The 106,240-nt window shown below is 35.6% G+C and overlaps 5 protein-coding genes across 8 annotated transcripts; 3 read left to right on the top strand and 2 right to left on the bottom strand.

The window, feature by feature from the left end:
- The first annotated feature begins 2,843 nt into the window (after window positions 1-2,843).
- LOC120629151 lies at window positions 2,844-28,549 on the top strand. Its single transcript, XM_039897959.1, has 10 exons — window positions 2,844-3,086; window positions 11,090-12,397; window positions 12,903-13,035; window positions 13,221-14,382; window positions 18,731-18,929; window positions 20,450-20,759; window positions 21,573-21,786; window positions 24,048-24,231; window positions 25,010-25,174; window positions 26,467-28,549. The coding sequence occupies exons 1-10, from the start codon at window positions 2,994-2,996 to the stop codon at window positions 26,671-26,673; spliced, it is 3,975 nt and encodes a 1,324-aa protein (XP_039753893.1). The 5' UTR covers window positions 2,844-2,993; the 3' UTR covers window positions 26,674-28,549.
- Window positions 28,550-33,022: 4,473 nt separating this feature from the next.
- LOC120630812 lies at window positions 33,023-59,972 on the top strand. Its single transcript, XM_039900107.1, has 15 exons — window positions 33,023-33,196; window positions 33,286-34,831; window positions 35,259-35,325; window positions 35,482-35,605; window positions 36,642-36,779; window positions 37,224-38,903; window positions 40,592-40,678; window positions 42,356-42,440; window positions 43,522-43,765; window positions 47,119-47,247; window positions 48,164-48,315; window positions 49,324-49,521; window positions 51,036-51,311; window positions 54,058-54,222; window positions 59,674-59,972. The coding sequence occupies exons 1-15, from the start codon at window positions 33,188-33,190 to the stop codon at window positions 59,820-59,822; spliced, it is 5,049 nt and encodes a 1,682-aa protein (XP_039756041.1). The 5' UTR covers window positions 33,023-33,187; the 3' UTR covers window positions 59,823-59,972.
- A 1,790-nt stretch (window positions 59,973-61,762) lies between these two features.
- On the bottom strand, window positions 61,763-71,077 carry LOC120634055 (protein RRNAD1-like). Of its 2 annotated transcripts, none has more exons than XM_039904456.1 (7): window positions 70,981-71,077; window positions 69,282-69,733; window positions 68,560-68,782; window positions 67,229-67,420; window positions 66,469-66,578; window positions 64,588-64,763; window positions 61,763-61,919 (listed from the first exon to the last, which is right to left on the bottom strand). In XM_039904456.1, the coding sequence occupies exons 1-7, from the start codon at window positions 71,011-71,013 to the stop codon at window positions 61,840-61,842; spliced, it is 1,266 nt and encodes a 421-aa protein (XP_039760390.1). In that variant the 5' UTR covers window positions 71,014-71,077; the 3' UTR covers window positions 61,763-61,839. The 2 variants fall into 2 exon arrangements, with proteins under 2 accessions (XP_039760390.1, XP_039760386.1); XM_039904452.1 differs by lacking the exon at window positions 70,981-71,077 and adding an exon at window positions 70,229-70,445.
- A 3,042-nt stretch (window positions 71,078-74,119) lies between these two features.
- Window positions 74,120-79,641, bottom strand: LOC120634050 (GPI mannosyltransferase 4). The gene is made up of 3 exons (XM_039904445.1): window positions 79,368-79,641; window positions 77,592-78,531; window positions 74,120-76,228 (listed from the first exon to the last, which is right to left on the bottom strand). The coding sequence occupies exons 1-3, from the start codon at window positions 79,531-79,533 to the stop codon at window positions 75,376-75,378; spliced, it is 1,959 nt and encodes a 652-aa protein (XP_039760379.1). The 5' UTR covers window positions 79,534-79,641; the 3' UTR covers window positions 74,120-75,375.
- A 1,507-nt stretch (window positions 79,642-81,148) lies between these two features.
- On the top strand, window positions 81,149-105,857 carry LOC120634015 (histone deacetylase 6). 3 transcript variants are annotated; one of them, XM_039904438.1, is made up of 19 exons: window positions 81,149-81,278; window positions 81,382-81,516; window positions 83,138-83,227; window positions 83,788-83,918; window positions 84,418-84,601; window positions 85,040-85,242; window positions 85,351-85,419; window positions 86,357-86,549; window positions 87,704-87,763; window positions 90,034-90,227; window positions 92,081-92,334; window positions 92,978-93,059; window positions 93,487-93,633; window positions 94,773-94,896; window positions 96,237-96,464; window positions 98,595-98,720; window positions 102,079-102,208; window positions 103,171-103,937; window positions 104,709-105,857. In XM_039904438.1, the coding sequence occupies exons 1-19, from the start codon at window positions 81,276-81,278 to the stop codon at window positions 104,913-104,915; spliced, it is 3,327 nt and encodes a 1,108-aa protein (XP_039760372.1). In that variant the 5' UTR covers window positions 81,149-81,275; the 3' UTR covers window positions 104,916-105,857. The 3 variants fall into 3 exon arrangements, with proteins under 3 accessions (XP_039760372.1, XP_039760371.1, XP_039760373.1); XM_039904437.1 differs by lacking the exon at window positions 87,704-87,763 and adding an exon at window positions 87,589-87,648; XM_039904439.1 differs by lacking the exons at window positions 81,149-81,278; window positions 81,382-81,516; window positions 87,704-87,763 and adding exons at window positions 81,609-81,682; window positions 87,589-87,648.
- The last annotated feature ends 383 nt before the right edge of the window (window positions 105,858-106,240 follow it).

Genomic DNA, 106,240 nt, shown 5'->3' with positions numbered 1-106,240 from the left:
TATTTGTGGAGGAAAAGTATGGAGGGTAGAGGTAAGGAGAGTCATCTTATATGGGAGAAAAGTTGAAAAAGTGTCCAGTTGTTGCGCTAAATAACAGTTCAAAAATTCTCCACAATGGCGCTGGTGGATGCACAGGGTATGGTATGAATGTAGCAATCGTAGATGAATTGAAGTATGCCGAGTTAAAAAATTTAATGTCATTATCGACTAAATTAGTTAATTATTGAGAATTTCAACAACTTACGTTGTACAAAATATTGTGGTAAATATAACCTTACTTCCTTGTATCTCCATACTTCCTTGTTTATTTTTCAAGCCTACTCTAACAATATTTATATTTGGCGCTTCTTTTAAGAGTTACCCTGATGCAAATGTGGCGCCATCCTAATTTAATACATTTTGACGACACTTTTTCATATACACAGATGACTCTCCTTACCTCTACCCTCCATAGGGAAAAGTAAACCGATATGAACTGTCCTGTTCTATTTCGTGCAATCAACGCTAAAGCTTGTTTACGTATTAACAGAAAGTGTTATTTCTACGTGATACAACTTGCAAATGATTGTCCCAACATACTTGTATATCAGTTTAGTATTATTAACAATATTATGTATTCCTTTTTTTATCAAATGAAATAAATCATTTTAAATAAGAAAACAGGGTTTGTTTTATTTAATTAATTCAGCAAACACAAACGTTATTAAGAATAGGATATAAATAGGATATTCTGTTATTAGTATACAAATGCAAAAACAAAAAGGAGTAATTAACGTAACATTTACGTTATTTGTGTGAGAGAAAGAGACACCGATACTAACTGTCCTTTTCTATCTCATGCAAATAACGCTTAAGCTGGTTTACGAATTATGATTTATTTCCGTTGTTTCTTTGTTTAGTGAGGCAACTACAGAAATAACGACCTTAAAACTGCGATGTTAAGACTCTTGCACTTTACGTTATACTGTTTTTGACGATTAAACGATAAACGATTTCGAGCACAGACTGTAAGAATGCAAGTTACGTACCATGGCTGACTTTTATATATCTTTGAAAACTTCCCTGGCGGCGCAGTGCTGAGCTGTGGTCTTATAAGTGGTAGGCCCCGGGTTCTCCGGTACACTTTGGGTATTTATAAATTCTCAACTGTATTTGATCTTGCCTTACTGATAAAGAAGTGCTGCTAAGCGTTTTAGCGTTCCGGTACGATGCCACATGAAAGCTGATGAGTGTTACCAGTTAATAATAATAACTTATACTCTTTACAGGTTACCCCGCCGTCATTGTAGTATATTAGTAGTTAAACTTTGGAGTTAAACACTTAATAGTTTATATATATTAAGTTTATTGTAAAGATGATCTCAAGCTACCAGTAGAATATGGAGGGTAGAGGTAAGGAGAGTCATCTTATATGGAAGAAAAGTTGAAAAAGTGTCCAGTTGTATGCGCTAAATAACAGTTCAAAAATCCAAGCAATCGTAGATGAATTGAAGTAGGCGAGTTAAAAAATTTAATGTCATTATCGACTAAAGTAGTTAATTATTGAGAATTTCAACAACTTACGTTGTACAAAATATTGTGGTAAATATAACCTAACTTCCTTGTTTATTTTTCAAGCCTACTCTAACAATATTTATATTTGGCGCTTCTTTTAAGAGTTACCCTGATGCAAATGTGGCGCCATCCTCTCTCTCCTTACCTCTACCCTCCATACCTCTACCCTCCATACAGTAGAAGCAGATTACATTTTACCTCCATTTTACCATGCCGAACCACAGACTCACTTCACATGTCTTATTCTTAATGAGTATACCAACATAAATAATTATTCTTCGAAGTCAGTCTATCGCAGGGTTTATTCATATATTGTTCTAGGTAGATCATATAGTCTTATTCATCAAAACCACTGCGCCAGGAATGTTTTCAAACAAAATCTATTAATAAATCGACTTTTCCGATAATTCGACATTTCAAATCGAAACGTCAGGCTTAGGTTATTAGTGCTAATAACCTAATAAAGACTACCCACCCGTCATTGGAGAAGTTAACTGTGCCGTGCAGGCATGACAAAAATTATTAACTCAAAGAAGAAGAAGAAGAACCTAATAAAGAGCGCCGTATCGAAAATTATCGGAAAACGCGTTTTAAGGGCAAAAGAGGTTTATACTAAACGCTTCACTCTTTTATTCTCAAGCATAGTTTATTATATTTTTGTTGAACGTAACTAACAGAAATTCAAAAAAAATGTTTGCAACCTTCGTACATGTAATAAAAATATTGAGACTAAATGAAATATATGAACCAATTATTAAAGTTCGACTGAAAAAGCAGTTACACAAATACTATTAAAATTATCAGTATTATGATATCTCCACTTTGACATTGCATTAAGTGAAACACATTGTTTTCTGTTTCACTCACAATAAAGTGATACTACTTAAGAAAGTTAAACAAGATATAGGTGAACTTAATTTTATTTTGGTCCTGATTCTATATAAATTTATTTTTCTTAGGCTCAAAACTCAGAATACTGAATTAAGGCTCAAACCCATTGATTAAATATGTCATATATGTTTAAGATCACTGCTCATACTTAGACTCAAACCAATCGCCAGCGATTGGAATGTGATTGGAATCTACGCGGCAGCGCACTAGCCAGAATACTTAAATTTTAATCAGAGTACACTCAACACTCTACTATTCCCGAGCGGACGATATCAATGTTTCCGAACGAAAATCATCCTCTCACTAACTACCCGACAAGCTACAAGAACTATGGAGGGTAACAAGAACAGAAAAATATAACCCTCCTGTATTAAATGATGTCTGGTAGAAAGAACATACTATTGCGTTACAATGCTTTTACATTTAGTCGCTTTAAACGTCAAACTCCAGACTAATATTCGCCGTAGATAGAAGGTACGGAAATTATTAATTATATCTATGGACTGCAGTGAAAGTTTTTAAAATAGTATGTGATTTAAAGTTTGAAAATGGAGGAAAATAGCAAGAGAAGGACCCGAAAGTCGAAATTAGTCCCGAGGGATTGTATGGATTCCGATGATGAAAATATCGCAGTTATGCAGGTAGGCCCACCATTTTGTAAGAAAGTTTGTGATTTGCGATCTTCAATAAAAATCGTTGATGATTTGAGACCTTGAAGTAGAAAATGTCTACATTATTATATCGTTTTTATCATAGATTTTATTCTCGATCAAAGTTTATTCGTATTAGCGTTGAAATCTCACTTAATTATTAGTAACCGAGTATTTAAATTCCATGTGGGTAGATATATTTTTCAGAAAAAAAACTTTGTTTACACAATTTATCACGTGTTAATAAAATGAAGTTAGGTAGAAATGTTCGAATTAAACAAAAATGATGGGCAATTGATGTACTGACATAGTTAAAACATGTTGGTAGCATCTATTTGGATAATACCTTCATAACCTCAAGAACCTAATTATTTCTATTCATCAGAACCTAATTATTTCCATTGATCAATTTTATATTTATCAAATTAAGAAAAATAGGTAAATGTCAAGTATATGACAAATTAACACAATTTTTTAGTGTTCCAAACAAGTTCTTTAAGAAGTTTATGGTTTATAATTTTTATTCATAAAATCAATAGAGTTTTAAAAGGAAATTTTAAGATAGAAATTGGATAATAAAAACAGAATTGCAATTATGTAACAAAAGTAACTAACTTTTGAGTTAGACAATATGTAAACTGCACATAACAATCACTAAACCCTGTGGTTTCACATACATTTTATTTAGTGGTAGCTGTTGCCTTGTGACTTCACTTGTGTTTGTTTCGGTTTTTGTTTTAACCTTGGAGAAACTGTTTGTTTTCCAGGCAAAGAATTTGGCAGGCTTATAGTATGTATCATATTTAGAATCCTAGATCAATATACCCAGTTCCATCATCACCATCGGTTTAGACAAATTTAAGTAACAAACAACAGAAATAATTGCATTTGGTGATAACTGGTTTTATTAGGCTTAGTTTTTGTGGTAGTTTGAAAATATTTGCCAGGAGGAATAAGAACCCACCATGAATACAGAACAGTGTACTATTTATGGGTGTTGTGTAAACTTTCATTTTTAACAAGATTGAAAAATGAACGTAAAATGTAAATTGTTGATGTTGGAAAAGAGCAACTTCTGAGTTTCCTGCCGCCTTCTTCTCAGTAGAGTCTGACATCCAAAGGTGGTAGAGTCACTACAAACAGACAGAATTAACGATTCATAAGTGCTTATAGAGTAAGCCTACTTGAAATAAATGAAGATTGATAATGTTGTGGATCTTTTCAATAATGTTGTGTTGTAATGACCCACACTATGTATTGTTAAACTTAGTTCTTCCAACTAACTCTATGCCAAAAATGAAGTAGATTGGTAACTTAGTTAGGATGTAGAGGAAGGACAAACAAAACAAATCCACTCTCACATTTATAATATTAGTAAAGATAAAAAAAAAAATTTTTTGGCCCAATTTTTCTGACTATAAGTTCAAAGCTCATAGAAAAATCCTATTATAATATTTAATTCCTAAATTAATTAACAACAAAAAAGTCTTGGTATGAATAGCTTTTATTTAACAGCTGAATAATAATTGACCAAGATAGATGGTGACAATAAAAAAACCTGGCTGAGTTTTTTGTGGGCTTTTTCTCATACCTGGTTGCATTTGGATCTCTAGCTTTACTTTTAAATTACCAAATGTAATAACAAAAATGGGAAAAAGTATGTATGAACACTTCATAAGTGCTTGCGATAGGTAAACATGAATATAGAATTTTTTTAATTTCAGTTTTGATTCCTAACTAATATTATATATAATATGCAAAAGTTTGTTTGTCCTTCCTTTACTCCATAACTAAGCAATTAATGTAATTTTTGGTATAGAGTTGAAAAAACAGAGAGTAAAATAGGATACTTTTTATCCCAGGAAAACAACAGGATTTATAAAAAACTAATAAATCCAGATGAAGAATGCAAGCAACAGCTAGTTCATAATTATTTTGAGGTAATTTATGTGTAATTTACAAAGATGTAGTGACTATAGATACTGTGAGAGTAGTCATGAGTTCCACTTAATGTTTCCACATACTAGGGTACCTATATAGACCTTTTCCAACAGGTATATGCTAGACAGCTAAACAGTGAGCGCGATCAAAGTTGAGCTATAAAATATGTTGCTGTTTCAACTATTTCTATGTTTTGTAGTGGGGTGCTCTATACTTACTCAAATCCAATGAAACCCTTATTTATTCAAATAAGACTATAGAAGGCACTTTTAATATGTCTTTGATGGTGATTATAAAATTAGACTAAATACCACCATGCTGGCCAAGTGTGAATTGTTAGACTTCACAAAGCTTTCAGGACGCTATGCAGGTTTCCTCATAATATTGTCATTGACGTGCATATCAGTCCATGATTTTGTGTGTGTGCTATGTTTAAAAATGTGTAATATAACATGCATATTACACATTTTTCATTAGTGTTCTTAATAAATAAATAAATATTATGCTTCACTGTTAAAGCAATTGATATTTTCAATTACTTAAATTTGAGCACAGCACACAACTTTTGAAAAGTTAGAGGTTCGTGCTAGGCATTAAATTGGGTCATCTGAAAAGGAGGCCAAAGTTCTAACCACTAGCCTCTGACCGTCAGAAAAGACATGTACAAGGATTAAATTTTAAAATAAATAAATAAATATACTACGACAGTACAAACACTAAGATGACTGATGAATATTTTTATGAATAGTATACATAAATACTTAGAATATACATATAAACACCCAGACACTGATAAACATTCATGCTCATCACACAAACATTTTCCAGTTATGGGAATCGAACCCACGGCCGTGGACTCAGAAAGCAGGGTCGCTGCAAACTGCGGCAATCGGCCGTCGAATTGAAAATTTAAAGATATTTACGGAAATTGGAGCACCAGTCAATTATTACAACAGATAGACCTTGACTGCCTGGTGCAAAGAGATGATGCAGTCTAAGATGGTAGCGGGCTAACCTATAAGGGGAACTGGCAGTAATATTAAACGTTAATTGTTTTCTACACCACATCGTGCCGGAACTTTAAATCGCTTACCGGCACGTCTTTATCGGTAAGGTCAGACCAGAGAAACTTCAGAAATTATAAATTCTCAAATAGTCCCTGCCGGGATCGAACCCGGGACATCCCACATAAAACCACAGTGCTCAAAGCTGCACCAGGGTGATCTTCCAACTTAAGACCTATATTTTTTAGTACTTATTATACCGTAGTATTAGTGGTTCCTCGAGACTTCGCGACTTCTTTTAAAAGATAGCTACCAAAAAAACCAATTCGAAACAGCAGTTCCTGGGATTAGCGCGTTCAACTAAACAAACTAAAAAGCCTTGTAATATTATAGCTGCCCACTGCCCGCTGCATACGTGCCCACTGCATCAGGCGTTAAACATTTTTACTCATGAGATTATAAACTTGGTTCGGTTAGTACCGAGTGCTATGATTTATTTCCTGACTTCCAGAAGGAGGATCATTTTTTAACTACATACGCGTGTATGTAATCGCATGCTATATTACATAATGAGAGAATGAAATGATTATGATTGAATAAATAATGGGTATATTTAAAGTTCAAAACTTCTTAATATACTTCACCACATCATCATCACTTTAACCGATTGAAGTCCACTGTTGGACATAGGTCTTTTGTAGGGAGTTCCAAAATCCACGGTCCTGGACCGCTTGTTTCCAGCGGCTCCCCCAACTCGTTTGATGTCGTCCGTCCACTTTGTTGGGGGCCGACCAACGCTGCGTTTACCTTTGCGGGGTCGCCATTCTAGCACCTTGGGATCCCAACGTTCATCAGTTGTCCGAGCTATATGCCCCGCCTATTTCCACTTCAGCTTGACACGCTGAGCTATGTGGGTCGGTAACTCTGGTACTTCTACGGATCTCTTTATTTTTTATTTGATCACTAACATAGCTCTCTCCATTGCCCGCTGATACTCTGAGCTCTTATGAGGCCCATAGTAAGCGACCACGTTTCAGATCCGTAAGTCATCACTGGCAACACGCACTGTTCGAATACTTTTGTCTTCAGGCACTGAGACATTTTGGACGAAAAAATGACAAGAGGTTTACCTCTTTCACTAAAAATTTACCTACCTAACTGGGTCGTGTGTCCTAAGTATATGTACCTACTCGTCTACAATCTCGAATGCAAAGCATTAGACATAATTTTCGTCTTGCTCATGTTCATCAGGCCCACCTGTTGAGAGACTCTGCTAAGGTCATTGAGCATCGTATTAAGGTCTCCCAGAGTCTCTGCCGTTATGACCACATCGTCGGCAAACCGCAGTTGAGTTATTTAGTCGCCGTTGATGACAAGTCCGTTCCAATACAGAAGCTTAAAGACGTACTCCAATGCAGCGGTAAACAGCTTCAGAGAAACAACATCTCCGTGTCGCACTCCTCGCTGTAATTGGATCGGCCTCGTCGGTAAAAGAACGGTCCTTTAAATGTGACTGCAATAATTTAAACATTAGAAGTAAGAATAAACTTACATATAAACTACCCATTCACATCTTTGAGATGTCTCTTAAAAAGTTCAAAGTTTGTATTAAACGTAAGCTTATAGAAAAGTCCTATTATAGTATAAAGGACTACGTAATCGATTAAAGAGCTTGGGTGTGAATTATTGCTCTAACCAGGTTGCTCTTCTAATAATTTTAAATCACAATAAGAACGTGATAACAAAAAAAAACACCCGGGTAAGTTTGTTGAGGGCTTCTTCTTAGACCAGGACGCGTTTGGAACCCTCCTAGCTTTAGTTTTAAGTTAACGAATATGGTTATCGCCATCATATCACTACCGTGTAATTCTCATCCAATGTACCAACGCATCAAAAGTGCCACCTATGAGCCTGCTTGAATAAAGATATTTTTGACTTTGACTTTTACTTTGCTCTGATTCAAATTCAAAATTCATAATTCATTTATTTCAAGTAGGCCTAATATAAGCACTTTTGAAACGTCAAGTCTGTCTGTTTGTAGTGACTTTACCACCGGTTAGGTAAGAAACTCAGCAGTTGCTCTTTTCCAACATCAAAAATTTACATTTTACGTTTTAACATTCATTTTTCTATCTTGTGAGAGATGAAACCGGAGCCGGATGCTTCCAAGCAACCTTGTCATTAAGAAATTCATCAATTGTATAGTAACCTCGCTGTAATAAATGTGTTTTATCACATTTAAATTTATGCATTGGTAGGTCCAAAATTACCTTGGGAATCATATTATAAAAGCTTATACTCAATCCCACAAATGACTTCTGTACCTTTCGCAGATGTCACTCTACGTCCGGTACATGTTGCCAGTGCGTGTTGCCATTTGTTTGCTTTACCATGCTATAGAACTAAATTCGTAGTCAATTTAGTTCTGCAGCATGGTAAAGCGCCCCACTGACTCGTACCGCGCATTGGCCTAACGCATAATCCATCGGAGCTGGATACATTTCACACCCCGTCGCTTCCAAAAAAATTAAAATGTTAATAGTAAGTGGGTAATCTACACTAATGATTATATTATTACTAGCGGACCCGCGCGACTTGGTCCGCGAATGAGTATGTTCACACGCTCTCAAAAAGAATGTTTCATGCAGTTTTTGCAACATTTCTCATTAATAATGGGAGCCATTGGTCGAAGCGTGATGTTGTATAGCCTTAATGAAATTGAAACAGCATTTTCTGAGATTAGCGCGTTCAACCAAACAAACTCAAAAGCTTGATAATATTTTAACTATGCCTATCTAAAAAAAAAAACAACAATCTAAAACTCCGTTGCATAGATTTTGAAAGACAAATGACTGTAGGAGCTGTTGGCTTTTCCTATGAGCTATTCCAGGATACGCATGCATTCGACCGTTGTCCCATATGCCTTGCGACGTGCTGTTATCTGTGAAGAGTTATGTCCTTCATCTCCGGCAATATTCATCAGATCATCCTTAAAACTAGACAATACATGCCTAATAGTACACACTTTCACATAAAATAAATCGATTCAAGTTTAAAGGAGCTATGAAGTAAAATGGATAAAAATTTCACCCCATTTCCCGGAGGAAACTTACTGTTTATCGGGATAAAAAGTATCTCATATATTGACTCGGATTATTAGGCACAACTATATCAAATTTTATTTAAATCAGTTCAGTACTTTTCACGTGATGCCTGGACAGACAGACAGAAAATTAAAAATTCAATGATTACATTTGATGAATTTCTTATTGAAATCATATTTAATCGAAGCACGTCCAAAATTAAATGACCGCATGAATGACATAACAACATGCTGATACTTTCAATTTGTCAATTTGTCCCCATTAAAAAAATGATCCGCTATTATCTCCGCGAAAAGCAGGAGAATCTGAGTGGTGTAATTTATAATTTCTTCAATCCTTACACTCCACACCAAACAGATCTTCGGCAATATACCCTCTACGCACGTTTCGCTCCGAAACCGGAGCATCCTCAGGAGATGTTGACTTTACAATGAATAATTGTTGTTTCCGCAAAGTAACGCCTGCTTCTATCCAATATTTAAAATGATCCGCCATTTATCGAATTTATTAGTTACAAATAATGTGATAAATGAAGAACCGCTCAACCGATTTTGTGCAAACTTACGTAAACCATCTATTTAATAGTCCGACCAAAGCCTAAACATTTGGTTGGTGAGCCCGTTCTTGAGTTGTAAAATTACATCGAAAAGTGACATTGATTTTTATCATATTACTAGATGTTGCCCGACACTTCGTCCGCGTTTGATTTTGTTTTTTGATGTGGCATTCAATTTAGTTGTAGTTCTAAAAGAAATGAAAGTATTCAGTATCGCTAAGCCTTTGCTGCTGTCCGCTGAGGAGTTCTGTCTTCTATCTCCAACCACATTCATCAGATCTACACAAAGTTTGGGTAAAATTAAACACATATTATAACTTCTATAGTACAAAAATAATTATTTAAATCGGTTATAATTTGTCGAAGGTATGGTGTAAAATCGTCAAACACTTTCATCCCCTCACCCAAAGGAACCGAGCTTAATGTCGGGATAAAAAGTATCCTATATTAATTGTAACACTTCCATAAATATGTGTACAAAGTTTCATGAGGATTGGTTAAGTAGTTTTTGCATAAAAACGTAACAAACAAACTTACATTGACATTTATAATATTAGTAGGGATAGGGATTATGATTATATTATTATTGTTATTTTGTAATTGTTGAGTTCTGTTTATAGCCCCGGGGAGACGGAACTGTAATGTCTTCACGGGGTGTGTTTTTGCTAAATAAATAAATAAATTACGACAAGGTCGCGGTTCCATACCTGTCTCGTATTAGGTATCTCTCTAAACATTCGTCAAAATGATACGCAGTAATACTGAAAAATCATTTGTTTTGAATACTTGTGTCTATAAGTTAACTTATTTTGTTAAGAATTCATAATTTTTGATGACCAATAAACATGACATAAAGATTTATTAATTTTTTTTGAAATAAAAAAATACCTATTGCTTCTTAAATATAAAAGTTATATATGCTGTCGCTCACTTTATGCGTCACGTTTACCGCGTTTCTTCTTACTTGCTTTACAAAAACTTACACTTCAGTCTGCAATCTTATTGTAAATGAAATAAAATACGATCTATTTTACATAAAATTGCCCTCTAATTATGAAAGTATCATTAAAATCGGTTAATTAGTTTAAAAGTTCGATTACAAAAAAAAAAAATCTTTCCTCTTTTTATTAATAACTAGCTGTCCCGGCGAACTTCGTACCGTGAATTTTTTTTTTTATGAATGTTATATTTTAATACTTATTATAGGATAATTATCTATGATATATTATCCTATTCCGGTCTAAGAGTTATCCAAATAATCAAATATCATAAAAATTGGTCCAGCCGTTCTTGAGTTATAAATGGTGTAACTAACACAACTTTCTTTTATATATATAGATAATAAATTATTAAATTTTGTTTTATAAATATTGTAATTTTAACTTACAGCAAGAAATTGAAGCAGCATTGGCACATATGAAAAATAAGTCCATATTGAAAAAGTTGAGCAGACAGCAATCCTCACCAAAACCATTGCAGTTTTCCGTCAAAGTGGAAATGGAGGAAGTCGATGAGCCACAGGAAACTGAACAAAATTTAAATATAAAAATCGACTCTGTGAAGAGTCTATCAGAACCTACTGCTGTCCCTCGGTCAAGCAAGGAACCTGAAGTACTTTACTTCAGAATATCTGAAGACGTTATAAGAAAAGAATTCGAGAAAGTATCGCGGGAAACCACAAGCGTCGCTGATAAAAGAATAGAGCTGAACGTCAGGAATATTCTTGGCAAAAAAAGGACAAAAGAAGGGACTAGAGTAGCCTACGTAGAGATCAAACTGCAAAATATATTTCGTAGGACGTGGAAAAATTGGTGCAACACATTCCCGACTATACGAGAGACTCCGCTCTTGTACAAATGTTACACATGTAAAAAGGCCTGGTGGCATCTGCATGACTTTCGAGAACACATAATGCAACATGAAAAATTAATGACCATTCTATTGCAGACTATTTCCCATGAATGCCATGTGTTAGCTCACGAGGGCAATTTAATAACACATGCTGGCCTCACAGACCTCAATGATAAAAGATATTCAGTAGACTCGAACTGTTGGAGGTGTGGCAAAGAAATCACAATGCATATAATGTCAAATTTGGATAAATCTACAGAATATAGGTGCAGTGGTTGCAAGGAAAAATTTTATACATGTACTTTATTATGTGACCATGAGAACAGTTGTTCATTGTACAAAAGAGTTACGGGTAAAAACCCACTTAATGAAATACATGCGTGCACTCAATGCTCAGCAAAGCTGACCTCGGAGAAGCTATTGCTCGAACACATGGTACAACGTCACAGTGTGAGGTCTGATCTTCCCGAAGATTGGGTGCTAAAAATCTGCAGCCACTGTGATTACCCCTTTCATTTACAAGCATTACATGACTGTCCCTTAAAGCCTCCAGTGGCATCATGCAAGTTTTGTTTTCAAAAGTTCAATAGCCACACATTTCTTTTAATTCATTTAAATTCAACGCAACATCTCTATCCATGCAAAGTGTGCGGTTTGGTACTAAGGAAACAGTGTATGGAATTGCAGCATTTAATGGAGCACACTGATAAATACACAACATTATACAAATGCATTTATTGCAAGGATGATATATATTTTCCTACTTTGTTCTCCATTAACAAACATAAACAAAATGCTCATGTGGGATTTTTCGAAAGCAAAAGTTTAGGGACTTGTTATGATGTGGTAAGTTGACCTTTCCATTAAGCCACGCATATCACCAGGTGTTTATGTTTAACGTAAAATTCTCTGTGTCTGTGTATGTGTCTCCCCAACAAATGAACCATTATTTTTATGCCTTTTTTCTGTTTGAAGGCTGACACGAGTGAGATGATATTAAGCTATAGCCACAAAATTCCGTCAAACTTAAAACACGTAACGTTTACGGGTACCTGTTCGTCGCGTCGTGCTAAGCATTCGTTTGGTTCGTTGGCCCATTTTCAGCACTGGAGATATCCTCATCATTTGTAGCCCACAACAGTCCACTTCTGTACTAAAAGGCTCTCCCAACGGGATTGTTTTCACATAGTCACCACACTACCTTAAACGATTGCATACGATGGTAGTAGTAGCACTGAGGATGCTGCTACACGTTGACCTTTAGTCGTCTCGTACGCAAGCTAAAAGGATGATATCTGATTTGCTGTCAACACACGGTAGATATATTGTGATAAATTTATAAATTTTACAGGTAGTAGTTCCGAAGACATTGGCTGCTATTCAACCAGGAATGAAGCATATAGAGAGGGAAAAGGAATTGGAATCTCTCGATATGACTAAAAAAACCTCTGAGCGTGCTTACGGCGGACTTTTGGGCACGTTGGGTATGTTTTTTAATTAAAAAAGAAAGCGAACTCGTACTTACTTATAATCACTACCTAGCTTAACGAGGTCTGGGCGTTTCTTGTCTGAAACAACAAGTACGTCAGAGCCAAGCAAAAACTAGTTCATATTATTAGTAGGGATGATTTTACATTTAAATTAATTGATTGTATCATGTTGGTTTAAGGTAAACCATCTGGTAGCTCAACAAATCATCACACAAATGAATGTGCTGATAAGAACACTAATGAAACGAAAATAAAGTTTTTCAAAAACGTAGGTCGCCCCGCTAAAACATACAAAGTTGAAGAAAAATCAGATTTTAAACAAGAAAATGATATTATTTACATAACTGATAGTCCACAAGAAGATGAAGATTTAGACGTCAGAATTCTCGATGATTCCAATCAAAGTGTCGTCATTGACATTAGTACGCCTGATGATTATCTAGACAATATTATTAACAACATCAAAGCAGAGCCTTCAAATTATACCGATGATCACATAAACGAAAGTATACAAAAAAATGTGTCAGACGATATCGACGAACATGAAAACACTACAGAAATATCAAATGGCAACATCAGTGATATCCGACAAACTGAAATTAATCATTTCGATCCCTGTTTAGTGATCAAAGAAGAAAAGCTAGATTACAACGAAACAGATAACGCTCAACAAGAACCAAACGAGATGCCTAATATAAAAATTGAAAATGTCATGAGAATTAAAGAAGAAGATATGGATATAGTCCAGGAAAACGATAAAGTTGTTGACGGTGACTGCAGTATCATAAGTGGCACTAATAAAAAAACGCCAATATCACTAACCGAGATTAATAAATTAAGATCTAATTCTAAAATTAATTTGAAAACTAATTTAAAAAAACTAAGAGCCAACATTAATAACAAATTGAGAACTAATTTTGATAAATTGAAAGCTAATGATAAGAAAGATAAATCGAATACCAATAAAGATACATTAGCACCCAGAAATAACGAAAAAGGTAAATTGAAAACTGATAATGGTACATTGAGTTCCAGTTTTGATAATATCAATAATGAAGAGGGCAATAAAACTGATGAATTGGACGTTAGAATAAAGGAAGAACCGGATCTCAAGAATTTTTACACTAATTTCGATGTAAATGCAGAAGAATTAGCATACGAGATAAAAGAAGAGAATCTGGATGAATTATTAGAAGATGACATGATAATATTGGATCCTAATAATAGTGTATCTATGAATTATGAAATGGAACCCGGAACTAAAGCGTCGGTGGCGTCTGGTGACGTAGAATCGCAAGGAGTGGAGCCCGAATTGGTTGTATACCATTCAAATCAGAGAAAGTAAATATCATTGATTTTTTTCTTAACACGTAAGAGTTAATCTTAATACTCACTCTCGCTATTATCCTATTTAAACTATGAAATTTTTTCGTTACACGAGAAAATTCTTAGGTCTGACCAAGAAATGTGACAGACCCCATAAATCCCTTAGTTCCAGTTATTATAGTTATTGTTTGGATAATAGTTATAAGACTGGCATTAGTTCTTAGCTATAATTGCTTTTCCCCGATCTGAGAGATGACCGGTGCAAATTCAAATTCAAAAATGTTTTATTCATGTAGACCTATCACAGTACAACTTAAAACTAAAGCTAGGAAGGATTCAACCGCCCCCTGGTCTAAGAAGCGCCCACGACAAACTTATCCGGATTTTTGTTTTTACCATTTCACAGTCTATTAATATTTAGCTATGAAGTTACAGCGATTTCTTTAATATTTTTATATAAACTTGAACTTATTGAGAGACATCTCAAAAGATTTTATCCGGTAGGTTCTCAACAGTAGAACAATATTAGGCTTAGATGATAAAGTGAACAACTTGTGACAGTGAGACTTACGTATGTCGTACAGCGCCCAGTATTATTACTCCAGTAGCAATCGAGGAGTCGTTTTCGAGTATAAAAAGGAAATTCGATATACTTGAACATTGGAGTAAAATAGATCTTATTTGCATTAAGTGAAAGCTCAATTTTTACTACAATTCTTTAGCGCGGGCTTATGGCAGAACGTTGAAACCTATCAAAAGTTGAGCAAGAATAAAGAGGTATGGCATAACTTCCAGGTCGCGTGCTTCCATTTTATGAAACAAAAAATCGAGATAAATAGTTAGTATCAGGTTTAAAAACCGGTTAATTTTCCCTATCGCTAAGGTAAGGAACACAATTGTAACAGCGGTTTTGAATAGTAGCCATTAATCTGTCAATGGACGCTTTCCTGCGTTTATTGGGTTGATTGACCGTACGAGTTCGATCTAGCACTTTTACCACTGAATTAACATAATCGACAAATCGAAATTTAGAAAAGAAGGTTTATTTCTTTATTTAAATAAAGCTTCTTTTGGCATAAAGAAGACAGTTTTTTAATCATAAAATCTATGAAATACTCGTGACCTTACTTTAGATTAAGTCCAACTTGTTTAGATTAAGTTACGACTTGCACTTTGGGGGTTTTTTTAGGTAACTTAGACCGCGCTTACTACTAAACCTACTTAGAAGTCAAATGCGATAATGAAGAACATCAGTGTAAATAGTATGTACGTAACAATTTCCTATTTGTGATGTTTGTGTTTAGATTTGCCTAGCCCGAGAGGAAGCGGCAAATTATGAGAAGGTGCTTGATAAAAGCTGAATGTTTGTTAAGTTAGTCTTCTGTGCCTGAGTATGGCGAATAGAACTACCCGTAACTTGCGCACCTTTGTCCGTCTAGTTCCCCATCCTCGGGGAAAGGGGAATATTATGATTGAGCTTTTATTTTATTCGATAACGAGCTAGCGCTGGACTTTATTCACACCTGACAACGAGTGATGAGTGAGTCCAGTCAGAGAAGCATACAAGTGTCAAGTGTGTGTGGATACAGTTGTACAGTGTTTGTAGTTTATTACACGCTTACCACTGGATATTATAACAGATTGGCCCGTTGCCATCTTAAGACTGCATAATCGCTTATCACCTGGAAGGGACCTACTTCTAGAACTTGTAGATATATAATAGCCTTTACCGCTGATCCGCCGCACAAATATTGTCATTATACAAGGAACTTAGGAACTAAATTATAATACTGGAAAATAATCCAGGAAATCCTCATACTGAAGTCATTGCACACCGCGACGGTAAGGCCTGAAGGAATAATAAACATTACTATTTTATCAAACACCTCAACATTTCCCACTGTCTCTTGGTCTATTGTAGAAGTAACGTTTGAAATGCATGTTTGTATATAGATTAATTATTATATTTGTTAGATCGACATTTCTAATATAAAAGTTATTTTTAATATTTACAATTACCCTGGACTTATTTCACGCGGTATTTCTTTTTATGTGTTTCTCGTACGCTCAGTATTTATTATAATATACTAGCTGTTGCTCGCGACTTCGTTTGCGTGTTTTTTATGATTGATATGCTTTAGCATCCAGTATGAACAGTTTATTTGGGAGACAATTGGAATTCAATTAAGTTGTAGTTCTGCATATATTGAGGTCCTTGTTTTTAAAATCGGGTGTAGTTTTTAAAAATAACTTTGAAAATTAATAACTGTTTTGTATAAATGTGTAAGCCTTAATTTTTTTTTTAACTCGCTTAAACTTCTAAATTAAATGTTCAATTGGAAGGAATGAAGAAGTATTGTACTGCTATTTAAATAACCATTTATTTAATTGATGATAAAATTATTTACTTAAATGAGAATTAAAACTGCGATAATAATGTAACACACTTTTGTTTTATCAGTGATTTAATAAAATTTTAGAACACAAAATTATGATATTGCTACTTAACTAATACGATATTAAGTCATTTTCCTCGAGGACTTATTTTCCAATTTATTTTGAAAGTATATTACTTCGTGATAGTTTAGCTTTCTTCGGGCTAAGAAATGGTCCAAATCGGTCGAGTATTTTCGGAGCCTATTGGGAACAAACAAACAAATAAAATCATCCCTCTTAATAATATTAATCTAGATTTCTCGTCCGCGAAGCATTTCTGATTATTTATTTCTCGGCCGGGAGGTATTTCTGATATGTATGTATGTTTTATTATTTTTTAATTTATATATACAATTATGCCGCAATTCATATGCACAAACATGCCGCAATTTATACGGCATATTTATGCATATCTTTTGTGCCCAGCCCGTATTGTGGCCCATTTTTGTGGAATGTTAACATTGCGCTACAACAAAAAGGATTGTAGCGTGAAGTTCGCGTGAAGAACTTAGTAGTAGTGGACTTCCTGTGACAGCTCGCGCGGGGAAGTAGTAGCACCGACGGGCTTATTTCTGTTGCCATTGAGCATTTTTATGTTCCGGTCAGAAAGCAGTGTAATAATAGGCGCATGTGGCTTAACACCTACGTTTCAAGTTGATGGGCATAGGATGGTAATTTATCAGACGTGTTCCTAGCATGCCTTGCGAAGAGTTGCTCTGTTTCTATGAGATGGTTTTCCAGTTATCATCTAGTTGACTATCTATGTCCATCAATGGAAAAGATTGCTGAAAACTTTTTGGCAGAGGGTACTGTGTGTTTGTTACTTGTCAGTTGTCACCACTCTAGCGTTATGGGTCTGTGGTAATCGTTGAGTATAGGGCTACCCAACCTGGGCGCCGTTTAAAGTACAGCGGTGCGACGCAAAGCGCTCCTTCTGAAATAAAAAATTTAAAAAAAACTTTTGATAGTTGCAGAGTGGTCACGGCATGTGCCACACTTTGAAAAAAACCAAGCTCAGCCATTCAATTGTTGGGGTACTGTTCTTAATTCTTTGTTAAAATACATTAATTATTATGGTTTTATTAGCTTCATAATGAGGATGTTTTATATTTTGCGACTATCTGCCTATCTAAACGTACAACGTAAAACGTACTAGACGTTTGGGCGCCGGGACTTTATAAACTTGTACGAGCTCCACTGTCTTAATAAGAATTAGTATTTTGAAAATATTAACCAATAAATGGGAATATCCCTTTATAGAGAGCACTGGGTTGGTACACACTCAAACACAAAGTGCTCAAGAGGGTACTTACCATAGTTAGGTGATATTCATATTTATTATTACTAAAACTCTTTATTTGTATACCACAACATTAACATGTACAAAATGTAATAAAAACATAAACATAAAGAAATAAGTAGAATACAAAAGGCGGCCTTATCGCTTAATAGCGATCTCTGCCAGGCAACCTTTGAATTAGGAAAAAAAAGAAGAGGAGAATAGACTGCTGGGGGGACAAATGTTTCAAATACATACATGCGAATAACTACATGCTAATACATAAACTAGTGTACACAAATAGATCAAAAGTACATAATAATAAAAATAAATATATATAATAACAACACTTACATATTGAAATAATTTATAGGTTTGGCCAATTTTAATTTATAAAATTGTTAATATGATAATTGTTACCAGTTATGGAATTTAATCCGAAATAAAAGTTATTATTATTATTATTATAAGGTTGGGAACCCCCGGCTTAGTATTTATCTTACTTATATGTAACTTACTTATATGCGTGGATTGATTGGTTCAGTTTCAATTTTTTGAAACATGCATTGTTGCGATGTACTCAACGAGCCACTTAAAAAGCAGAAATTGTAAAGAGATTGGTAGACACATATAAAATCCTTGTTTCAGGCTGTACAAGTGTACAAAGTGCTCGTTCCAAGGCCACCACTTCGCCTTCAAGCTGCATCAGAAGAAAGAGAAGCACGCCCCCAACAAGAAGGCGTGCCTGCGCAAGAGCAAAGGCGACGATTGCAGCGCCCGCTATACGTGCACTAAGTGCAACATCACTTACGTCACCTGGTACAAATATATTGTGCACTTTAGCAAGGTATGTAAAGTAGAAATAGAATAAAAAAACTGTATTGCAACACAACACATTAGGAAAAACACAAGGAAAACAGTAATTGTACTTAGTGCTGGGGTGCAAAGGCGGCCTTATAACTAAAAGTGATCTTTTAAAGGCCACCTGAGCTGATAAAAATGTTGGAAAGTGGATGGTGCATAAAGGATGTTACAAAAAATAAAATAAACTTACATGAACATACACACTACATTTACATAACGGTTCCCATGATTTTGTAAACAAAAACGTACATAGTATTATTATTAATGTAAAAGTGTGTTTAGTTTGTTTGTTCTTTCTTTACACCCTAACTGGGCCACCAATCAAGTCGCTTAATTAAATAGCATAAGGATGTTAAGATTTTTTTTTTTTAAAGTTACACTATCGCATTAGGTTTAAGTATTCTGTTATGATAGTGTTAGAATACGAATATAAATAAATATTAACTACAAAAATACTGATGTAAATTTATATATACTATAATATACACTACACATATATACAGTACGACAATACACACACCGCCATCTAGCCCCAAAGTAAGCGTAGCTTGTGTTATGGGTACTGAGATGACTGATGAATATTTTTATGAATAATATACATAAATACTTATAATATATATATAAACACCCAGACACTGAAAAACATTCATGCTCATAACATAAACATTTTCCAGTTGTGGGAATCGAACCCACGGCCAAGGACTCAGAAAGCAGGGTCGCTGCCTACTGCGCCAGTCGGCCGTCAAATATATAGTATAGTATAATGTATAATAAGATAAGAAGAAAATGTAAGAAAGAATGTAATAAAAAATCCCAAAAATGTAAGATGGGAATAAATAAATAAATAAATATTTTTGCTATTATAAACTTACTTAATACTCAATTACATAGATAAGTAATAATTTTTTAAGCGATGTTTAAACAGGTCATTTGGAATGACGTATTTCCCAGGTAAAGAATTTTGTTTTCCTCATTTTATTTTTATTGATTATTCCGCTATAAGCTAGACCTTGAATGCAATCTCACCTACTGGTTAGTTAGATGTTAACGGGATAACCTGTTAGGGGTATGGCAGTTACATTCCCCCTAATCGGTTTCAGATACGATGTCCATAGTCCATGATATTGAGTCCCACCAGCTCAGAGAAAATTATAAAAATTACAAATTATGTAGACTTTGACGGCCTAGATTGGCGCAGTGGGCAGTGACCCCTCTTTCTGAGTCCAAGGCTGTGGGTTCGATTCCCACAACTGGAAAATGTTTGTCTGATAAACATGAATGTTTTTTATTCTCTGGGTGTTTATCTGTATATTTTATATTGTAAGTATACATCAGTTATATTAGTACCCATAATACAAACTACGCTTACTTTGGGGATAGATGGTACTGCGGGTATATTTGTAATTTTTTCTTTTTTATTACTTTTAAGACCACAGCACTAACCAGTGCATCAAGAATTGTAATGAAAACTATCCTATTATAATAAATATAATTTCTTTTCAGGTGCATGCCTACAAATCTCAAACATGCCCCAAATGCTTCAGACCCTATATGACCCTGCAGGCGCTCCAGGGACACCTAAATGCACACATCAAGGAGAGCTACGTAAGCGTTTACGTCATAACTACCAAAGACCCAGAACCCGAGCAATTCACGCAACAGTGTAAAATTTGTTCGGAAAAAGTGGCAACTGCCGACCAATTCAAGCACTGGGAGGGGCATTTGGACATTCTGGACGTCACAAAGAAGACTCAGCCGTGGAAGGGTTTCTCGAACTCTATGGAACATAAACACGAATTGAAAATGATGCTCTGTAAGAATTTTTGTTTTGTCTACCACATTTATACTTTTTGAAGGGAAACAAGAGTTAGTGTTGATGGGGTAGGACTTCGACTTTACTAGTTCGAATCGGTCGAATCACGAGTTCGTATCCCAGAAACGCACCTCTAACTCTTCTAAGTTATGTGCATTTTTACCAATTAAAATATTACTTGCTCCAACGGTGAAGGAAAACATTCAGAGTTCTCTATAATGTTCTCAATGGTGTGTGGCGTCCACCAGCACTGGGCCAGCGCGGTTAACTATGGCCTTAACCCCTTCTCATTGTGGGGGGGGGGGGGGGGGGGGGTGTTATTTCATTTCAAAACTCCGTGAAAGAGAACTTGTTCGACTTTTGTTGACCAGTCGATGTTTAATAGTATTTATTTACTCTATATCCCTATATCCCTATACTCCACACCAAACAGATCTTCGGCAGATGATGAGGAGATGTTGAATTTACAATAAATAATAGTTAAGATCGTAACTAGATGTGAAACATCGATATTGTTTTCTGTAAGTTATTGCAGATATTGCATAACGAAAAGATAAAGCGTTACAATTTTGTTCCACAAATTTAAAAAAAATACAACCAAATGGATAACCACTCCTTTTTGAAAGTCGGTTATAAATGACTGTTTTATTACAAAATTAATATTCATTTTTATGGTTACATACGAAATACAAAAATTCTATCATACAGCGTGGCGAAGTGTCGCCGCGGCCTATGTCGCCACGCAAAAATCAGGTTTACCCTCCGCCTATAGATTACAATGAAGGGCTAACGAGGTAACACTTTTATTTCCAGTGCTCCTACAGGGTATAAACCTGTCACCAGACTCCAACGAGAAGATGTTCAACAAATTGAAGTACTGCCTCAAATGTAAACGGCGATTCGAGCGCAAGAACGAATGCAAGCGTCATTTCATTGAACATCTACTGATAGACGCCTACCAAGAAAGACATAAGCACGGTTTCCTCAAGTGCCAGATATGTTCCGCTAACTTCTACACGAGTGAAAGGTTTGTGATACGTGCTTCTAATTAACTAGCGTTATGAGTACATTTCGCTATAGCCTAGTGGGTAAGGCTTCGGTTTTCCTTTCGTGGAGATTCGAGTTCGAGCCCCGGCACGCACCGCTAACATAATTACATGCATACATTTAAAAAATGTGTAAAAACACATCTAATACAGCGAGGTTACTATACATTTGACGAATTTCTTAATGACAAGGTAGATCGAAAGCAGCCAGCCTCGCTCTCATCTCCCGCAAGATAGAAAAATGATTGTAAATGTTGATGTTGGAAAAGAGCAACTACTGAGTTTCTTGCCGGCTCTTCGCGGTAGAATCTTCTTTCCGAACCGGTGGTAGAGTCACTACAAACATACAAACATGACGTTTCAAAAGTGCTTATAAAGTAGGCCTACTTAAAATAAATGAATAAAATTAAATATCACATGCTTTAAGGAAAACATCGCAAGGAAATATATTATGAAAATTAAGCTTAATTTGCTATACTCCGCGAACAGCAGGAGAATCTGTATGGTGTAATTTATAATTACTTCAATAAATATATATATATATATATATATATATACCACTACCTGTGGCGTGCATAGAGGCTATGCCCAGGGTATGCAGATGATATAAAATGAACCTCCATAACGAGTTATATAAAAACCTAACATAAGGCATTATAAGAGTTATAAAAAGCCTACCCTTACAAATTCAAATTCAAAATTTCTTTATTCATGTAGGCCTATCACAGGCACTTATGAAGCATTCATACATTTATGTTTACATAATTGTAAGTGGATGGTGATAACTTCGTTCGCCAACTTAAACCTAAAGCTACGAGGGTTCCAAACGCGCCCTGGTCTAAGAAGAGCCCACAACAAACTCGAACAAAATCTCACAGTAAAAAAGTAGGTCATCTTAAGTATTTATAGCTCGTACTCGAGATTTTATTCATTTGATGTCATCTGCATACCCTGTGCATACCCTCTATGCACGCCACTGATGAGTACCATACTTTCTAACAGGTTAGCTCGCTACCATCGTAGTCTGCATCATCACTTACCACCAGGTGAGATTGCAGTCAAGGGCTAACTTGTAATAATAAAAAATAAAATGTAAACTTAATTAAAGACAAATACTACCACTTGATTGACAATACCAATCGTGGCAGGATAAGTGACACTTATTAAAATTAATAAATAAAACCTATGTAAACATGTTATATGTACCTATTTCCAGCAAAATATAAAATTTATAGATTGATTGACTTAATACTACAACTACTAACTTAAATTTATTTATTTTCTCTTTTACTTTTTTATCATCCCTTTTCTCTGTATAGTATATAGTATAGCAGGTATTTAATTGTAACTTTTTTTTTGTTAATAGCTTAGCTTTAAATATTTTCGTGGTCATTTCTAGATGGTCAGTCTTTCTGTCTTCAATTAGTCCGTACAGACTAGTTCAAAACTTTCGAAGTGTTTACTTATGACAACCCTATTGAATATAAAAGACCTACACGCGCATAGTACCTACGCTACGTGACGTGTACCTAATAAAGTGACAGGAGTCACGTTATTTTAATTTAGCATGACATGTTAGCTCTGTGCCTGATTTCTTTCAGCAAAAACTGTGCCAGTGGTCTACTCAAAAAGGGCTAGGTTTTCGGTTTCACAGATAAGTCTCAGAATAAGTACATAATGTACTACTAAAGCTTGTGTTACAGTAATTTTATAAAGTGGGTAAATAACCAAACTTTTCATAACTATAAATTCATATTTGCCAGATATTTAATTAAATTAATAAGGATTTTACAAATACCCTAATAATTATTAATTAGTTACTAGATAGTTTTCAAGAAACAATTAAAATTATATTTGATTAATAGCCAATGTCCATGACATTGAGTTGGTGAGTATTTTGATATAAATACGACTGCATTTTCGTTACACATTCTCAGATTAACGTCAAACCGAGCCGAGGTCCGAGCCCTCGCAGGATGTCGTCGAGCCCTGGGGCTCTTTTCATGGAGAGCTTTCGCGCTCGCCCCACTCCCCCGGTGACGCCGTACCAACCCCTCAGGTGGTTAGCGGCAAGTGTCCATCCGAAAATCGAAATCGAATCGTTCAGTCCTACATGGACTCCAACGATGCAAGGATACCTCCCGGTGTCTTAGTCATTTATCACTTGTGAAGTTAGTCATTTACACGTTGTATATATTGCCAACAGTGGTAATATGGATAAATCAGCTGAGATAACTTTCAGGTACAAACGTCACATGCGAGAACACGGCAGTCTGCCGTTGTATAAATGCGAACTCTGCGACAAAACTTTCAGCGACTCTAGCAACTTCACAAAGCACAAAAAGGTGCACAACCTCTCCGTGTTGATCTGCGATATATGCAACAAGAAGTTCACCGGGAAACCCTTCCTAGAAAAACATATACTGGTATAGTTTTATTAATTTATTTTTCATATATTTTTAAGAGAATATGGCTGAAATCGTGGCTGAGGCCTCTTTTTCGGGAAGACCTGGTTCGATCCGCCATTTTTTGTTTCACGACCATGTTCGATTCAAAGGAAAGAGGCAGAAGTGAAAACAATAAAAATTGTGTTTTTTATAATCTTTAATATTTATAATGTTTTTTCAACATGTAACTTAAATAATATTGAAGGATGTATAAGAATATTTTATAAGGAATCACCCTGTAAAAATATTAAATATTAAATTAATTAAATATTAAATCAAAAGGAGCACATTTATCCGTACAAACGAATTCGTAATGTACCGCTTAAGCCTGGCAAATATTATTTCGGTTTTCATTTCACCACATAAACCCATTACCGGCCCACTACAGAGCAAGGATCTTCTCCCAGAATAAAAAGGGGTTAAGGCCGTAGTCCACCACGCTGGCCCAGTGCGGATTGGTGGACTCCACACACCTTTGAGAACGTTATGTAGAACTCTCAGGTACACCGGTTTCCTCACGATGTTTTCCTTCACCGTTAAAGCAAGTGAAACGCACATAACTCAGGAAAGTTAATGGTGCGTGCGGGGATTCGAGCTCTCGAATATTTATCATTTATCTTTATACATTATTATTATTATTTCATTTAACACAAGCTACGCTTCTGTAAGTGAATGTGTGTATTGTCACAAAAAGCTAAAAAAATATGATATTAGTATGGATGGTTAAAAGCTTATAATGAAATTTATTGTATTATAGATGCATCAGAACGTTGATCCGTTTGTATGTCAGGAGTGCAATAAAGTGTTCTACACCGAGTCGAGCTACAGGAAACACATAAGCAGAGGAAAGACGCGCTTCAAATGCCCCTCGTGCCACATCTTCTTCGCCACCCTCCGAGAGAAGTGGGACCATATGTGGGAGGTATGTTAATCTGAATCTATCACATCTTCTATTTATTTTAGGGAGTATTTACTCTACTTTCCACTAGTCCGTTATCTACACTAATATTTAAAACTATACCAACATTTTTGGCATGCCCACCAAAAGCTCTAGAAATTAATTATATTATAATAATAACAATCTATTAATAATATAGCTCTATTGATCCCTTAAAAACTACATATTACATTGTAACAATCAAAATAATCTAAGTAGCTTAACAAAAAATAAATGTTTCAGTTATAGTGTTCAGTGATTTTTACTAGGATTCCCTGTGTCGTTATTATGAACCAGAGCTTGTGCCTACCAATGTGTTAGTGTTTAAGTGTGTGTTTGTGTGTTTTTATGCGTGTGTGTGTATGGGTGTGTGTTGTGTTAATTTATACTAATATTAAATCTACAAAGTGATTTTACAAAAGAATGACAATCACGTCTTTCTTTTCGAGCATGCTAATTTCCAGTTTGATTTTTAAAATCTTTTTTTTGCATTTAATAGCCTAATTCTTCAGGATTATTGGCTATATGACATAATTGGCAATTGGCTATATGGCTTTGGTGTTTTAAGTCGGGGGTCCCGGTTTCGGTTCCCGGCACGGGGATTTGGGAATTTATTGTTTTCTCTGGTCTGGTCTGGTGAGAGGCCTGAGCCGTGGCTAGTTACCACCCTACCAACAAAGACGTGCAGCTAAGCGATGTAGCGTTCCGGTATGATGTGTACGCGTAGAATCCGATTAGAGAAGAAGAAGAACAAACACTTTATTGCACGCATAACATACAGGAAAAGAAACAGTAAGGAGTATACAGTACACAATGTAGACATGCAAAGGCGGCCTTATTGCTGCAAGCAATCCCTTACAGGCAACCTTTGTAGATAGGACTTACAGCAAGAGAACGGGATAGTTCCAAGAGTGTTGATAGATATACATAAATACCAAAATGTAAAGATACAAATACATATATAATTTAAATAAATATACGTAGTATATAAATATATATAATATATATAAGTAGATTTTAACACAGTTAAAAAAAAGGTAAAGTTATGGGTTAAATGTAACTACCATGCTCCTGTGAGGTTAGCTTGTTACCATGTCAATGCATCATCACTTGCCACCAGGTGAGGTTGCCGTCAAGGGGCTAACTTGTAGTGTAATAAGAAATAAAAAAAAAATCATGTCCATCATGGTGGACTACAGCCTAAAACCCTTCCTCTTCTGAGAGGAGACCTGTGCCAGTGAAAATGGTGACATAATGTGACGTTTATTGTTTTCCAGGTACACAAAGAGAGAAAGTTCCAAGCAGACTGTCCGATTTGCAACAAGTCTTTCCGTAAGCACCAGGATGTCCGTACTCATATGAGAATCGAACACAAGGATAGCCCTTATAAGTATGTTCCCGACAAGACACCACTGACAGACGTAAAGCATAAGGCTATAGAGAACGAGGAGGATCTAGTTGTGGTTTATATAGATGACGAGTGACAGTCAAGGACAGAGAGTTGAACTAGGCTGTCAATGAGTCTAAGAGGAGTTGCTGGTGAAATAACCAAAAAGCTAGGAGCAGTGAATGCGAAGTGGCAATTCGCATGAAAGGCTTGCCCTATTGCCTACCAAAGCAGCGATACAGAAGTACCAAGAAACCGGTATAGCTTTACAGTATAAGGAATATATTGCCCTCCATAGAAGAATATGTACGGTGAATCCAAACAACGTATTGACTGGAAAATAAAAAAATGAGGGAGACCAAGCAATTAATTATCATCATCATCCCCAGTCTGTTAATGTCCCATAGCTTGCATTGGCCACCCGGCATAAAAGAGAAAGTTCTAGAGCATAGACCCACCACACTACTCCAATATGCGGGCTCGCCATGAAATTGCAGATGATACTGTAGTTTCATATAAAAAAAATAACCATGGAGTATAAAAAAATTATCAAAATTGCAATTAGTGTGTTCCTCAAAAGTGCCTCATAGTGTTGCTGGCATTAAATGCCGTAATTGGCTGACACTCTAATTTACCATTGCAGTACCATGAATCTATAGTATCATTATCTATAAAAAAAAACCTTAGAATCATATTTCTAAAATGGTTGATATTTTTTATTAATTCTCCAAACAAGTGTTTAATTTCTTTTTATTGAATTTAATTCTGTTTGAGATATAGTCTTTAAACGACGTACCAGAGCTAGCTAATTTCAGTATAATTACTGGACTATCTGATGAACTTAGTAAAGCCTAAAATTGATATGTATTATATACAAGTGTGAACAAGCCGATTGTGCATCTATAATTGTAACTATTCGCGATTATCAATAAAAATAATCTTCTCAAAGTAATCCGTTACCTAGAAAAATTATTAATCTAGATTCTTCAAGTGGTTCCATGGGTTTTCCATTTTTTTTAAATTATTATTCAAATTATTTGGGCCATTTTCATTATTTTCCAGTTTCTAGGAGAGGTGCACATTTCGTGCCCTTCGTATCTCTTGTAGTAATAATACATGTCTCACACAAGACTGCATTTTAAATGCGAAAGTTTAACAATCAATCAACTTTATTATTGGCATAGAGTTATTCAAACTAATGAAAAGTAACATATAAGGCGACAGGCGGCAAGGCATTTTTATCCCAGGAAAACTAAGGGTTCCCACGGCATTTGTAAAAAAACCGTGATAAAGGCGAACGATTGAATGAATTAATGAATACACTTTTATTGTACACCACACACAGAAAAGGGTGGCCTTATCGCTATATAGCCAGGCAACCAAAAGCGTAGAAAAATACTATATAGCTATAGAAGCTTGATAGTTTTTACAACATATATACCTATATATTTATGTATGATATTATGATATAAATATAGTAATCTAAAAATATCATAGTACAAATTGAACAACAAAAATTATTAAATATATATTTAATACATACAAGATACATGGGCGATAGCTAGTATTTATTTATCGTTCCTATGAACGAAGGTTTTAAACAATCAAAAGTTCTCACCCGCTTGAGAGCTATTCGTCAACAAGTTTCCCCCTGACTGTACCAATTAGTAATAATGCTTTCGATGGTACAGAGCTCACCTGTTAGGGGCATAGAGTTATTAGGGGGTATGTATTAGTTAGAGGGGTATGGCACTTACTTAAAACCCTTACCCCTAATGGGTTTTTACGCGACAATTTACAAGAACGCTAAATCGCTTGGCGGTTTTTTCGGTAGGATAACAACAAGCCACGGCCGAAGCATCCCAAAAAACAAAAAATGCTAGAATGCAACGAAATACCTACCAACCAATACTACCACAACAACTGGATGGAAATCAGTATTGATGAGTAGTGTCTTCTATATAATATAACTCATATAGATAAAGTTAGACCATATACACGCTATAATAATTATAGTCTTACATAAATTACTTTGTTTTTTGAAATGCGTTATTTTTTAAATGAGATGTTTTATCATATTTGATAAATAATCACTTATTTTTCATTGTATAAAGAATAATTAAATTTTCCATATGTTATTGCATGTTCGAAAAAACAATTGTGCCTGTCTTAATTGCATAATTTATTACATTTTTGTAATTAGATATTTGTTATATTTATAAAAAATCCAAGAAAATGTGGAATATTGAATTCTTTATCTTTCAAATTCCTTTTCTAGGTTGAATTGGTGAAAATTTCCATGAACAATACACTATTGTATAAGCTTTAAGTTTTTAAGGTATTTAATTTTACATCGTGATATTATACATTATTATTGTCTTGAATGCATGATATAATTTAATTTAGATAATTTTAACTCTTAGACTAAAAGGGAATGTTTTAGTTAGTTATTAGTTGTATATTTACGCTAGATTCTTTCGTTATTTTACACTCTGAAGAGACAAAAAAATGAAAGAAAGAAAAAGGATGCTTTCAAAATCTAATAAAATTCTGTCTATCTGTTCTAGTCTGTAAGTCATTAAAATCATCCACCCAATTTCTGACAAATATATATACTGACTTTCAATCTAAAAAGAAGAGAATAACCTACCAACACGATAGATTCGGAGGACCTCGTTAAAGGTATTCTATTGTTTTATTGTGCAGGTATCTATTAGACCATTTTTACTGGACCATTAATTTTCATTTTTTAATAACATTGATGTAAAAATCAGTCAAATCTTTAGACTGTAAATCAATTAAGTTCGATAACTTTGTTTTTAATTTTAGTTAAGGCAACAATGAATAATATTTTGTTTTCCTAAATTACACTACTCTTCATTCAAAACATTTGCAACTAGTTTTTGCTAAATGAAATAAATCGTTATATTGCCAAATTTAAATTAAAGCAAGGTTACCAAACTAGGCTGCATTATAAATTATGTAATACTAAAATATAAAATTATTGGTCAGGGGTTATTTGAATTTCCTTCTTTTATTTAATCAAACAAAACAGTTTTTGTAATTGAATTAAGTAATTGTTATACAACTGGTAGTATTTTTTATTTAAAAACCTTTCCTACAGTCTATTTCCTATAAACCATTTTACTGACTTTTCTCGGTGACAACAATGACAAAAAAGTCACAAATTCAAATAATAATATTAAAGAGAGTTACATATATTTGTACACGCACAAATTTGTATTAAATTGTTATAGTCGTAAAAATGTAATAGGCCCGTTTTGACATTTGTCATCGCAACGTAACTAGTTATGGAACCATAAGACTCTGTACTCGATACAAACGATAAATCAATTCAAGTTTGTATCAGTACTTGATTGATATTATTATGTATTGTAAAGTGTTCGTTCGTTCAAAGTATTCCTTTAACTTCACAACCAATACGCGTGACTGGCTGTTGATTATACGTCCACTTTTCAACATGTTGAAACAGAGTTAGTACTATATAACAACAAACACAAAAATCGAGTCAAATCACTATGTTTAAATTAATGTCCAAAATAGAAGAGCCATAGTTAACGTAATAGTAAACAATATATATCAAACTTAAACGAGCGCACAGTCAACTTTACAAGATGAGGAACGAAAAACTGCGCAGTGCGCGCGAGGACGCTTCAGTCATGTGCCGCTTGGTCAGATACATCATCTCAGACTCATTATTTAGAACCCATTTTGAGAACCAAGCTTATTCTTTGCAGTAAAGATAACTACACAATATTTAATTTCGATATTCAGTAAAAAAATGGCTACAGCTCTAGTATAAAAAAAAAAAAGACTGAGAACGTAACTGTTTTCGGAACGTTTCGCAACAATTATAAATTGCATGCTACTATGAAGTAAGCGCAAAAAGAATACTCGCGATATATTCTTTTATATTATTTAACGTCCCAAAAAAATTTACGTATTTTTTAAAACACTGTATGTAATTGATTTTTATCTTTTTGTTTCTTTCATTTTCGTTCCAAGTTACATTCTATGGTCTTGCACAAATGTCAAAACGGGCCTATTACATTTTTCCGACTATAGTTAATATAACATTATTTTATTATTTGAATAACTTTTATTACATATTATGAGGAAAAAAAATTATTAAACAGTGGAACAGTGAAAAAAGATTGGAAAAAAGGAACACTGTCAAAAAGAAAAAAAGGATACAAAACAGAATAAATAAACAAAAAAATTCAAGCTAAGCTAGTAAACTTCTAAACTAGAATCGCTTCAACCGCTGCTGTAGTTTAAAAGTTTAACAGGTTTAATAAAACGACAATGGGGGATTTTAATTATATTTTATTAAGATCGGCTATAGTCGTAAAAATGTAATAGGCCCGTTTTGACATTTGTGCAAGACCATAGAATGTAACTTGGCACAAAATTGAAAGAAACAATAAAATAAAAATAAATTACACACAGTGTAATTTATACAAATACGTATATTTTTTTGGGACGTTAAATAATATGAAAGAATATCTTCTTCTTCTGTTCCTGGGCCTTTTCCGCACTTGGTTGGTCTGGGACCGTCCGTTGTACGTATGGCCACTGATGCGGCTCCCCGCTGGATCACTCCAGCCAGCCGAGCTCGCTCCAAAAGCTTAGCAGGCCGCCCAGGTCGCCGAGTGCTTCATGGAGTGTTGCTGAGGAGCCAAGGTGTGCTGCGCGTTGTTCTGCTACTCTGTTGCATTGGAGCATTGCGTGTATCGGTGTTTCCTCCGCCTCCATGCATGCTCTGCAGAGAGGGCTGTCAGTTATACCTAAAATGGAAAGGTGTTTGTTTAGTGGGCAGTGCCCTGTTATCATACCTACAACTGTCCTTAGTTTAGGTCGATTCAGTTGCAGTAATTTTGTTGTTAGTCGTGGGTTGAGAACTGGTACGGCCTCCTTCGTGTGTTTGCACTCTTTTGTTTTAGACCATAGTACCGAGTGTGATGTTTGCGTCTGGTTGTGGAGCCATGTTTTGTATTCAGTGAAGGGTATGGGTATGATGGGTTCCGGTCCAGCTACCCTTAGTGATGCTGCCTGACGCGCTAATTTCTCGGCTGCGTCGTTTCCTCTGTTTCCGTTGTGACCTCGTATCCATTTTAGGGTTACTCTGTTGGATTTTGATAGGGCTTGTAGGGCCTTGTGACAGTCAAGTATGAGTCTTGATGTTGTTGTGTGTTTGGTTAAGGCTTTTAGTACAGCTTGACTGTCACTGTTTATGTTGATGCTGAAGCCTTTTACCTTTCTGTTTAGTATGGCTATGACTGCTGTTGTTATGCCCACGCACTCCGCTTGGAAGACGGAGTTGTTCTTACCAAGCGGCTGGGCAATGTTTATGTTAAGCTCCGGGCAGTATATCCCTGCTCCAGTGCCTGAGTTTGTCTTTGATCCGTCGGTGTAGACCTCTATTACGACGGTGTCAGCTTTGTCTGTTTTTCCTCCTTCAGCGGCTACTTTATAGTGCCTGAAATGATGAAAGAATATATCGCGAGTATTCTTTTTGCGCTTACTTTATAAAAGCATGCAATTTATAATTGTTGCGAAACGTTTCGAAAACAGTTACGTTCTCAGTCTTTTTTTTTTTTATTCTAGAGTTGTAACCATTTTTTTTTACTGAATATCGAAATTAAATATTGTGTGTGTATCTTAACTGCAACGAATGAGCTTGGTTCTCAAAGCCGCAAATAAAATTTTGAACTATCGACACTGGGTTCTAAATAATAAGTCAGAGTTGATGTATCTGACCAAGCGGCACATGATTGAAGCGTTTATTACGTTAACTTTAGCTCTTCTACTTTGGACATTGATTTAAACATAGTGATTTGACTCGATTTGTGTGTTTGTTGTTATATAATACGAACTCTGTTTCAACATGTTGAAAAGTGGACGTATAATCAACAGCCAGTCACGCGAATTGGTTGTGAAGTTAAAGGAATACTTTGAACGAACGAACACTTTACAATACATAATCATATCAATCAAGTACTGGTACAAACTTGAATTGATTTATCGTGAGTATCGAGTACCGAATCTTATGGTTCCATAACTAGTTACGTCGCAATGACAAATGTCAAAACGGGCCTATTACTTTTTTACGACTATAACTCTTGTAATGTGATTAAATGAAAATACTTCTTATTTACGAAATGTTAATATATTTCGATGTTTTATTTTATTTGCATAAAAATAGAGTACCTATAGTCCGTTCATCTTAGTTTGACGCATGAACGGATTGGCAGGTGTGCAGCATTCAGTGTCGCATGTTTAATTATCAAGTGATCCCAAACATTAAGGACCGGTATTGTTTGAATTTATTATTCATTGACGGCTTAAAACTTGTTCTACAGACCTGAACAAAAGGTTTGTGGTTCCACTGTTCTATAGATTTTTTGTCTATGGTTTAGTTTTCGGACTCGAAATGGAGTGTCAAACGTGTCCCTAAACCATAATAAATACCAATCTTCTAATTTTCTTTATTTTCAATGACCGCAGCAGTTTTTTGATTGTCCGACCGCAACTTTCGATTATGTTGATTTCATGTTATCTCCTTTTTGACCTAAATTTCCGACGAAAACATGGAAGAGGTATGTGTTTAGGTTACCATATTTTGTTGTGTCACAATACTTTACAAAACCATATACCTATAATATATACCAATCGTTTTCACTTTCAGGAGCTTAGCGAAAATGAGTTGGAAGGACGAATGTTTGCTATGTTACATTATGCAGACGATACAAAGACAAACGTTGGCTTAAATCAGAAAGACACAAATTCCGTCGGCAATGTAACTCATAGTGGCAAACGATATTGGCATAATAACAGCGAACAGAACACACCTTATCAAAAGACCAACACTCTTAAAGAGCCAGCCGCTGAAGCTAAGAAAAATTTCGTTGAAAATGTAACAAATAGCAGTCGAGGACAACAATACTGGCACAATAGAGAACAGAACACAATTTATCAAAAAATTAACTCTCCTAAAGAGCCCTCCACTGAAACAAAGAATATTTTGGTCATTCAACATAATAAAGATGATGGAAACAATTCATCAACACAGGATTTATCAATTTTCCAACAACCAGTGTCTGAAAATATAAAAAAAACTGTGGAGATATTGGAAAATGATGAATTAAATCGTGTTGTGGAGCTTGAATCGAGTGATGAAGATGAAGTTATTGAAGTAGCTTTACCTCCAAAACCGACCATAACTATAGAGAGCTCAGATGAAGATACAGTTGCTATTTCAATTGGCTCCGCTGAGAAAAAGTCAATTGAAAAACATCAAGATAATAAAACTGGTAGTAATAGAGAGACAGCCAGTCCTGTGCCATCAGTTGTTTCATCCATATCTGATGAGTTCATCCGTGGTGACTGCATAGCTCTAAACATATCTTCGAAACATGCCAATAACGAGAGCTTTGACTTTAGTTTGCATGGTGCTGACCTCCTGTGTCAGACACCTACGCGTAAGAAGAAAAAAAAACGAAATAAAGATACATCAACTCCAAACACAACTCCTGTAATCTCTACTCCTATAGCAGTTGATGAATGCTTTGCAACACCAAAAAGTAAAGCCAAAAATAAAAGGCAGAGAACAAAATCCTACAAGGTTACTGGAAAAAGTGTACCTAATCCAGATGTTTATGATTCTGATAGCAATCAGTCTACAAATGAGGGCAACAAAAACCCAAATCCCTATTCAGTTACAGATAAAAGCTTACCCAATATTGATGTGTATGAATCAGATTCAAATCCATTGGAAATTGTTAAAGATTCATTAGATGTTGTCAGTGTTAACAATGAAGTTACTACAAACAGTAGCTCAACAGAGTGTATGACAATTGCTCCAAAGTCAACTAAAAAAAACAACACAGACTCTTCACACACAATAAACAAAACTGTCATTGACTTAACAGAACCTGACATTACTAATTCACCTATAAATGAAAACATTGTAATGGGAAATGTGACTGGCTTCACAAATGTTGATCAATTTGATGAAAATTCACCAGTGCGGGACCTTATAACATGTGGTTCCACAAAAATCCCTGCTATTTTAAACGAAGATCTTGATTTTGATAATTTGAAAGGTATCACTAGGGTTTGTAAGCGCCGGAGATATTCTCTTACAACTCTTAGAGCAGAGATGGAGAAATTTTACAATGAGAGTTGGGGTGGAGAAGAGTTTAACCATCGTGAGATTCAGAAAAATATGTCAAGTAAGTATTTAATTCTGTAAAAAACAGGTTTGAACATTTAATTCAAAAATCTGTCATTAAGTTTCCTGTTGATTTTGTAACTTCTTCTTTCTTTGTTTTTTTTATAAGTATTTTATACTTTCAGTTCATTTAGTAAAAAACTGTTAATGTTACCAACAATGTGTCAATATTATATATAAGTATAGATTTCTCAAAGATGGTTTTTGTTGGTATAAAATATGTTCCTCAAAACTGTATCTAAGTTAATATTTTCATTATATAATTACATTTTAAAATTGTTATATAAAAAGTTTAGGAACTTTAAATCATCAGAATGAAAAGCAAAATCCCCAGCTACAAGTCATCGCTCTTCTGAAAATATTTATATAAAATATCTAAAGTACAACTTGAATGAATGGATTGCAAAACCAAACTTTTTTTATTTCAGGAGACAAGAACCTGTGGCATATAGACCCAAAAGACAGAATGCCATCTATGTCTAAACGGAAAACTGCGTAAGTTTTGTTGAACCTGCCTGTTCTGTTCTGTTCTGTTCTGTAGATTCAGAGATTTCACCCACTGACCTAATTCAGTTAATGTCTTTTAAATATTATATTAGACAGGAAAGACAGAAACAGTTAGATAAAAGTCTATCTTGTGAAATATTACAGATGCAGTTACTGCAATCGCGTTGGACATCGCGATGATATGTGTCGGATGAAACCGGCCGTGTGTTTCATGTGTGGATCGTCAGGCCACTTTGAGCCGCGATGTCCGAGGAAGATATGTGTTAATGTGAGTTGATTTGTATATTTTGGAGACAAGCAATCTCTCTTCTGCAATTCTACCTGATGGTTTTGTGACAATGGGAGCCAGTATTTAAATGGGAAAGCACTAAATTTACGTAACTGCTGCAACATACAATTATTCCTGTTATTTAACTATGTTTTTGCTTATTAGAAGTACTTCAAGGTGCTCTTAGAATGAAAAGTGTTCAGACAGTAAGCTGGGCAAGTGCAAATTTATATAGTTTATACACCTTTGAAGACACATTCAGGAACTCTCAACTCTCTTGCGTTCGATTTAGTTACCTTCTAAAAGTTTATAAGCGTTTCCTAAGTAAAGTTTAAGTTATTTAAAACAAATTTTGTTATTGTTGTATAATATGAACTAGCGACACGCCCGGGCTTTGCGTGCAATGTAGACAATAATTTGGGACAATTTGAACCGATTATAGTTATTCCGTAGTTTATAATTTAATCTGTCTCGTGAGGTTTGCATTCGCAATATAAGAAAAGAAGATGAAGAAGAAAAGAAATGTCTGTTAAGACAACACATTACAAATCTTTGTTTTCCTCTACTACACAGAAAAATCCTATTATAATGTTAAGGATTACTTAAACGATAAAAAAGCTTAAGTGTGACTTGCTGTAACTTCACAGCTTAATATTAGTTTACTGTGATATGGTGATAACTAAAAAAAAAAACCTGGCTGAGTTTGTTGTAGGCTCTTCTTAGACCAGGGCGCGTTTGGAACTGTAGTAGCCTTAGGTTTAAGTTGGCGAACAAAGTTATCACCATCCCCTTACAATTATGTAAGCATATATGTATGAACGCTTCATAAGTGCCTGTGATAGGCCTACATGAATAAAGAAATTTAGAATTTAGAATATATGTGTTTAATACATATAAACCTTCCTCTTGAATCAATCTTATCTTATGTTGAAAACTGCAATGATATTGGTTGAGATTGGTTGGTTACTCTAACAGTAAAAACAGAGCGAGCAACTTGGTTTTATAGTATATAAAGATAATTTAAATTATATTCCAGTGTGGATCACCAAACTACATGTACTCGACGATGTGTCGCAACTGCTCCAACTGGCACACAATACGATGCATTGAGTGTGGACAAAATGGCCATCCTGCAAGCCACTGCCCGGATCTATGGCGTCGCTACCACAACACTGTAAGTTTCAGAAAGAAATTCACATGCCTCTTAGGGCAAATACGTAGAAATAACGACATATTTGCCCTAAGAGGTATGTGTATTTCTTCTGTCTCATGATTAAAATTATAACAAGTACAACTCTTATAAGTTAAATCGAAATAATCCGTTAAAGCAAGACAGGCCTAGCTAATTGGCATTCACCAACTTTCGGCTTAATTCTTTCTCGCCCAAAGAAGACGATAGTGAATGTTTTTCGCAGTTACAAAAATAACTTTTTTATTTCCCAAAAGCAAATCATTGTAATTTACAAAAGTTAGTGATGGATAAATTTCTTTTATTTTTTTAAACCGACGGGAATCAAGATACAAACTATACTCATGATTTTTATAAAAACTCTTTGTACACCATCCATCATGAGCTGTATTAAACAACATTGAAAACTTAATTTAACTTTGTTTCCAGATCAACTTGGACAAACCTCTAGAAGAGAATCGTCAAATCAAGAAACATTATCAATCATTTTGTAGCGGATGCACTCGCCGCGGCCATTTCGTCCACACCTGCAGAATATCCCTTCCATTTTCAGGCCTACCAATCAATTCGCCCTATGTGGCAGTATATAGACCTGTCTATTCACCAATTTGTAACAACAATTTTACCCAAAACACTCCAAATCAAGGTAATAAACAAAACAAGAGGAATGTCCAACAAGATTCTAACGTCACTTCTGTATCAACGCCAAGAAATGACAGTCTGAAACGCCAATCCAAATCTCCAGTAAATCATGATACACATGTAAATAAAAAAAAGAATTCTGGTACACCCAATGACACAGAAATAAACCAAAGAACTAAGAGCCCAATCAATAACAATACTAGCTTGCAAAAGAAAAATCTACAAAACAAAGAACAAACAACCACTATTCATAGTGATTCAACTGAACCTAATAAAAATAAAGCAGCAATTGTTGAAGAAAATCAACCAATGCTTAAAAAAGCTCCTGATTTTATCTCGATATCCTCCGAAAATCATGACAAACTGGGACAGATTATACAGGATAATGAAGTGTCAGATACAAGCGATGTTGTCACTTCAGCGAGAATTTACATACCCAATGAAATCGTGGAGAAGCTAAAGACAGAAGAAGGTGATTTGTGGATGAAAGAAGCCATCAAGAAGAACAATGTTTCCCTAGAAACTGATAATATAACATTTTATCTAAGCATCAAAGGCGCTGTTGGTAATCAAGAGGCTTTCCGGGCTGAACTCCTAGACTGGATTGGCACAAAGCACAATAAACAACGAGCCATATCCGATAGCGAAGCCGATGTTACACAGGAATCAATCACTGAACAATCTGTGATGAGCAAGGACATACCTAAGAACAGAAACAACGTATTGCGGAAACTAAATAGAGCTTTTGAAACTCTGAAATCTGATTTGGGAGATCCTATGGCTCTGTACAGAGAGCTTGTGTATTTGCAAAATCGTCACCAACAACTTTTGAAACAAAAGTTCATTAGCCCGCAACAACTGTCTAATAATAAAAATAATATTAATACCATGCTAAAAAAGCTTAACATGGTACTACTTGGGCAAGCGGGTCTTGCAGATGGCCTGGGACATATAACAGCTTTACATGTTCTACAAGAGAAGCTCATCAACTTTAGACAAAAACATATACCAACTACAATGCGTGAGAAAATCGGTGAACATTATCATTGCATTTTCACAGCCATACCCAGAGATGATTATTTGGACCTAATGAATAAATATTACGACAGTCCAACGAAAAAGAGACAAAACAATAAGATTTTTAAAAGTCCAAAGGTTAATCAAAAGAATAAGATTAACATTCGATTACCACAAAATGTAAATAATACAAATGATGGTGTCAGTAAAAATGACACGGTTGTAATGACGCCTCTTATGGTAAAAACTAAAAACAAGCTGATGTTTTATCATAGAAGGTTGTTGCGTACCAAACCGCTAGATATGGTTCTTAAGAAGACCAAAACTGAACTTATAAAGAAACTTAGCTCGCAGATCTCGTCTTTTAGGAAAAAAAGTCCTACGAGTAAAAAGAGTTTCAAGAAAATGAAAAAAGTGCAGGAACAGGTTCAATTGTTCTTGTCTAATATATAAAATGTGAATTAAGGTCGACGAAAATTCGTCCTAGTCGCGATATATGTTCGCGCCTTATTGAGAAGGAGTCGCCACCACGTTTCTGTCCATTTTGAGATGGGTTATATTTATGTAATGGCGATTTTTTCTTGTTAGGTGTAAGGGCACTAAGGGTGCATATGCAAATAAACTTCTTTGTGTAAACCGCAATAATGTTTTATTTATTAATTTCCATTTCTTTTCTTTATTAAAGGAGAGTTTGGTTTACGCGGTTCCATTTCAGCTATAATAATAATCGTTTTATTAAGAGTAAAAATCAAGTTGACTTGTTTGTAGAAGATTATATGAGAAAATTACTACCATTTTTGATGTGAAACATCTATAAGCGGAGTAAACCTGATTTTTGGCGTGGCGACACAGGCCGTGGCGACTCATCGCCATTTGGTTGTATTTTTTTTAATTTGTGGAACAAATTTATGCAGTATCTGCAATAACTTACAGAAAACAATTTCGATGTTTCACATCTGCCAGGCGTCCCGTGACGGCTCACACGTTTTTTTTTCATGAAGCTTTAGCGGTCACGCTTATGAAAAGGTGGTCTTATGCGTAAGGGTTAAGTAATGTTAAGTTTTAGGTGAGTGGATGGCTGCTACCTGCTTAGAAATTCTATTCTCGATCGATCATATTCGCCGGATCATCACGAAATTTTGGCAGAGATAAACTGATAATTTGCCAATTAAAATAATTTGGTAAAATCTGTTCAGATATGACAAGATTATGGTATAAAATCGATAAAAAATCATTAATATCCCACAGGAACCTTTTGTTTTTTGAGTAAAAAAATAATCTTAATGTTAACTCAGTGTGCCAGCTATAAAGATTAAAAATTAGATTTAAAACCATTATTAACCAGTTTCCTTGTGATGTGCGAACAGACAAACAGGCAGACGAAAGTATCAACTATGGAGGGTAGAGGTAAGGAGAGTCATCTTATATGGGAGAAAAGTTGAAAAAGTGTCCAGTTGTTGCGCTAAATAACAGTTCAAAAATCCTCCACAATGGCGCTGGTGGATGCACAGGGTATGGAATGAATGTAGCAATCGTAGATGAATTGAAGTATGCCGAGTTAAAAAATGTAATGTCATTATCGACTAAAGTAGTTAATTATTGAGAATTTCAACAACTTACGTTGTACAAAATATTGTGGTAAATATAACCTTACTTCCTTGTATCTCCATACTTCCTTGTTTATTTTTCAAGCCTACTCTAACAATATTTATATTTGGCGCTTCTTTTAAGAGTTACCCTGATGCAAATGTGGCGCCATCCTAATTTAATACATTTTGACGACACTTTTTCATATACACAGATGACTCTCCTTACCTCTACCCTCCATAGTATCAACTAACAAATACCAATGTTAAATTAAAACATCAATGTCAAATTGATAACAGCAACAGCCGTTTAATCTGTGACTTGACAACAGCAAGAAATTTGTATCTGTATTCTGCGGCTTTTATTTTCATTTAAAATATACCTACTCTGTGTTTATTGATGTTTTATTGTCATCATAGAAAAAATTGATTAATTTATTTCCAACTTGTATCATAACATTTGAGTTTTACAGTTTGTGTTGCTCATAAAATACCTCATTAGGGCCGTGTTTACAGATCTGTGTATTTAAATATAATTAAAAATAATTTTGGTCCAAGATTAAAATGATTTTTAACAGTATTGGTTACGTTAAAAAAATATTTGCATTATTTGTCCTTACAATTATTTCAGTAAGAGGGGTGAGTTATTTTGCGGCCTAATACTAATTATAACAAATACATTTTTGTATAAAATATTATAAAGTCCCTGGAACTGATCGCAGATTTTATAAAGATTAAATCCTTTTCAAATATTCAGATCAACAAATACCTTTTCACATACTTATTAATACTACTTTTGAACAGTCCTTTGCAAGTGTAATATTACATCTAGTCCTCGTGTGTCGTAGTACGTAGCCGCACTGATAATATTTTTTTAGTATCCAGTATTCTTTGTACCCAGTATGCAATCTGTCTCTGTATTAAATTACGTTAAGATCGGTGCAACGGTGGAATCAAACATAGGTATCAAAAACAAACAGATACACTTTTACATCTATAATATTAGTATGAAAAACATCATCAGCATTAGCACTACACTAAGCACCCTAATTTGGATGGCATTTTAAACATAAATAATGTGTTAAATAAAACACAGCTTGTTATTATAAAATGGAACTGTTAATGAGATATATTACATAAACACAAATTTTTTATTGTACCAAAAAATATTAAATTAAAATGAACAGATTATATAGATTTTTGTCAGACAGAGTACAAGAGTACAAGAGTAGAGTAGAGACAGAGGGACAGAAGTAAAGTGGTATAAAAAACTGATATGAAACTATTTTCATATCAGTTTTTTATACCACTTTACTTCTGTAGAAAACCTCTGTGGTCAGTTTGTTTTATAGTTATTTCTGGTATTGTAAACACAACTTTGTGTAGGAAGGAAGAAGCTTTTCTTGTCCAGTCTTTGCCATTTCAACTTATATATTCTTGTTAAAGTTACAATGGCATATATTTGACTTCATCACTAACATTCTCACTGGTAAAAGATCTCTTTGGTTCTTGTCCTGTTCTAATATTATCATCAGTCAGTATCTGGTATGCATCCTGTTGATCCATACCAGAGTCATTCATGGAGCAGTTAAATTTACTCTGATTTTAATTAATGTCTTGCTTCAGACATTTTTCTAGAATACAGTCTTGGAGTGACACCATATTCTATTTTCTATCTAAACAAATGTTAAGAAAATAATTCCTTAAAGCTATTTTAATTTTTAATTAACGTAAATGTAAACAATACAAAGCACAGTAAATACCACTGGTTTTTACTTAAAGTGCAAATTCAAATTTCATTTATTTTGAGTAGAACTAATATAAGCACTTTTGAAACATCAAGTCCAGACAGAATTCTGTAGTGTATCTGCCAAGAAGAAGCCGGCAAGAAACTCAGCAGTTGCTCTTTTCCAACATCAATATTTACATTTTACCATTAATTCATTGATCTTGAGAGTGATGAAAGCGGAGCAAGATGCTTCCAAGGAACCTTGCCATTAAGAATTTCATCAATTGTATAGTAACCTTGCTGAAATAAAATTAAATTTATGCATTGCAAAATCTGAAATTAGCTTAGGTGCCACTTTCCCAGATTGCACGCACAGGGTATTGTTTTTCCTAAGCAACTTTATGTGTGAACCAAAGACTGTCCGAGTGTCAGCAAACCATTTTAATACACAGATTGATTATTGCAAGGCATATCTAGGCGCTCAGGGTCACAGAAATTCAACTTGTGAAGTTATTGGCTTACAGTCTGTTTAACATATTTCAGTAGTGTTAATTGTGATTTACATTTTACCATGTTGTTTCATGTAGTATCCAGAAGCCATGTATCCCAGCGTCTTTTACAATCAAATGGAGTTTAACAAGATTAATGAAGCTTTGGGACAATTGGTGACAGGTTGGTGTTTTATTCTTAAATATATATAATAGTAGCTAGAATAATTTGAAAACAAAGATTAATATACTTTTCTCTCAGTGTACATTAATCAACTCCCACAATAAGAGAGAAACAACTGAAGTATCCTCTTTTTTTTCTTGGATGGCGTTACGTTCAATTAGTTTCATTTTTCACTTCTTTCAAATTGTATTTCTATATAATTGTTGAATATAATAAGTTATAATCTTATAATAATATATAAAGCTGAAGAGTTTGTTTGTCACTTGGCGACCTGGGCGGCCTGCTAAGCTTCTGGAGTGAGCTCAGCTGGCTGGAGTGAGCTCGGCTGGCTGGAGTGACCCAGCGGGGAGCCGTACAAGTGGTACTATGTACAACGGAAGGTTCCGGCCAACCAAGTACGAAACATGAATTTGTTTGTATGTTAGTTTACTTGAACGAGATGACCTCGGGAACTACTGGTCCTGATATTCTTTCAGTGTTGGAAAGCCTATTTATCGAAGAAGGTTAAGAACAACAGGAGCATATGTTTCAAAATCAGGTTTTTTTTTCCTTTTGAGAGCTTCCGCTGCGTGCGGATAGAATGGTTGCCATTTAAAAAAAAAGTGAAGCAAGATACCATAGCTCAAGAACTGGGAATTGACCACAGAACAGTTTTGACCCATATGAACAAAGCTGGGTACACAAAAAAGGGTGCCACAGAAGCTCACTGAAAGAAACCTTAAGGATGTTCGGAAGTATATATTATATCCAAAAAGTATCTGTTTTTCCGAAATTCATTTAATTTCTACAATAAAATTCAAAACTTTTTTCGTTGATAAAAATTGCAAATTCATTAAAACATATTATTTCTCGCGATAACGCTCGATCGATCGATTGATTAAGATCTATTCCTAATGAAATAAACGTATGCATCGTTCAATATTATTTCGTAATTCTGTTCGCGTTGTTTATAATAATAAAAATGCAAAAATTCATATCAAGCAAAATCAAAAAAAATTATAAGTTTCCAAGTAATTTTCAGTTTGGAGAAAAACTTGTCAACATGTAAAAATATTGGATGTAATCTAATCGACCATTTCAGCGGAATCTCCACAATTTGTTCCAAATTGGCCAAACAATACAATCAAGTTGGGACAAGTTTCTGGAGTTGCAATAAACAATGCTGGGCAGGCGCTGGTCTTCCATCGCGGCTCCAACGCGTGGGACGCCAGCACATTTTCCACCAGGAACATCTATCAGTTCATAGGAGAACCTCCCATTTCACAACCCACTGTACTGGTGTTTAATGAGACTGGCGAACTAGTCGACTCATGGGGGGAAAATCTGTAAGTCTTTACAATCTTCTTATCTATACTTATAATAAAACTGTAACTGGAAGATTTCTATACATTTAATATATTTTGAAAATTTTGACCGAGGTATGCTTTATAATCGATACTGAGTCCAAAAGTGATTTTTATTTAATTTTTGTCTATCTGTCTGACTTTCTGTCTGTCCGGGCATCAACTACTGAACGGATTTAAATAAAATTTTGTATAGCGGTAGCTGATATTCCGGGTCAACATATAAGATACCTTTTATCCCGATAAACAATAAGTTTCCTCCGGGATGAAATTTTTTATAAATTTTACTTCATAGCTCCGTTAAATTTGAACCGATTTTAATAATAATTAATTCTTTTATTTTAAAGTGTATATATACTATAAAACATATAGTGTCTAAATTTAATGAAGATCTGATAAATATTGTCGGACATAAAGGACATAACTCTTAAAAAATAACAGCAAGTAGCAAGGCTATACTACTTAATATTATAAATGCGAAAGTTTGTGAGGGTGGATGTATGGATGTACGTATCAACTAAAATAATGACAAGTTACTAACTCAGTATACTACGTAAAATAATAGTAGGTACATAGCTAGCCACGATGATTATTATGTTAGCATCACAACTATTCTAGCTTCTCGATTGACTCATACGCGGCCGAAGTCGCGAGGGTCCGCTAGGCTTTAAATATATTTAATCGGTGGAGTTTATCAATTTCTTGTTATTGGAATTTCTGTTTTTATTATTATTTACCAGTTTAGTATCTAATGGTGCCAATTCTGAGGACATACAACATTTAATTTAATTTGTTAATGTCCACCAATCCGCACTGGGCCAGCGTGGTGGACTAGGGCCTTAACTTCCACCATGGGAGGACACCCGTGCCCTGTTGTGGGCCGGTAATGGATTGATGTGTTGATTATGTTATTTTCACTGTGATTTTTTTAAGTTTACCCCCGACCACTCACCAGTTATAGGTAATAAGGGGTATGGTAGTTTAGGAATTGGAATGCTCCTGCCAGGAGTTCCAGGAAACACGCCCGACCTCCAACTTAGAAGACAACAGCGCTCATATAAATATATAAAAAAAAATAAAAAAAAAAAAATAAAAATAAAAATCCTTTACTTCGACCATAAAGTTGATCATAATTGTTAGTAATAACACACCTTAAAACTAATGTTAGTGATCTTATATCTATCTAATTACTTAATCCTAATACTATATCTAAGACAGGCTTGATTAGTCAGCATGTGCACCATATGACAATGGTTCAGGTACTGACAATCAAACCTGTCAGCAAATGCCCTCAGGATGGCATTGGAACTAGCCCTTACCCTGCGCACCAGGGATGTGCACCGCTTACGCATGGTGGTATAAAAGCAATCCACATGCGCATCCGCGAACATACCCGACGCGCTGCAGCAACGAGGCAGGCCCAATAGCATCCTGAATGCATTATTGTACTGGACACGCAGGGCATTGTACTGTTTCTGCGTGTAGTCCACCCACAGGCTACTCGTGTAAAAAGAAGTGCAGTAAGCTCTAAAGAGCGTTACTAAAAAAAATGGAACATATCATGTAGTTCAAATATATCTTACAGCAGAATAAAGTGTACTAAAAACAGTAAAAAATGAAATAAATAATGATGTAATATACTAGAATGTTATAATAACTTATTCACATTGATGTCATTGTTTTGACTTGGAAGTAGAGGGATTTCCCTGACGTTGATAATTGTTAAAAAATTATTACTTGTTATCGCGATTGTTTGCTCGACTCATTATTTATAAGTACACATATTGCTAAGTGTATGTAACCTCTACATCATCTTTTCATGCTTTTTAATGGAATACGATACTTAAAGGAAAATGGTAATGAGTGACCCTATTGTCCAGTTACTCCCAGAATTCGGTCGCCACCATCTTAAATTATAATTATAAAATTAACTTCGGCATGGTGGTCGAAGGCGTTATAGAAATAATCCGTTTTCTTTAGATACAATGTGATCATTTAAATACCCCCAAATATCTCGGTAACGTGACTTTGGAGTACGCACTTTGTAACATGACATGACATTTGTCATGACATTTGTTTGTCTATGTACTCTCTAAAATGGCGGCTGGTCATTTTTCCTGCGTCCACAAAAAAGGCAAAAGTTGAAAAAATGGTTGCAAGGTAAAAATTTCTACTTCGTAGACAAAAAACAAGACATTTGTATTTTATTTTCTCATTGAACACGACTTTTAAATTAATGTTTTTTTTTTACTCTAATTATTATTACCGCAATTGTATTATTGTATTGTATTAAAATTGCATGTTTTTAAATTCATTCTGTGTTAATTGCAACCAATGGCTTGTAATATTTGCACGCACGGCAAATACACTGTGACTTCGCAATTGATATTGAAATTACATCTGTGTAAACGTGTGTATTATGCAAATTAAGATCTATCTATCTATCTATCTCTCTATCTATCTAAAAAAAGGTTCACGCCTAAGTTTAAATCTTTATTCTACTAAAAGTTGATTGTTGACTGCCTGTCGATAATTCACCTGGCCTGGTCACCTGGCGATAATTGATGATGCAATCTTAGATGTAATCTTAAAGTGTTATGAATATAACAGTTATAGCCTCTAATCGTGGCATCGTACAGAAAATCATCGTTGGCTTGGCGGCACTTTTTTTCTTCAGTACACAAGAACTTGGCATTTGGCACAAAATCCCAAATTGCCCTGCTAGGATTCGAACGTGGAACCTTCACAGAAGACCACAGCCACCACTGCGCCAGGGAGGTATACCCAATAGCTATTAACTATTGTTGAACATATTTGAAAATTTAATTTATGTCCATAAAAAATTTAAAAAGAAAATGGACTGTAACAATATTAATATTACAAAAATAAACTCTCTGTGCAGTTTACTAGGCTACACAAAATATCTAATACATTCAAGGTATATTATTTTATAACAAATTACCAAATGAAATCTTTGAGATGTCTCTCTATAAGTTCAAAGTTTACAAAAAACGTAAGCTTACAGAAAAATCCTATTATAATATTAAGGATTACATGAACGATAAAAAAGTTTGGGTGTATATTGCTCTAGCTTCATAGCTTAATATAAATAAACTGTGAGATGGTGATAACAAAAATAAAAATACCCGGCTAAGTTTGTTGTGGGCTCTTCTTAAACCAGGGCGCGTTTGGAACCCTCGTAGCTTTAGGTTTAAGTTGGCGCACGAAATTATCACCATCCCCTTACAATTATGTAAACATATGTATGAACGCTTCATAAGTGCTTGTGATAGGCCTACATGAATAAAGAAATTTTGAATTGGAATTTGTTGCAGTTTCTACATGCCGCACGGTATCACGGTTGACAAGGAAGGTAACGTGTGGTTAACAGACGTGGCCCTGCACCAGGTTTTCAAGTTCACGCCGCAGTCAAAGTCACGACCGGCCCTCGTGCTAGGAGAAAAGTGAGTTTTTTTTATATTTTTTGTAAAGTATTTTTAAGATTTTTCTTTAAAATCTCTTTTTTTTTATTGGTAAGTAACAGCCCTTGACCACAATCTCTCCTGATGGAAAGTAAAGATATAGCCTAAGATGGATCGCGCTTGCCTGTATCATAAGATGCCTATTCACGGTTTTGAAGATTTATAAAAGATTCTGAAACAGTTAGCTTATTGTCAACCACACACCCAAACTTATGATATAATCTCGTAGTGAATTTAATAAAATCACTCCTTTGTTTACAATGTGAGATGGTGGTAACAAAAAAAAAGGGATTTTCTAAGTGTTGTGGGCTTCTTCTTAGACTAGGACGCGTTTGGAACCCTTGTAGCTTTAGTTTTAATGTTACGAATATGGTTATCGCCATCATCTCACTACCGTGCAATTCTCATGTAATGTACGCATCAAAAGTGCAACCTATGGGCCGGGCCTACTTGAATAAATATATTTTTATCTTTGACTTTGACTTTGGGTTGATATGATGATTATTCAACAGTTGCATAAATTAAAGATTTTAAACTTAGATATTCGTGATATTAAAGATTTTAACCACGATCCATGCAACTGGGTCGAAATATCGACAAATCCAAAATCGTGGTATTGTACCCGTTGAACTATTTACTTAAGTAAATAGTTCAACGGGTACAATACATAAAAAGTTGCATAAATAACTAAAAGTGCATGCAGTGGCGTGCACTGGGTTTTTCACCAGGGTATGCATAAAGAAGGAAGGTGCCATAAAATGGGAAAATCCTTCGCATTTATGAGTCATACGAAAATTTCAGGGTATGCAGTGCTTTTGTGCATGTATGGCTTGCACGCCACTGAGTGCATGTCAAAATGGCTAGGCATTCGCGTTGCTAACGAACGATACCTTTTAAGGTTTGTACCGCGTGACGACGATAACCACTTCTGCAAACCGAGCGCAGTGGCAGTTCTCTCCACGGGAGATTTCTTCGTCGCCGACGGGTACTGCAATTCACGAATCGTGAAGTTTGCTCCCGACGGCACTAAGATACTGCAGTGGGGGAAAGGTGAGCAAGACTGGAGCTTAAAAACGTATTTGTTTCGTATTGAGTTGTGCTTCAAGAATCATCATCGTCATTATAATTTTTTTTTTGTTTGTAGAATCACAAAATTTGGTTGTAAACAATGAGTGTCTTTTGCATGCTGAGTTAGCCTTTAAGTGGAGTTTACAACATTATAAAGCAATTGTTAAATGTGACCATATATTATGATAGGTTGTATACACGTTGGCTTCCTAATAAATAAATACATAAATAAATCATCATCGTCATCATCATATAAACCCATTGCCGGCCCACTACAGGGCACGGGTCTCCTCCCACAGTGAGAAGGGGTTAAGGCCTTAGTCCACCACGCTGGCCCTCTGCGCATTGGTTGACTCTACACACCTTCGAGTACATTATTTAGAACTCTCAGGCATGCAGGTTTCCATGTAAAAGATCGACACATGCATAGTACCTACGCTACGCGTCGTTTCAGATTAAATAAGTGATAGCAATCATTTGATTTTAATTTTGCATGTGATGTTAGGGATTTCAGTGAAAATTATGTAAGTGGTTTAACCAAAAACGATTAGGTTTTCGGTTTCGCAGATAAGTCTCAGAGACAGAACATATTATACCTCTAAAGTATTATTTCAGTTTTCGTGTTTTCCAGTGTCTGCGTTCCATGTATATTACAAGTGTTTATGTGTATAACTCATACAAATATTCATCAGTCATTTTAGTAGCCATAACACAAGCTACGCTTACTTTGGGGCTAGATGGCGATGTGTGTATTGTCGTCACTGGCGTGCACAGGGTTTTTGACCAGGGTATGAATAAAGAAGTAATATGCCAAAAAATGGACATGAACAATCCTACGCAGTTATGAGGTATACAAAAATTTTAGGGTAGGCAGAGCTTTTGTGCATGTATGAAGTGCACGCCACTGAATTTGTCGTAGTATATTTATTATTCGTTTATCGGAGGTTTTTACCTTTATGGGGTTTTCTGTAACCGAGTCTCTTGGGCCAGGGTCCGGGGAGAGCCCGTTCGTGTTCAGGGTGCCGCACGCACTGGCCCTGGCGGAGGACCGCGGGGAGCTGTGCGTGGCGGACCGCGAGCACGGGCGGGTGGCGTGCTTCCGCGCGGACTCGGGCCGCTTCTGCTCCACATACCACAACTGGCTGATCGGCCCGAAGATCTTCAGCGTGGCCTACGCACCGATTCAAGGTGCGTACTCACCTTTTAGAAGCTGAAAGTCCTCAAGTCACCGACATCGTCGTCCTCAATCTTTCTAGGATTCTCTGCCCAAAAGATAAAAAAAATAAAAAATGTGTGTCTGCTCCGACGCACGACTGGAGTTTACTCCTTAAGTACGATTGTCGGAACATACACAAAAAGAGTTTATTTAGCTGAATAAAGATTAATACCATATGAAAGGGTAAATTAAAAATCCTGTGCAATTTATCCACACACGGCGGAAGTGTAACTTCTTAAAAGTAGCCTACGGGAGATTGAGGTGGATGTAGAGTATCAGAACTATTAGGATAAATGTAATGTTTATTATTTAGTTTCCATGGTAACTAGAATAGGAAAAAAAATATTATAATGTTTTCTATCTCACTCTGTCTCATATATTTATGTGTTCGGTTTCCTTGGTAACTTAAATAGGAAAAATAAGTTAATTAAACGAAAGCGACGTTGCATGTTTGCGCATCACAGTTGCCGGGCATGCAACGTCGCAAAGCGAAAACGTATCGAGGTCATTCATCAGTAGATTTTACTCCTCACATTTTTCTCATACCGGGCGCCTTATATATGAAAATCGATTCTTAAGGAGTAAACTCCAATATTTCTTTATATAAATGGGAACATAGGTTGCACTTTTGATGCGTACTGTTATACCTTTCGTCCGCATAGGAAAGGGTTGATGCGAAGTAACACATCAGCACATTCCATCTAAGCTAAGACTGCGACGGGAATCATCGTCAGTCCTTGGGTTGTTATTCGGTTGCCAAAAAAACAAGTGTGTGTGTGTGTAACAAGTGAATATCTTCCTTTTATTTTCAGTGAAATTATTTTTGAAAAGATAAAGTTAATTCCCGTTATAACATATTGTAGGGCATGTACATGGAAGTGAGTTGGTGGCGTTAACTAAATGAAACTAAGGCTACGAGGGTTCGCGCCCTGGTCAAACGCAACAAACTTAGCCGGTTTTTTTTTTGTTATCACCATCTATTGTCATTTAAAACTGTTAAGAAGCAACCCGGTTAAGGCAATAATTCAGATCCAAGCTTTTTTATCGTTAACGAAGTCTTTTATACTATAATAGGACCTTTTTATAAGCTTACGTTTAATACAAACTTTGAACTACTAGATATCAACTGGTAGTTTATTGCAAAATTGTATGCAATTTCCTTTAAACGAATTATTTACCTTTTTGCTTCTAATGCTTATATTATTTTAGTCACGTACACAGAAATAAGAACGTACAGAGACCGTGGACACGACTAATATTGAAGCATCAAAAACTTTAGTAGTGTTTCTCGAACGTATTATGAAAATTAAGCTTCATTTGCTTTACCCAGCGAAAAGCAGGAGAATCTGTAATGCCGAAGATCTGTTTGGTGTGGAGTATAAAGATTGAAGAAATTATAAATAACACCAGTGTATTCTAGGGCTAACTTTTGTGGAATACTCTACTGACGTTTGATGTGGTATTCACATTAGAAATATGTAAACAGGGGGACGCCTGTACATAGTGAACGGACCGAGGATCGGCACCACCCCCTCCCGCGGATACATCATAGACTACGCCACCGGCCGCCTCGTCCGGAGCTTCGCCCCCGACAACGGCTTCAGCAGCCCCCACGACATCGCGGTGAAACCCGACGGCAGCGCGGTGTACGTGGCGGAGCTCGACCCCCACGCGGTGTACAAGTTCGCGGACGACGCCGTCAGGGGCGACGCCGCGGAGGATGCGACCAACGTGTCGCACGCCAAGCCCACTGCGACTGTCGGTAAGTAGGTTTGTATGACTTTTTGTTTTTTGTTTCTGTGAGTGCCGTTGTTCTTTTTTTGAATTATGTTTTTTTTATAGAATGTAGTCACCTTTGCCTCACTTAATCTAATCTAATCTCAAACTTACTTAATGTCTGTGATAGGTCTAAATGAAAAAACAATTAAATCTTTGTCGACAGTATTCTGTTGATGTTTATTTGATTGACTTCAGATGAAAAAAACGATTGAAGTAGCACCAACTAAATGAAGAGCAAACCACATTCATTGAGTCGATAAATAAATGAGCTGCGTCGTTTGAAGACATTAAATTTTATTGATAAACTTTATCATCTGCATATAATCACATCGACCCATTACCGGCCCACTTTAGGGCACGGTTCTTCACCCACAATTTGAAGGGTTTAAGGCCGCAGTCCACCACGCTGACCCAGTGCGGATTGGTGGACTGCCCCCACCTTTGAGAACTCTCAGGTATGCAGGCTTCCCCACGATGTTTTCCTTCACCGTTGAAGCAAGGTATATTTAAATTGCTTTAAACGCACATAACTTAGAAAAGTTAGACGTGCGTGCTGGGATTTGAACTCGGCCCCCCCCTAAAAGTGAAGTCGAAGTCCTATTCACTGCGCTATCACCGGTTCACCGATAAACTTAATACTTAGTTACCAAGTTCGACGGCTTGGCGGCTAAAATAAATTAGCTTGTTCCTTTTGTTTTAAGTCCTAATTTTTTTTACAATAATTAGTACTTGAATGAATGAATGAATGAATGAATGAATACACTTTTATTGTACACCAAAGAAACAAAAAGTAGTTACAAAGCTATAAATACAATCAAGAGAGTACAATTTGGTGGCCTTATCGCTACATAGCGATTTCTTCCAGGCAACCAATGGCGTAAAAGGAAAAAACGTAGAAAAGAGGTAGGTGGTGCAATAAATAAGATTTAAAAATTATACAAATATATAAGTATAAATAAAATATATATATATAAATATAACTATAATATATATATAAATATATTATATATAAATACAAATAAAATATATAACATAAATATCTATATAAATATATTACATATAACATCCCCAATTAGTATGAAATACATAAATAATTCAAATTACACACTTAAAATGATTCGCTTCAGCGTTGTTCGGCTGAAAGAGACAAATAATGATCCTTCACTAGTTTCTTGAAGGTCCCAATCGATTGTGCCTCACGGATATCTAACGGCAAGGCGTTCCATAATTTAATAGCCTGAACCGTAAATGATCCGTTGAAGAAGGAGGATTTGTGACCAGGCACCTTCAAGACTAACTTCCTCGTAGAACGAAGTTCGTCTGGGAGTCCTACAAATTTAAACCTCTCTTTCAGGTAAAGAGTACTTTATGTTACTTACATTATTTTTATGTATCACCAACAGTTTTTCAGCGCACGCCAAGTAATGAATTTTACAGGCAAACATTTTGCTACTCTGAATAACATAATCGCAAAGAATCTCCAATTTTTTTTAAAACAAATAATAGACATAACCGTACCAAATTGCATTCGAATCTTTTATTATAGTACCCAATTTATAGTAGGTATATTTATTTATAAAACACAAAGAATCCGAAATAAGATTTATACTTTTTATTGGTGATTTCTAACGTCCCGCCCGGTTATTTTTTTGCAAAAATCTTTAATGCGCACACACGGCTAGTCTCCCATTTTATTTTAAGTGTAGAATTAGAATTAAGAGGAATATGCAATGTCCATACGAACTCGTAGGAGTTTCAGGACATCAAGTAACCATTTGTATAACTACCAACTGATTGTAAGAAATAAATAAATGTGCCTATAATAACACCGGCACCGACGCCCTTCAGACCGGAACACAGCATTTCGACCATGCAGCTTAGCGGCAGAGAAGTTTATGTGCCTGTAATTACACCGGCACCCACGCTCTTCAGACTGGAACATAGCATTGCATCAATGCTGCTTAGCGGCAGAGAATATAAATGTGCCTGTAATAAAAAAATATTCATCAGCTATATTAGTACCCATAACACAAGCTACGCTTACTTTGGGGCTAGATGGCGATGTGTGTATTGTCGTAGTATATTTATTATTTATTTTAATCACACAGGCACCAACGCTATTAAGTCCGGTACACAGCATTGTAACAATGCTGCTTAGCGGCAGAAATAAATAAATGTGGCTGTAATTACACAGGCACCAACGCCCTTCAGACCGGCACACAGGATTGCATCAATACTGCTTAGCGGCAGAGATAAATAAATGTGCCTCGGCATTGCAGAAATGCTGCTTAGCGGCAGAGATAAATAAATGTGCCTGTAATTACACAGGCACCAACGCCCTTGAGGCTAAAACACTGCATTGTGACCATGCTGCTTAGCGGCAGAAATAAATAAATATGCCTGTAACTACACCGGCACCAACGCCCTTCAGACCAGCACACAGCATTGCAATATTGCTGCTTAGCGCTAGAAACGTACCCGACTAAGTTTATATCGGTCTTCTTAGACCGGGGCGCGTTTAGAACCCTCGTAGCTTTAGTTTTCAGTTTAAGAATGCAGTTATCGCCATCATCTGTGTAGATACTACTATGTAGTACATAACATACCTACACATATTGTTTGTAAAGAACGCATCAAGAATGCCATATAAAATGTGCCTATTGTGGAATAAATAAATATTTGAATTTGACTAGAAGCTTCTTCTACGTTCTTTAATTCTCTGGTCGCAGAGGCTCGCGGGCAGACGCCGAACGGGCCGGGTGAAGGCGTCGGCGTGGCGGGGACGGACGGTGGCGCGGGGACGTCGTGGGGGGTGTGGGGCGGGGCGCTGGGGGGTGCGCTGACGGCCGCGGTGGCGACGCTATTGGTGGCGCTGTGTCGCGCGAGGAACACGGGTAAGACCCGCCGCGGCGCTCCTCTCATACACTAATCACTTGACGCGGACTATTTATTAATAATAATAATAAGTTTTAATGATCACTCTTCTTGAAGAGCACAGAGAGAAAAGAAAAAAACACTTAAATTATCTAATATATGTCCTTGTGGTCAACGCGTCACCTCCTCAGCTCAAAAGGTACAATTTGGCGGCCTTATCTCTTCCATGAAACCGAAAGCGTTGAATGCAATCCTAATTCTATAATAGGTAACACAATAATTATATTAAGAAAAAAAAAACTTATAACAGTAGGTAATTTTTGCCTCCCTTCTTTATACAATAGCTTTTATATTTCATATTCTTACAAAAATCCTTTCATTTGAGATACAAATAATTTGTCCACCATGTTTGGGAGCCATATTGAATTAAGAATGACATCACTAGCGCTTAGTTAATAAATCGGTTGGGGGTAACTAGTTTAAAGTTCAGTTGCAAGATTTGAATCGCGCTTCCCAAGCGACGTAGCGAATTAAAGAAAAGCTTTTATAAAAAAATATGAATTAAAATATCTTAAAAGTAATAAAATTATGTATTAAGTATTACTGTAATTTTATGATCTCTTAGCGTCGGATAACGAATTGTCTCTTCCGTTTTTCAGATATATTTAAACTTAGTTGCAATAAATCTGAAAAATGGAACTGAAGATGTATTCAGACATTTTTTTTCTTATTTCCTATTTTTTATATGTTCCTAAGTATACTCGTAGAGTTATAATACAATACAGAGTATTCATTACCCCTATAGGTGTAAGACTACATCTCGGCAACTGACCTTTATAATAACCACTGAACTGGCTGCCCTTCAACAAATTACAGCTTAAACCTTGTCACCATTTGAAGCACCAAATTTGACATGCGGAGTACCCTGCAACTTATATTACAGTGTTTTAAGTACTTCAAACTTATAGCGCCAAAATGGCGTCTTACAATTGGAGACAAAAAAAATGACACCAGCCTGTCCAGCGATAATAATAGAGGTCAGTGCAGCCCATTTCTCAAAATTCAAAAGGTATTCTGAATAAGTGTTTTATGTATTTTAATTAAACTTCTTCACTTAGAACAATAATTTTAATAAGTAATAAACAAACTTCTTTACTAGGAACAATTTTCATCAGTAAATGTGTTACAATATTTGGAATAAGTAATAGATAAATCAGGACCATATGCAACAATAAAGCTCGTTTACATTATTATAACAAAATACAAAAACATCTTTTCGTCCTGATTGTTTTTTATTATAGAGGATATTGTAACAAGTTTCTATATGAATGAAATGGTTATTCTAGACATGTCTATGACTTACGACTGACTTCCGCCCGGCTTATTATTTCAGGTTGGTTAAATTGTCAGGTTACCATAAATTTTACTTGACTTTTTTGCCATAATAAAATATGAACATTTTAGGAAACAGTATATGCAATGCATTTAGCATTATAGGTAGAATTAATTTGAATTTTATTGAGTTGAAAAGTTCAAAGCACTGATCTGTTTTTAAATATTAATAAAAATAAGCAGGTATTTAGTATTAGGAATTAATTTTAGTTTGTTATTTTTTTCTCAAATTTATTTTATAAATATTTTATGACCATCACAAAAATTTCGAATATTTTTCTGCATGTTTTGTTATTACATAATTATTTATGATTGTCTTTTAACGTACCGTCTTTTAATGTTTAAGTCATTCTTCTTTTGGGCTGTTGATGAGTTTATTGTCTGGTTGTCAGCTCTTGTTGAGTTCTTTAAAATTTTATCAAGACCTTAAGGGCTTTTTTACACGGCTATAAATTAAATTAAAAATAAAATATTTTATTATGCCGTCATAACATACGGCACTGGGAGTTTCAACTGTCGACTTTACAGCTCGTTTGAAATGGAAAGCTATAACTGTTCTTTTAATAGCAAGTCACAAGTTGCGGAATGTAAAAAAAATATAGCATAACCAGGGGTTGTACTTAAAAGTTGAATTGTGCTATTTTTCACTATTTTCTTCATAAGGAATGCTTTATTTTAGTTGTTTTAATTTCAGTATTCTGTGTAAATGTCATAGATGCCTAGAGTATAAAGAGGTAGATTTCATTAATGACAATTAGTGGGCCCTAATATAATGTAGCGCTTATGGAGGGTAGAGGTAAGGAGAGTCATCTTATATGGGAGAAAAGTTGAAAAAGTGTCCAGTTGTTGCGCTAAATAACAGTTCAAAAATCCTCCACAATGGCGCTGGTGGATGCACAGGGTATGGTATGAATGTAGCAATCGTAGATGAATTGAAGTATGCCGAGTTAAAAAATTTAATGTCATTATCGACTAAAGTAGTTAATTATTGAGAATTTCAACAACTTACGTTGTACAAAATATTGTGGTAAATATAACCTTACTTCCTTGTTTATTTTTCAAGCCTACTCTAACAATATTTATATTTGGCGCTTCTTTTAAGAGTTACCCTGATGCAAATGTGGCGCCATCCTAATTTAATACATTTTGACGACACTTTTTCATATACACAGATGACTCTCCTTACCTCTACCCTCCATAGTAACGCTGAAGTTGGTAGTAAGACACTACCCCGTCCAGGCAAGTACTGCTGCCAAGCAGCATTGTTGCAATGCCCGTCCGGCCTGAGGGGTGAGGTTGCCGGTGTAAATACAAGGCTTAAGATCTTCGCCTCAGGTTGATTGATAAAAAGGGCGGTATTTTGTAGGACGTTTTTCTTGCATGCCCTATTATATAGATAAAAGCGATGATTTTTTAATTACCATATCAGCAAGGTGCGCAATCAGCTTGGTCCATTATGAATCATAATTTAAAAAATAATTAAATGTAATTTTTTTGGTGACACTGTCAACACGACGTGTCGCAATGGTTTTTGTCACAAGACTAAGATCAGGTTAACTAATTAGCCAAGATTTATCTACCTCTTTTACAACACAATTGTAATAACTTTGTACTATATAATAAAACTTTTGCTTGTACCTGTAACTACCTTGTAATATGATGTTAACGTTGAATGTTATACAAATTGAAATATATTTATTTAAAGCAGCTTTTGTTCTTTTTTTGTTTGCACCTTTCACTTTGCATTGTTTGTATGAGCACATTTTTTTTTTTTTTTAATATTTAGTTTATTTTTAATTGTTGAGTTTGTAAACGATATATTTTTTTAATTGATACTGTTACACACACTGAAGGAAGCTGAGTCAAGTTAATGAACACTAAAATATTTTTATAATTTTTATTAGTGTTTTACCTACACTTGGAGGTACTACAGTCGCTATAAGACTGATGTGAAAGGCATATACTAATTTCGGCATCGACGATAGGAGAGCCGTAGGTTAATTGGAGAAACAGCTCAGGCCGCGATTACCAGAGAGTCGCAGGTTCAAATCCTGTCGGTTCCGAAAATTTTTATATGCATTTGAAATTTATAAAACTAAATTTTTTAACATCGCTGTAGAACATTTTGTATACTAGGTCTGTGAAGGTGCTGTCGTCCCTGAGGTTTATATTGCTCGATGTAATAATTCTAAGGTAAGTATGATCTCGTACCGGCTCTGTTAGCCTACGAAAGTTAAAACCGTGGTAAAAGAAATGTCCGTAGACACGTAACGATGCTACTACGGACTCTTATATGTCGCGTAAAATTCTCGCATTATGTTAAAAAAATACAGCATAGTGGTCAGCCAGCGTCAATCTGAATTTCGAACTGGTGGTAGTCATTATTAAAAGGACTTTAAAAAGTGCCTATAAAATAGGTAGTCATATACATAATAATGCGAGTCGGGCAATAGAACTGGATTTAACTGAATAGGTACAGCAAACTATCACCCACATGTCATTAGTTAATATTATTATGCAGTAGTAATATACTGACGAAATACGACAAATAGTCTATTATTTCACTTGTGTAATAATGCAAACAATCCTTGTTTTTTTCTTAGTATAAAGCTTGTTACCGTTCATCACCTGATCTTATTTCATCATCGTGAACCCACTCCCGGCCCAATGCAGTGCACAGGTCTCCTCCGAAAATGAGAGTGGGTTAAGGCCGTAGTCCACCACACTGGTCCAGTCCAGATTGGTGGACATCCGCGATTGGTGGTGGAGATCTTATTAACATAATGAAAATCTGTTTTTTGTGTTTTGTCTTATTTAATTTAACGCACTTGTTTTTTTTATATTTTTAAAACATACTTTACACTAAAAAGTAGGTAGTAAAAAGATTGTTAGCATTATAAGAAAAAAAAATTATAAAAATGTAGTTTATAATCACTCTACACGATGGAACTAATTTATTGCTGTTCGTTGTATTTTCTTAGGACCATATCGATGAAATAAGTCCTAGAATTGAATTAATGGAAATTGGAATTTGGAGAACGTAGGGACTGTTGTAGCAAAAAAACTTTTAGGATATCCAAACCGCACTGAGCTAAATAAGAGAAGTTTTGTTCATAACCAAGGTCGAATTAATCTTACCAAATAGACGATAAGAAGAAAATAAGTGATAGATAGTGTAGGGTCATAACCGATTTGGTGCAACTTCGTCTGCAAATCGGTTATGACCGGAAAACACGAATAAAATAACACTTTCTAAAAATGAATCTTAGCTGGATCGATTTATTACCCCCGAAACCCTCTGTATATTTATTTATTTAATTATATATATACAAGAACGGCTCGTTTTAAGATATAAGATTATTGTCAAGGCCGGAAGGGTAGGCTATTGCGGGAGCCGTAGGCGAGGACTTCAATATTGTTTTTTATGAATACACGCATTAAAAAATCTTTAAATAATCAAAATCATATCAACCTATTACCAGCCCACCACAGCGCACGGGTCTCCTTTCACAATGAGAAGGGTTAAGGCTTTAGTCCACCACGCTGGCCCGTGCTGGTTGGTGGACTTTGTACTTTTAGCTGTACCTATAAATAATGGGTATAGCTAAAAATCCATAATTAATATTCTGTCAGTTCAGTATAGTGTCAGTCATTCAGTGAAAGCTACTGTATTTGTATCGGTACTCTACGACCCGTTGCGGTCCTGTCAGAGTAAAATACAGTAAGTATTTTACTCTGACAGGACCGCTAACGGGTTGATGTTGATGATAATCTGTACGTAATACTATAATAACAATAAAAAAGTAAAAAATAAAATAAATAGTCAAAACATGACAAAACGGCCAGCAAGCCGATTCACCATCTCAGTTTACACTAAATTCAGCTAGCCACTGTGAAAATTTGCCACCACAGTTCTACTTATACATATTTTGCATGCTGAAACCTGAGTTCATTACATTTCGGTTTGCGGCATCGTTTGCGGGTACAATCACACATAATAATGGTTTGGATTTTCTTTGATGGTAACTTTCCACAGTGGTTAGCTAAATTTTCAACTGAGATACTGAATCGGCCTGCAGGTCGCAAGTCCGTGGGCCGCCGCCGCTGGGAGTACGGGCACGGCGAGTTCAAGCTACGGCGACTTTTGGAGCGGCGACGCTTCACACGTATTCACTCCGATGACTCTGAGGACGAACCTGCGCCCATGCTGCCTCCGATCACCGCCTGATGAGTGCTCTCGTGGCCCCGCTTCCTTAGCTTTGTTTAACAATACTTTATAGAAGCTGTCACTGATAAATTCGACGCTTCGATCAATAATGTACCTACTAGATATCGTCGCTTAGCTAACAATATCGCTAAAGGCAAATTGGCAAAAATATAGTATTAAAAAAATACAATTTACTTGCACACTACTATAAGTTGAAGAAATAGAAGAAAAGAAAAAACAAAGATCGAAGCAGAATAAAAATAAACTAGATTATCTACACAAAAAAAATAACACTTAATATAATGAATATTAAAAAAAATAAACTATTAGAAACTTCAAAAATCTCTTTATCTTTAATAATGTTTATGAGAATAAAAGTTATTCCTAGCAATATTGATTATTACCTATTTTTGTGGTAGAGTGTATATCCTGAAAACTCTAGTAATTTTCCCGCGCGGTAATGTTAGCTAAGCGAAGATATTATATATTCTCACACAAATTCGAGCAGAAAGAGTACCTACTTTTTTTTGAATGATGGTTATCTGTTAAGTGCTTTAATATTAAATATCCCGCCATTTTTATGCTTTTTTGGAAAACGGAAATTCGTAAGTAATCTTTTATTTTGTATTCATACTTTTTGACAACACATACAGTATAGATATTATTTATCAATTGATCCGATGAACTTATTTTGCTATAATCTGCCAAAACCAGACATTTGTAGGTAGGTAGGTATGTATAAAACTGTTAATATTTAATATTAAAGAACAATATCCGGACCGGTTTAAAAAAGATTTCTTCGTGTTAGCATTGACTGAGTTGATTGGCCGCTCGCTACGCACATGTTACACTGCAAACACGGATAATCCTCAGGTGTTGAATCTTCAAAACATCGGTACCATAGGTAAAGTTGCATGTTACCTGTTCTAGTTTTGGCGATTTACCAACCTTTGCTAATTAGGCACGGTAACGAGTTCCGGTACCCACTTGAACTGTTATTAATGTATTTGCACAAAAAATTAAAACAAATCTAAAGATTCGGTCGTCACTTGGGAGCAATTTCAGTTTTTTATATCCAAATTTTGTTCATTAGTATATTAAAATTAACACCTACGCCTCTGGTTCATGGAAACAGGGCGACACTTTGCAGGATGTGTTCCCAATTACCGTCAAGTGGCCTCTCTGTTCTGCTGCAATTATTACTATATAAAAAAACTTCAGCGATTATTATTTGAACTGAGCCCAAAGTGCGTTTTGTGACACAAATGCCATCTCTTCGTACAAGTACCTTCTGTCAAATTTTAATGTGGTAGAGTGTGTTACGATTAAACATAATATACGATGTGTAACAGAATTACTAAAAAATATTTAAAGATGCATAAGTAAATTTCATAAGGAATCACCGTGTAAAAATATTTAACTAACAAGATGCATATTTAATTTTCCATACATATGAATTCATAACATTTTAAGTACAACCTTGTGACAACCCTATTGAAGATAGAAGATCGATACGCGCATAGTACATACACTACGCGACGCGTACCTATTGAGTTCCTGGAGGCACATGATTTTAATTGTGTGATGTTAGGGCTGTATCTGATTTCTGTCAATAAAACTATGGCAGTGGTTTACTCGAAAAACGATTAGGTTTTCGGTTTTACGGATAAGTCTCAGAAACAGAATATAATGTACCTATCTCTAAAGCCTGTAAATTACTCGTATTATTTCGGTTTTCATTTACACGTTGTATATTTAATCAGTTGCCTCGTTATAATATTTATTTAATCAATATTTTATTTTATAGTTAATAAGTTTGGTAAATTTATAGGAGAAGATTGAAAACTGATTAAAAACGACTAAAAAGAAAGACGCCAATGAAAAAGTAAACATGCCTATTCTCAAAATTACAGGCACTCTGCTCTAATGAAACTAACGGTTGTTACAAATTCATAATGAATATACACTGTTGGCATATAAATATTTATTTGTTATAATTTATTACATTACATATATGTTATAAACATTATAAATAAAATCACAATTTTCTTCCTACAATTATATGATTGCGTGGCGATATTTTCGGATCAAACACCGGGTATATTGCGCAGGATATATCTGTAAAAGGAAAAAAGAAAAAATTTTTTAGGATGTTCTTATTTATTTGCTAAAAGCGAACTCTTTTAATTATAAATAAATTATAAAGGCCTCTTTCAACGGGAGGGTTTGCCCATAATCACCATGCTGGTTGGAGTTTGTTTAAAGAAAAAATAACCCCAAAACACCTTGGATTATTTTTTAAAACCATAAGTACAGACAGACATATCAGAGTAGATAGGGTGCATTTTTCCAACGCAACAGATAACTGTATTAAAGCTCCGAGGGTTGAAAATGGTGAAATACTGTACATATGCTGACCGTAACTTGTCAGTATTATGGAAAATGGGACACCAAATAGTAAGAAAAATATATCCATTTCAAAACTCGAATTTGATATAAGTTGGAGTATCAAGTTCTTTTTAATTTTCAACTCTATTCCTTAAGTTAATGTTGTCTTTTTAAGTGCCAAAGAATTAATTTATGTCATCCTGATTTTTACTTTAAGTTTCTGTGTAAGTTTAGTTATAAGCAGGGTCCACATCAAGCGCCTGGAACAATCACCCTCGCAATTTTAAACATGCGTGACAAAATTGAGCGCATAGAAGTCATCTAGCATAATATATTATTATAACAAGAGTAAAACGCTATTAGCTGTAATACGGCTATAGCGTATACTAGAAGCTATACAACAGTTTGATAGTTAAATTCTTTATTAAATATACAAGGTTAATTGGGAGGGCTTCGTTCATTGCCGATGAGGTATTACAGTACTTATGATTTTGCAAAACCATTTTCAAGACCTCCATTTTTGAGATCTTGCGATATAACAATACAAAGTTGACATACAGAAACGAGGTAACAACTCTATCATCAGAGGTGTGTACATTTTATATCATGCTGCCATAGTCCACCGTAGCCAGTCAGGCTATGACAGAAGGATCACACACAAACCTCTCACATACAGCCGTAAATGCCTTCTGACAACACCTTTCAGGTGTCAGTTTAAATGCGTTAAAACACTGCTTGTATTCCGACGTTATTCCATGTTAATGAAACCTAGGTGTATAAATAACTTCATATCAAACATTTATCTCGGAGACGAGGCGCGACCACTCACGTGCCACGCGCGGCTATCCGCTCGATGTGGACCCGGCTACTAAGATCATAGTGTACGTTAACATGCAAAACAAATTTAACTTTAGGGTAAAGTCTGTCAGTGTGAAGCTGTCATATTTTGACGTTTGGGCCTACATTTTACAAAATGGCGGATTTACGTCAATTTGAATGTGACGTAAGATAACATGAAAACGTACACTAGGGCTTGTGGGTGCCAAGTGTGGGATTTTCTACCGACGTTTACTTATTCGATCGCGAGAAAGTTAACTACGATTTATATGGTATCCAAAGAGCGCCATCTAGTGAAATACAGGTTCCCAGTATAACAACTAGATGGCGCTGCTTCCATACCATATAATTCTTAGTTCACGCGTTCGATTAAGAAAACGTAGGCGGAGAATCGCACACTTTGCACTCAGTTGTACAATTGTATAAAAGCGACGTATGTAAATTATTGTTAATGTACCAATTTGATGTATTTTCTTCTAATAAATGTCTATTTCAAAATAAAATTTCTTTTTTTATTTTTTAACAATTTTACCCAAACGATCGTACCTATATTTTAATGTTTTTTGTAAATGAAAAGCCGATCAGCTGGAAACCAAAGAACTAACAAAAAAATTACTCAATACGGCACTTTACTTATGTAGTAATAGTGAGTTAGTTGGGTAACTTGAAAGTAAACACCCCTTACTGGCGAGTGCGTTTATTACACTGCTTTTGGTAAGTTGGTTAAATCTGACAATCCGACACCGCAACAATGCAATGTTTGATGTCAGCATGTCAGCATGTTTGATGTCGGGAACAGGGAATAGGAAAAGTTTAACCTCGTTTATTATTACACATATATTATGTGTTAATTATTTCCACTTGTGCGCCAGTGCTCTGAGAGTTGATAAAGCTGTGGGAGAAGATGCATTTTTATCCTTTCTCCGGGGAGATAATTTTCTCCTTCCTATGCTAGCCGTACTGTACTGGATTTGGTCGTACAAAGATATAAATTGAATTATTAATAAGAAAATTAAAAGTATAAGCTTTCGGACGCGAAAAATTTTATTAACATCGTGTCCCGAAAATTGGTCCTTTCGTCTGGTGACCCAAGAGCTGGCGCTTTTTTAGCCCAACGGCTAAGTCTAGCAATTAAAAGGGGCAATAAATAGCGCCAGCATTTTGGGTACCATGCCCATATGTGAACAGTTAGACAACTTATATTTATTGTAAATATTAATTTTACCTTTGTAAGTATTAGCTTTCAAACATGTGCGAGTGGCTCGTACATATACGTGTTTAAAATTACGCTAGGACCTTGAGATAGAAGACTTTTATTAGTAAAAAATTAGTAATAATAAATAATAATAATAATTTATTATTTATTATTTATTATAATTATTATTAATAATAAATTATTATATATAATTTACTTTTATTATTATTATTTTATTTGCAAAGGTCCGCGCATGCGGGGGTCAGGGTATATTATATAGAATAGCGAAAGAAAGTTTGTATGGGTAACTTATCAGAGGTTGTATGCCAAGTCGCGGGGTACCGATGTATGTATTATAGTACTTACTATTTTCCAGCATAAAGAGAACGCGATCCAGCAATATCACGGTCTCAACTAAAGGTGCTAGAGCAAGTCGCAATGTATAGAGTATCACGACTTTTTTCCACTGCCCTAAATCTTCTTTCACGGAATCGTACTCTAAAGGTTGAACGGATATCTGGTTGAGAGCAGCCTCACAATAACTGTAGGTAATGGAAAAACAAATCCTCACTTATAGAATAGAATAGAATAGAATAGAAAAACTTTATTGCAACACAACACAATAGGAAAAATACAAGGAAAACAGTAATAGTACTTAGTGCTAGGGTGCAAAGGCGGCCTTATCACTAAAAGTGCTCTTTTAAAGGCAACCTGAGCGTACGAAGCCTTATAATATAAATTTTTGGGTGTGTATGTTTGTGCTTCTTTCGCGGGAAGTAACTAACTTTAGTAAGGGAACTATTTTTTTTTATTCCACTACCTTTTAGCCCTTGTCTGTAATCTAACCTGGTGGTAAGTGATGTTCCAGTCTAAGATGGTAGCCAGGGCTAGACAGCCGGAAACAATTTCAAACCCTTTTCAGTCATTAACCCCGGTTTTGGAAAAATCTTGGTTAAGGTTTCGGTTTCGTTTTTTAACCGGTTAAACAGAGAAACCGGTTTCTATTCCATTTCACTCAATCGATTGACCGGTTTTACAAACTTTAACTTACTTAAAATGGTCATTAGTTATTATTTTATTATTATTTGTTAGTTCTCTTAAATAAATAAATTAAGTTATGTAAATTTAGACATCTTGATTTAAAAGAATCGACACAAATATATTTTGACGGCCGATTGGCGCAGTGGGCAGCGACCTTGCTCTCTGAGCCAAGGCCGTGGCTTCGTTTCCCACAACTGGACAATGTTAGTGTGATGAACATGAATGTTTTTCAGTGTATGGGTGTTTATCTATATATAATAAGTATTTATGCATATTATTCATATTATAATGATTCATCAGTCGTCTAAGTACCCATAACACAAGCTACGCTTACTTTGGGGCTACATGGCGATGTGTGTACTGTCGTTGTATATTTATTATTATTATCATATTCAAGAAGATGTCTCATTTACAGGTTTCTATTAATTGTAGCGAAGTCGGACTGGCACGTGACACGTACTAGGTTAGGAATTTGTCAGACACTAGTGCGTCTTGCATAAACAGTTTAATTCCATTTAAGGACTTCATTTAAGCCTTCTCGTCTATCGAACCTGACCATTTAATTGAATTAATTTACTAGTTTGTTTAGGACGAACTCACCTAGGAGATAAAAAGGCAGTGGGCGTGGAAATAAATAAATGTGTTCTCTAAATTATCGCCCCGGTCTCGCCACTAAACCAAAAACACAGTTATAAAATAATAAACGTTATGAAATCGTTCGCTCAATTAGAAAGGTACGTAACCTATAGCATTTCGGTTCATACAACCGGTGAAATGCAGAACATCAAAATAAACCGGATATCAAACAAAATTTTCCGGTTAATTGGAACCGGTCGTTTTCGGAAAGAAAATTCAGAAGTTATAAATTCCCAAATTGTCCCTGCCGGAAATCGAACCTCCTTCTTAAATTCACAGCGCTCACCGTTGCGCCAGGGAGGTCTACCGAGAAGAAGCCATTAAGAAACTCAGCAGTTGCTCTTTTCCAATATCAAAAAATTTAGATTTTACATTTTTCATTAATTTTTCCATGTTGTAAGAGATTAAACCGGACAACTATATTTCTTTTAATTTTAATTTGTTTAAGTTTTTCTTTTTAATATTGATTAATCGTTAATGTTTTCCCTTTTGATGTATTATTTTTTTTTTTAATTAATTTTTGTAATTGGCTTCTGGCCGTTCTAATTAATGAAAAAAAAAAAAAAAAACCTGTTGAAAGTCATGTTGTTGGTATGTTTGACACTCCTGACGGGCATATGCTTTAGTTCTGGATCTAACTGCACTAGTAACTTCTCCAGGGCAGCTCTGAAGGCATGTACCTGGAATTCCAAATCCACACTAAAATTATAAATTCTTTACATTATATCGATGACGTTAATGACTTCTACGCAATCGTGAGAAAAATATATGCATCAATGATGAGCAGAATGCGCGGAAGCTTTAACAAATCCAATAAATGGGAAAATCCCTTTATGGAGCACTGGGTTGGTACACACTTACACACCAAGTGCTCAAGATGGTACTTAACTTAGTTAGAAGATTCCTAATAATTAATTATTTATAGGTTTGGCCAATTTTAGTTAATAATATAAATAAATAAATATACTACGACAACACACACATCGCCATGTAGCCCCAAAGTAAGCGTAGCTTGTGTTATGGGTACTGAGATTGCTGATGAATATTTTAATATGAATATAATATACATAAATACTTATAATATACAGATAAACACCCAGACATTGAAAAACTTCATGTTCATCACACAAACATTTTCCAGTTGCGGGAATCGAACCCACGACCTTGGACTCAGAAAGCAGGGTCGCTGCCCACTGCGCCACTCGGCCGTCAAGACTGTAATTTAGATAAATTACATGAAATTGGTATTCGTAATGTTTTCACCAGTATGGATTAAATAAATTTATCATTTTTATTATTATTATTGTAATAAATTAAAAAAAATAGTTACCTTTAAATCGTTATATTCCCCTCTACACAGCCTCTCGCAATAGGTTTCTATAGCGTGACAAGAGATCTCTCTGCTGATGTACGAAAGTCCACAGTCCAAGCCACCCACATACCGGCTCATGGGATAGCTACAAGATTCCCCTTTGCATGACAGCTTCATGTAACAACAACCGACTACGCATATGAACTTGACCTGACAAAAAAACACGTTTTTAGTACTTAGTGGGCGCTAACTACCTTCGCTTAAACCAGTAGGTTACTACCTAATATAATAAATATATAGTACTACTATACAAAGAATAAATAATTTTGAGAGATAAATTTAAACATTTTAAAATAATGACAGTGACGTTACAAAATACAAACAAACATTTCTAAATTTAAGAAAAAATGTGACTGCAATAATTTAAACATTAGAAGCAAGAATAAACTTACAGTTTAATATACTAGGTTACATAAAATTCATAATTCGTTTAAAGGAAATTGCATACAATTCTACAATAAACTACCCATTGACATCTTGGAGATGTCTCTTAAAAAGTTCTAAGTTTGTATTAAACGTAAGCTTAGCGTTGTATATATATACATATACACGTTGTGTATATATATATCATGTATATATATATATATATATATATATATATATATACAACGTGTATATATATATATATATATATACAACGTGTATATATCTTAATATATATAAATCTCCTGTCACGATGTTTGTCCGCGATGGACTCCTAAACTACTTAACCGATTTTAAATAAAATTGGCTTACCGTGAGCAGTCTGGTCCAACTTAAGAGATAGGATATCTTAGATCTTTAATTATAGTCGCAATTTTATTTTATTGCAAATTATTTGTCACATGTTATATATATACTACAATACTCACTTAAGGCTAAGCGATACTGAATACTTTAAAAACAAAATCAAACGCAGACGAAGTCGCGGGCAACAGCTAGTATATATATATATATATATACATGATGTTGAATATCCTATAACCTTCCTAAAGATCTTAAATCCTTACTTACATTACAATTGCGATAGTGTGTTTGCTTTTCCTTCCTCAACGTCCTGGCCACCACACTGGCCCAATGCATAATGGTGGACACACAAATTTGAGAACATTCTGGAGAACTCTCAGACATTCAGGTTTCCTCACGATGTTTTCCTTCACCGTTGTAACAAGTGATATTTGAATTACTTAAAAGAGACATAACTTAGAGGTGCGTGCTGGGATTTGAACTCGGCCCCCAGAAAGTAAAGTCGAGCTTCTACCCACCGCGCTATCACAGCTTTAATTAAAATATAATCAAATAATAATTACCTCATTGGAATTAACAAAATGCTTGATCAGCAATGGGCCTAAATCTCCGCAGGGATGCAGACCAATAAGCCCATAATTCAGCACACTAACTGGCAGTGCTAGTTCTCGCAATTGCTCTATAGATGACAGAGTTATATTACAGTGTATTGGCCTGATAAGATTAGACATTTGCTCCTCCGTGAGATATTTTTTGACGGTGTATTCTAGTTCCGAGTCAAGCTTCCTGTGAGAAAATACTGGCATTTTTAAGTTTATAATCGCAAGCGAATTCATTACTTAATTTGATATAACCCTCACTGCTTTATAATCCTCTGAATGACCTGTTAACACAAGTCTGCCAGTATTGATAGACTGAGTGTGATAAAAATGCTTTTCAACGCCATCCCAGCCAATATTAATATTTAATGTTCCGGTACGATGCCACATAGTGGGTCACTATGTGGCATCGTACCGGAATAAGGGGTCAGGGGTTTAATGTTACTGCCATAAACCTCACAGGTTAACTTACTGCATCTGCACATGCGGCAGAGATTGCAGTTAAGGGCTATGGAAAGAAAAAAATCTTTACAACCTCACCACTTCATTGAAAACAAGCTGACACCTTATTTTTACTGAAATAATAGCCTAATTTATTCACTTTCAGTGATGAATCAATTATAACATATATACAAAAGTTCAATTCAAAATGGTATATAACATTTACACATACAAAAAATACAGACCTAGCTTCCTCTGTCAGTCGGGTTTGCATCTCAATGCCTACTGAATGGACATTATATTTATAAGACAATATTCTAATAAGATGTCCTAAGCCAGACCCAAAATCTACAACAGCGTTACAATTGCTCTGTCTGGCGTATATACTGACAAACTCAGCCATTGTATTCGCTTCATGTCTTTTCTTCAACTTGACATGCTTTATAAATAGATTCTTTAGTTTGGGATGGTCACAGCTACATTTGTTGATAACCTTATTACTTCTTATACTGTTGTAGCCTTGTCGAGGTATATTTAAGCTTTTAATAGTCTTGAAAAGTGCAAGAAGTGAAAGGGGCAAGATATGTACTGTTTTGTTTCCTGAGAGAATGTCCCCCAGATCTTTTGGGTCTAGTTTTTCTAAGCTCTGTTGCCATGTTGCTGGTAGTTTTTCCCAGTGATTGTCCACAAAGAAATCCTGCAAGTTAAGGTGTATCATATTATGTTAACAGCACCATTTAAGCAGCTTTATGGTGCAGCAGTAAGTACTGTGGTCTTATAAGTGCAAGGTTATTGGTTCAATCCCTGGAAGGGATATTATGACTTCAGCATTTTCTCTGGTAATTCTGGTCAGTCTACCAGCATGGACATTCAGCCAAGCAATTTAACATTCTGGTGCAATGTAGAGTAGAACCAATATGGGTTTAATTTAATATATGCCACACCCATAATAGGTAAGCCCACACCTATCTTGGACTGCATCATAAAAATAAGCAAAGAAATACCTCTGTTCATTCCCTCTCTGAACAAGCAAGAAAGAAGAGATATAGAATGAAAATGAAAAGGCAGTTCTTGTAGGCATTAAAGTTAAACATTCCTTAAAACTTATCACGTTTGATAAGGTGTAGGCCGTAAGGCTGTGGTTTATGGAAGTCAGCGTGCTCTTATAATTATAATGATCTTTTAAACTAACCAAAACATAAAGATCCAAGAGCCATTCAAACATTTTTATAACTTTTAAACACATGTCTATCGTTGACTCGATAGTTTCCACTTGAGAATGCATTGCTTTGTAAATTTGAAATATTTTATCTTTACTTCCTTAAATTATAATATTATTTTACTTTTGTAACAATGACAAAACTATACAAGCCCACTGAACCTAAACAATAAACAGCAACAGCTGACGGACACAAGTCATGTGTCAGTTGTCAATTGGGTGTCAGATGCGGTTAGACATTTGGAAGTTAAAGTTTTATTTTTTACAGCAGTGGATACTGGCGGACTTTTCAACTTATATAAATCAAGTAACGGGTTAAATATTATTTTAATAAAATCAAATCAAAGGTTAAATATTATTTTTATTGAACAAGTGTATGACGTTGACTAAATACGGGGTATCCGATGTCTACTAAGGCAAGATCGGATATTCGGTAAAATAGCTCTGATAATATCCGTAGGCGATCACACAAATTATACATTATTCCGTCTTTAATGAAAGGAGTGGATGAGATTGAATGTAATGTTTTTTTTTTGGGGTATCAAAAGACTTCTTATATCCGAAGTATATATTTCAAAAGTATTGTATGCCGTTTAGATGCCATCCGCCAACCTGACGTCAGCTTGTCGGTGCATTTGACTTTTTTGTCTGATTTTTGTTATGTTGAACTACTTATTATTGTTGTCTAAATAATAGATCATGTTTCATTTGATTTCACTACTTACCACCCGCGGTTCTGACGTACACGTAGCTGCCATTATGCTGATTTATATGGAATCGAAAAGCGCCATATAGCGACATTATTAGTAATATTGGCAGAATAAGTAAACGTTGCCAGAAAATCTCAAACTTGGCACCCAGGACACAATCGTGTACGCCACCGCATTCTATGAGCGCAAGTTCACGCGCAGAATGTATAAATTCGTGCCAGCTCTATGATATGCGTCTTGTCATGAGAAGAGGTGAGGAATTAAAATAGTAATGTTACATCTCAATAGTATATTGGTTCTATACTAAAGCCTCAACAATATAGTTGTAAAAACAAAGCAAAAACCGACTCCCGCTGAATGAAACTTGCAAACTAGCAATCGAAACACAATGTCAAGATAATATTAATTTAATGCATTTTTATTAAATCGGACACTCCTTAAATAAATCCATCGATTACCAACTGCGAGACGAATATTTACGAGGTTCGAGCTTGAGCTTTATAGCTAGATAAATTAGGTACATTTTACTCTGACCCTAGTGTTTCGATTGTAGAAGACGACTTTACAATTGTTGCGAGTCTTAAATCTCTTACTAAGGGTACGGTGCGTGTAACTTGAGGTCGTAACACAGTGCAAGTAATCCGCGCAAGCTTTATGCAGCTTGTAAAATGTATTAAGTGTTACAGTGTACGTTAAGAAATATCACACATTATAACATATACATCCACATTATATAATATCCTGTAGTGCTTAGTGAGAGATTTTCTACCAATTCGATTGCACGAAAGTTAACAAAGATCGAAAAAGTACTATCTGTTTCCCAATATTGTAACCAGATGGCGGTCTTTCGTTTCAGTACAAATCATGCCTTACTTTTATGCGATCGAATAGAAAGAAAATCTCACATTTTGAACTCGAGTAATCGTTAGCTTATACTAGTACAGAAAGTAATCGGTATTAATATCAAAAATATTTAAATATTACTTCGATATCGCACATTACGGTATAACCGAGCCGAACTGTAGGAATAAACACACTTGTCGAAACTAAACTGTTAAAGTACAGTAAGTTACGATAAGTATTAACGCAGAATTAACTATACCCCCGCTAGCATGGGTGGGGGACAATTGTATACACGGGGAGGGATATAAATTTATCTTCTTCCACAGCTTTATCAACGCTCAGAGCACTGGCGCGCAAGTTGAAATTATATCCAAATAATATATGTGTATTAATAAACAGAGGTACACTTCTCCTATACCCTGTTCCCGTGCTTTAGCTGATGGAAACTAAGGGATATAACCGGGGGATATAATTTTTGTCTTCTGCCCGTGCTAGCCCTACTGAGGTCGATAATAAATGTAGCAATGGACCGTAGCGTTTGATGAACATTAGAGCAAATGACCGTACAAAAGTTGATAGAATTGATCCAAATTATTACAATAATGATTCTCTATAATAATTTCTTTACAAATAACTGAAATTAGCGTACTAGTAATATTAGGAAGTAAATAAATAACCTCAACTTTTTCAATGAAATATTATTTCACTTCATAGATTAAGCCGGATTTTCATAAAATCATACGTAAATAATATTAACGCCCATATCCTTTACGACAGCGCAACTAGACGAATGCCGGGAGATGTAAATTTAATTCGAAGTGTTTCCAATAATAAGCTTTTTAATTAACCTATAACAACTATACTACGATAAGTGCAATAACTAAGTTAAATTTTGACAGCCGAGTGGCGCAGTAGGCAGCGACCCTGCTTTCTGAGTCCAAGGCCATGGGTTCGATTCCCACAACTGGAAAATGTTTGTGTGATGAACATGAAAGTTTTTCAGTGTCTGGGTGTATATCTGTATATTATAAGTATTTATGTGTATTATATTCATAAAATATTCATCAGCTCTCTCAGTACCCATAACACAAGCTACGCTTACTTTGGGGCTAGATGGCGATGTGTGTATTGTCGTAGTATATTTATTTATTTATAATTAATTATGATGTTAAATAGCAGTGCGACTCACCAAGTATGACTTCTATAGTTACCATAGTGATCTTGTGTGGATCTTGAGCAGTAATTCACAAACCACAGCCCTGTGTATCTGTGTCTTTACTATTGCGTCTCGACTTTAGAAGACAATGATATTCTGATGATATCAGATAAATATGTATAAAAGTCTAAAGCACAAAACCCGAGTTATTGCCCTTTTCGTAAGCACGGCAGTTTAATAATTTTATCCTTGAAGGAGTAACATATCCAATGTCTAGGTTAAAAAACAATTCGAGAATTGATATGTATATTAAAAATTTCGATCTTAGTTATTGGTATTATTATTTGATTTTTGTATGCTACTGTACCGTCAAGTTTTATATTTGCAAGGTCGGTTACAAACACAGTCACTCGCGCATCAAAATGAGGCTCTTTTTTGAGTTGCAAGTTGATTTTGGTTTTACCAAGGTTCCGGCAAAGTCACTACTTGTAGAATTATGGAAAAATGAGCTTTAATACAATAACGATAAGTTCTATTTTAAGCATGACGTCCCAGCGTTTCGATAGTCGAAAACAAATCTATTATTATTATTATTAAACTCTTTTTATTTGTTTACTAGATTATTAACAGAAGCGGCCTTATCACTTAATAGCGATCTCTGCTTGGCAACCTTTGAAATAGAAAAAAAAAGAAGAGGAGAATATGCGGCTGGTGGTATAAATTTTTAAAATACATACATGCGAATAACTACATACAAATACATAAACTAGTTTAGACAAATACACCAAAATTATATATTATAATTAATAAATATAAAAATAAACTAATATATTTATAATTAAAACACATATATATTTAAATAGTTATTTAAGTCAGGGTAATACATGCTATTAATAATAGTCCACAATATAATGTGGAATTTGAAATCCACTGCATTTTGAAATATCGCCAGTGATATGGATCGTCGTAACTATCTACGTTTACGAGCGAATTAACTTTGTACTAAGGCTACTGACTGTATGCGTAAATGAATGAAATGCGGTCACTTACCGAGCAGTAACCCACCTTGGCACAAAAATTTGTTAGTTGTTTGCCTACACAAGAAAATAAAATTCAAAAACTTAAAAAGTATTAATATAAAATTAAAGCATTGAATTGAGTATTTTAATATATTTTTTGTATAACTTGTATATTCATACAGTGTATATAAAAGTTACACAACATTATACGCTACAAGTTATACAGTGTATATGTGTATATACACTATGTGTATTTACAAGTTATACACTTACACATATACACATGTTGACTTATTTGGGACAAATAATAGATACATATATTCGAGCGCAATATCAATTAGGTACATGGGTAACTGTCTTAATATTTTGTACTTATAACAGTTCTAGTTAGCATAGTTTGGAATGTTTACGACCAAGCATACAAACGTTTAAAGCATATGCGTAACAATAATAGCAACCGGTATAAATACTAACAATTGTTATCTTACAGAAAAAATACAAAAATAATATAATATGCTAAAAATGGGGCATATAAAATAATTTATCACAATCTTATGCATTTAAATAAAAAAATAAAAAATAAAGAATAATCAGATTCTTAGTAGCATTTTCAGATTACTGTCGATTGCATTGTTTTACATGTGCATAGAAAAATACATTCAAATCACAAAAGATCATGAATATTGGGGAATTTGGAGAAAGCTTCAATAGAAATATGCTGAGAATATTAAAACTACTTAGTAAAAGTCACCATACAAACTTATAAAATGATGCAATTGTAAGACTTATTTAATAAACCCTAGTTTTCTAATAACTATAATTTCTTTAATAATAAACTAAAATATGGGTTTTTTGGAGCATACCTAAATCTACAGCCTGTATTGATTCGTATGTATAATAAATCGTCAAGACAGCACTGATTATTATGAAAAATTAAATTTTTCAGGGAACTAAAGTGGTGTCATTTACTAAAAATAAAACGCACCAAAATAGAAAAAGAACAAGAGATTCATAGTTGCAATTTCAAACTGTAGTACATACTTACATTGGTTTGTTTATTCTGCAACTAGTCGACATGGAAATTGGGCTTTAATGGGCTTTTTTAATTGCTTAGACTGGTTCACGCCACTGGATAAAGGATTAGGCGCAGAACACAATGTGAGTTCGACACTCTCTCAACACTCGCGCCAATTCAATCTAAGTGTTGAGTTTACATTTGCAATTTTCGTTCCTTAGTAAATGTTTTGAGTATTAAAATTGAAATTGCCATGTCGACTTGTCGTGAAACAAAATCGATCATGAAGACAAGTCGAACGAAAGCAGATTGTACGAAAAATGACAGCTTAAAATTATATGGCAGGATATTTTTTTTAAAATTTAAATAACGTAAACTTAAGACTTAATTGTTGGGCTAACACGATAAACTCTTAGGCAAAACTTTTTAAGAAAACATGATATTCGTTGCAGCATATTCAGATCTACAGCTTGAGATTGATTGGTCTGTATAGAGTTATTTTCAAGACAAAACTGATCGTGTATGTTGGGAAATTTCGGGAATGCTTCCGATGAAAAATGAGGGTAGTATGTAATGTCTTTGGTTACTTGTATCATGTTGTATTTATTAGCTTCTTGTCTCATTTCATATTCCAGCGAGCACGGCGATGCAATATAAAACCTATACTGCCTTTTACGTTTATGTAATAAGAGTTCAGCGTTAGTAAATACGTCATTTACTTTTGTAAACAAATGCTTCATTGGCATCGAACCATATTTATGTATGAAGGTAGTTGGGGCCAGCCTATAAGTTTGTCCTGTTTTGTTATCCTTATAAATTTTACTTGTGCTCTCCAACTGCAGCAAAAATGTTGGTATGCTGTAACTATGGGTTGTAATCACGTGGAAGTGATATCCATACATACTTTTGATTTCCCGGTGAAGGTTTCTTGCAAATGGATATAAACCACCTTGGTGTATGAATCCAAAAAATACAGTTAGTATTATGTTCAAGGCATACCATACGTAGAGCAGAGTTTTCTTTAAGCGTTTGAACTTGATCCCATCACTGTCGTTGGGGTAAAAGTGACTTCCATATAAATACACAAGTGGTGTTAGTACTGGTATGATGAAGCGCGCTTCTTGATGTGGGAACAGTGAGAGTACGGCTACTGGAATTATCAGTGAAAATAGCATGAGACCAGTGATACTCTGGACTTTAGGTAATTTACTGTACTGGCCTCTGATGAATCTGGAATTGAAAAGATTTTTGCTATCACAAAAAATTTCATTCAATATAAACAAATGATTTTAAAATATTTTTTTTTATTTTCCGATGGTAGATATTTTTATTTATACACATTCTCAGAGGCGTGCATAGAATTAGAGGGCATGCACAGGGTATGCAGATGATATAAATGAAACAAATCTCCAGTAAGAGTTATAAAAAGCCTACCAATAAGTATTTATAAATCGTACTGGAGATTTTCTATACTTTATATCATCTGCATACCCTTTGCATACCCTCTATGCACGCCAATGCACATTCTGATCAGATAATTAATCATCACAATGCATTATCTATCGTAATACATTGATTTCGTAATTCAAAAATATGTTCTGGTTACCTAACTAACCTTGTTAAACTGACTGTGTTTTATCCCTAATCTCTCTGGCTATTGCAGATGTATTGCTTTGCTGTTTTAGCCACAATCCTTCAGCAAATCCGTTGTTGCGTGCATTTTGCTACCATCTTTTTAACCACGTAATAATATAATTAATATAAAGAATTAATAGTTCAAAAAATATTATTCTATCCACGTCCGTCGCGTATAAGTCAAATTGAAAAAGAAATACATATGCTAACGCGTACTTTAGAACTTTTAAGAACAACTTTGTCATACATGATTTATCGAAGCTTTAAAAATTTACGCAACGCACGCAGCGGAAGCTCTTAAAAGGTAGAAAAAACCTTGAAACATTCTTCATTGGTGTTATGCTTCTATTGGTTTTAGCGTGATGATATCCCTATAGCCTTCGTTGACAAATGTAACTTGCAGTGCAATATACTAGACTACATAAATGAAGTAATTCATTCAAAGGAAATTGTATACTATTTTACAATAAATTACCAGTTGATATCAGTTAAGATGTCTCTGAAAAAGTTCAAAGTTTGTACTAAACGTAAGGTTATAGAAAAGTCCTATTATAGTATTAAGGACTACGTTAACGATAAAAATGCTTGCGTGTAAATTATTGCTCTAACCAGGCTGCTTTAATAGTTTTTAAATGACAATGTCCGAAAAAAAAATAACAACCGGCTAAGTTTGTTGTGTGCTTCTTCTTAGACCAGGGCGCGTTTGGAACCCTCGTAGCTTTAGTTTTAAGTTGACGAATTTACTTATCGCCATCAACTCACTCCTATATCATATTTTACATGTAATGTACGCATCAAAAGTGCCATCTATGTGCTTATTTGAATAACGAAATATTTGACTTTGACTTTGACTTTGAATGGGACCGGGTAGTGCCCGAGATCACCGCGTTCAAGTAAACAAGCAAACAAACAAACTCTTCAGCTTTATATATTAGTATAAGATTAATCAGAGAGTTACCTGTAAGCTTGTATGAGCAGGATAGAAAAGGCCATGACTCCCAAAACGTTAAACAGCAGTGGTATATTGACAGCTACATGGAGCCAGCGTGGGTGCAGTCCATGCGTATTGAGATTCTTCAGGTCAGAATTATATCGCAGAAAGTTTAATGGAGTGACAACCCAGTTATCCCAAGATATCTTTAACATTTCAATATCTGCCATTGTCAAATAACCATAATAACTAGAGTCTATTACAATAAGCAACAAAAGGATTGGTACACCGGAGAGAATGAATAAAATAATTCTATAATGGAAATCTTTAAAACCAATGACTTTGGACCCCAATCCTCGATGTAACCAGAAGAATATAGGGGCGAATGCAAAACCAACAAATGTAGGACGGTTAAAAATACCCACAACAACAATAGTTGCAAGAATTATTACATAGTTAAGAGAGTGGTTGGGCAGATGCGTTTTCAATTTAAAAATCTTCACCTTCTCCACAGGTGTTTTGGCTTGCTTATATTTCTCATTTAAAAATTCATTGTGATAAATAACCTTATCTGACTTATACATACATTTTGCAACCAATAATAAAAGTATAGAAAAAAATATCATCTCAAAAGAATTTGAAAAACTACGACAGCAATAGACTAAAACAACATAGGAACTGGCAAATATTTTTAACCTATTCCTGAAATTCTGTCCATAGAGAACACATATTTTATACAAACAATAATCGTTTGTAAATGATAGCAAGCAGATAAATAACCTAGGGATAGCAAGTAAGAAGTATGGTGTTCGTAAATCAATATTGAAATAATATTTCATGTAGGGATTAGCTATGCGAATAAGATGAAGAGGGGGACCTAGTATTAATTTTGGTACTAAAATATTACGTATAGGAAATTTTGGGTTGAATTCCCATGTTCTAGCTACATCGATCATGAAAATATCTCCTGAAAAATAAAAAATACCATGATCAAAATTAAAAGTACAATGATGAATTATATTATAATCTATTTATATATATAAAAGTTAAAATGTGTGGGTATGTTCCGTATAGGCCGAAACAGCTGGACCAATTTCAACGAAACTTTCAGGGAATCTTCGCATTGACCTGGCGAGTAATCCTGTAAAGTTTGGTGATGATCGTAGCACTCCTATTTTTGAACTGTCAAATACAGCTATTATTTAATATGATATTATTTTTTATTTTATTCTACTGTTGCGTGTACATCGGTGAAGATAATAACCCGCTCGAGAAGAGAATAGAAGAGAATGAATATGGAGAGAAATAAATGATTTAATATATTATGCATTGAGATTTAATGATGTAAGTTTATTGTTTAAATAAAATAAAAAAATCTAGCTCGGCGTAGCGGGCTGGGTAAGCTCGTTTTTAAAGTGTTTTTACCTATAGACGGAGGAAGAAATTTTCTTTCAAAAAATTATAAACATTTCTGTTGTCCATAATTTTAAAATTTATAAAAATTGTTTGAATGTTGAAAATATCGTCCACTATTGGGTAGGCTTAAAACAATAAATCAACAAAACAATAAATTTAATTCCCGCTTAAAGTAGACTAAGATGTTTTTGAAGACCTTCCTGGCGCAGTGGTGAGCATTGTGATTTTCAGTGAGATCGCCCAGGTTCGATCCCAGGGTGGGGTAATTTGAGAATTTATAATTTCTGGATTTTCTCTAGTCTGGTCTGGTAGGACCCTACTGACAAAGACTGAGCTTAATATTCCTTATTAATTTGATTCTATTGATCGAGGACTAGGACGACTTACCCGAAATGACTTCTACATTTTGAAAGAATTCATCTGGATGTATGTATCCACTTTGAGGCAATAAAGTCAGCACAAATCTTAAGAAAGCTAATATCCAATATGATAGTGGTAATCTTACAGGATTCTTGAAAGCAATCGCTTTAAGGATGTTCGTTTTTAAAAACATGTTATCTTATAGCCTGTTAGCTATTGAATCAAAAGGATTTTGATTCACAGTTCTTTAATTTACTAAATCCAAACTTTATTATTATTTATAACTACATTATATTTAACCTAAAAACCTAAACAACAGCACAGACAAATAGCAATAGCCATTAGCCACAGATTACATACTACAATAGCAACTATTAAATCAATGCATACTATTTATTAAAAGCAATAGCCCTGAGCCAAAAGCCTGCATTTTACATTAGTCAAAGTTTATAATATGATTCCTAAGGTAATTTTGGACCTACTAATGCATAGGTTTAAAGAATGTGTTAAAACACATTTATTACAGCGAGGTTATTATTCAATTGATGAATTTCTTATGACAAGGTTGCTTGGGAGCATCCGGCTCCGATTTCATCTCTCACATAGCAAAATGAATTTTAAAATGTAAAATGTAAATTGTTGATATTGGAAAAGAGCAATTGCTGAGATTCTTGCCGGCTTTTTCTCGGTAGAAACTGCTTCCCCAACCGGTGGTAGAGTCACTACAGACAGACAGAAATAAACATATAAAAATAAATAAAATACTTGAAATAAAGAATTTTGAATTTTACCTTTTTAAGCTTTTACTTTTTTGACAGATAAATTTTGATTTACTCGTTAGCAATAAAAGCAAAAGAAGAAGAATACGTTTCTAAATATTTTTTTTCAAGAGCTCATGTCATTTTTATATATGACACATAAGCTATACACCGCTGGAGAGCCACTGGATGTAAGCAAAAAACTTAGTAATTTGCCTCTGCAGGGCTAGCATGGGCGGGGGACATTTTCTCCACGGGGAAAGGATATAACGTTTATCCCCTCACGCATTTATATCCACCCCCCGAGCATGGGCACACGGGTGGACAATATATCCACGGTGGATATAATAGGGGAAAGACGTATCCCCGGTAAATGTCACAAAGTAATTATTCTAATCTGTGCTCATGGTTTTGACAAATAAATTTTTCGTTTTCAGTTTTGTTTTAGTTGTCTAAGTGTTTTATGGTTTTTTTAATCTATAAATGTTCCTCGTCTGCGGCTGTTTGTTTATATTATTTATTCTGGATTTTTCAAAGTGGTATAAAACGTACCTTTCGAGAAAATAAAATGAGTGCTAAAAAGTAAGTCTTCTATTATAAAATGTTTGAAAAAGTGACTATTGATTTAGAAGCGTACCTAATGAATGAATGTTTTACAGTGAAAGTAAACAGAGACGTTAATCATCAAGATCCAATCCTTCTGTTTACATATTAAATTATTGATCTTGTACTATTTTATTTAAAGGCACTAAGATAGGCGAGAAGCACAAAGATTTTGGATCCCTCTTGGACTTGCCTATCCAATGACAATATAATCACTACGTTTTCTTATATATGCCCCATTAACTTCCTGAGTTGCAAAAATAATATGCGATAATTTCACGTGTTTTCACTCGAATTTCACAAGTTAAGAGAAAAAAATAACACAAGACTCAAGATTCAAGAATCCATCACTTATTGAGACATGGCTGTACGGTGATATTTCCTTTTCTCTACGGTAAAGAATAAAGAAAATAAATGTCATCACTCATCTGTCCTCTGTCATTTTATTGCCGTGTTTGGATTTTGCCTCGACTTTGTATTTTTAAATAAAAATAGCAATGACTGTGTGAATTAACATAAACTTGTATAAAGTTAACTTTCCTGTATTGGCGACGCAATCCCGCCGCGCTTTATTATGGTGAGTGCGCACTGTTTCAGTTACATTTTTACCAAAATCCATTACTTTGAAGATGTGTTTACATTTTAGTTGTTACTTTTTAACTGTTGTTTGCTCTATTTAGTCGACTCCTTCCCAATCCCAGACGACCCGGCCATCCAGCGATACAAAAAAAACATCCCCAACATCGTCTGTGGTAACAAGGAATGGGGCAAGGAAAGCGAAAATTCAAACTCGTGCAATGTCCGCTGGAACGAAGGTACGTTTCAGTACGCATGATCTAATTGACCGATGTCAGTCACCAGTAGCTGCGCAGTGAGGCGCAGGTACAGTCCTTAGGAATTCAATACCTGTGTTCAATACAGTTAGCAGTACTAGTCTGACTAGTGCTGACATTTATACCTGGTTCATGGGCGAAAATCTCGGTAAGTCACCTTCAGCCTGGCTCTGTAATATTGTGTGAACAGTAACTTATGTCCCTTTAGATTACAATTACATTTGCAAATTACCTGCCAAAATTCCAGGCTCTCAAAACATACATAATGGGTTATTGAAGTGATTGAACAAATTAATGATCTCGTTCCACCATTTTGTTATCAACTTGGAATGGCATATTTGCTATATGTTTCGAAAATTACAGTTTTCCATAGTAGTTTTATAAATTTTGTACTACCATTGAATCAGAAAAACTACTGTGTGTGTGGTTAAGCTGTTTTCTTACTATGGAAAGAAGATAATTTACTGTCATTCAGTACAATCATGAACAAAGGAAGACTAAAATGGCTGTAGTTTTCCTTTGTTCATGTTTCATTGCATAGATGGATACTATGATATTACTTATAAATAAATATGCATAGTATTGTGGATATGTATATGTATTCTAATGATTTGAAATTTATATGTGTTGCATTGAAACATATTGATCTTTTTCACTCTGCTTTAATTGTAGCTCTTTTTATTGGGTGTGTCTCTTTACCCTGGTATGGAGAGTACATAGAGAGTATATACACAATTCTTTTGTGGTAAATGGGTAATGTTTTTTGATGTTGATAATGCTTCTTTCCATACTGTGCTGAAGATTTTCTTGTGCCGTAATCAAGTTGAACATCATAATCATTTAAGACCACCACTAGGCTTGCGAGAAGGAGCATTTACAGTTCCATCCAAGCTACTCCAATGTTGGCTAGCAGGCAATAATCTAGGCAAATAAAGAGATTTATGTTATGTCTTCTTTTACTTTGATATAACTAATACCAGGACATTAAGCTTAATTTCCTATAATCTGCCAGAACCAGGCAAATCTGCACACTGCACAGTGCAATATAAATTCTTCAATCTATGTATGCAACACCACACATATCTTCTGAAATGCGCTCTTTGCGAAATGCGAAATGTGCTGAATGCGAAAATTCATGCAGTGTTCCGCAGTTTGTTTTTGAAATTACATGCTCGTTTAGGATCCAATATATATCTTTAGGTTATAGAGAAACTTTAACTTAAAGCCATGATTGTAGTTTAAGCTTTGTATACAAAAAATAAAATTTAATTTTTTGTATTTAGCCATAAAGAATATTTGTAAGTAGTTCTCAGAACAATGTTACAAAGTAGCTTATGTACACTTAAATAGCTTTAAAATTTAGTAACTATTTTATTGCACACCTGTTTGTGAATAAACAGGTGTGCAATAAAATGAGATAAAATTCAAGAAAGCATTTTGATTCTAATTTATAACAAATTTGGGTGCATTTTTTCTAATCCCTTGTTGTTAGAAGATTAATGTAATATTATGTTTACTGTGTGCAAATACAATCTTTTACTGATTATCTAGTTTCAACATATGTTGTGATAGGTAACATGGATACGAATTTCTTATTTTCTAGCCGTCTGCCTCCCTGATAGCTGCTAAAAAGAAAGCCCAGCAAATGAAGAAATCAAAAGACGATACAGTTCTGCGTGACCACTATCAAACAGTATGTTTATTAATAGATTTTTTAATTCATATTAAAATAGGATAGCTTATTTTTTATAGGTAGGCAATATCGAATGTACTTTTGGATATTCAACTGTTTCTGTGATATAAAGATTTAGTATTTGGTTTTTGATTTGATGCTAAATATGCCTGTCTAAGAGTGATTGATAAATTTTCTTTCATTAGCATTCTTAACATTTATTCCGTGCTTAGTGCCAATTTGATTGCAATAGTTATTAGGTTAGCCATTTTTGATTTTATCAAATGACTAGCTTTTACCCCTGGCTTGGCTTATATGATAATTTAATAATCTTTGCCAGGAAGCTTAAGGCACAAAACATGAATACATCAGACCTGTGTACGATTTAAGGGCATTTTGTAAACAATGCGGTGTGTCATTCCATTTACCAGTTGTAGTATCTCTCTTTAGTCCTTTCAACTAATTCTAGGCCGAAAATTAAGTTTAATAGTCGCTTGGTTAGGGTGTAGAGGGAGGACAAACAAATACATCTTTGCATTTAAAATATTAGTTAAGATTAATAATAATATTTTTTTTTGCAGGCAATGGAGTCAAAAATGAAGGTGAAAGGTCCCACAGGATTTGTCACCGAGCCTCGCATGGCAGAGCATTGTTGCATTTGGGATGAAAAGTATCCTGATTGCCCGGAGAGGATAACTGGAACACTTAAAAGGTACACCAATTTAAAGGTGTAACATATTGTGGGTTACAATACTTTGGAAATCAGCTGGGAATTCATGTTGGTTTAATAGGGTCATACACGCACACACAATCACATGGTATATATCCTTCCGAACTTCCTGTTCCTTTCACACATGACCTGGAACAGTGAAGAAGACGCTAATCGCCCGTGGCCGCCGACAGTCGGTCGACTTCAGATCGCGTTTATATATGCGTACCTAATCAAGTAACAGGAGTCACTTGATTTTAATTTTGCATGTGATGTGAGGGCTGTGTCTGATTTCTGTCAGTAAAAACTATGGCAGTTTACTCAAACTATTAGCGTTCCGGTTTCACAAAACAATCTTAGAGACAGTAAATAATGTACTTCTGCTGTATCATTTCGGTTTTTTATTCATAATATATATTATATACTACATTTACTTAAATATCATTTAATATAAGTAAATTAAAATATTTATTTTGTTAACACAATCGTTTGTTTGTGGAAGGTGTGAGGAATTGAAACTAATAGAACAATGCAAATCGTTCCCACCGAGAGCGGCAACTAAAGAGGAGCTGAACAAGTTGCATTCCCCATCCGTGTATGAGATGATGGAGACAACACATTGCAATGATAATATTGAATACTTAGAAGAACTATCGTCGAAATATGATGGTATCTTCATACACCCTGTAAGTTTAGCTTTTAATATTTACATATTATTTATCTATATCTATATCTATCTATATATATATATATATATATATATTTATAATAAAACTGTAACTGGAAGGTTTGTGTACATTTAATATATTTTGAAAACTTTGATCGGGGGATGCTTTATAATCGATACTGAGTCCAAAACAGATTTGTATTTAATTTTTGTTTGTCTGTCTGTGTGGACAGACAGAAAAACAAAAGTTTCAGTAGTTTAGTGAAAACTACCAATCGTTATCACCCAAGAGTTGGGGAAACGTTTTTTCTATAGACATGTTTAATCGGAACGCATTGAGGTGCGTGACGGGGTTTGAACTCGGTTCATCCGAAGCTGAAGTCTTATCCACTCATCAATATATATACTATAATTTATGCTATAACCGCTCCGAACATTTATAATCATGTTTCTACAGAAAACCCAAGAAATGGCTCTCCTGGCAGCTGGCTCTGCAATAGACATGGTGGACCGTATAGTGTCCGGGGAGGTTCAGAACGGCGCCGCAATCGTCCGCCCGCCCGGTCACCATGCGATGTACGACGAGCCTTGTGGGTACTGCTTCTACAACAATGTGGCGCTCGCGGCCTACCACGCGTTAAATGTGCGAAAGTTGCAAAGGTTCTTATGATTTTATTAATATAAGTATATAGGCGAAAACAGCAAGCAAGAGTCGGCTTTTTTTTTCAGACACTGAAAGTTTAATAAATTAACCTTTTATTTTACCAGGATATTGATAATCGACTGGGATGTCCACCACGGACAAGCGACGCAGCAGATGTTTTACGACGATCCGCGGTTAGTACCATTTTTCTAGAACCACAGACATATGAACCTAACATTGATTTTGGATGTCGAAAACGCTAGATTTAAAAAAAACGGGCACGGATGGCGCATTATAGATAATATAATATAGCGGCTGTTACAAATAACTCTGTTGCCATAGGTATTACAAAGAATTTATGAAGAACAAATAAAAAATATGTTAATGCCCACAAAAAAAAAATGTATTACAAAATATTTACTCGCCAATCATATTTTATACAAGCTATATACACGCAAATACTTCAAAAATTCTGTTCTGGTGTGTGTTATCAGTTTTATTATTCACTAAATAATATATTTATAATATATAGCGCGCATGCTTACCCTTCTGCTGTAAGAAGAAGCCCACACTCGGCCATACTCGGCCGGCTGTTTTTTGCTATATCACCATGTCACATTGTCTCACAAGTGTCATTATGTACTAAGTTTCTTAAAACAGGATTATTTGATCATCCTCATCATAATAATATCAACCGATAGACGTCCACTGCTGGAAATAGGTCTTTTGTAGGGAGTTCCAAGTTCCACGGTTCTGAGCCGCTTGGATCCAGCGGCTACCTTCGACGCTCTTAATGTCTGTCCACCTCGTTGGGGGTCGACCGACGCTGCGCTTACCAGTTCGCGGCTGCCATACCAGCACCTTGGGACCCCAACGTCCATCCCTCCTCCGAACTATGTGCCCCGCCCATTGCCACATCAGCTTCGCGACTTGTGGTGCTATGTCGGTAACTCTGGTTCTTTTACGAATCTCCAAATTTCTGTTTTGGTTGCGTAGAGATACTCCGAGCATAGCTCTCTCCATCGCCCGCTGAGTGGCTCTGAGCCTTCTTATGACGCCCATAGGCCATAGTTATGTTTCTGAACCATAGGTCATTAGATTTTTTGATACAATGGTGTTGTTGTTATACAGGGTGATCTATTTCTCGATCCACCGCTACGAGCACGGCGCGTTCTGGCCGAACCTGAAGCAGTCGAACTTCCACTACATTGGCTGCGGGCGTGGCGAGGGGTACACGTTCAACGTGCCCCTTAACAAGATTGGCATGACGGACGCGGACTACATCGCGATATGGCACCAACTCTTGATGCCTATGGCTATTGAGGTCAGTTGTGTTCTTTTTAAGTTTCAGAAGGCCGATTGGCGCAGTGGCTTGTGTATTTTATTTTATTTTATTTTTTCTTTTCTTTAATTGGAAAACCAACAGTTGTAGATACTAAATAGTTAGCAAATTGGTTGACTTAAAACTAATAACAGGTTTCCACAGATAAGTCTTATATAAACAAGGGTACCTGATAGAACCCAGCAATAACGTAGCAAACTATAACAAAGTGTTAGCATGCAACAGTTTATCTACTAAGTTGCGACGTACACTGTTCATATTACCATAAAATAAGTCAATTTCGGGGTCATTGTAAACAGAATTAAGAAGGCGAGAGACATGGATTATAAAGTAATTAAATCTATTTTTAGTTTTAGTTAAGGGTACGTGCAGAATCTTTTTATGCCTAGGTAATCGCGAGGGTACAAATAAATCTAACTTAGTAAGTAATTCCGGACTATCTATTGACCCTCTAACAATGTTAAGTAAGAGAAAACATCGGCAATGTTTCTACGTGTATGAAGGGGTACAAGGTGTAAATCCGAACATGATATTTCGTATATGCTTTAAGTCTGTCAATCTGAGTCCAAGGCCGTGTGCCTGTTACTGTTCTAATCCTGCGGGAACCGTTAAAACCGGTGAACCACTCGTTTTTTCGAGAAAAAAGTACTCCAAGCTTATCTTCTGAATGCAAGGTATGAAACTGCCGTATTGGATCAAGATCGGTGTAGTGTTGAGCCGTAAAGTATAGGCAGTACTATTGCAATGAGATGTGCCTGCTAACGGCCGTTCCTAATCCTTTTCAAGTATGGAAGAGAAAAAAAAATTATACCATTGTGAAATATACCTAATGGTACTTGATTTAGAGTCACAAATTCTCTACTGTGTAGGCAGTTTTGAGCATTAGAACAACTTTTTTCTGACCTCGATAAGAACTATTGTTGGAAGCGTAGACATTATATAATCAGCATTATATATGGAAAGGTTAACAAAGTGTAGCATAATTTTACCCTTTCTGACATGATATTTTTATCGGCCGCAGTACCAACCGGAGCTGGTGATCATATCGGCGGGGTACGACGCCGCGGTCGGCTGTCCTGAGGTACTTATCTCACTATCTCTCTATCACTCTTATCTCTAGTGTACCTCTCTTTCAGTTCTCGCCACAACTCGTCCTCTTCTCCGCTGGGTACGATTCCGCTCTTGGCGACGAGAAGGTACGAAGTGTCTTTGGGTTTTATATAAATGACACGGGTGTCTATGAGCATTTAATAAGCATTTATAGTTGAAGGAACAACAAAATAGCCCACCTGATGGTAGCTGGAAAATCGTGAGCTTATAGTCGGAGTGACACTTCGCAGCATACAAGGAACGCCACCTAGTGATGACAAACTTCTCAGTACTGTAACTAGATGGCGCACCGTGACAATAAACTAGATGGCGCGCGTGATAATAATCTAGATGGCGCACAGTGACAAATAATTAGATGGCGCGCTCGGACAATAGACTAGATGGCGCGCTGTGACAATTGACTAGATTGCGCGCCGTGACAGTAAACTAGATGGCGCGCCGTGATAATAAACTAGATGGCACTCCGTATTAAGGACTACATCAACGATAAAAATACTTGTGTATCAGTTATTACTCTAACCAGGTTGCTTCTTATATAATTTTAAATGACAATATGTGATGGTGATAACGAAAAAAAAATCAACCGGCTAAGTTTGTTGTGGGCTTCTTCTTAAACCAGGCAAGTTTGAAGTTGACGAATTAAGTTATCACTATCAACTCACTTCTATGTCATATTTTACATATGACATAGAAGTGAGTAATGTGCAATCTATGTGCCTATTTGAATAAAGAAATATTTGACATTGACTTTGACAATAAACTAGAGACTGCAGTTAAAGACTTTATTCATCATCGAACATAATATACACGCCTTTGGCGACCTCTGTAACTTGTGAATTTTATCGTTGACCTATTAGATTATTTTTGGTTTATTAAAAGAGTATTTAAGTTAAAATTAGTAGTTAACACTACTTTACAAACCGAATCGAATAATCGGTGGTAAAATTCACAATTTACTTATCATATGTACTCATAGAGATAAACTCATTGTAAATATATACATATTGCATACACACATAGCTCACGTATAGCAACACGTATAGCTCATGGAAAGCGTGCGTTGACGAGGACGCAAGTTTTTTTTTACGTCGCGGTACAAAGGTTTAAATTCAAATTCAAAACTTCTTTATTCATGTAGGTCTATCACAGGCACTTATGAAGCGTTCATACAATACATGTTTACATAATTGTATGTGGATGGTGATAACTTCGTTCGTCAACTTAAACCTAAAGCTACGAGGGTACGAAACGCGCCCTGGTCTAAGAAGAGCCCTCAACAAACTTAGCCGGGTAACTTTTTTTTTGTTATCACCATCTCACAGTAAATTTATATTTCGCTGTGAAGTTAGAGCAATTCACACCCTAGCTCTTTTATCATACATGTAATCCTTAATATTATAATAGGATTTTTCTATAAGCTTCCGTTTTATATAAACTTTGAACTTATTGAGAGACGTCTTAAGGATTTCATCTGGTAATTTGTTATAAAAAGATATACAATTACCCTTAAATGAATTACTGATTTTATGCAGCCTAGTAAAAAGCACTACAAGTTTATTTTTACTTCTAATATTAATATTGTTCCAGTCCACTTTCTTTTTAAAATTTTACTTTAAGAGATATACTCTTTGTATATATATATTGCATACGCACATAGCTCACGTATAGCAACACGTATAGCTCATGGAAAGCGTGCGTTGATGAGGACGCAAGCATTTTTTTTTATGTCGCGGGGCAAAGGTTTACGCATAGTACTATTTCGGAAGCAGAGACAAACTTTCGCCGCTTCTGAAAGAGTGCGCCCAGAGAAGTGTACACTTCAGAAAAGCTCTGTACCTTGTCACGTTATTCTTTAATCTTAAAGGTAAGATAAAGAATACCGGAAAAATTTTAAAGATCAAGTATATTTGAAACTATGTAATAGTATGAAATACAAGGCGTAGGTCTAGGCCAGTCTAAGCTCGACTGTATTTCGGTACCGCACTCTCCTTTTGTGGTAGGCCAGCATCAAGTTCCAGGCAGTCAGAGGTTTCAGTGCTGTGCCAGCTGCAGTTGTAATTATGTCTGCTAACAGGTAGTCTAAAGGCAAGGAAACTTCTTATCCCTCCGTAGTTCCCAGCATGGGAATGTTAAGCCAGAAGGATATTAAATCTCAGAGAATTATTTCAATGAGTACAGCGGTTAACAGTTTGAGTTTTAAAAAATCACCAGTCTCATCACAGCTGATCATGTCACTGTCACCACTGACATAAGAGAAACGTTCCGAAATACGTAAAAATGTACCCGAACACTTAAATAAAAGCTTAATATTTATTATAATTTAAAAGAATGCAAAGGCATTTTACAACCTCACCAGGGCGAGATGGAAATAACGCCTGCGTGCTACCCGCACTTGCTCAACATGGTGATGAGTGTGTGCCCCAGTGTGTGTGTGGTCCTGGAGGGCGGCTACTGTCTGCGCTCGCTGGCTGAGGGGGCTGCGCTGACTTTGCGCACTCTGCTGGGCCACCCACCACCCAGGTTGCAGGCCTTGGAGGAACCCTCAGACTCGTGAGTTGAGACACACTCCTAGAAGATACAGACTGTGTTATGAAAATTAAGATTGAAATGAGAATGAAAATACACTTTATTGTACACCTAACATAAATTAAATTATAAACAAAAACAACACAATAGAACACAGGTACAATGGGCGGCCTTATCGCTAAAAAGCGATCACTGCCAGGCAACCCAAATTAATTTAACCAAAACCAATTTGCCAAACCAACCAACCAAGATTAATTTGCTGTACTCCGCAAAAAGCAGGAGAATCTGTGTGGTGTAATTTGTAATTTCTTCAATCCTTATACTCCACACCAAACAGATCTTCGGCAATGTAAACTCCTCTAGAAAATCTGTTTGATGTGGAGTAAAAGGATTGAAGAAATTGTATAGTAAGTGGTTGTGGAGAATCATCTTATGATCCCACTACCGGCCCGCTACGGGGCACGATGAGAAGGGTTTAGGCTGTAGTCCACCACGCTGGCCCAGTGTGGTCTGGTGGATTACACAGGCCTTTGAGAATATGAGAGAGAACTCTCAGGCATGCAGGTTTCCTCACGACGGTTCATTCAGATATTCTAGGAATAATTTGTAAAATTTAACAGTACTCATCTATTATAGCCATTTTAAACCTTTTATGTTTTATTTAATCAAATAAGATATCTGTGTAATATTTTTATAAGTCGAAAAAACTTTAATTGTCTCAGACTGATATTTTCATGTAACTGGCTCTTATTAAAGTTGATTATTTATACGATAACCCGAATACTTCAGTGAAGTAGTTATTTTCATACAGCATTAGTTCAACACCTATTCACCTATTAATACCACTTTAATAATGATTCCAAATTTTATTTCACATCATACTATATTTCTCGTATGAACTTCTTCTGCAAGAGTCGCCATTATAGACACTGAGAAAAATCAACAATAGAAAATATATTAAACTCCGAGGATTCCAAAAACCTGAAAGAGGTATTTGCTCGGAAATGGGATGTGGCATAATGTAATTGCTTCATGACACTGCTATTAGGCTTATAATAATAATAATTAAATAATAATAACTAATAATTAATTCTGGACGAAGTCATCTAGACGAGAAACTACCGGAAACACATTATGAAAGATGTGCCATCTTTCATCTAGATATATGTCGAGCGTGTCATAGCCCTGGGGAGTCCCTCAGGCATATAGTTTCCGGGTGTTCTCATCTTGCTAACGGCGATTGCTTGCACAGACATAATCAAGTAGCCAGGATAACTCATCAACAACTTGCATTCGGTATGGCCTTATCGATTTTGAGATACCTTACTATAGGTACGACCCGGCGTCAGTTCTTGAAAATAGCAGTGCATTGCTCTACTGGGATCTTACGATTACAACTAATATACCTGATATAGTGCTAGTCGATCGAGCAGTGCGCGGTGCAATAATTGTTGAAATTTCTATTCCACATCATGATAATCTGGTGAAAGCTGAAAAGGAAAAAGTATCTAAATACTTGGACCTTGCTCACGAGATTACCGCTATGTGGGGTGTTGAGTCTACCGTTATTGTTCCGATCGTCGTTTCATTCAATGGTCTTCTCGCGAAAAGCTTCGATCAATATATTAAGAAGCTTTGGCTCGGTTATTGGATCAAGGGTTGATCCAGCAACCAAGCGATAGCGGTATGGAACTTTGAAACGCTCCTCTGTTTCCCTGACCGCTGTTTGCTTGGGTACTAAAAAGCCCCGCAAGTGGATTATTTAAAATAAATTTTTAAGTGTTTTTATTTTTCTTTTGTAATTTCACTGTTGAAAATTAAAAAAAAAAAGATATAAATAAATGATAGAAAATAATAATTATTATTTCCGTGTACAGAATCCGAGAGACCATCCTCAATTGTATCTACGCACACAAAAACCACTGGCGCTGTTACCAATTCCAGCCCAAGTACAGCGTGGACACGACAGTTGCCAATGTGTGCGACGGAGAGAAAGAGAAGCATACGGTCACAGTGCTGTGGGAGGGAGACGAACTTAGGTCGGATGTTTTCGCTACGAGGGACTGCTATCCTGTACAAAGTGACGAGACTATACGCCTTTTCGAAGAAAAGTTGGACCATTTGTCATTAGGTACGTAAAAATTCAGCGTTTAGAAAATTTGTTTTCTAGTCTTGTAATAATTTTGAATTCTCACTCTAGTTAGTTAAAGCGGAAGAATTTGTTATTTTGTTTGTTTGAACGAACTAATCTCTCAGACTGATTCGAAGCATTTTTACAATTGCTGTTTTAAGGAAGTGTGCGTTGCTACGCGGTGGATCGTAGAAAAAAATAAAACTCGGGCCCGGAAAGAATAGATTTGTAAAAGTTGACCCATCACACCATAAATATCAAATTCGCATAATATTTTTATTTCGCCTGCGGCTGCTTTTTATAAATCTTTTCTTTAATGATACGGGCGATAAATAAGTTGGACGGCCGATTGGCGCAGTGGACAGCGACCCTGCTTTCTGAGTCCAAGACTGTGGGTTCGATTCCCACAGCTAGAAAATTATTGTGTGATGAACATTAATGTTTTTCAATGTCTGGGTGTTTATTTGCATATTATAATTATTATTTATGTATACTTATTATCCATAAAAAATATTCATGAGTCATCTTAGTACCCATAACACAAGCCACGCTTACTTCTGGGCTAGATTGCGATGTGTGTATTGTCGTAGTATATTTATGTTTTAAATTTTGTCTTAAGTTAATTTAGTTTTTTTTATTACAGTGACGGATCTGAAGTTAGCACAACATCCGGTATGCTACATCTTCGACGAAGCCATGTTGAAGCACAAGAACATATGCGAGCCGTAAGTACAGTCGCTGGCATGTTTTTTTTTTCAGCGCATGTTACACCACCTTCTGTTAAGTCTTTTATATCATCTGCATACCCTGTGCGTACCCTCTATGTACGCCACTGCGTAGAGTATCATAGGCTTCCTGTAACCCCAGGAGAACTTTCCACGGCTTTTGTAAAGTGCAGTAATAAACGCTGACGAAGATAGCAGGCGATGCGAGTCTTCTTTGTCGTAACACTCTTGCCAGAGTGGTCGTGGTCATCACGGTGGGGCATTGTTTGTGGCAGTTGTTACTCGCCTCGCGATCATTCGCCTCTTCTCCCTGTTTGCAGATAGTCTGGTACACTCATGCAAGGGACCTCCCACTGAAGATTTGATTTGATCGGTCCATCGCATACAAAAACCCAGTGTAATAGAAATGTTCAATTTCTCCGTCTAGAGGCCACGTTGAATGCCCCGAGCGGATTCTGCGCATTCACGAGAGACATCGCGATTTTGGTCTGCTTGAACGTCTGCACCAGCTGGCGGCGAGAACTGCGACCGACGAAGAAATCCTTACTGTACACACCAAAAAACATCTTGACAGGTATATTCAATCTTTCTTAGAGTAACTATAAACGTTTCATGCCATTGCACGCACTTTAAATACAATCTACATAAAAAAATTATGTTAATATTCTCATCAAGTAAAATTGTAATTTCTTTTGAGAAAATCGAAACGTTTTGAAACCACTGCACATTATTAAGTCTCTCACGCACACACAGTTACACACTTACACACACACTCGTACCAGCGCACACGCAGTTGTGAATATCATAACTGATTGTTTGGTATATGTTGTATTTTCACAATTATGATTTGTAATCTAGATTTGGACTTATTTCAGTATAAGGTGTCCAAATAACTAAAATAATTTCTAACCCTCTTGCAATCCTAATAAAAAAGAAATAATCAATGATTTATTAATTAACGTTTTTATACGCCGTGTAACCGAATTACGAGGTACGGTTGAAGGGTGCATAAGGATATTTCATCAAGGAATCACCCTGTAAAAATATTAAATCAAAAGAAGCCTTATTTGTATGCCATACAAACTAATTCAAACATTCTAAGTTATGACATATTACAACCCTATTGAAGATAAAAGACCTATGCTACGCGACGGGTACTTAATAAAGTGACAGGGGTCACTTGATTTTAATTTTGCATGTGGTGTTGAGGCTGTATCTGATTTCTTTCAGTAAAAACTATGGCAATTGTTTACTCCAAAACTATGAGCGTTTCGGATTCACAGATAAGTCTCAGAGACAGTAAATAATGTACCCCTAAAGCGTGTCAAAAAATATTTCTATTTTTATTTACACGTTTGCATAAATCACCCTGTAAAAATATGAAATCAAAAGAAGCGTTTTTTTTTGCCATACAAACTAATTTAAATAATTCTGTGCGCTTGACGTATGACAACCCTATTGCAGATAAAAGATCGACACGAGCATAGTACCTACGCTACGTATCACGTACCTAATAAAGGGACACAAGTCACTCGATTTTAATTACGCATGTGATGTTGGGGCTTTATCTTATTTATTTCAGTAAAAACTATGGCAGTGGTTTACTATTAGCGTTTCGGTTTCATAAATAAGTCTCAGACACAGTCAATAATGTACCTCTAAAGTATGTCAAGTTATTTTTCGGTTTTCATTAACACGTTGTATATGTTACAGGTTGAAGGAAATAGCAAGTACGAAGCTGAGAGATCTTAACAGCCAGAAAGAGGCCTTCACGTCTGTGTACTTCCATCCAGACACTCTAGAAAGCGCTGCCGTTGCTGCGGGTTGCGTACTACAGGTACGTTCATAATACACACATACCTTACCGTTACCTTTCGAACCTTGACAATTTTTTTTCAAAGTAATGAAGTATTAAAAAGAGAAAAGATTTGTCGATAAACTTTGAAACTACTGAACCGATTACAATAATTCTTTTATTATTACTACAAGCTATTTTATCCAGAAAAAACATTGGCTTAATTTATATCACAAGCAATAAAATTGCAGCCTTATTTCAGGCTTTTGTTAACCATGCCAGAAGAAAAGCGCACGTGTTGCTTTATGGATGTGTATTGACTAAATGATTCGTCATACGTAAATACTACAAAAGTACTACAAAAATTAGTCCGAAATCGTTATCCTATCTTTTATAAAGAATTCATAGAATCAAGAAATAGATCATCAAGGAATCCTTTGACTCTTCAAATACTGTAATGTCTTCATTGTAGTTCTTACATTGTGTTTTGAAACGGCAGCAAAGTCTTTCAGTTTTAAATAAATTTTCATAGATATTGTATGAACTTAAATGATACATTACTACGACTGTTTACAAATAAATAATTTAAGACTCATACATAGTATTAACGTGTCAAATATGTGTATATACATTATGTATGGACCTCATAGGTACCAATATATAAAATTCGAAAAGTTCAAAATTCAAAAATTCTTTATTCAATTCATTTATTTCAAGTAGGTCTAATATAAGCACGTTTTGTAACGTCAGACGGCAGTTGCTCTTTTCCAACATCAACAATTTAAATTATACATTTTAACATTCATTTTTCTATATTGTGAGAGATGAAAGCGGAGCCGGATGCTTCCAAGCAACCGGCCCTTATGATGCGTTACTACAAATATGTTTATATTACTGTGGCGTGACGGTGATAACTACATTCGTTCACTTATACTGAAGCTAGGGTTAAAAACGCGCCCTGGTCTAAGAATGGCCCATAAAAATCTTAGCGAGTTTTTTTTGTATTCATAGATTGTGCATACAAAAATGCACCTTGAAATGATCATCGTCATATCTATTGGACTAGGGACTCCTCCTACAATGAGAAGGGGTAAAGGACGTTCTCCATCATTCTGGCCCAGTGCGGTTAGGTGGACTCCACACACCTTTGAGAACATTATCGAGAACTCCCAGGCATGCAGGTTTCCTCACGATGTGTTCCTTCACCTTTAAAGCAACTCGAAACCCAGACAACTTTGAAAAGTTATAGGTGCGTGCTGGGATTAGAACTCGGCCACCCGAAAGTAAAGTCGAGCTCCCCACTGGGATATCACCGCTTCGCACCGCAAAGTTGTTCTGGCACCTTTAAATGCGTTGTTCTAATTTGGCCTCTATCCCCATAGATGGTAGACGCAGTTTTGTCCAGCGTGGCAGGTTCCGGAGTATGCGTGATCCGTCCACCGGGGCATCACGCGGATGACGAGATTCCAAGCGGCTTCTGTTTACTGAACAACGCTGCGATTGCGGCCAAGTACGCGGTGCAGAGCCACGGACTGAAACGAGTGTTGATCGTGGACTGGGATGTGCACCACGGCAATGGGACACAGAGGATCACTTATGGGGATAAAGAGGTGAGAATTCTAATACCAAAACTTTTTTCATGTTGGCACTATTGCTGAAATAGCTTTATTGTTACCTTATTAACTAACCTATTTATTACACAAAACACTGAACTTAGTGATAAAATAAAAAAAAAATATCCGAACATCGTAAACATTATAATCGCGGTGACTGGCAATGACACAGATTCAAATGCCAATATTTATATTTTATCTGGCACTCGGTATTTGAATGATGATATGAACAGAATAGGTATTATATTTATCTATGGTCATAAGTTGTTCATACAAAAGTCAACTCTATTATTAACTAAAATCAATTTATCATTAAGCCTGGGCAAGCAGTAACGTGTCTCCGCACTCATTGGCTGAACGATTTCGGGTAACGTGACCTGTGTCATATATTATGTCACCAAGCGTTTTTGAAAGCTCTTAAAACAAAAGTTACGAGGGTTCCAAAAAAACTTGGAACAATTACCAAAACTTTTTTAATTGCTTATGGTATCATTAAAATTATGAGATAATAACGATAATGCTGTGTACACCCATATTTTATTATTTTAATGGCACTAGACATAATTAATAATTCTAAAACATATTTTTTTTTTTTATAATTGTAGTAAATAGTTGCTTCAGCGTTTAAAATTCGTAGTTCCACGTGAAGTTAGCCGCTTCCAATACCGTAAGAATTTTTTGCTCGCCAAAAACCAGAACAAATCATTGCCAACATAGTCCTATATATCGAATGCAATTTCTCGCAAATTGCATTCGATATAGTGTAGATATCTTCAGAATAACATATCTAGTGTTAAGCTTAAGTTAAAAAATAGGTAATTGCTTAAGTAATTTTATTTCCACAATATTTTTGTTTTTTTTTCGTTTTTCTTTTCTTAGTAATTTATATTTTTTATATTATTTTAATATATTTTTTTTAGCTGTTTGCAGCAGCCTTATGTACCCAGCGGATTTGATACACATGCCAAATAGTGCTATAGTTTATTTTAGATTAAGCAGTTGATTGTCAGTTTTGCGAACTAATTAAAAAAAAAGAACAATTAATTGCTGGTGTGTCTTATGAATAAATAAATAAATAACGTGGAACAGGAATGCTGCTTAGCGGCAGAAATAAGCATGGCTTACTTAACCGTAGGAGCCTGTGGCATCCAATAAACTTTTCAATGTTCTGGTGAAACACTACGAGTAGAAAACGCATTGCCCAAATCTTACATATCAAGGAATACTTTATCTCACATGAAATAAAGCTTACTATCCAACACACTAATTTTAGTCTAGTCTGCGTTGAGACGATATGTGTGTTGTACAAAAATTTTCAAATTGTTTTGATGGCCTGAGTTAAATTTCAAACAATGCCTGCACCGGATAGTAATTTTATCATTTGTGTAGTTATAAGTTGGTTTAACACTATATATTTGTATGGTGCTTACCTATAAGTAGCTAAAAATTTTGTCTTCATACTGTATTATCATCATAACAACCGATAGACGTCCACTGCTGGACATAGGTCTTTTGTAGGGAGTTTCAAATTCCACGGTTTTGTGCCGCTTGAATCCAGCGGCTATCTGCGACGCGCCTAATGTCGTCCGCCCACCTCGTCGGGGGTCGACCAACGCTGCGCCTACCAGTGCGGGGCTGCCATACCAGCACCTTGGGACCCCAACGTCCATCCCTCCTCCGAACTATGTGACCAGCCCATTGCCACTGCAGCTTAGCGACTCGTTGAGCTATTTCGGTAACTCTGGTTCTTCTACGGGTCTCCACATTTCTGATTTGATCACGTAGCGATACTCCGAGCATAGCCCTCTCGATCGCCCGCTGAGTGACTCTGTTGCCCATGAGTGACCATGTTTCCGAGCCATGGCTCACTGGCAACACGCACTGTTCGAAGACTTTGGTCTTCAGGCACGGAGGGATTTTCGACGAAAATATGTCACGAAGCTTTCCGATACTGTATAAGCTAGTTTAAATTGTTAAATGTGAAGCTGTTGGTGAACCAAATAAATAAAAATAAAGAAGTACTTTCCCTGTGTGTGGCATTCCTATATTTCCATATATTCTTCGTGGCATTGGTATATTTTAAGTATGAGTTAATGACCAATAGTTCATACAATACTGTATTTTCAGATACTTTACATATCCATTCACCGCTACGACAACGGCACGTTCTTCCCGAACTCGAGTGACGCCGATTATACTGCGGTGGGCGAGGGGCGCGGGGAGGGGTACAACGTCAATGTGCCTTGGAACAAGGTAAGAGATGAATGAATGAATGAATACATTTTTATTGTACACCACAGAGAAAATTTACAGAGATACAAATACAACAGCACAATAAGGTAGAACGTACAATTTGGCGGCCTTATCGCTAAATAGCGATCTCTTCCAGGCAACCAAAGGCATACAAGAAAATGTTATAAGAAATAAGTAGGTACAACAAACAAAATTAAATATTAGGACTTAAAACTTAATTAACATAAAAAAATAAATAATAAAAAAAAAAAACATAAAACATAGTATATACTAAACATAACATATTAAAGATATGTACAAAAATATAAAATATATTCCATACATATATACAAACATATAAACATACAAATACGCTACTATAAATACTTAATTAAAAAAAAAAAATTAAAAAAATTAATAAAATAAAAGAACCCTCAAAAATATGTAGAAAACGAAATAAACAAAAAAGAATACAGTGATCATTCCCATCAATGCCCGGCTGATACAGACAAGTAGTGATCCTTCACTTGTTTCTTAAAAATGCCGATCGTTTGCGCCTCACGAATCTCTAACGGCAGGGCGTTCCAAAGTGTAACGGCCTGAACCGTAAAGGATTTGTGGAAAAAAGAGGACTTATGACCAGGCACCTTCAGGATAAACCTCCTCGTAGAGCGAGCATCCTCAGGAGGCCCTGTGAATACAAATTTCTCTTTGAGATAAACAGGAGTAGAAGGATGGAACAAGATACAGTACAGAATAGAAAGAATATGCAAATTCCGGCGAAGTCGGATTGGTAACCACTTGAGACGAGACCGAAATTGGGAAATATGGTCATATTTGCGCAATCCAAATATGAACCGGATGCTAGTATTTTGAAGTCTCTCAAGCTTATTTAACTGGTCTTCAGTTAAGTCAACAAAGCTTGCGTCAGCGTAATCAATAATGGGAAGGAGGAGAGTTTGTGCGAGCATAATTTTGGTAGGAATCGGAAGAAAAGAACGAAGGCGACGCAAAGAACCCAAAGCTGCAAAGGTTTTTCTACTGACCTCTTTCAGATGATGTGTCCAACTTAAGGTTTGATCTAGATATATACCTAGATTTTTAACATTAACACTATAAGGAATTGTTACACCATCGAATTCAATAGGCGGAAGGGAAACCCAGTCAATCTTTGAGATTTGGTTTCGGCTGCCTATAATAATTGCCTGTGATTTCCTAGGGTTCACATTTAGGCCATGTGCTTTACTCCACTGTAGAATAAGACGTAAATCCCTATTTAAATCTGCAATAGCTATCGAAAGATTCTCAAAGGTTGACTGGGTGTAAATCTGGACATCGTCAGCATACACATGGTAGAGAGAAGATATGTTATGAGTTATCGAATTGATTAAAATAGAAAAAAGTAATGGTGACAACACGCCGCCTTGAGGCACGCCAGCAGTAATATTACACCATGAGGAGTTAGTGTCCTCAACGCGAATACGCTGCCGACGACCATGAAGGTAACTATGAAACCAGTCAATTACTGATGGAGATATGTTAAGAGAACGTAACTGACCCAACAAAATGTCAAAGTCAACCGTGTTAAAAGCATTGCTGAAGTCCAGCAATGCTAAAACAGTGAGTTGTTTATTGTCCATGCCCCAACGTATATCATCAGTTACTTTAATAAGAGCAGTAGCCGTACTATGCCCAGGACGAAAACCGGATTGAAATGGATTAAAAAGAGAATGCCGGTTAAGAAATAGGTTCAGTTGCTGGTAAATAAGTTTTTCAAGGACTTTTGATAAAAAGGGTAAAATTGAGATTGGATGGAAATCAGGAAAATCGGCCGGAATAGTACGTTTAGGAAGAGGAATGACATGTGCGCTCTTCCAAGCGTCGGGAAATTTACTAGTAGAGGTACATTCATTTAAGATGTGAGTGATGACAGGAGTGAAAACATCCAAGAGAGGAATAAGCATATTACGGCTAATATCGTCACAACCGACAGCATTGGACGCAATGGACAAAATGTTCTTCTTAACATCACAAACAGTAAACTGACTAAACTCAAACGGAGGATAATTAGGAGTTGGAATTGCAGAGAGAGCATGAAGAGTATGCAATTTATCTGAACTACCAAAAGAGTTAGAAGGGGTAGAGAAATATTGATTCAAAAGCTCAATATCAACACTAGGAGGAGTAGAATTTACGGATGATTTACCAACTCCAACAGTTTCAAGAAACTTCCAAACTTTAGATGAGTCGCCGTTTTCGACTGATGTATGAATGTGTCGTCGTTGTGCATCTCTACATAATGTATTGCAGCGATTCCTGACCTCGTGATATTTTCTACGATTTTCATCTGAATTGTTAATTTTAAATTTTGACTTCGCTATATTTTTCTTTAAAATTCTATTCTTCAACTCATCAGTCAGCCAAGGAGCAGGTAAGTGTTTAATTTTAACTGCTTTGATAGGCGCATGCACGTTGTAAAGCTGACTGAGCAAGGAGCAGAAAATATCCACTTTGAGATTAATACAGGATGCAGATCCAACGGCTGACCAATCAATTTTGCGGGCGTCATCACACAACCGGTTTACATCCATTCCACCAAAATTACGTCGCATGAGAATTTTAGGTTTATTTTTTGGAGGGCGCAGCTTATACGACAGAAAAATTAAATCGTGGTAAGAGAAGGCTTCGGCAGAACACTGACCATGCTTGGAAACAAGATCTGGAGACGATTATTAAGTCAAGAAGGGAAGGAAGGCACCCTGGAAAGAAATGGGTAGCTGAAAGGGGAAGAATTTGCATATTGCACGCTTCAACAACAGACTCAAGTTTGCTAGCTCTATTATCGCCTTTAAGTAAACAAGTATTAAAGTCTCCCATTAATATAGTATGACTATAAGCAGGAACTAAAGTTTCTAAAAGATTTTCAAAGGTAGGAAAGTAATTAGTTAAAAGGGAAGGACTGTAAAAAACTCCAAGGAGTATCTTACTCTGGGACAAAGAAAGCTCAACCAATAAATGCTCCGCACAATCAGAAGGGGGTGGTTGGGATGACGCGCTAACAATTTTAAAAGGAATATAGGATCTAAGATAGATCGCCACACCACCACCACTCCTGTTGGTGCGATCATTACGTATGAGGTGGAACCCAGGTAGCGAATAAGAAGTAGAAGGCAAACAGGGTTTGAGCCAAGATTCGGAAACTAAAATAGCGTGAATATTCTGGGATTCAAATGACGCAAGCATATCTGGATAATGGGCCGGAATGCTTTGAGCATTTATGTGGACAGCATTAAAGTTTTTCACGCAATCGGAGAAGTAAGAATTATATTAGAAGAGATGTAACTATGATATATAGAACTATGTTTTGTTTTGTCTTCAGCGCGGCATGGGCGACGCGGAATACATGGCGGCGTTCACTCAGGTGGTTTTGCCGATAGCCTACGAGTACAACCCGGATCTGGTGCTAGTCTCAGCTGGATTCGACGCCTGTGTGGGGGACCCCCTGGGCGGTAAGGCACTTCATTTTATTTTATTTACCATCCTTATTTAAATTATAAATTCGTAAAATGTTTTTGTTTGTTTATTTATCTACTACCTTGCTTAAAATCCTCTATGAAAGATTCTGAAAAATAAGCTTGCTTGTACGTACTACATATCTAAACATCAAAGTAGGTAGGTACTTTGTTTTTTAGGTATGCGTCGCGTAATTTAGGTACTATGCCCGTGTCGGTCTTTCATATTAAATAGGGTTGTCACAACTAAAACTAAAATAATTCAAAACACTTGGAATGTTTTGAATTATTTTGTATGGAAACATAAATGCCTCGTTTTATTTAATATTTTACAGGGCGATTCCATATGAAATTTTCTTATACACCCTTCAATAGTATTTCGTAATTTCATAACTCGTATACTTCATTGCCAACATTAAAACATCCAGTGTATCATACCAACCATAATATCATACAAACGGATAATATAATGTTGTACTGAATTTCAAAATAACACTCCTTTGTTTTTTTTTTCGATCCCTTCTGCGTAAAAGTCTTGCTCAACAGACAGACACATTTTTAGTGATGTATGCGTGGTATCTTTCGAATTAAAAAAAAAAGAACATTGCCATTCACGCGCGTTTACTATTACTTGCTGTTTTTATTAAGGACACATTATGTGTGTAGATAAAGTATTTTATGTAAGTGTTGATAATTAGGTATTAAAACACTTATTTGATACTATTATCGCAAACATTCTTGTTTTGATAATCCCTTATATACAACAGTTGCATAAATAACTCAATAGTTATAGCTCAGCTTTACATTGTTACAAAACTAGTGCGGACGGGCGGGTTGTCAGTTAGACAGTCCCTTTTATGAAGACTCTGAGATAAAGGTACTGATTGGTACGGCACTGATCGTAACATATTGCGACATTAGAGTGAAGATATTTCTTACAGGTTGAATTTATATTACAGGTTGCAAAGTATCACCGGAATGCTACGGTCGAATGACCCAAATGCTTAGAGGCCTGGCTGGGGGTCGCATCATACTCTGCTTAGAGGGAGGCTATAACATCACTAGCATCTCATACGCCATGACCATGTGCACTAAAGCTTTACTCGGGGACCCCATGCTACACCATTATGAACCGAAACTCTCAGTCCACTGCTCTGCTGTTGAGAGTATTAACAATGTCATAAAAACCCATAAAAAATACTGGAAAAATCTTAAATTCCACCTCGCTTTGCCCATAGAGGATGTTCTGGAAAAACCAGGACCCTCTCGCGGGTTGATTGTCACTGATCTGGAAACGTCGAAGCGTCTGGACGACTCCAAAAAGTCTGAAGCGGATGCCGATTTGGAAAGCAGCATGGCAAGTTTGAGTTTGAAAGGAGACGACAAATGCGCGGATGGTGTACATTGTGGTACTGATGACGAAGATAAGGTGGGCGGTTCGAAAAAACTGCAGGACGAAGGATGTTCTTCAAAAGTAAATGAAGGTGCATCAAAAGCGAATGAATGTGAAAATAAAGGCAAAGAACGAACTACATTAGCGGACTATTTATCGGAGAACATGCAAGCCATCGATGCTGGGGATATGTTTCCAGTGGTACCATTACAGTGGTGTCCGCATTTGGAGTCCATCTACGCCATACCTGAGGGGGTTAAATTTGAACAGGGATCTAAGTGTGTGGACTGTGATCATACCAAAGAGAATTGGGTGTGCCTGCATTGTTTTGTCGTAAGTATTCATGTCTTTATTATCATTATGCCTAAAGGGCATGCCCCTTTCACTTTCGGGGTGCCGAGTTCGAAAACCCAGCCTCTAACTAAGGGCTAATTACTAAATTACCTCTAACTTTTCTAAGTTACGTGACGTTTTAAGTAATTAAAATATTACTTGCTTCAACGGTAAAGGAAAAAATCGATATGTATGTGAAGTCCACCAATCTGTACTTGGCCAGCGTGTTGGACTGCGGCCCAAAACCCTTCTCATTATGGAGACCCGTGCCCTGTGAGCCGGTAATGGTTTTGTATGATGCAGATACATTATAGGTGCTTTTGAGCAATTTTTTTTTTGTCGATAGTGACTCTACGTCGGGCACGAAAGGCAGTTTGTAACTACCAATCTAAACTTAAGTAACTTTTTAGTTGATTTATTTTTGGAAAATCCCGTCTGTTACAGATTAGAAGTTATAAAAAAAAATTGGCATTGTAATTCTTACTGATAACTGATAATTTCGGAGATCAACATTGGTGGCACTTTTTATAAATATAAACAGTAAAAGCTGTGATAACCTCGTGGTTAGAGCTTCGGCCTAACTTTCGAGGTTGCAGAGTTTGATCCCCGGCACGCACCCTGCGGTATTGATTTAAGCAAAAAAATATTATTTGCTTTAATGGGCTGGCCACAAGGAGAGATAGAAAATACGGTTTTAGAGCATAGGCCCACCACGCTGCTCCAATTGCGGGTTGATAGCCTAATATATATATTTAATCAATATAATTTCAGACGGCTTGCGGTCGCCACGTGAACGCACACATGCAATCGCACTACCGCACATCCGGCCACGCCCTGGCGCTATCGCTCGTCGACCTCTCTGCCTGGTGCAGCGCCTGCGACAAGTACGTGGACAACGCACTACTCTACGACGCAAAGAACAACGCACACCGATGCAAGTTCGGCGAGGACATGCCTTGGTGCTACAAGGACGAATGAGAATTTTTTTTTCGCAATTATAAAAAAATATAACTTATTAAGATTTCAAAAATCTGACCTGAGATTAGGGGAAGGGCTTGGCTCAAGTATCACGACATGTAACTAGGCGGTTTTCGAAGAATTCGCAGCCCATCTCATGTAATTAATGTATGGCCCTAAGTATATAACCCGCGTCATTCAAGAATACATTTATAGAAATACGCCGATCTCGATATCGATGCTATCTCATTCGCATGCCCGTATATTGTGCAAAAGAGATGTGCACGGCAACGACGTCTTTGTATAAATCTATTCTTTAATGGTGCGGGATAAACTTAATTTTTTATTATCTGTCTTATAATTTAAACAGTCTTTTTCATACTGTTCCGTCTAAATTATTATCTCAATTAAGGAAAAAAACAGTCTTGTTATTTTTTTTTTTACATTTTATACTAAAACATTATTCACATTTTACGACAGATAAGAAAAAAAATTCCGACAGGTTTTCTTTACGATAGAATAAAACTACTGTCCCGTACGTTTTGAGAGCATGTTATATTTGATTTCAGAATGAGAGTTGGACGTTCGCGTATGTAATAGTCGTTTATAAATCAAAAACACATCGTCAATACAAAATGATTCTTATGTTTATCATTTTAAAGTTCGTTGTATATTTATACCGCTGAAATAAAAAAAAAAAAAAAACTTTAACACAAGTTGAACAAAAGCTAAGTACTACTCAATGCGATTTGACGTTCGTTAGCGTCCAAAATCTTAAGCTTTAAAAAAAAAAAAAAAAAGACATAGTATGACGACGTAAGACATTGCTTTTTTTTCATTTCAACACCGCATGCGAGAACGGTGATATTACACAAATAAGTTAAAAATTTCAAGAAATATGTGACGCATTTACAAAAAGTTATATGAAAGAAAAAAGTGTTTTCATTACATTCCAGAGTTTTAGTTGTTGTTGTTTTTGTACGTACGGTAAAGTACAGTTGCGACGTTATATTCTGGATCTTCAAAAAATATAGTTTGGTATCTATTGATATTCTGAATTATGGCATAAATACTACTACTATTTAATATTTTTTGTCATTTTTTGACCTTTTTTTCATGCTCCTATAAATTTTTTATAAATATCTATGCCAAATTTATTGTATTGATAAAAAAATATTTAAAACTTATTTATTGATAAAAACTAGTCTGTAAGTCTGTTTTATATTTCTGACTACATTTGCATAATGCTAAGCTACTGCTTTTAATGTATACGAATCGGTAAATTATATAAATGTGCTAGTAGTTGTAGAATCTATATTATATCTAAGTAATTCATAACGTAGGCC

This window comes from Pararge aegeria, chromosome 2 (genome assembly GCF_905163445.1).
Source record: "Pararge aegeria chromosome 2, ilParAegt1.1, whole genome shotgun sequence".
NCBI classification, from domain to species: domain Eukaryota; kingdom Metazoa; phylum Arthropoda; class Insecta; order Lepidoptera; family Nymphalidae; genus Pararge; species Pararge aegeria.
The sequence above is the reverse complement of the archived record's forward strand: the minus strand, read 5'-3'. Positions and strand labels throughout refer to the sequence as shown.

Excerpts from the sequence above, each read along its gene's own strand:
- LOC120629151 (XM_039897959.1), top strand. The coding sequence starts at position 2,994 with ATGGAGGAAAATAGCAAGAGAAGGACCCGAAAGTCGAAATTAGTCCCG. Across the intron at positions 18,930-20,449 it reads ATATTGTGCACTTTAGCAAG|GTGCATGCCTACAAATCTCA; the intron begins GTATGTAAAGTA and ends ATTTCTTTTCAG. Across the intron at positions 25,175-26,466 it reads AGTGGGACCATATGTGGGAG|GTACACAAAGAGAGAAAGTT; the intron begins GTATGTTAATCT and ends ATTGTTTTCCAG.
- LOC120630812 (XM_039900107.1), top strand. Across the intron at positions 47,248-48,163 it reads GCCCTCGTGCTAGGAGAAAA|GTTTGTACCGCGTGACGACG; the intron begins GTGAGTTTTTTT and ends ATACCTTTTAAG. Across the intron at positions 54,223-59,673 it reads GTGTCGCGCGAGGAACACGG|GTCGCAAGTCCGTGGGCCGC; the intron begins GTAAGACCCGCC and ends ATCGGCCTGCAG.
- LOC120634055 (XM_039904452.1), bottom strand. The coding sequence starts at position 70,321 with ATGCATTCTCAAGTGGAAACTATCGAGTCAACGATAGACATGTGTTTA. Across the intron at positions 68,783-69,281 it reads CGACTGACAGAGGAAGCTAG|GAAGCTTGACTCGGAACTAG; the intron begins GTCTGTATTTTT and ends ATTTTCTCACAG. Across the intron at positions 66,579-67,228 it reads GGGAATATAACGATTTAAAG|GTACATGCCTTCAGAGCTGC; the intron begins GTAACTATTTTT and ends TTGGAATTCCAG.
- LOC120634050 (XM_039904445.1), bottom strand. The coding sequence starts at position 79,533 with ATGTTTTTAAAAACGAACATCCTTAAAGCGATTGCTTTCAAGAATCCT. Across the intron at positions 78,532-79,367 it reads AAATGTAGAAGTCATTTCGG|GAGATATTTTCATGATCGAT; the intron begins GTAAGTCGTCCT and ends TTTATTTTTCAG. Across the intron at positions 76,229-77,591 it reads CTGCTCATACAAGCTTACAG|ATTCATCAGAGGCCAGTACA; the intron begins GTAACTCTCTGA and ends TTTCAATTCCAG.
- LOC120634015 (XM_039904438.1), top strand. Across the intron at positions 93,060-93,486 it reads CACAAGAACATATGCGAGCC|AGGCCACGTTGAATGCCCCG; the intron begins GTAAGTACAGTC and ends TTCTCCGTCTAG. Across the intron at positions 94,897-96,236 it reads CTGCGGGTTGCGTACTACAG|ATGGTAGACGCAGTTTTGTC; the intron begins GTACGTTCATAA and ends CTATCCCCATAG.